The following is a 143616-nucleotide window of genomic DNA, read 5'->3' as shown; positions in this document are numbered from 1 at the left end:
GACACCAGGGGCAACCCCCAAGCATGGGATATCTGGGGACATTTTCATTCTTTGGGCCCCTTTGTTTCTATAGGCTGATGTATGAAGGGAAGTTACCATGGAATCTTGGGGAAATTTTAGTTCTTTGGGGCAGTTCACCTCAATAGGTCAAAGGGGAAAGGTCAAAGGAGCAGCTGCAGTTTCCTAGGTTCAGCTGGGGAAGGGATGGGAGTTTCCTGGAGGCCGCCTTGAGGATTCTTAAGCTCAGCTCAGGCCCCTCCGCCAAGCCCACTTCTTCTTGAGCCTCGCTCTCTTGATCTTGGTGTTGTCAGCTGGCCATCTTTGTCTTCCTTGTACCCAAGCTGAGGCACTCCCTTTGGAGCTCCCTCCCAGCTCGAGGAGGGAATATTAGGAATGTTTTCCCCAGCCCCTCTATAAACCAGAATGCCATTTACTGGGGCCACTTACACAAGTTTTCGATTTATAAAACTCAATAGTAATAGTTTCCTAATGTCCATGCCTGAGGCAACTCCACAAAGGGGGACCAACCCGTATGGTGTGTGTGTGTGTGTGTGTGTGTGTGTGTGTGTGTGTGTGTGTGTGTGTAGTTAAATATAATGCACTGTCATTTCAAAATACAAAAACAGTTAACAAACCAATAATCCTTTTTTTAATCGTTTAAAAAAATATCTTCATAACACCCAAAACAGAGCAATAAATGAAAAGCTGTTGTTTCAAATGCCTGCAAATTGACAAAACAACCATAGAACATGTGCGCTGACTCAATGATGCCTGTGCCTCAATGCCGCTTCTGTGGGTCCGCAAATGAACCACCCCATGGCAGCTTCTTTGATTCAGGCTCCTATTAACCATACTGGCCTTTTCTTCATCCCAACAGAAACATTGCCTCTGCTGCTACACACAGTGTTGTCACATGGTCCTTTCTGCAGATGGGAACAGCAGTCAGGTTGGACGTCCTACACCATTGAGATTTTCATCGAGGTTGTTTGCATAATATCCATCTTCAAGATACCCCAGCCAGCTAATATGGCAGTTAAAATAGTCAGTGCGAGTCTTGAATTATACCAGGAACCCACACATCCGATTTAACATGGCCAGAGGGTTCCATTAAAGAGATTAGCATAAAATACACAAAGTGTTTCAATGTTATCGTTGAAACTATTACTGCTTGCATGCCTGTCACTGTTCCTTGAAGCTACAACGAACTGGGTATGGTGAGGCTCATCTGAGATGCCATTGTGAGCCAGCCTGGGCTAAATAGTGAGTTTGAGGCCAGCACAGGATGTACTGTAAGACCCTGTCTCAAAAATGAAATCAGAACTAGGCAGCTGAGTCACGTTCCCATGGGTCCCCGAGATCTACATACACAATCTTAAAGGGACACGAACGGACCACCAAGGTCACTCAGCTGGCATAAAGATGCTTGCTAGTCTCAGGGGATCTGAAGTTTGGTCCCCCAGGACCTTCACAGTGGAAGGAGAAGCAAATACTAAGAGTTGTGCTCTAAGCTTCGCGGAAGAACTTCCGCCTGGATATATCCCTTGCCACAAAGGATAAAGGGTAATTAAAGACTAACAAACGAACCTTACAGTGGCGCAAACAGCTTAACAGTGAAAAGTGCTTTTTAGACACCAGAGGCGGGTGCCATGTGTGTGCTGTTCCTCTGTGGGACTTTCTGGACTCACCAATGGGAAACGAACGCTCAGTTTTTGTTTTTGTTTTTGTTTTTAAAAGGGAGATTAATAAGCAGACTATTTTGAGCCGCCTCCTTTCCAAATGCACCCGGCTCGACAGCCTGCAAGTCATATTAGCTCTGGGGTAAAGCCTGTGGCTTCAAGGCCACAGCCCTGTGGAGGAGTCGTTCCTTCAGTTCTGTGTAGTAGTATTCACTGGAGAAGAGGTTTAGCATTAGGGACACTCTGTGCCGGAGTCCATGTGGGCGTTGCCGTATTTCGTGGGAGTTGGTTAGAATGATACTGAGATTCTAAAGCTTGCTCAAGGGTGGGCTCCTTTTGTGGACATCAAAGATAGATGTAATTGTCAACATTGTCGAGAAGGTTGGGGACTTTTCCCTAGATGGGTGGGGAGTTATTTGTAGGTCCCGACCGTAGGCATAGAAACGGACCCAAATACGGGACGTCTGGGCCAGCAGGTGGCGCTCGCTTTCCAGCTAAACAGTGGCTGGCCACAACAGGTACAAGTCAACTGCAGTGGCCCGCCCTGTTCAGACTTGGAGAGGACAGGACAGCGATCTTGGTGAAAAGATGAAAGGTTCTGGGTGCGGGGGTGGCGGAGTTGCGGGAGGGCTAGGGGACCCGGACGGGGTTTTCACTATTGTCTCACATTTAAGTCGACCCTGAGCAGCTGCCTGAACCCTGCTGAACAACAGAGAGAGAATGTTGGGCATTTGCTGAACTCCAGCCCCCAAACCTGGAGTAAGGGCTGTTGGAGAAATCAAGCTGAAGAATCCTGGTGAGACACAGTTGCCACAGGGAACCTTCCAGGAGGTTCCTCCTGAAGATTTGCCCTGGAGATACAGAAGAAAAACATTTTTAAAACTTCCATTTGGAGCTGGAAAGGTGGCCCAGCAGTTAAAAACCAACACCTGTTTTTACAGGGGACTTGGGTTCTGTTCCCAGCACCCATATGGTGGCTCACGACCTTGTGTAAATCCAGTTCCAGGGGATCTGACTCACTCTTTCACCGCCGTGGGACCTGTACACATGTGGTATACAGACATACATAAGGGTAAAACACACATAAAATAAACAGGCAAATATTTGTTAATACTCCATATTGCTGGGGGGATATATGGATATATCCTATATCAGTATAGTGTGCTTGCCTGGAATGCTCAAGGCTCTGGGTTTAATCTTTAACATTGAAAAAAAAATTAATTGGAAAAGAGGTTATTGTGAGCTAGATGCTAGATTTGGGGTTTGGAGTCCAAGTCAAAGGTCATGTATTCTAGAAGGACAATTGAAGGAACCGATGGAACAAGTTGGTTCTTGAGTCACATGACTCCCTGGGGAATCTCCCAGAATCACCCACCTGAAGTTGCCATTTCTGAACTGTCAGTATCATCGCTCTTGAGCTGTGAAGTCATCGTTAAGTAAAATAAGGGGTTACCCAAACATAGCGCTTTGCTACTATGACAACTGGGCTGATAGCCAAGACAATTATTGGGTGAGTAAAAGGTGGCCAGAGGTTGAAGCCACGTCCTGTAAGAGATGATTTAGTTAGAGATGAGATCTTGTCACACAATTGAGAGGAGCATACGACTGAAAACGTATGAAGTGTTTATTTCTAGAGCTTTCCGTCTAAGGCTTTTGAACTTCAGCCAACCATGAAACCACTGAAACCTCAGGAAGAAAAATTTCGGGAGCGTGGGAGGCTGTTGTACCGTCACCATATTTCACAAGTAAGGACACCAAGTGTAAAGACTTGGTTACGTCGTCTGGGTAAAATTAGAACTCAGATCCAATGCTATCCTGCTAACAACCCAGCCATACCCTGAACCCTGGTAGGGAACGGCCAGGAAATGGACAATAGCCACAAGAAGCCAGCAATGACAAAGGCCTTGGTTTCTGGAGGGAAAGGCTGGATTTAGATCTGACAATCCAAGCTCCATCGGCCCTTCCTAAGACAAACTCCAGCCTGGGCTGGGGTCAATATCTGTATTACAGAGCTGACCATCCAACCCTTCAATTTGTGGCCCCTCCTCTCATCCAGTCTTTCCCGAAGCATCATGGGAATTCTTTAGTCTCCATGGTCCCGCAGGTGGAGCTAGACCTTCCCATGGAGGGATGGCCTGTCCACATGACCCCCAGGAGTTAGTTTAATGTGAGTTCACGGTTTTCGGTGAGGCCATGTCGAGTGTGGACTTTTGCAGACTTCGCTTGTTCACCCCCTCACAGCACTTGAACAAACGTCGTGAACATAGTGTGGAAAACTTATCACTCGTAGTCCCACAGGTCAGGGTCGCAATCCCTGGAAGCCAGGGGCCAGCAGCTATGTGCGTGCCACGGAGGACCCCTTTCTTCTGATGTGTTTCCTATTGGCTGCCCATGTTCCTTCCCCTTTCTGGTGGTCCTTCCAGCAGCCAGAGGGTCAGTCTCATGCCTCTCACTCTCCTACATTTACTTTTAGGACTGCAGCTAGAGAGACTCTATGCCTTCAGTTAGGCTCATCTGTGTAGTCTAGGCTCACCCTTCCTATTTTAAATTCTGTCAACTCAACCCTGCTTGCAAAACTTCCTTTACCGCGAAACATCATATATCTATGGGTCTTGGGGACCATGGTGAGGTCATTGGTGGGAGGTATTCTGCCTGCAGGGGGTTCGGGGGAAGAGTTCACAGACCTTGGTGATAAAATAATGAATCTGTTCTTTCTAAACGGATCACGACCTGTAAAATATCTCTCCCATTTTCTTCTAAGTAGATTCCAGCTGCACGAGGAGATGGGTGGTAGAATGCGCTTTGCAGGGATGGGGGTGGGGTTGTAGGGTTGGGCCATAACTTATTTTCTCTGTCTTCTCTTTTAGATCATTGACTTACTTCACAGGCAAGTTTCGTTTGCTCAAAGCACTGCTTTATGACTGTCACCTTCTCCATGGAGACCCCCCACTTCTCATCAACAGCTGCCCCTCCTCCACCCACCCACTCTCCCACTGCTATTTGGAGTTGAAAGCTGTTCACGTTTCTAAAACCCGATTTCTTGAGGTCTGTGTGGGTGCTGCTTGATTCCCGCATTGGAGACTGATTTTATTTAGAAATCACTTAAAGGATTCGTTAAAAATGCAAATTCCTAGGCAGCTTAGGACCTCTGGAAACCTTGAAATGTTGCTTAGATACCTGGGTGTGGTGGCACATACCTCTAGTCTCAACATTTGGGAGGTGGGGGCAGAAAGATCAGCAGTTCCCCCACAAATGGGGGGGTCAAGGCCAGTTTGAGATCTTGTCTCCAAAAAAAGGAAACAAAGCAGTAACTGATGCAAAGAAGAGAGAAAGAGGATGAGGGAGGGAGAGGAGGGGAGAGGGGAGAGAGAGAGGGTCTAGTTCCTCATTCCAAAGAAGCTGTGGGGCCCAAGTCCAGATCTTAGCTTCTTCATGGACCTGAGGCCTCAGGTGAGGGCTGGATTTAAAACATCTCCACCTTATGGCAAGAGAAGGAACTGCATCCATGGTGTCTGAGTTCCCCAATGTTTGGTGGCTATGATCATGTTTCATGAGTACAATGTGTGCTACTTGGGGTTTTGGGGTCCCATAATATGTATTATTTAAAAGGAAGGAAAAGCTAGGAAGAATCTCAAAGGTCTAGTAGTAGATGGATGGTTCACGGAAGAGCAAAGACCCTAGGTAAGAGAGCAGTCATTAACACAGGAGGAGAGGGGACAGGTGAGGTGAGTACATTGAATTCCCACAGTTCAAGCAGCTCAGCCAGGGACCCAGGCTGAGATCTATGCAGAGCCTCTGTTGTCTGATTGGCTAGCAGGCGATCCACCCTTTTGGCTTCCACCAGTGCCCTGGGGCCCTATCACTTTCTGGCTGGGAAGTTCTGTTCACAAGCTGCTTCCTCCGGAGTGTGCTTGCTGTACATTTCTTTACTGGCTTCACCCAGCCCCAGCCCTGAACAGAAGCCCTGATTCCCACAGACCCTGCCTCAGTGGGACTGGTTGAACCTCTTATCTTCAGCTGCTTAGAGTCAGGTCCCAAGTAGAAGTGTCTGGGACTGTCTTCCTTTCTGGCTACTTAACATGTCTTGATTAGATCTCCAGTCTTATCTGTCTGCTGTGAAAGGCAAACAGAGAAGTCTAGCTGCAGGCAAATGGTGTTTCACACATCTCCTGCTCAACTCTGCTGCAGAGGATTCCTGGAAGAAGTGCCTAGCCTCTCAAGATCTGGTGTTTAGAGTCTCCTAGGAGATGCAGATGCAGATGGCACTGTCTTTGAGAAGAGAACAGATCTTTTGATTTAACCCTGCTTTGAGGGCCAATTAAAGGCTCCCAGGCTTGAAGGCAGACCTTTCTCCCAGGCTTCACTTGCAGTTCAGGCCCAGCCATGTGGTCATCTGACGACTCCTTGGAGCTGTGGATCTTCAAGGCCACCTAGATATGCCATCTTATCTTAAAACATCTGATCTGGAAAGGGTCTCTCGTCCTTTAGGGGAGGGGACTCCACACCATTCATCTGCTGTCACAGGGCACTCTAGGATACCATAGAGTCTGATGACAAGGCATTCATTTTCTTTTAAGGTTCATTTGTTTTATGAGGATTTTTTTTTATGTGTGTGTGTGTTTGCCAACCATGTTTGCACAGCTTTCCTTGATTAGTACCCAAAGAGGCCAGTAGAGGGAGTCAGGTCCCATGGAACTGGAGTTTCTGGACAGTTTTGAGCTGCCATGTGGGTGATGGAAAAAAAGAGTCAATGCCCTTAACCATTGAGCCATCTCTCCAGCCCTGTATGAATATTTGAGTGCATGTAAGTGGACTGTGTGCATGCGGTGCCTCCAAAGGCCGGAAGAGGGCGCCAGATCCCTCTGAACCGGGGTTTGGGACGTTTGTGAGCCATCTTGATTAAGTGATGGAAATCCACTGGGGTCCTCTCTCTAAGAGCACTAAGTAAGTGCTTTCATCCGGGGAGCCATCTCTCCAACCCTTCAATCTGTCTCCCACAGCCGGCCACTGGGATTCTCTGTAGGGCAATGTTGACATAATTTCTGATAGAAATTTTGACAGAGAAATCTGTAACAGGGCTGGCTTTTAGCGGTTCCTCAACTCTCAGCAATTCCTCACTCAGATAAGATACAGACCCCTCTTTGAAGCCGACTTTGCTAAGCATATTTACCATTCCAGATGACGTGCTTGGAATGTGATTTCAGCTTATCTGCCTCCTCCCGGGCTGCTGAGGGAGTAGCTAAACTCCTAGGCTTCCAGAAACCTCTACCTTCAAAGCCCCTCTAGGCCGAACTTGCCTGTAGCCTGCCCCCACCTCTCTTCTAGTCTCAACCTGTTGCTTCTGGATCCCTCCACCCCTGAATGACCTCTGGCCTCTTTCAGTGCTGAATGCCCTGGCGGGGGGGGGGGGGGGATCAAAGCCATTCTAGTAACTTCTTTGTGTACTTTTGATGTTTTGAAAATTCCATGGTGAAAGAATACATACTTCGGCTTTTAATTAATAATAATAATAAAAAAACCCACCCCCGGGGCCAAACTATGGGATTAAGCCAGGAAGCAGATGTTCCGAGGCTTGTTTATTTATTCAACCTGGTGTGGTGCTGAGACCTGGCTGCTTAAATGCTCTTACAAGATGGGAAATCCTTCCCAAGGAATTTTGTACACAAGAGGCCCCCTTTCCGAATCTATGCTTTGATGCTCCACCACGTGGCTGGCTTGGTTTTCTCTGCAACTCCGGGGTCTCAGTCACCTGACTTTGAGCCAAAGACCCACTTGTTAAGCAAATCTCCGTGACAGTAGAGAAGGTGATAAATTATCCCATCTAAGTTTGCCTTGACCACTGTGTTGTCTTTAAGAAATGGTACTTTATTCTAAGAAAATGGCTGTGCACTGAGATACCATTCCACCACGAATTAGCTCTGGGTAAATTATTTTATCGGTGTAATACATAATGATTTTAGAAAGCTTAAGGGATTGGAAGAGAGTCACGGGGGCTCCATTCACAGAGCATGCGTTTTGCTATTGGAGATCTGGATTTACAAAATGAAACTGATTCTCTGGCTGCCTCAGGGGCCAACGCTTTAGTTAATTTAATTTTCTGGATACATAACACTAATCCAGAGGTTTTTCTCTGCCCCTTAAAAATTCTTGGTTCAGAATTAGGGCTGGAAATGTGGATTCCCTTTCTGAAAAACAATGTGTGGGTAGCCCTGACACATGAACTTTGATAGGCTGAACAGAACAGATTGACGCTTTTGTGTGATAGGGCGTCTTCGACAGTGGCCCAGAATGGACTCCTTAAACTGCCTTTTACACTAAGGTTGGTGCTGGCTTCTTATACAAAATGGTCTAGTCCTCTGGCTGTGGCAGGGATGTCAACTGCCCCCACAGAACCTGAGAACTGGGGACTCTTCCTTAGCTGTTGGGAAGTTGACACAGATGTCAATTTCTCCCAAGAGCTGGAATCATGATACATGAACTTGGGATTGGCCACGATGGAACTAAGTGGCAGGTTCTACAAAAATCACAACATGCAACAGGTCTCACGTGGGGGTTTATTAGGTTTATTAAAAGAAAGAGGTACAGAGGCTGCCTGGGTGGGGGGAAGGGCTGGAGCCATAGCGCATGTGCAGGAGGACATGACAGGGGTAATATGGAAATGTGTCTCCTCTGGGCAGCTAGTGATGACGTGTCTTGTCCCAAGTCCCTCAGGGACTGGTTAGGAAGGTGCCTGATTGTCAACACTGTTGCAGGGTCCTTTTTGGGCTGGCGGAACAAGTGCCTGATTGCTTACAGGCCATTTCTAACGTCAGTTTATATACTTATTTATATTTTTTATTCTTTGGGTAAGTATTAGAGGTTGAACCTAGGGCACAGAGAATCTGAGGCAAGCGCTTCATTGCTGAGCTATACCCCCACCTCTCTGTCCTACTTAACTTTCCTGTTGCTCTGCCCAAAAGCAATGTGAGGAGGAAAAGGTTTATTTCCGCTTATCGCTTGTAGTTCATCATTCAGGGAAATCAGGGCAGGAAATCAAAGCAGAAACCTGGAGGCAGAAGCTAATGCAAAGGTCACAGAAGAATGCTACTTACTGGCTTGCTTGCTTGCTTATATAGCCTGCTTATATAACCCAGGATCAACTGCCCTGGGCTGGCACCACCCACAATGAGCTGGACCCTCCCAATTCAGTTGTCAATCAAAAACAAACAAAAAACAAAACCCACACCACAGGCTTGCGAACAGGTCCGTGTGTTGAAGGCATTTTCTCAGTGGCTCTTCCTTCTAAAATGACTCTAGCTTGTGTCAAGTTGACATAAAACTAGTCATCCCATCCTTTTTCCCCCTTTTTAAAATCTTAAGATGTGGTCTCCAGAAGCTGTCCAGGCTGGCCTTGAACTCGCCCTGTAACCCAGGACTGATTTTGAACTTGCAGTCCTCCTATCTCAGCTCCTCAAGCCTGTCTGTGAAGGGGGTTTCAAGGAAGAAGAATTCAAAATGGAGGTGCTTGGGTTCGGACAATTAAGGAGCTGTCATGAAGCCAAGAGCACCCACCCAGAAGATAGCTCAGCACTGAAGCACCTCTGACAGCCCCCATACTAACCGCCCCCCTCCAACTCGCTCCCACCCACCAAGTAAGCCAGAGGCCCTTCTTAAGAGCTTAACTACAAACCCCTGACTAATAGATGATGTCATCGCCAACCCCCTGAGGTTCAAAGCTAACGCAGAGACTTCTTTTCAAGGCCGCTGAAGCCTGTGTTTTCCTAGATTGCAATCCCAATTAGTCCCCAATAAATGCAGTGCTCTTTGTTTTCGACTGCGTTGATTTTGTTTTCCCCCTTTCTGAATCTGCTTTGAGTGTCAAATCAAAGAAGACTTCTATCCTAAAGTTTCTGTCTTCTTCCTTCCTTCTTCTGAAAGGTCCCTGCCTTATATTCAAGCCATATACTTGATTGGTTGCATGTGCTGCAGTCTGAGTTTCCTTTCTTTTCTTCTTCCTTTCTTTCTTTCCTTCTTTCTTTCTTTTTCTTTTTTGTCTATAGATGCGCACAGCTGCTCTGCGCTGACTTCCGATAATCAACCCCGCCCTCCTTATGATTTATTTCATTTTTGCATTTTGCCTCCTCAGTAGCCTCGGGCTAGCCTAAGGTTTGACTGAACGGAGCGACGGCATTTGTTGGATCACATAACTCAATACAGCATTCCCACTGTGCCTCCTGCCCAGCTTCCCTTGAGGAGTTGAGAGGATAAAGGGGAGACATGTTTGAGAAATCAATTTACAGTCACAAGTCCTCAGAGCAGATATAGGTGACATATGGGTACTTTACACAGGCTGCCTTCCCTCACAAAAAGACTGACCCAGTTAGTCACATAACCCTGAGCACATAGATCACTGTCTTAGTTAGGGTTCTGTTGCTGTGAAGAGACATCATGAGCAAGGCCACTCTTATAAAGAAAAACATCTAACTGGGGCTGGCTTACAGTTTCAGAGGCTCAGTCCATTATCATCATGGTGGGAAGCAGGGCAGTGGTTAGGCAGACGTGGTGCTGGAGGGGCTGAGAGCCCTACATCTTGGCAGCAGAAGGGAACTGCATCACACTGGCCAGACAGGTGCTTATAAGACCTCAAAGCCTGGGGTTGGGGATTTAGCTCAGTGGTAGAGCGCTTGCCTAGGAAGCTCAAGGCCCTGGGTTTGGTCCCCAGCTCCGAAAAAAAGAAGAACCAAAAAAAAAAAAAAGACCTCAAAGCCTGCCCCTAGTGACACACTTCCTCCCACAAGGCCACACATATTCCAACAAGGCCACTCCTAATATACTCCTAATAGTGCCACTCCCTATGGGTCAAACATTCAAACACACGAGTCTGTGGGGGTCATAACCTATTCAAACCACCACAATCACCCAACATTTTGCTTATGCTCAAAGAGACGGGTAACAAAGTAAAAACATAGATATTAAGTTTCATACTTTTCCTCTATTTCTTTAGTTTTATTTTGAGACAGAGCCTCACTAGGTAGCCCTGGCTGACATGGCATTTATTATATAGACCAGGCTGGCCTTGAATTCTGAGAAATCCATCTACCTCTCCCTCTCTAGTGCTGAGATTAAAGGCATGTGCCAGCACACCCAGATATTAAATTGCTTTATGATACATTATGGGTAAGTGTGTGGCATGCGCAACTGTGTACATATATCTAAGTATCTGGGGTCACGCAAAAAACTTCTTGGGGGGAGAAGCAGTTGGGAAGGGGTTTTGAGTGGAAACACAGAAGTCAGGTGAGGATTACCCTGAGTTAAACAGTTTAACTCTGCATAACCATTGCACACCCCAGCAGCTCTGGCAAGTCTTGCACCAGAAGTAACTTACCCCGCATCACCCCGACTTTTTCCAGAACACACACTCAGTCCCAGTGTGTTAGGCCCAGGAAGTGGCACTATGAGGAGGCACTTTTTTGGAGGAAGTGTGTCACTGTGGGGGTGGGGTTTGAGAACCTTGTCCTAGCTGGCTGGAAGTCAGTCTTCTCTTGTTTGCCTTTGGATCACAATGTAGGACTCTCAGCTCCTCCAGCACCATGCCTTCCTGGATGCTGCCATGCTTCCCCCCCTTGATGATAACAGACTGAAGCTCTGAAGCTGTAAGCGAGCTCCAAGTAAATATTATCCTTAGTTATGGTGTTTCTTCGAAGCAGTGAAACTCTAACTGAGACATGTTTAAAAAGTAATAAAAATGGAAGAGAATTTCTTTGCAGAAAGCAAAGATGGGGACTAGATGGGGACTATTTCCCAGGATATTAGAACGGAGATTTCGTTTCACTTAAGGATGAAATGGATGTTGTGTAAACTGGATCAGACTTCCAGAATGTGAGTGCTTGCAGTTCTCTTCACTGTTCTTTTAAGCAAGTAAGAGTGGAAATGAACCCTGAGGTAGGTCATGGATGAACTCAGAAAGTTACAATGTTGCCTGGTGAGGCAGCTGTGGAACATTTTGTGAGCTCATCAAAATTCAAAAGGGACGCTGAATATCTGCCACAACTTGTGTGCTGAGAGCCGAGGGTTTGCTTGCCAGATGATGGGGCTTTAGGGAAGTGAGGGTTTACTGAGACTGTGTGTGTGTGTGTGTGTGTGTGTGTGTGTGTGTGTGTGTGTGTGTGTGTGTAAGAGAGAATGTGAGTGCAGTTACACTCAGAGTCCAGAAGATGGCAGTATATAGCTCTTGAGTTGGAGGTATAGGTGGTTGGGAGTCACCTGATGTGGGTTCTGAGATAAGAACTCGGGTCCCCTGAATGAAGTGATGAAAACTTGGAGGTGGCTTTGGTCAGAGGAACTTGGTCACTGGGATATGTGTTAGGGGTGTGCCTTACCCTGGCCCTTTTCTGTCACTCCCTGCCTCTAGTCTACTGTGAGCTGAGTTGCTTTGCTCTCCCATGGGCTCCTGGCCATGATGGATCCAGAGGCAACAGAGCAAAAGATCATGGATCAAAACTGGTGAGACCAAACATCAAAACAATCTTTCTCTCCTTAAGTTGTTTTCTTGGATATTCTATCAGAGTGATGAAAAGTACGATACACCTGGTATGCTTTCTGGTGCCATAACAAAGTCCCTGAGGCTAAGTACTTTAAACAGAAACGAGATTCATTTGGCTCACCATTCTGAAGTTTCAGAGTGGCAGCATCTGGTTGGCTATGGCGAGGCCATAGCAGATGGCTTCGTGACAGATGGGTCTCATGATTGCGGGAATGCATTTGGAAGAGAGATTCAGGGCAGGTGCCAAACTTGATTAGATCAACCCATTTTCTCCAGAACTAATCCAATCCAACAGGCAGACTTAATCCATTCACAAAGTTAGAGACGCCATGACCTAATTACCTCTCACTGGTCCCCATGCCTTAAATGCTTCACCATTGTGGTCCACACACAGACAAGCTTGAAGTATGCTAGCCCTTCAGGATGTATATCTAAAGGATGGCAAAGCCGTCTCTGCTGGGGCTTCAGACTTAGCCCACATTTAAAGTGGTGACGGCAGGAACTGTGCCTATTGCGTGTGGAGGGTAGAAACTTCCAGGCTTTGGCTATTTCTCTCTGGGATGATTGCTATTGTCCCATGAGGACCCTGCAGCAGCGTTTGATTGACAAACTATTGTGACCAAAGTTTGGCATCCAGGTTGCCACTTCAACCTTTATTTCCCCTGAATGTAATGACACTTGAGATCAATTAACATTATGCTAGTTATTTTTCTGAGTGTATGTCAGTGTGTGGGTATGCATGTGAATACTAGAGCCCTAGGAGGACATCAGATCCCTGGGGCAGGAGTTACAGGTGATTGTGAGCCACCTGACTTAGGCTCCAGGAGCCCAGCTCCGCTTTCCTATTGGAGCAGCACATGCTTTTAACTGCTGGTGAACTTCTCTCCAGACCTGAGTTTTAAACACTGTAGGGTTTCTTTAATGGAGGTGCAAATAACGCTACATCCCTGAGGAGTGACTGTGTGGAAAGCTGAATGGGCAACAAAATTAAAACATCCATGCTAAAATGTTTCTCCAGCTCTGTAAACAGCCAAACAGCCTGTGGCTGGAGAATTCAGCCTGTTACCCCCACTCCCATCTCCCACCCCCCTGCTTCTTGAACTTACCTAGCAAGGCCACTATTCATCATCTCATGTTTCCTTGGAAACCATTGATAAGATTTCAAAACACTTCAAAACAATACAACTGTTCTCTGAGATGTTTCTATGGTTGCTGGGGAAACATGGTCCTCTTTTTGGCTGCAGGAGGGAAGAGGATAGGGACTCCCATGCTGTGGGCAAAAGTGGGTCTCCAAGACAAGCTCACCCCCTGGGGGGAGGGGACGAGGACCCTCAGGTAGGTCCAGCACTGCTAGGTGGAGTCTAGCCTCTGCCCCCTTGTTACTTATTATAAAGGGCCGGAGGCTACACCCTTATTCTCCACTTCCTCCAATGCAACCAAAGACAGAAACTCTGGCAAAACACATGGCCTTGCAGTGTGTAGCACCCGGGTTTCTATCTCTGCCTCACTTCCCTGTTGTCCCCCGCCCCTTTCTGTTCCCCACCTCCATTCCCCTATCCCTGACCCTTTCTGTGTCTTATAGTTATTTAAAATCAAGGGACAAGGAACAAGGATTTGGAGAACCACAGACCTAGTACTTCATCTGGCTCCCCAAATCCCTCTGTCTTAGTCAGGATTACTATTGCTGTAATGAAACACCATGACCAAAGCAAGTTGGGGAGGAAAGGATTTATTTGACTTACATTTCCACACTGTAGTCCATCACTGAAGTAAGTCAGGACAGGAACTCAAGCAGAGGTACAATCTGCAGGCAGGAGCTGATGCAGAGGCCGTGGAGGGTGCTGCTTACTGGCTTGCTCACCTGGCTTGCTCAGCCTGCCTTCATATAGAACCGAGGACCAGCAGCCCAGGATAGCACTGCCTACAATGGGCTGGGCCCTCCCCATCCAACACCAACTAAGAAAATGCTCTACAGGTTTGCCTAGAGCCCAGGCTTACGGAGGGATTCCCTCCTCTCAGATGACTTTAGTTTGGGCCAAGTGGACACACGAGGTCCAAATGAAAGGATGCATCCCGTGCACCTGGCTGGGTCTGTAAGGTGAGTGGGGACAGGGCCGGCGTCTTGGATCACACCTGGTTCCCACACACCTCTCATTTGACACGCTGCCTTGTGAGGCTGAAGCCACATAGGAATCAGCACCTGGGCAGTGCTGAGGCTTCTCTGCAAGGGAAAGGAGGGGGTCCCCACTCCCAAGGAGGGAGGCTTGTCTGCCGCTTCATCTCCTTCCTGCTTGCCTCCTCACAAATCTGTCCTGAAATTCACCATTTCCTGTACCAATCCCCACCGTGTCAGCCTGTTTCCATTAGCAAAGAAATGAAAAGCACACAGAAAACATGCGGGGCCCTGTCCACTCTGATGACTTCTTTTCTGTGCGCCACCTCAGAGAAGATTATCCCCCTGAGACCTCTGCAGTTCCTTCCTCCCTATTCCTACCCTTGACCAGGGCCTCGGGACCCTCATCTGGATGAATCAATGGTCTTGACACGCCCGCCTCATAGGTCCATGGATGACCTAAATCTGTTTCTTTAGTTCTTGACTTATTTTTAGCCACTTGACAAAGTCATTTCCTCAAACAAAAGCACCTCTGGCAGAGGCGGTGCCTCCGGTCTGCCTGTCCTCTTCAGCCTGAGGCTGGTCTCCACAGTCTTGGGGTCTGCCCCCTCCTTGCTGTCCTGTGCAGATAGGTTGTAGTTCCTTGGCGTGTAATACTGAGAGGTTTCTTCTTCCACCCTTCCTGAGACCAGAATGCATTGGTTTATTGTTTAGGTCAAAAGTGCAGCCAGCAAGGAGTGTGTCTCCCGTTATTCATGATCAACATCTCCTGGGTCTGTGTCTTCTTCTTTAGTTATACTTTTATTTATTCTTGAGAATTACATACATATATACAATGAAATATACCTACTCTCCATTTTCCTTCTCCAACACTCCCATATTCTCCTAACACATATACATATATGGAGAGAGAGAGAGGGAGGGAGGGAGGGAGGGGAGAGGGAGGGTGGGAGGGGGAAGGGGAGACGAGGGAGGGGTAGAGAGAGAGAAAGGAGAGAAGGAGAGAGAACCCATACAAGCTAATGAATTCATGGGTGTGAAGCTATCCCGTTTGCACAGGGGCAATCTATCACTGAGAAACCTCACAAAGGAATGGTTCCCCCTCCCCCTGCCACCATCAAGTACCAGTAGGTCCTCATTAAGGTGAAGCCTGGACTGCTCCTCCCTGTCTGCCCTGGAATCCCGCCTGGCTTGGTCTTACATGGGTCTTGTGCACATAACCTTGGCTACCGTGAGTTCATGAGTGGGACAGCCACACTATGTCCAGATGGCAGCTTTTCCCAGCCTCCCCTGCCCCTACCCCCACATTCTTACCTTTTCCACCTCCTCTTCTGAGGAGTCCCTGAGCCTTGGAAAGGAAGGGAACTTGAGATAGATGTTCTATCTAGGGCGGAGCACCCGGCCTCTTCTTTGTATATCTCTTCTTTAACCCTTCTGCTGTTTTCCTCAGGAAGCAGCTGGGCAGCACTTCCCTACCCAAAGTCCTCTCTGCCACGCTCCCATGCATGGATATAACCAGGCACTTCCTTACCACCTGATTCGGATGCACATAGGTCTCGATGACCTAACTGCTGATCCGTTTTTCCTTTCTTTATATGTCTGTGCAGATCGTTGAGGGCCGGGCCAGTGAGGAGGCCAGCTCAGTGTGTTCCCTTCCCTCCCACAGGTTCACTCTCTGGCATGTTTGTACAGATCTAGGAATGATTGATGCCTTATTGTAATAAAACACTGGAAAATAGAACTAATCTTGGCCTTTCAGCCTCCAACACTGTATTCCGCCTCAGGCCTGTCAATATGATTACATGGTGACATCAGCAAGTCTGATGTAGAACCGGCTGCTTCAAAGGCTTGACTCTTGGACAAACAAGCAGACCTGTCAATAGGAAACTAGGATCAGGACCAGGTATCATAGCTACCGGGAGAGTTCGTCAGAGTTATGCATGAAATCGTTTCTGCATGGAGCAGCCCAAAGGGATGATGGGAAGGAACATCAAGGAGCAGACCAGAGGCAAAGATAGGGTGCAGAGGCCTCGTAAGGAGGGAGCTGAATGGTAGAGGAATCTCCTGGAGATGACATACAGGGATCCCCCTGGGATGATGACAAGGGACCAAGAAACATCACCCAACTAACCAACCAATTAACAAATGTCAGCCAACAAACAATGTAATTTCTCAGCCATGAAGTATCAGCTAAGATGTATTAATGTTAAAATTCTGAGGAAATTGGGTGTCAAACTGACGGGGAACTAAATAATAGATGGATCAGGCTGGCTACTTCTCCTTTATCTTTTCATTATCTTTGCTGTGTTTAGAAATGGTGTACACTCCCTAGGGTCCATTGTGATCAAAGGCTTGCTCTCAAGAATGGTTCTGTGGGAAGATGGGACTGCACAGGAGGTCTTTAGGTCACTGGGGTATGAGGAATCTCTTGTATAACCACGAGGGCAGTTCTCCAGAGAAAGTTGTCATAAAAGCCTCTCCTGTCCCCTGTGGTACCCTCTTCCATTCAAATGCCTGTTTCAGTAGTGACCACTTGCTTCTGCCATGATATAAAGTCACCAGAGGACAGACTAACAGGGCCACCAGTCTTGGACTTCAAACCTTCAAAGCCATTAGCCCCCTTTCTTTGTAATTAGCTGGAGTTGGGGATTTTGTTACAGCGACAAAAAGCTGACTCACACATTACAGAAGACGGGACATACAGAATTCATGGCTCCTGTCAACCTTCAAAGCTATGAAGGACAGCCTGAGCCCACACGGCCCCTCTTGATCCAGCCATCTGTGACACGGAGGGACAGGACTAGCCTGAGCTCACCCCCAGCCACTCAACCAACCAAATCCAGTAGAGAGTCAAAGAACCTGGAAATGAGCAGGCCGTTTCCAGCAAATGAGGAGCACAGAAGAGCCAGAGGTACAGTCACAACTGTCGCAGTCACAGGAGAATGAGAAACCCAAAAGCCAAGAGCAGAATAAATGGGGACCATCAGGAAAAAATGAGCAGAGACAGGTTATTAGAGGGTATTAAGGAATTACTTCTCATCCTTCAGCTGTGATAATAATACTGTGTGTTTAAACTTTAATCACTTTCTGGTTGCAAGTAAGTCCTTGGATTTTTTTTTCTTTTGTTCTGTTTTGTAAGATGAGCTGACATGATTTGCTTTAAATGCTTCAAAGAAGTAAAGCTCAGTCTTAGGAAGTGCAGGATGTGGGCGACTGTTGGAGCGGGCACTGAGAGGCCTTCATATTCTATTCTTTTATGTGTGTTTCTATTTTTTCCCATTAAAAGATAAGAAAGAATAATCCAGGCCAGTTTTTACCTGCGGTGCCACCTCAACGGCTTGAGTCTTCTACTCATAATTATATTATGTCAATGTAATGTTTTACTTGATTTATTCCTGGGTGTTTTATGCGTTTTCGTGGTGCCATAAACAGGATTTGTTTGTTAACTTTCTAATGTCTTTCCATTACCTATAAGATGATAGTACTTGGATCAAATTAACATAATACGAAAGACTTTGATAAACTCACATATGAGGTCTAACAACTGGTTTAATAAATTCCCTGGGATTCGCCTTACAAATAAGTCTGTCATCGGAGAACAATAGAAGTTTACCTTCTGCCTGCCTTCCTCCAAGTGTGCATGAATATATATGTGTATGTGTGCATACATGCGTGCACACATGTGTGTATGTGGGACAATGCCATGGCATGTGTGTGGAGTTTACAGGACAGCTTTATGAAGCTGGCTTTCTCCTTCTACCTTGAGTTCTGGGGATTGAACTCGGGTCACCAAGCTTATGCAGTAAGGGATTTACATGGCCTTCCTTTTCCTTATCTCATGGCTAGACTGTGGTTAAACCTAATGTCCTTGCCTTGTACCAGATCCCAGGAGACATCTCGGTCTCTTTTCTTTAAGTGTAAGTTTGATATTAATTTTCACAAAGACCTTTTATCATTAAGCTGAAGAACTTTCTACTGTTCCCAGCATCAACACCAAATTTTGTCAGATTTTTTGATGTTAATTTTCTCTTATTTTGCAAATCCTATCCATTAATTGGCAGATCTCCAAACAATATGGCAACTGGATAGTCCTTCTTAAATATTTTAAAACTTATTTTATTGTATACTAGTGCTTTCTTGCATGTGTGTCTGTACCCCATGTGCCTGAGGAGGCCAGAAGAGGGTTTCAGATCCCCTGGAGCTGTGTTACAGGTGGCTGTGAGCCACCTTGTGGGTGCTGGGCATAAACTCAGATCCTCTACAACAGCGACAAGTGCTCTTAACCACTGGGCCTCCTCTCTAGCCACACCCGCCCCTGTATATTCTAGACATAACTCCTGATTGATTTGTGGTTGTCTTAATTTCGTTAATCAGTTTTATGTAGCCCTGGCTGGCCGGGAACTCACAGACCTGCCTGCTTCAGTCCACTGAGTGTGGGAATTAAAGGCATGGACCACCATACCTAGATGTTCTAAGTCTCTTTTTATCACCCATAGACAGAGGCATGTGGATTCAATGTAGCCATAGATACAGAGGCAAGATATAGACTGGCATCTGTGAACTTTGGTACTATTGTTGTTGTGTATCATGATAGAGTCATTGTGTTTCTTGGCTGTTTTGTAAAGTCTAAGAGCATCTAGAGCATTCCACAGCATCCCACAGTATCCCGCAGCATCCACAGCATCCCACAGCATCCCACAGTATCCCGCAGCATCCACAGCATCCACAGCATCCCACAGCATCCCGCAGCATCCCACAGCATCCCACAGTATCCACAGCATCCACAGCATCCACAGCATCCCACAGTACCCCACAGCATCCCACAGCATCCACAGCATCTCACAGCATCCACAGCATCCCACAGCATTCCACAGCATCTCACAGCATCCCACAGCATCCCACAGCATCCACAGCATCCACAGCATCCCACAGCATCCACAGCATCCCACAGCATCCCACAGCATCCCGCAGCATCCACAGCATCCCACAGCATCCACAGCATCCCACAGCATCCACAGCATCCCACAGCATCCCACAGCATCCACAGCATCCCACAGCATCCCACAGCATCCACAGCATCCCACAGCATCCCACAGCATCTCACAGCATCCCACAGCATCCCACAGCATCCACAGCATCCCACAGCATCCCACAGCATCCACAGCATCCCACAGCATCCCACAGCATCCCGCAGCATCCACAGCATCCCACAGCATCCACAGCATCCACAGCATCCCACAGCATCCCACAGCATCCCGCAGCATCCACAGCATCCCACAGCATCCACAGCATCCCACAGCATCCACAGCATCCCACAGCATCCCACAGCATCCACAGCATCCCACAGCATCCCACAGCATCCAACAGCATCCCACAGCATCCACAGCATCCCACAGCATCCACAGCATCCACAGCATTTCACAGCATCCCACAGCATCCACAGCATCCCACAGCATCCCACAGCATCCACAGCATCTCACAGCATCCCACAGCATCCACAGCATCCCACAGCATCTCACAGCATCCCACAGCATCCCACAGCATCCACAGCATCCCACAGCATCTCACAGCATCCCACAGCATCCACAGCATCTCACAGCATCCACAGCATCCCACAGCATCCACAGCATCCCACAGCATCTCACAGCATCCCACAGCATCCCACAGCATCTCACAGCATCCACAGCATCCCACAGCATCCACAGCATCCCACAGCATCGCACAGCATCGCACAGCATCCCAGCCGACACTTTGTCACACACTTCCATGCCCACCTCCCGACAGAGTCCATTTGCTGGAGCTTTGTTTGTATGCTCACTGGACTGCTCAGTCCTGCTCGCTAGCTCACTAAAACGGTTTCCTCCTCCTGGTATTCATTTGGGTCATTCCTCTCTATCTTTAAGTTCATTAATCTTCCCTTCCCTAGCATCTACTCAGACTGTTTCAAGTATTGTATTTTCTAGCTCTCATGTCCCATTTTTGTTTGTTTGTTTGTTTGTTTGTTTGGTTGGTTGGTTGATTTTTGTTTTTCTGTTCTAATTCTACCCCCTCTCCTATTATTTTTGAATCCATTTCTCATTATGTTATTATTCTCCATGGAATATGTTTTTAAAACATTTATCTATTTTATGTATGTATAGGTATGTGTGTGTGTGTGTGTGTGTGTGTCTGTGTGTGTGTGTATGTATGTATACCATGTGAATACAGTGTCAGCCAGAAGAGGCCAGAAGAGGATGTTTTATCCTCTGGAACCATGAGTCTGATAATAGGTGCTGGGAATCTTAGGTCCTCTAGGAGAACAAGTGCTCTTAACGGCCAAGCCATCTCTTCAGCCCCATAACCGCTGTTTTAAAAAGTCTTTCTCTGCTAAATATGTTTGTCCCATCATTTACTTCTTTCCTGGGTATGCGTGATTCTTAGTATTGTTAGCTTGTAAGAATCTGAGAGTCAAGCCTCAGGGAATGTCTATAGGGGACTCTCTTAATCACATTAATTGAGGTGGGAAGACCTGCCCACTATGGGCGGCACCATCATTCCCTAGGCTTGAGATCCTAGTCTGTATATAGTAGAGAAACAAAGCTGAACACTAGCAAGCACATATTGTTCTCTTCTAATACTTGGCTTAAGTGGCCAGATGCCTCAAGCTCCTGCCACCTTGATCTCCTTCAAACTCCATTCTAATTGGGAGATAACACAAACCCTTCCTTAAATTGCTTTTGACTGGACATTATAACATAGCAAGCAGACAAGAAAATAAAACAGTCTGCTCTTGTAACTGTGTATCACCATCTCCCCCCTCTTCAGGCTGGATATTGGGTGCAGAGAATCCTACATCGCGGAGGGTCTACACTCCGTTGTCTTCCTTTAGGAAGTGACTTAGCATCTGTGGCTGGCATTGCGTCACTTTTGAATCAGGCTGATCTAGTTGAGACTTGCCTGGGCTCCCGACATGGTTCTTGCCTGTGACTAATGTATAACCTTTTGAACTGTTTCCTGGAGGCCCTGGCTGCTTGGTGTAGTTTTCTGCCTATCTGGTCAGAACCATGTACTCTAGCAACTGTCCAACAGACTGGCTGCCACCCTTCTTCCCTCCCCAGGCAGATCTTGGTCTGTTTAGCACTGTGATGGTGTGGCCCAAGTGCCTGTGGGTCCACAAAGCCCTTCACTTTGACAGAGCTGGACCTTAAAGCTGCAGGTAAAAATGTTAGGCTCCAGGGATTTTCCAGACCAGGACAAACATTTAGAGCTGGGGTTATGAGAATATATATATATATATGTATATGTATATATATATATATATATACACACACACATATATATATATGTCTCATAATATATATATATATATATATATATATATATATATATATATATATATAATGGTGGCAGTTTTGTTCCTTTAAGCAATCACAGTGAAGGAAGCTTCTTTAAGGGATATTAATAAGATAAGCGGAGGGTGGAAGAGAAAACTCAGCAGTTAAGAGCACTCACTGGCTGTTCTTTGCTTAGATCTCACCTGGCAGCCCACCACCATCTCTACCTCCAGCTCCAGGGGCTCAGACGCCCTCTTCTGGCCTCTGCAGACACTGCAGACATGTGGTCTAGACTTACATGCAGGCAAAACACTCATACACATAAACAATTTAAATGGATGAAAGAAGTGAAGAGGCAGCACTGGGCTGGTTGAGTTCTCTGGAGAAAGAAGCTCTCTGGCCAGCCAGCACTGGCTGTGGCCAGCCCTTTGCATAATAAGATCAGAGATTCTCAACCTGTGGGTTGTGACCCTTGGAGTTTATGGTCCCTTCCACAGGTGTCACTCTAAGACCAACTGAGTATCATATGTCTACATTACGACTCATAACAATAGCAAAATTACAGTTGTGATGTAGCAGCAGAAATAATTCGATGGTTGGGGGTCACCCCAACACAAGAGACTATATTAAAAGGGTTGTAGCATTAGGAAGATGGAGAAACAGTGCATTATAATATAGCCAGCAGAATCAGCCCTGTGCCCGGCTTCTGTTCACAAACTCTGCCATGTGTTTTTCCATCATCTCCCCCCTCCCCTCCCCCTCCCTTTCCCCACCCCTCCCCTACAAGTTAGTTCTCTCTCTTTCTAGTCACACCCTGCCTCATGCTAGGTTTAGTGTGCCCATCCCTGCCCCCTTCTACTAGCCATCAGGGATGTGAGGTGTAGCAGAGCACCACCCTGAGTCTCCTGGTGGGACGATTGAAGACAACGGTCCCTGTGAGGGAGGCACAATCAGAAAGTAACTTTATATCCCACGGAGCTAGGAGGGTTTTATTAGCAGTGCTCAACCAAAGCCAGGGCCAGGGAGATACTCTAGGATGCTATTGGGGACAGCACCCACAGGAGGGTTGAGCATAGATATAAGGAAAAGAGACATCTCCGTGGAAGGAGTTGCCACCTTGTGCTCTGAGTGGGGTCCAAGGCCAGACCACACTTCTGTGCTTAGCTTTCTCAGCTGCCAGCTGTGATCCTTGTGAACTCACATGGTCTCCGAAGAGGCCCTGCTTTGGAAGAGTCGTGCAAGCTGGCAGACTCGACTCTCATTCCTGAGTTGTTTGATAACAGTTTCTGGCCATTTACTGAGTGTCTGGGGGTTGTACCAGTTTCTCTCAGGACTATAGGTCAACTTCCACAGAGATGCTAGGGCCTCTTACACAGCCCGCGGAGTGCCTCTCTAACTTTTGATGGAGCCTCAGACACTTTAAAATTCACACGTCATTGGAAGAAAGCCTAACATATTCTAAAGACTCACACTTCATGAAATATACTCCCTTTAAGATGGGTCAGAGGAACGATAAACAAAGAAGATTTATGGGAAAGAGACCCGGATTCCGATTCACCCTCAGAGCTTTAATGAAAGGGCTGACAAGCCCCAGAGTTACAGCTTCTCAGAAGTGCACAGCTATTCCCCTGGGTGTGTAGAAAACGTAGATCAAAGGTACTTTGGATGATTTAAAAAATACCATCTTGCTCAGTCATGAAAGGGAGGTTGGGTCTGAAAATATTCTCTAATAATTCTAATGAAAGACTGAGCCAAGAGTCGAGTGTTTTGAGTTTCTTTCAGAGATGGAATTTTACTCTTTCTCTTCAGCTGTATTTTTCTGAAGATAGACTCAGTAATTTTTCCCTTCTAGCTGAGCCGAAATGATCTCTAGCGTGCTCAAGACAGCCACTGTGTCACAATAAGGGGACATCTGAAGGCTGACGTTTCCAGCTACATCTCTTTAAGGTTAAAAGTTTTCCAATTAAGATTCCATAGTTAATGTAAAGAACAAGGAAGGGAAGTGGGGAAAATGCTTTTTTTTCTTTTCTTTTTTTTTTCGGAGCTGGGGACCGAACCCAGGGCCTTGCGCTTGCTAGGCAAGCACTCTACCACTGAGCTAAATCCCCAACCCAGGGGAAAACGCTTTTAATTTATGTTTTAAATAGTTTAGCAGAGCCTGCTGGCACATGACTATAATCCCAGCTCTTAGGAGGCTGAGGCAGAAGGATGGCTGTTAGTTCAAAGATACCTGGGGCTACAAAAATAGGAAATCAAATTTCTGTCGGTTGTCTAACAGTTAACGAGTTCTTGGTCTTTGGAAAATTGTCACGTGGCACAAATTTCCCTGGGGGGAAAAACCCTAAAACCTTCTGCAGGGAGTGGCCCAGCCCAGTCTAGACGTTTGCTGGCAGATTAATGGGTGTAGTGGGACCCTCGACTGTTTGTGCCTGAGGTGACAGAGATGCCATGGCCTTGAGAGGCTGTCAGAGAGAGAAGCCTGTCACAGAGATGAGGGAACATCACAGGAGGAGAGGAAGTCAGTCTACCTCACGGACTTGAACTCTATGTTGAAGGAGAGGGTTGCACTGGCAGTCCTGTGTGCCCTGGGTACCTCTTTGGTCACGTGGAGACTCTCTCCCTCTGGGAGTCTAGCATCTCCTGCTGCCCTCCGCCTGCCTCAGTGCTGGTGAGAGGGCATCTTTCCCTTCTTGAGTGCTTAGGAGACAATCCAACACCCAAGGGTGTTCTTCAGACACTCAGGGTACCCAGCAAGGAAAGGCCTCCCACCTCTCCTGGCCATAGAGAACAAGAATAGGGCAAGGTGTGCCCTGGTCAGCCATATTGAGCTGCTTGCTGATCACAAAGACCCACAAAGAGGGCTGCGCCCAAAACTGGGACTTTATGCCTCCAGGGGAATGAAGTGCATTTGGTTAATTTGAATATTATTTTCTTCTGTCTTGGGTTTTTGTTTGTTTTGTTGGTTTGGTTTTTGTTGTAGTTTGTCTGTTTTTCTTTTCTTTTCTTTTTTCAAGGTAGGGTTCTGTAGAAGAGCCTGGCCTGGAACTCAAGAGATCAGCCTGCCTCTGCCTCCTGAGTGCTAGGATTAAAGGTATGCACCATCACTGTCTGGCTTTTCTTTCTTTCTTCCTTTTTTAAAAAGACATTTTAGGGCTGACAAGATGACAGGTAAAGGTACTTGTCAACAAATCTGACGGCCTGGGTTTGATTTCTGCACTCCACATACTGAAGGAGACACCAGACTCCTGAGAACGGCTTTCTGATCTTCGCATGTGCCACGTGGTGTAAGCTCTCTAAGTAAATAAATACATTTAAAATTTAAAATACATACACACACACAGACAGACAGACAGATGAGGTCTTTTTTTCCCACTTGTGTATTAGGCAGGGTAGAAGTTACCTATAGTTACAGCTCTCAGAGAAGCTGAGACAGGAGGGTTGTTTTAGCCCAGAAGATGGACACCAGCCTGGGTAACACAGCAACATCCTATCTGAAATAAAGGAATAAACAAAGTAAGCAAGCACAGAATAAAAGTAAAAGACACGTTTTGCTTTCATCCGGGAATCTTTTAGGATGTCCCAGATGTGTCTCTCCCTCTCCCTTCTCTGTTATCTGGGCGGTAACAGAAGTCCTATATTGTTCTCAACCATCATGAGTGAAACAGTGAGTTTTGATCTCTGGCCACACTAGGATGTCAATTTTCAGGCCTAGTTCTGGTTTGTATTTCCCAAGCATGTGTACTCTACATTCTCCTGTTTGGTGGAGGAAACCAGTTTGTACTGCATCCCCCAGGCCACTCCCCCAATCCCCCCATTGGCCAGGGAAGCCAGTTTGTCCGGCCCCCTGCCCCTCCCCATTGGCCAGGGAAGCCAGTTTGTTCTGTCCACGCCCCCCATCCCCAAGGCTGCTCCTCCAACCTCTGATTGGCCAGGTAAGTCAGTTTATCCGGCTCCCCATCCCTCCATTGGCCAGGGGATTCCCCACAACACACTCCCTCTCCATTGGCTCAGGAAGCCAGTTTGGCCTACTGTACCAGCTGGGCCTTCCTTTCCACATACGGAGTCCCTAATGATCGTGGTTACATTCTGAACCTATGTCCCTGCCCAAGAAACTCTGATAACCCCAGCTGTCCACTGCATAACCCTGCCAGCTGAGATGCCATAGGGCCTTGGCTGAACCTCTGTGGCAGAGTCCTTGCTTCCTTGGTAAAGGCAGATGGGGCTCCTGTCTGGAGGTGCCCAACCTCCTACATCATAGAGGAAAGCCGTACCCTGTGGGTGAATGCGCATGCAGGGAGAAACAGGAGGTTGGTCTCCTAACCCAGACCATTCATCCACAGGGATAACCAGTTAGTTTAGAATAATAAAAAAAAAAAGAGTCCTTTCATTAGCACAGCTGCTCTGGGTACCAGTGCCATCCTGGCAGCTTGTAGATGATGCTCTTCACGAGCAGGGAGCACAGATGTATTGCTGGCAAGTGGGGGGTGCAGGTGGGCTCAGCCGGCATGAACAGCAGACACTTTCAGCTGCTTCAGACTTCCATCTACAGACTCCTCTCTCGCTGATAAGACGACTGAGGAGACCGCAAGCTTTCTCCCAACATGGCGTCCTCTCCTCCCCAGTTCTAGGCTAGAAGCTAAGTTTTTGTGGATGGTGAGTCTGTTTAAGGGTCTCTAAAAAGCTGCAAGTCTCCTCAGAAGACAGAAACCAATTTAACAAAAATGTATACACCATTTGGGGTTTCACAGACCCTTAAAAGCCACGCGTGGGTCCTGGGTGGGAGAATAAATAAATAATCTTGTTCTAGGTGTATACACTTAATTCTGATTATCTGCGGATACATGCCCACTCTGTTGATTAATAGCATGCAAATTAGGTACTTTGATTGTTTTTAATTTTGCAAATTGGAGTATTCGTTCTATTTCTTGAGTACTTACAGCCAATTCCAAATTGCTGTCATTTCATAAATTACTGTCTGTAATAGCTGGAGGATTGGGAAACTAGCGTTGGCTCAGAGAAACAAACGAAACAGCACGAAGGAGGTATCGCTGAAGCGGGCTCCCCTCAAATTCCAGTCTCCCGCAGGGCCAGGTACCTCAGGGGTCTAGGCCCAAATGTGTTCCTTTCAGCGGAAGTGTGAGTTCCACATTTACAAGCATACTTCCTTTACTGTATCTTGGAGAACCTTACTTACCCCAGTCATAGAGATTGGCTTTTCCTCAAGTCATGGCCAAATAGCGTTTGCTGCATAAATGTGCTTCAATCTATTTTCCTGCCCTGCTATGAGTGGACGACATGTTCACTAAAGTCCTAGGAAGTCCCCTCAGTGCAGCTGGCCTCATGGTTGTCTCCTAGTTAGCCACAAGAGAGAGTGCCCCACCAGAGAAAACTAAAGCCCAAATGCCAGGGTCCCGGAGAGATGGCTGAGCGGTTAAGAGTTCTTGCTGCTCTTAGAGAACTGGTGTTTGACTCGCAGCACCCACAGGATGGCTCGCAACTCTCTATGAATCTAGTTCCGGGGGTGGGGGGGGATCTGAGGCCCTCTGCTGACCTTCTTGTCACCAGGCACACATGTGGTGCACAGATACACAAGTGGGCAAATCACTCATGCATATGAAATTTTTTTCTTTTTCTTTTTTTCTTTTTTTTTTTTTTTTTTTGGAGCTGAGGACCGAACCCAGGGCCTTGTGCTTACTAGGCAAGCGCTCTACCACTGAGCTAAATTCCCAACCCCCTGAAATGAAATTTTTAAAAAAGCCAAAAAGCTTACAGCAAACCCTTCTTCTGGACTGAGCAACGAGGCTAGATAAGTGAACATGCTTCCTGTGTAAGCCTGGCCCCCTGGGTTTGATCCCCCAACCCACATGCCTCTAGCCTTCAAATGCCTATTTGTGGTACACATCTCTCTCTCTCTCTCTCTCTCTCTCTCTCTCTCTCTCTCACACACACACACACACACACACACACACACACACACACACACAGTGCACACTCCAATAGTAAGTAAAAACCTTTAAGCTTTGTTTTGCTTATTCCTTCCTTCTCTTAAAACCTCCCAAAGCTAGATATTACCATTAATCTCACCATTTGCTTTGCATTAAGGATTATTTTTTTGTTTGGGTTTATGACTCTGTGTGTGTGACTGTGTGTATTTGTGTGTGTGTGTGTGTGTGTGTGTGACTGTGTGTGTGTGTACCTGGGTGTGTGTCTATGTTTCTGTGCTGTACTGGCTGTTTTTGTGTGTTACCTTGACATAAGCCAGAGTTATCGAAGAGAAAGGAGCCTCTCTTGAGGAAATGCCTCTATGAGACCCAGCTGTAAGGCATTTTCTCAATCAGTGATCAATGAGGGAGGGCCCAGCCATTGTGAGCGGTGTCATCCCTGGGCTGGTGGTCCTGGGTTCTATGAAAGAGCAAGCTGAGCAAGTCAGGGAAAGCAAGCCAATAAGCAGCACCCTCCATGGCCTCTGCATCAGCTCCTGCTTCCTCACCTGCTTGAGTTCCAGTCCTGACTTTCTTTGGTGATGGACAGCAATGTGGAAGTGTAAGCTGAATAAACCCTTTCCTCCCCAACTTGCTTCTTGGTCATGGTGTTTGTGCAGGAATAGAAACTCTAAGTCGTGTCTATATTTCTGTGTGTGAGTGTGTGTTTCTGTGTGTGTGCTTCTGTGTATTTGTCTATGTTTCTGTGTGTGTGTCTATTTGTGTATTTGTGTCTGTGTGTCTGTTTCTGAGTGTTTTTCTCTCTCTGTGTGTGTGTGTCTGTTTCTCTCTGTGTGTGTCTGTGTCTATATTTCTACTTGTGTTTGTATGTTTCACGTATGTGTGTGTGTTTCTGTTTCTGTGTATCTATGTTTGTGTGTGTGCGTGTGTGTGTGTGTGTTTCTGTGTGTGTAGTGTCACACTGTACTGTCCTCTGACACTCTCTACCCTCTGTATAGTCTTTCATTTGAACCCAGGGCTCCATGCAGGTTAAATCGCTCCAGGCATCCCCTATCTCCACATCCTTACAAGTGAGACAACAGGTGGGCAGCCATGTCCTCCCAGCTTTTAACATGACTACTGGAGAGCCAAGTCTTCCTGCTTGTGTGGCAAACACCTTGCTCAGTTCAAGCCAGGGGTTTCCGTGTCACATTTAACCACTACCTGAACATGCTAGGTATGGGAATTAGAATAAGAATGGCTCCCATAGGCTCATAGATTTGAATGCTTAGTCACAAGGGAGTTAGAACTGTTTGAAAGGATTAGAAGGAGGTGTGGCTTTGTTTGAGGAAGCTGACCTAGGGTCAAAAGCTAGGTTCAGTCTCTCCCTCTCCCTCTCCCTCTCCCTCGTTCTCTGCCTACAGGTCAGGGTGTAGAACTCTCAGCTACTGCTCCAGCACCATGTCTGCCTGCTGCCACCATGCTCCCTGCCATGATAATGGACTAACCTCTGAAACTGTAAGCAAACTTTCTTTCATAAGAGTTGCCTTGGTCATGGTGTCTCTTCACAGCAATAGAACAGTGACCAAGACACTGAGAAAGGGACATTGCATGCCGTGAGAGACTGGCTGGCTACAAGTGGACTTCAGTGCCTTAGCTGTGTGAGCTTGGGAAAATTGCTTAGCCTTTCTGTTTCTTATTGTTGATAATATTTAATCCCAATCTGGGAGTTTCTTCCCTGCCTTTGACATTTAGTTTCTGAATAAAAGACACATATAACCTTTATATTTATAATAAGCCTTAATCAACTGGGCAAATGTTAGGAATTGGTTCTAATATTTTGTCTTAATTCAGCCCCCCAAATGGGGTATCTGCATGTCCAACCACTGAAGCTTCCGGTCCCCAGCTGGTTTTTGATTAATCAGTAAATAGCCAATGGCCAGTGGCTGGGCAGGATGAAGGAGGTGGGACTTCTAGGTTCCTGGGGTAAGAATGAGGGAGGAGGAAGAAAATGCAGACTGGAGAAGGGGTAGGAAAGACCACGCTGGGAAGGACCAGGAAGGAATAAAGACTGAAATGTAGGTACCAGAAGGAAAGCAGCCCCCAGAAGGGCTGCCCAGAAATGTCTTGGGCAGCAAAGATAGAGGGTAGCCCAGAAAGAGACAGGGAAGTAAAGGTAAAATATAGATTTAGGAAGTGTTAAACCAGGAATACTGGAGGACAGTGTTTGCTGGCTCCAGGGAGTTTCAGAAGTACCCAATCATTGAGCTAGTCAAGGCATCTCAAAATTAAGCATGTGTGTGTGTGTGTGTGTGTGTGTGTGTGTGTGTGTGTGTGTGTGCCTTTCATTAGCGAATTCAGAGGGCTCTGGTGGGTGGCTGGAAGTGTGACCCCCGGAGAACACAGAGCAGATTAATTCGCCACTGCAGGCAGATATCAACCCTGTACATTATTAAAATCTATTTTCTATCAATAACTCCAAATTATAACTTACTCCAATTGGCCAACTTTCAGGATCATGCTTTCTTGACTCCTAACCCATGGCGTCTTATCCCTTTCTCTTCTACCTTCTTCCCCTCATGGTCTCCTCTGACCCCCAAGGCCAGGAATACCAAGGTCCACCTATCCCAATTCTGTCCAGCTATAGGCATCTTTATCCACCAATCAGAAATAACTTGGGGGCAAGGTCACACTGCATGACTTGGGTCTATCTGCAGGGTTTTTGTTGTTGTTGTTGCTTTTTGTTTTTTGTTTTGTCTCTGGGGCAACCAGAACTTGGGGGCCTGCACTTACATAGCAACCCCGGCAGTTTCCTTTCTTATCTATGAAACATGGGCAATAATTGTGCCTACCACAAAAGACATTGCCAATAAGGGTCCAATAAGCTATTGTCTCTGAAGTCCCCTTCCCCCCTCCCCCCAAGTAAGCCCTAAGCAAATATCTGAGGCTTTTATTAGCCTGGGTGCTTGCAAAGGACACTCAACGGGGGCAGAGGGGAGTGAACGTAGGAGAAAATTCAGGCACAGCCTGGCAGACAGCCTACCTGGCACACCATGCTTCTAAAGAAGAAACACCGCACACCATGCCCCGGAAGTGGCCCACTATGCCCCGGAAGTCAGAGCTCTGAGTTCTGAAACAGTGTGAGTAGCAGGCAGCTGGCCTGTCGATGAGTCTTCAGTCCCTACGTCTTCCTCCATGTGCTTTCTCTGCATAGAGACCCTGGTGGTCTGAGTGTTCACGATCCAGGTAATGTGCTAACCAATCACGGTCAACAGGCTCCTTCCATGTAAGTGGTTGCTTGTGTGCACTAAAGCAGATGCAGTCGCCTGAACTGTCTTCAGAGTGATTTATCTTCTCGCTTTTTACTGACCTGCGGGCATTGCTGTCTTGTTTTGAGATGCCCCAGTAGAGATGGCAGGGGGGCTCCTACTGAATGTATAGCCCACAGTAAGGAGCCGGATTGCTCTGATACATCCTGTAGAAACACACAGGCCACTTCTTCCCTGAAACTGAGGACCTGCTAAGCCTGCCCTGCTGTGGGAAATCCCTTTTGCAAAGCCCCAACTGTAGACTGGTCCGCATCGATTTCCAGCCCTGTACAGCTAGCTGCCCACGTTGCAAGGCCACTGTTCCCGAAAATAGCCTCTCTGTCAGTCCTGTGTTCACACCCTGAGGTGGCTTCTCTCCTCCCCTGGGAGCTCACTGTGCTGCTGGGAGTCACCAGCAAAGGCGATAAAGGCCCTGTTGCAAAACCCTGGGGCTATTTCTCCCTCATGTGGGGGCAGCTGGGGTCACAGTTGTGTAGTTTATATCAGAGAAAACTCCCAGAAAACAATGGCCTGGCTTTAATTGAAGTTCAGAGGGACAGGGAGAACAGCTGGCAGGGGATATTAGTGAAACAGGAAGCACATCAGAAACATCCCGGCCCCCTCCCAGACTCGCACTCTACAGCCTCCTTTTCAGCCCAGTGTCTTAGCACTGAGTTAAAACCAAAGTTCTCTTCACACCTCAGTGCTCCTGAGAAAGAGGTGGAAAGCTCGCCAAATGCAGATGCGCACCACCCCGCTTCTGAGACAGACACACCCCAGTGTCATTGCTTTTCTTGTGTACCTCCTATTGGGTCTAATGGTGATCCATGATCTGCACTGCTCCATTAAAAAGGAAAAAGAAAAGATCTTGGTTGAAGTCCCTCTGTCTCCCCAGGTTACCAGGCTGGTGCTCCTCCCCCAGCTGCGAGAAGAAAATAATAATTATATTTAATAACTAGCCAGACATCTGTTGCCATCCGAATGCCTTGCAAAATAAGATCAGTTATTGTAAATGGTTTTCATTACTTTTGGGATTTTTTTTGTTTTGGTTTTTTGTTGGTTTGTTTGGTTTTGACACAGATTTTCTGGATGAGGCCCCGGCTGTCCTGGAACTCAGACTAAGCAGCTCTTGAACTCAAAGAAGATATCCCCCTGCCTCTGCCTTCCAGAGTGCTGGGGTTAAACGTTTATGTCACCATTCCCGGCCTATTGTAAGCATTTAAATAATGCAAAGAGAGGTACTGTATGCTGAATACATCTTGAAACCAATCCTATCAATAAGGACAGGGAAAAGCTGCCTGTTTGAAGTACCATATAATTGCAAGGCAGAGCTCACTTCTGAGGGAGGGGAACTATATTCCAGAATACAGTCACTCGTGACAAAACCAAGTTCCTTTTTCGAATGTCAATTTCTGTTTGGGGATTGGAGACCTTTTTTATGTGAAGTATTCATTCTCAATCAACAGTCTCCTCCAGGTGCTAAGGGGACACCTCTTCAGGAGACCTTCCCTCCATCCAGCTTAGGGTTCTAGTCAACAACTACATTCTCTTGTTTTTCTTGGGAAACAATGAAACCCAAAAGCAACTGCCTGCACATGTGTGGTCTTTGTTAGCATTCCTTCTAGGCTCTACCCCATAGTTACCAGGCAACAGCCAGGTATGCCTGACTCAGTATAAAAGGGGCTGCTTGCCCCCTCCTCACTCCCTTACTCTCTTACCCTCTTACCCTCTTCCCTCTCTGCCCCTTCTCTCCCTACTCTTTCTTCACTCCACATGTTCATGGCCAGCCTCTACTCCCTCCCTCCCTCCCTCCCTCCCTCCCTCAGGGGAGAAGGGATGCCTCAGTATGGGCCCACAGAGGCACCCCCTTTCACCTCACCATACCGTGCCTCTACTGAACATATTCCTGGCTCTGTCTTTCTTTCTTTTTATAAAACACAGTCTTTGGTCTCTATTGTTCCTGCCCTGACTTCCCTCAGTGGTGAACTCTTACCTGGAAGTGTAAGCAGAACAAACCCATTCCTCCCCAAGCCTTGGTCATGTTTCATCACAGCATCAGGAACCCTTAGCCAACTAAAAGGAAGAAAACAAGAGGCCAGGACTCTTCTGCAAGAGTTGTTCGAGGCCTCCCTCGAAACACATTTTCTCTTCTTTTGGTTGCTCAGTGGGGTAGCGACATTAGCCATCAGAACATCTCTATGTTTTTTGTACAGATCTAACGTTTGAACATGATAGTGTCTCCCACGTCATAGGAATTGCATATGAATCCCCAGGGCTGTGTGAATGATTTCTAACTAGGTCAAGTACTCCAGGTCTCCAGCACACAGTCTTCACCTCCTCTCCCTTCGGCTTCTCAACTCATCTGTCACATTGGAGGATGTGATAATTAGGGTTATATACAGGTGCTGTGCGGATGCCTCGGAGAAGGCTAATCCAATCTTCTGAAGTTTTTGAAGCATAATTACATTCCTAGGCATCTGCTGGCCGCATAAGGAATCTGCCTCCACAGCATGCTCTGACTCTCGTGCACAGGCTCCTGTTACAAGTTGCTGTGAGCGTGGACTTCGGCGGGAATCCATTCTGTATTTGTTTTCCAGCTAGGCTGGGAGTCAAACAGGGAAGGGACTAAATTCACTTGCTCTGCTTTTCTAGTACATGCGAAGTTGAGCAACCGCATGCCAGGCAGCTACCTGCATCCCCTCAGGCCCCCTCCCTGTCTCCCGACTGTTTGGATGTGATGGGCCAACACTCAGAAAGGGTTTGGCCACTCAGAGAGGACCTGAGTTGCCGGCGCTCCCCAGCGCGCATCTGCTGTTCACACCCACGAAGGATGATCTTGCACCCTGGGCGCGAGCTGATTTTGCACTTAGGAGTGCAGAAAAACATGTGGGTGTGTGAAAACTAAAGCAAGCACTGGTTCCTCCCAATGTGCGAATCTCGGCTGGGCTGAACATATGCAATATTGCAGCGGAAAGACCAGGGAACCAAAAACGAGCAGATACAGAACTTTCTAGAAACAGCATAGAAAGTTCCACCCCCACCCCCCGAAAAAACCCCATATATCTGTTTAACAAACTAGAAAATACACCAGGTGCACCCAAAGATCTCCCGGCATGAATACCTGGCCTCATTTTCCTCAGAGCACTTGCCTGCCATGACTGTTCAATCAACCACAAACTGACTGCCTGTGTTTGGGTATTTTGGCCGCCCCACTCACAGTGTGGGTCACACCAAGTTACTGCAAAAAAAGGTCAGCCGTGGAAAGCAAAGGAAGGGACTTTAGCATCTTAAAGGAAAATGCCCTAAGAGGAATCTGACCAACAGAGCTGACACTGGAAGAGGTCAGCAGTCCACAGGCAGATGCTTAGGTACCAGCAACCCAAGTGGCAAGGGCTGACCGGCACTGGAGCTCCAGGAGGGATGTCCCCCACTCAATGTTAAACAGCCAGGGAATGTCTAGAACTGTCCCCGAGAGGAACATTCTGCAGTAGCAGGCCTGTCCGGCACTAGGGAAGCAGTAAACTGTCACAGTCTCCTGTAACCCCATGGCAGGATCATCTCAACGCCTGTTGGAAAGTTGGAGACTTCTCTCAAGTCATTTGCTCCTACAGTCCCTGGCTCCCAAACCAGAGCTCTGCATGGCGGAAGCTGGTCATGAGTATATATTTAGCTGCAAAGGAAGCTGAGAATTTGTGCTTTGAGGGTTCCAGATATAGTGAGAGTGTTTGCAAGATGAAAGACATACAGAAGGCATGATCCAGACCACCGAGAGCTGCATGGCTCACAAAGCCAGGAAGTGTCAGCTGTGCTCCACAGCCCTCCTTGAATCCACAGTTCAAGTCTTGAAAGATGTGTGGTGCCTGCCCCCACCCAGCCTTCTGGGTTGCCAAGTAAGGCATTAGAACAACTGCCATCACTGGCACCCATTGTCAACCAATGTCAGTCCTCAGATAAAAGGCACATCACCACCCAAAAGAAACAAAGGGATGCATTTTAGGGTTAAGACCAATTTGCCAAAATGTGTTTTAGTGACAATTACAGGGCGATGTCCAAACTCTCATGTATGTAGGTAGACGTCACACTGAGTCCTCAATGACCTGTGTGGTGGCACAGAAATCTCCGTTGGAGACAAGGGGAGAGCCCAAGAGGCAGGTTAAGCAGAGAGGATCACAGGCTAATTTTCATAAGGACCGTTCTGTCAGAGGATGAGCTGAGGAGACAAGACTCGAGTAACAGTCACAGGGAGCTGAGAAGGAGCAGAATGATCAGTAGTTGATTTTAAAGCCTAATGTCCATTGCGATGGATGTGACAAGAGTCTCGTATCTTACTTCCTACGTATTGGCTTTCTTTCAGTTCTACTCTTTCAGTTCTGTCCCAGTCTTACAAGGTGGAGCCGGAGTTCTAGATACATGGTGCCCTTCGTATTGTATTTACTTATATTTTAGTCTGATTTTCTCCCCAGACACAGCATCTGACCTTATTGCCCCCACATTCCAGGAAAGTTCTATATTAATACCTTCCCAGTCCAGGGACCTTGCCACTCTCTGAGACCCACAGCCGCCCGCCTAATCGAACACAGATGGAATGGATTCTCCTCCGCGTCCCACATCCTCTGTGGCTGTGTCTGAGGTGGGAGACTGGTCACTGGCCTAGATTGCTCATCTGACTCACTTTTTGGAGAACTGCTATGACAAAATACCAAAGACCCTCCCAATTCTGGAGACCGGAAGCTGACGGTTATGGAGAAGAACGGGTCTCTTCTTTCAGGATGAAGCCATGAGCTGTAGAGCTCCTGTAGAGCTTCTCAGGATGGGGTGGGGGGGTGAGCGCAGAGGAGCCAGTGAGTTGAGTGCTATGGAGGAGCCCTCAGTAATCCAATCACTTCTTAAAGGCGATCATACATTGGCCGTTATATTTCACATCTAATTTTTTAATTTTTATTATTTTAAATCATGCATGCGTGCGTGCGTGTGTGTGTGTGTGTGTGTGTGTGTGTGTGTGTGTGTGTGGATAGAGTGCCCATGGAATACTGAAGAGGATGCCCTGGAACTGAAGTTACAGTAGTTGTGAGCCGCCTGGTGTGGATATTGGGAACTGAATTTGGGTCCTCTTCAAAAGCAATATGTTCTCTTAACCAGTGAGCCAACTCTTCAGCTCTGTACGTGAATTTTAAATAAATAAATAAATAAACAAACAAATAAATAAGTAAATTTGAGATGGGGTTTCATTATGTAGCCCACAGCCTCAGATCCATAATTCTCCTGCCTCAACTTTCTGAACACCCAAATCATGGCCATGTACTACATATAGCACTTGGCTTAATGTCTGAACATTTGAGCGGTGCATTCCAAACCACAGCACATACACCCTGTTTTCACTTTGCCACTTACTTCTCTGTTCTTTGCATATGTTTAGTGTGCATGCCTGTGTGTGCATGTGTGTGAATTCGGGCATGTGACTGCTACAGAATGAAAGGCAAAGAATGGTCTTGGGGAAGGGGGCAGCACGGCAACCCGAGTTCTGATCTTCAGAAGCCACTTAAAAGCCAGCTGCTATGGTATGCGCCTGTCACCCTGAACTGGGGGTTGGGAAACAGGTAAAGTTGGGAGCTTGTTTGCCGTCCAGTCTATGCAAAACAGGGAGCCCCAGGTCCACCAAGAAACCCTGTTTTAAAAAATGAATGAATGAATGAATGAATGAATGAGGTCGAGTATTGTATTAGAGTTCTCTAGAGTCACAGCACTTATGGAAATGTCTCTCTACATTGAGGGAATTTATTGTGAGGACTTGCAGTCTGCAGTCCAGCTAACCCAACAGTGGGCAGCTGTGGATGGGAAGTCTGAGAATCTGTAGTTTCTCAGTCCCACTGGGCTCCTTGTTTCAGCTGGACTTCAGTAGATTCCAACAGATGTGCTGGCAAAGTAAACACAAGCAGGCAAGGAAGAGTGAATCTTCCTTCTTCCAATGTCCTTACGTTAGGTCTACAGCAGATGAGGCCCAGAGTAAAGGTGCATACAACCATGCTTTGCTTTGTCCCAGGCTGATCTTGAACTCACGGATCTCCTTACCTCAGTCTACTGGGATTAACTACCTTGCCTGGGCCTAAGATTTTCATGGCCACTATGCTTCAAGATCTCCATACCAAGATCCAGGTCAGAAACTTGTGTCTTCCAGCCTCAAGATCTGGATCACAGCTGAGCCCTCCAATTCTGGACTTTAGTTCATTCCAGATATAGTCAAGCTGACAACCAGGAATAGCCATTACACAGTATGATCGAGAGCGAGAGACTCTGGACTTGAGGCCTCCACTTGCATGCAAAGATGAATACACCCTGGAAACATGTCTACATCCATGCCAACAGCAACACACATATACACACATACATCTATATGTATCATATACATACATGTATGTACATACATATCTATACATGCATACACATATGTGTTCTCAAACCCACACATGGAATGGAGAATTCCTATCTCACAGGAGCTAAGGGCTGAGGAGGAAGAGGCTGAGGAGCGGTTGCTTGGTGAGCTGTTAGACAGGGGCTGCCTGTATAGAGCCACAGTGCCCTACACATTTCAAAGAGCTGAAAGGACTTGGAGAATTTTCACCACAACGTACTTTGCTTGAGAGCTGGGTGAGGCGGTGCACACTGGCAACCCCAGTACCCGAGGGACAGAGGCAGGAGGATCAGGTGTTCCTAAGTATCCCTGGCTATATATTGAGCTTGAGGCCAGTCTGAGGGTACACAAGAGTCTGTCTCAAAAGAAGAAAAATGTTCAAGGTAAGTACTTAACTGGATTTAACCATGATACAGTGTAAACATTTATCAAAACCACATGGTATTTGGTTTTCTAATTTTTAAAATTAAAATTAATAATAAATGTATAATAAGTAGAATCATTAAAATTTATATCACTCTATCAGGCATGTGTGTGTGTGTGTGTGTGTGTGTGTGTGTGTGTGTGTGTGTGTGTGTGGTTTACCTAGAACCAACTGCAGTCACTGTTCTTCACACAGCACTTTCCCAGAGATTTTCTCCCCTCCCTGCCAAGGCTACCCTCTATTCTTGCCCTGGATTGGAATTCTTCTCTTCAGCTCTGGCTTCTTCCTGACCTAACCCTGGATACTGATTTGGTAGATACTGGCTCCTATCAGCTTCTTGGCTCCTTCGGGACAGCGCACCCCTTGAGTCTAGGGCAGTGCCTAGTAAATACCACTAAAGCACCTCTCTCTCTCTTAGAGCCTCCAGGACAGCTCTCTCCTCCATGGCCTCCCCCATACCCCGTACTCTTAGTAGGGGTACAGGTACGTATCTTATGGGTGCCGTTCTTCTGCCTGTCTCCCCGCAGCTGCTCTTCCTGCTCCGGAGACCCCTCAATGGGCCCCTCCCCCTTCCCTATCCACTCCACTGAGCATGCCTTCACCTGCTCGCTTCTGTGTAAGACCTCCCCCAAAAGAACTGATGGTCCCCTGCTGGGACATCCTTGAACCCCATGTTGGTGACAGGCATTGTTGAGCGTGTATAGGCTCCACCTACCTGCAGCTCACAGGACAATTGATGCACTCTGAGAAGTCTTTGGTTACCCTCCGAGATGAGAAATATACTCAGCATTACTCATATATGTATATGTGTATATGTATACATATAAGAATGCATAATGTGGGCTGGAGAGATGGCTCAGCAGGTAAGAGCACTGTCTGCTCTTCCAGAGGTCCTGAGTTCAATTCCCAGCAACCACATGGTGGCTCACAGCCATCTATAATGGGATCTGATGCCCTCTTCTGGCCTGAAGGCACATACACGCAGGCAGAAAGCTGTATGATGTATATATACATAATAAATAAATAAATGTTTAAAAAAAGAGAGAGATTTTGGAGTGGTAATCACAGAGCAAGATCCCACCCAGCTAAGTTTATAAAAAAATGCATAATGTATTTATATATGAGTACCGATATTTTTAAGACAAGCCAATTAAAATGGAAAATTAAGAAAAATGACTTTAGATACCTGACCTCGCACCCCAATTAATTTCTTCCGGTCTTAGCCTCTCTCCCATCAGGCAAAATAATAAATTAGAGGATCAAAAAATTTAAATGATCACCCTTCCTAGCTTGGAGCAAAAATACTAACACAAGAGATTTTTATAACAATGTGGATAGCTAAAGTGTTGGAGACTGGCTCCCTCAGAATGAGTGTTTTTTTTTAATGAAGGGAAAATTGACTTTTTATTTTTATTATCTTCTGGGCATTATCATTTCTGTCAAGAGTTTCAAGGAGCTAATTTATAGACACTCCAGAGAATTCTCAGACCTCTATGTCTGTGAATGTTTTTTGCAGATGTCTAAATGCTTATCACTGTGTTGCGAGTCTGGTGGGATAAAAACCTCCACTATTTTGTGTCTGATTGAATAGTCTCCACTGATGTGTTGAGTGTCTAGTGTGGATGAGACCTTCCATTGCTGTCTTGACTGCCTGGTCAGATAAGACCTCCATCAGTGTGCCACATGTCTGGTGCTGACAAGACTGCAGCCATTGTTTGTCTGGTTGAGTAAAATGCAGGAAGTCCAACCATTGTGTGCTCTGTGGAGTGTGGTGCCCAGACCTCCAATCACTGTGCTTAGCATCCGGTGCAGATGAGCGCTTTCACTAGGCGGTGTTATTAATGTGTAAAGCAGCATACTTAAAAGTAGTCATAATCTTTGCTACATATACAGGGGGAGTGCCTTTCTTTGTCCTCCCAGGTTTTAAGCATTTATAGAATTGTGAGGTGTCTCTTGCCTTCATTAAATTGTCAAGGGGCCCGTGGCACAAAGAGCTAATTGAGTTCCTTTCAAGCTAGTTTGCAAAGCATGGAATTCTGTGACAGCATCAGGTACCTAATAGAAAGGTCTCCGGTTCTTGGCGCGCCTGTTCTTGGGATACGGTTTACCGAGTTCCATTCCTGAAATGTTCTTTGACCTCTTCGGATCTGAGCCAGTTTTGATGCATTCATTATTCAAGTTTCCACTTGCTTTTGTGCTGGTAGTAAGCGCAGCACGAAGCCTGTTACCCACTCCAATAGCTACAGCCCTCTCAGTTTAAAATCTATTACACATAGCAATGACCCCCCTCTTGTAACAAACATCTTGGGGTTGAGAGACAGACAGGCTTCTTCTGTGCAGAGCTCAGTGTGTAACCCTGCCAGGAGGGAGGGAAGGGAACACCTGGGCAGCAAAGATTTCTGGAGCCAGGCCTGGAATTCCAGCTACTTGGAACGCTGAGGCAGAGGGATGCAGGAAGTCCAAGGCCTCGTCTCCAGAGGGAATTCAAGAATGACCTGGGCAAGTTAGCGAGACTGTATCTTAAAAAAATCAAGAGCTGAGACGTTAGCACAGCGATAGAGTGCTTGCCTGGCATAGGTGAGGGGCTAGGTTCGATCCCCAGTAATTCCCTTAAAGAAGACTTCTGTGTTCCATAGGGGAGAAGAGAGACGCTAGAGTGCACCGGAAATAGGATGTGGTGCATTTGGGGAGGGGTTGGCAATGGTGAGAGCAAAGATCTTACTTCCCGCCTCACTGCTTGGCTGGTAAGCTCTAGTGAGACCTGATAGGAAGGTTCTATGATAAGTTGGGAGTTGTGGCCCGGTGATAAATACTCGAGAAAAGAACTTCTAAAGTCTGACTCGGTAGGTACCAAGGGTGGAGGTCAAAACAAAAACTTAGCATGGGTAAAACCCGTCTTGCTTTCTCGGAAACCAAGCCTATCTCTTTTAAAGCTTTATTATATTTGTAATTAAGTATGTGGTATGTGCTATGTGCTATGTAGTATGTGGTATGTACTTGTGTGAAAGCAAGAACCTGAAGGGGCAAGTGGGGCTAGACTCCCTGGAGCCGGAGTTACAGGTAGTTGTGAGCTGTCCAGCATGGGTGCTGGGAACTGAACTCTGGTCTTCTGCAAGAGCAGTGTGGGCTTTTAACCACCAAGCCAGCTCTCCAGCAACCCCCACCCACCCTACTTTTGTTTGTTTTTAGTTTTTTGAGGCAGGGTCTCGATACGTAGACCAGGCTGGCCTTGAACTCAGAGATTCACCTGCCGTAATTAAAGGTGGATGCTACCAAGCCCTGTATCTAATTTTTACATCTTCTCTCAGTATTCGGTCCCAAAGGACACCTACAAATTCCCAAGCTGTGTGCCACTTGTCAATATCAATAGTATCTGTGTCAACAGAATTAAAACACCGATTTTCACCGAGCGGCTTGGAAGGTGAGACACGGCATGCTGTGTTGCACGGTGTCAAAATCTGCTACCTCTGAGTCATCTGGATTAGTCTGTGTAGATGAAACCACGTTAGGTTATGGTGGGACCTAAGTTCAGCTATTGGTGCCCTAATAATGAGGGAATGAACTGGTTAGGTCATCTGATAGCTTCATTTTAGATTTCTGGGCTCTGCAATGGTGAGAGGTTGCGGTTTTCAAGTTCATAGCATCTGTTAGGGCTGCTCTGGGGTAAAATCCTTGCTTCTGGCCTGGGGCGGGGGGGTGGGGGTGGGACCCAGGTATAGTTCTGTGGCACAGCACTTGCCCAACCTAATCAAGGCTCTAATAGTTTCCACACTTATCGCTTGAAAAAAAAAATCCATCTTCCTATTAGCCACGTGTAACACGTAAGTTATGAGGCTAACATGGGATTACGTCTTCAACTGCAAAATAGGTGAAAATCCAGCAAATCCTTCTGAAATGAGAACAGGTTTACCTAGACTCACAAATCAGGAGCTGTTGTCAAGGACTGACTGGCTCTGCCGTTAAGGAGCCTTTGGAAACATACACAGTAGGGACTACATGGCCAAAGAGGCCATCTACTTCATGGCCAGGTTAAAAGCAAACCAAACCAAAATCCCAAAACAACAACCAAAGGGAGGAGTTCGTCTCCCAGTGCTCATCGAGGGCACACTTCCGTGTCCTAGCTTCCTCCTATCAGGTCCTACCTTTTAAAGGTTCCACCCCCATCCCCCAACAGTGACCTGCTGAGGACCAAGCCTTTAACTCCAGGGCCTGTGGGGGACATTCGAGATCCAGGAAGGAGTAGTCAGAATTAACGTAGACATAGACAATGGAGGGGGTTGAGCTCACAGGGCTCTGGGCCATCTGACAAGCCTAGACCATTCAGAGGCTTAGCTTCTCAATGCTACCCATGTGTCAACCCTATAGACACAGTTCCCAGGTCTGGCCTGTTTTTGGTCCAGCTGGGACTTGGCCTTCAACTACCAAATAGGCAAAAACTTATCAAATCATCCTAAATCGAGAACAGGTTTATCTGGACTAAACCAGGGGTTGATGTCCAGGACTAATTGGCCTGTCCTGAGCTGTCCAATTGAAGACACCCTCTCAGACAGACTCTTGATGAGCCCAGCTCCTCCCCACTACCTCTAGCTGGGTTTGGTCCCCAGGACCAGTGCCTACACTCACTCCTTGCTCCACTTTTCCTGACAACGGGAAGTGTAACCAGGGCAAGGCCTCCATTGCTTGCTGCTTTCAGCAGGCCCCAGAGATGCCAAGCACACTCAGAAACGGCTGGGTCTTGTACTCTGTGAAGGGGGATGATGGTACCAGTTCCTACCTGGTGGTAGGAACCAGGAACAAGGAGACATCTGCCTCCTTCATTTGGGTGCCCTGGGTAACACTGACGCCTACCTGGTTGTCATGAATGATTACACTACCCACTCAGGAACAATTAAGTTAACAGCTAGAGAAAACGTCCCCTATATATTAACTGCCACACTGTCAGAGTGACTGACAGGAACCTATTCGCTGACTGACTTTATGCTAGGTTTTATTTAAAGTCTGGCTGGGCACAGAAAGACACACACACACACACACACACACACACACACACACACACACACACGCACGCACACACACACTAACCAGTTCAAATATCCAAATAAAATTTACCGCAACTTTTGTAGAATTTAATTTGTGCTACAAGACTTGTTGCATAGGAAACTATTCAAAGCCCCTGAGGAAAAATATCCATGGTTTAAGGTGCGACTGGTTTTGTTTCTTCTTTGGGGGAAAAAGGCCAAAAGAGATGCTCTCTGGACAAAATGAAGGTACAGCGTGACAGGCCTTCGTTACTGCGGTGACCAGGGGGTCCTGTGACTTCGTTCTTGCAGCACTAATGCCCACTGTTTACTTCTGAGTCGGGGTCTGCAGGTGCCGCTTCAGAAGCTATAGACATTTCAGCTCAGTGCGGAGGCTGTACACCGGTCATCAGCCCGCGCTTGCAAAGCAGATGGCGGGTCTGGAACTGGCCCTGTAAACAGACAGCTCGAGTTTTTCCCATTACCAGGGTCACTTAACTGCTGGTCTTTCTGGTATGTGTTCTACTCTCTGTTTCCTCCACAAATGCCACGGCTTCTGTGTGAGCCTGGAAGTCAACATCACCTTGATGTTCAATATAATCGTCTGCAAGCTCCCAGCTTTCCAGAGAGCATCACTCAGGGAAAACGTTCCCCCTGCTAACATTTATACAACTACACTATCCCCTTGTACTGTTATCCTAAGGAGATGTGGGCGCACCAGGAAGGAGGAGGTTAAACGTGAGAGATCAGGTATGGAGTTTGGCAATGGCAGATGACACCTCTACATGCCAGCATGTGATGTCACCTGAAAAGTCACCAGGTGACCGTGGTGGACTTGGGAAGAGCCAGGGGCCACCAGGTTCTGGCTGGGTGCTAGGGCGTCCCTCCCACCTATAGCAGAGGTGGGACTGCCCTGAGGGAGGCAGCATTCAATGGCCCAGAGTGGCAGGGACCACCTTGCTCTCGGGGCATTGTTCTTCAGACTGGTTACTGCAAATAACCAAACACACAGGGGTGACAGGGACCCCCAACTCCAGCTGATTTCTTATTTGTTGGAAGAATCTCAATGGTACCGAGCTACCGTGCAGGGACTTTGCAGTTCACCGAAGCACACAGAGCAACATGCTGTGTGGATGGCCGCTGAGGACAGCAAGAAAGGAGGGAAGGTGGGCAGCCTCAGGGCCACCTACTGAAAGCCACCAGGCCCACAAACTTGCCTTCTCACAGGTGACTAGTGGAACATGTCTGCATGAAGCCAGTATCGTTCCCACTTTGAATGTCAAAATGCAAGATATGTCTGGGACTCAGAAAACACCCATGGCCTTAACATATCCATATACACCTGGGACATAATTTACAAAGGCCTTTAAAGAACACATAGACCTCAACAGCATTTGCTTTTACTAAGGTGGATTTTTTTTAAATAACCTTTACAGTCCATTAAAAAATTAGATACCGCCTTTCTCACGTTCTCTCTAAGTCTTCTGTTAAAAAAAGTGATTTTAAATTTAAAGTACATTTCAACATATAGAAAGCAACACAATTGGCAACTGGAAGTAGAAAGCCCCCTGGGACCTGCCCCTGGATAAAGGGGAGGGGAAGAGAGTCAAAGTCCTCAGTCCCTCCTGGGCATGGCTGGTAGATGGGCCTGGACCTGAGCGGCCATCCCTCCCTGCACCACCGGGTGATGGCATGGGCGCCCCCTGTGGACAGATGATGGGTGGAGTCTCAGCCCTGGTAGGCGGAGTCCCAGCACTAGTGGGCGGAGTCTCAGCAGTAGTAGGAGGAGTCCCAGTACTACTGGGTGGAGCCCCAGCCCTGGTGAGCAGTAGGGCAGGGGCCCTGCTCAGATCACAAAGTCATCATGGTCCGCGGGGCTGAAGGCAGCTGCCCTCAGGATGTCCAGTGAGTTCACCAGGATCAGTGTCCCCGTGAGGTGCTTCCAGCGCCTGGTGATGGGGTTCTTCATCTTGTCCAGGCCTATGTGCAGCTCTTGGATGACATCTCGGTAGCTGTCCCCAATCTGGTGGCTCCAGGTGAGTAAAAAGTCATAGGCGGGTTTCCACATGGCCTGGGTGATTCGGGGAGCAGAAACATGGAAAAAGGAAGAGAGAAAAGTCAGGATGGTGAGGTCCCTCAGTCACTCCTGTAACAGCAGCAGGGGGAGCTGCTATGGCCTGCACTGGGGGAAGGGTGGTGTCCTCCTGTGTCTGAGTCACAGGATGGACTTCTCCTGCCTTATAGCACCGCTTTCACCTGAGCCGTGTATCAGAAAGTGCCCATGCAAAGGAAGCACACACTCATGCTCAGGACTTGCTGCTTCCCTGTCTGGTGAGTCTGAATCAGCTTTCCAGGGTCACCTCCACAAACAGGTAGTGTCGGGCATGGGCATGACTTCAGCACACCCACCTTTGTCTAAGTTAGGTAACATAGCAGGGATTCAGCCAATAGAGTGGACCCCCCAGGGCTCTGTTAATATACTCATTGATCTTACAGGAGGTCATTTAAAAGTAAAATTAGTAAGAGAGGGCAGCGCGCACTTCCCAGATGGTGGCAGAGCAGCCCTGATCCCTCTACACCAGGCTCTGAAGACAGGCTTACGGCTCCCGCCGTATTGGGCAAACTCACTTCACCTCAGCCTGCCCTGCCAGAGTGCTATGAAGTAGATATTTTACTGTTGTATCCCATTGGTCCTAGGATAGACTGAGGGGCAAGGAAAGTAACCAAGGGGTTGGAGCCCCACTCACCTCACTGTCTACCACCCCATTCCTGTCTCGGTGAGGAGACTCATAGGCATCCATCTGTTGCTTGGAGACCTTGGCTAGCTTCTCGGCCAGTTCCCTCCAGCGCTGTGCCACTTCGACGGCTGTGGTCAGGAGCACAAAGTCCTGGATGAGTCTGACCACCAGGCCCTGACAGTCCATTTTCAGCAAAGCCTGGGAAGATGAAATGCAGCATGAGGCCAGGGATGGCTTGGCTCTGGGGGACAGTCAACCTGTTGATGATGCTCTTTTGCCTAAGAGTTCTAAGGCCTGTGGAGCGTACAGGCCCCCTGCCCAGCACTGTGCATGTGCAAGAGGAGCCTTACAGGGCTTTTGGGATATAACATGAACAATGGTAAGGTCACAGTGGCAGGCCACCATGGCCAGTGTCCTTATAAGAGCCACCCGCCTATGAACCAGGGCCGGACTGATACTCTTCCCAGAGGCAGTAGGGGAAGGTGAGTGGTATTTCCAGCCATGGGAAGGCTTGACTCAAGCTGGCCAAGTGTGTCTGTTGTGCTGGTGACAGGACACATTGACAGATGCTGATTGGCTAAGTCCAGAGCCCCTTAGACAGAGACCAGAGGGAGACCAGCGGCAGAAGCAGGTCCCAGTTCTTGAGGTTCTCTCCATGATGCTGGGCACATGACACCAGGTGTTGACCCAAACATGATGCCAGGGTAGAAGGGTTATACCTCATGTCAACTACTTATGTATTCCTGAGAGGGGCTAATTATTGCTTGGATTTTGATATCTGGAAAGAAACTGTTTTAAATAGAACTAAGTATGTGTTTATGTTCCAGAAAGAAAACTATGATCATATGAATGTGTCTCGGAGCAGATGTGTGGTATGATGGTGGTCAAGTGTCAGGTGTAAGCTTTGTTTGATGGGCTGTGAGTTTAGGGATAAACAGAGGCAGGAAAGGTCACCTCAGCTCCATGTGCTGCCCTGGGGGGAGGATGCAAATGAACAGATGGCTTGACAGCAAGTCACTCAGTCACATCAAACAAGTCTGGGTGTCTATGCACTTGGGTGCCTGGCTCTGGAGGTGACCTTATATCCTAGGTGACAGAGTGCGTCAAAAATCACCTGCTTCTGATTCAAGTCAACTCTTGGCAGGAGCCAGTAAACCAGCTCTGTCCCCTGGGGCTCTGGGCATGGAATACAAAGGTCCTGAGAAATCCAGGCCACTCTCTGGCCACTGTTGGTCAAGAGAACACAGGGCCAGGTCCAGGGCAGCTAAGGCTCCATTTCTGGGAGTAGCCGTTAACGACTAGGCTAGTGCTTTTGACGTCAGCTATGAGGGTGTCTCACCTATCCTGCACTCTACTCCTCTCGTTCCACTTTTTCTGAGCCCAGCCCTGGCTCTGCCTGTTACTCAGTGTGTTTGAGCGCATTCTCCAAATAGGCGAGCTTTGGAAACACGCAAGTACTAGTAATGGAAAACGCGCCTCAGGATTCCAGCTCTGGAGGTCCCCACCCGTCACATGGTTTACCCAAGTATACAAAGGCATGCCGGAAAATACCAAAGGAAACAAAACACGATACTGACTTCAGGTAGAATTTTGCTAACATGACTGAAGGGACAGATTGAAGCTGTAGCTTGTAGGCCACTGGTTTCTGTCCCAGCATTCAAGGGGCAGAAAGACGCTGCCAGACAGCAGCTCTTCCACTTCGATTTCTGTTGCTGTGAGAATCATCCTGACTTAGAGAAACACGGGAGGAAGGGGTTATCCGACTTATGATTTCAGGTGAGAGTCCATCACTGAGGGGACGTCAAGGCAGGAAACTCAACTTGCTGGCATATCATGCTCACCGTCAAGAGCCGAGGGAAATAAACGCACCCGTCCTGTCTGTCTGCTTCTTGCTTTCTGTTCTATACAGTCTCAGGGTTACATGCCTAGAGAATGGCACGGCCCACAGCGGGGTGGGTCTTCCTACATCAATCATCAATCAAGACAATCCCCCTGCAGTCATGACCACTGCATCTAACAATTCAACAGAAACTCTTTTTACAAACAATCTTAGGTTGTGGTAGGCTGACTTTAAAATTAACCATCACAGCCACTACAGACAGCTGGAAGCTCAAGGGACACGCTGTCACTGTGAGGTACTATTTACAGTAACAGTTGGACACAGGCCATGTTGTTGCTGACCCGTTTTACGAGCTCTTAGGAAAATAGGTAAGCTGGTACTTGGGCTTTTGTTAGTGTGTTTGCTCCTGAGATGCTCCAGTCTAGAAGGAAAAGATTCCTCACAACACAAGGGACATGACTGATGGAGCTGTGTCTTCACCCAGTTAACCACACAGCTAGCAGCTCAGTCTCTGTGGTCTCCTGGTCTGCAGGGTAAGGTGGGCTTTTCCTCCTGATCCATCCTGAGTCTCCCTGCCACTCTTCCAGCCCAGGCTCTTCTATTCTCTTGATAGCCACCCACCTTGGTTTCTTGGGCAACTTGATCCACTGCCCTGCTGGAAACAACTGCCTTCCTAGTTTGTGCCTTACAATCTCACTCCTTCCTTCTCACACACATTCCTGCAATGTGCCCATTGTAGCTTTCTTTCTATAAGTCCCATGCTGTGATCCGGTGGACTGCTGGGGGTTTTGTCTTCAGGATACGGTTTGGGGTTTGGGAGAGGCTTTCACAGTCCTCCCAGGGTTTTAATGGTGTCACTGTGGGTTCTTTCTACTTAAATTTCTTTTCCTCTCATTTCCAACCAACAACCTCTCTCCCCCCAAAAGAACAAAGACCACAGGGGCCATTCAAGGTGGTGTCCTTAAAATGGGAAACAGTGTTTCACACCAAAGGCATGCTGTGTGGGACTAGAGAGACTGCTTAGTAAGTAGACAGCATTTGCTGCTCTGTCATGAAGACCAGAGTTCAGATCCCAACACACGCATCAGGTAGCTCACAAATGCCTGTCACTCCAGTGCCAATGGATCTGATGCCCCCCTCCCCCTCCTTGGTCTCCAAGGGGACCAAAGCATGTGTTCACACAGACACACAGACCCAATACAAGCAAATATATTTTTAAAAGCCTTAAACTAAAAAGCATATTACTGGCTACAACCCATCACAGTCCCTAGAGTTGGTCCCTTGTGCGTTCTGCCTATGACCCTTTTCTCCCCAGGCTACTTCAGACCTATGCTGGCGAGATGACAGTAACTCAGATCTAGAATGTGCACACAAGCCTGCAGTCAAACGGTTTCCTCACTCAGTGTATTCACAGAATATATATATACATGGACATGTGTTCCCACATGGCTTTCAAACACACTCAGAGAACCCTCTTCCCATGGCCCACCCAATACAACAGAAGATGTACCAGGATTCTAAAACCTTCAGAACAGAACATTCTGCAGTTTCTCTCCTTTGGGAAATAACCCCAAATCCCCATACCAAACTTCAGGCAACAGAACCAAGTCCCCCACCCCTGCCAGGGTCTGGGCAATGACTTCAGGGATGGTGCTTCTCAGAACCTTCAAAGTGTCTCCTGTCACTCTCGGCCAGCTGACTCCAAAGTGACACTGGCTATCTATGTACCCAACAGTGCAGTCTGCTCCCTGGGAAGAGCCTGTGACTTAGAACATAACACACAGGCTTCCCAGAGGTTCTCCCGCTTTGATCATCAAAACCACCAGTGCTTCCCATCAAATACGAAAAGGTACCCGAGTGCAGGCTATCGCAGAAAAGCCAACTGTGGAGCTCCCATTGCAAAATCCCACCCATTGTGCCTTAGGCCCTCGATACACACAGGGCAGGAATGACAGGAGAGAAAGGAAGCACCATGAGACCCACAAGAGCGCAGAAGGCTCAGATGCCTCTTAGCTGAAGCCACTGCTCACAGAGCCAGTTGTTCACTCCCCCACCAGCTCTGTCTTTGAGGATTTCCTCTGTGCCCTCCTTCCTCCATGGAGTTCAGGTATAATGGAGGGCAGTAGTGAGAAGCAAATACACAGCAATCTTGACTTGAGAGAGCACCATGAAGGTCTTGGATCACAAGTTTGCTCCATCAGGGGCTGGAAAGGACACTGGGGTGGACATCTGCGAGAATTCATGGTCAGGAGCTCCAGGCAAGAAAGACACCAGCTTCCAGGGCTCCCAGCAAGGGGACAGCTGCTACGTGGAGGACACAGAGAAAAGGCCACAGGCAGAGGCATGGGCAGCCACAGGTCCACAGTGTGGGGGAGGAGCCTGATGGCCATGGAGAGGAGCCTCTAGTCCTTGGTGAGACCTCTCCCTTCTACTCTGCACAGTGGACACCTGAAGCCTGCAACTTCCTACTTATTCTGGTTATGGCTGCCAGAGCAGAGGTGGCGACGATGCTAAGGCAGTTTACAAGAGGGCACTGGCCTAGCTGACCTGCTGGCTGCAGCCAAGTCTATAGAAAAACCTAACGGACCCTCGGTCATGAATCCATGAAAAATCCAGCAGATGGACGATGCTGGGGTTGGCCAGCAGTGGGCTTTTAAGGTTTGGCCAGCTATTAAAATTCAGCTCCTCGGGAGGCAATGCCTGAGATAGCTGGGAAGGAAGGATAGCAGAAAACGGAGGAACCTGTTTTCTTTTTTATTATGAAACTGCCCTTGCCACAGGGCCAAGTTCCAGGCAAGGCCAAGTTGTATCTCCTCCAGTTTGGAAGGCAGAGGGGACTCAGTGTCGGAACCCTCCCGACCCCTTCCACAGACCAAAAAGCCAAAAAACCTTCTCCAAACTTGCCATGTTGTTTAAGAGAGACCATGAAAGTATTCAGGAGATGGGTGCAGAGCTCCCATCTCCCATAGAGGAAGGAACTGGGCCTGTTCCAAGCAAATGTTCTTCAGTGGTGGGAGGGACAATAGATGCGCCTAATTCTTCAGGCAATGAAGGATTCTGTCAAAGGGCTCCCAGGGAACACATGCTAGCTCCAACTAGCCAAGAAGGCCAGGGCAAGGGGGACTCTCCACGACCTTCTGGAAATCCACTTCAGATGGCATTATAGATGAAAGAGACCTGTTCCACCCCTGTGGGAGATCTACATGCAGAGCCCATGGCTGTCCCGTTCACTTCTGGCTTCTTTCCCAATGAAACTGCTGCCATCAAAATCCCCTGGGACCTGTCAAGACCCCTCCTAACCACAATCCACGCTGCCATCTGCTTTCTTGGGGGAGTCAGAGGCCTGTTCGTCCCATGCTGTGTCATGACATGAGTCCTATTCAAAGGCCCTGCTCTACCTTGGAGGGTCATCTGCACTGACTCAGTGAGATGCTTGATGATGTCACACAGAAGGGCAGGTGGGGACAGGACACGGAGTAGAAGGGCCAAAAAGCTGAGGACAGTGGAAGCAGGAAGGATCAGGAGCTCACCAAGTGTTTCTACTGACAACGTTAGAACCACTCAACGGAGGTGAGCGGCCTGTGGGAAAACACCGGGCCGTTCCACTACCTTATGCTCCAAAGCCTAGGTTGCTGCCTGACCCGAGGAGGTCTCCAGTAACATCCCTAGCTGGTCTGAGGTCAGTGTGTCTCAGAACCAGGCATGGAATCTCTCCTTTTTTTTTTTTCTCTTTTCTTTTTTTCAGAGCTGGGGACTGAACCCAGGGCCTTGCGCGCTCTACTACTGAGCTAAATCCCCAACCCCAAATCTCTCCTTTCTAAAGCATTTCTGAGACTCACAATTTGTTTTATACCAGCCAAGAGTCTGGCTCCCATGGACTCAAATGAACCCCAGGCAGTGAGAAGGCACCCCAGTATGTTGGAGGCGCCAGGAAACATAAGGCAAGAACACACATCAAAAGCCAGGCTTTGGGGCAAAGACTTCTACCTCTCCATCACAGCCTACAGGCGAATGTAATGAGACAGAGATACCCTTCAAAGACCCAGGTAGAAACTTCTGGATCACAGCCCTGTGCCCTTTTCCCATGGTGTCCTAGTTTGCTTTCTATTGCTGTGATAATCGTCGTGACCAAAAGGAACCTGGGGGAAGAAAGGATTTATTTGGCTTACACATCCTGATTACCAAAGGAAGCTGGGGCAGGAATTCCAGCAGGAACAGAGTCTGAACCATGGATGGGCTTGTTCCCCATGACTCTCTCAGTCTGCTTTCTTATACAGGTCAGGATGAGCTGACAGGGACAGCACACCACACACCACAGTGGACTGGACCCTCCCATACCATTCATTAACCAAGAAAACGCCCCACAGATTGACCTTAAGCCAATCTGATGGGGGCAACTTCTCAGTGTATGTGCCCAGTTCTTAGGGACTCTGTAGGTCGTGTCAAGTTGTCAAAAAACCAACCAGTGAATTCAGGACCACAGGAAACCACAGAGGCTCGGAGCTGTGGCAGAAGAGGGGAGAGACACTTTCCTTAGGGGTCTTTAAGGATCCTACCCCACGACACTCCCAACAGTGCCCTCGTGACTCAGCCCCGTATAACCCATGCTTGTCTGCCTCAGGAAGCTCACCCGAAGCTCGGACGCCTGCCTAGGACTCACCATCACCAGCTCCTTCTGGAAGGACTTCCGGTCCTTGTTGTCAGGGTTGTTACAATCTTCCTTCAGCTTTTCTAGAACAGACGCCACCCGCTCCGGCTCGCTGTCCAGCTCTGCCCGGCAGAAGAAGGTGAGGGGCAGGTTTCCGTAACCCAGGGCGTCAGCAAAGGCCCGCCAGCTGCTGATGTTCTCCATGAGCAAGGTCCGCACGGAGGCGTAGATGTAGGTGAGGAACTTGCAGGGCCGCAGGATTTGCTCCAGCAACACCGAGGTGCTCAGCTCGGGCCCTGAGAACAGGCTGGGCCGGGCCTTGCCGACAACCAGCACGTTCTTGGTGTGCACCAGGCCCACCTTGCCCTGATAGTAGCCAATGTACCACTCCTTGGTCCACAGTTGTCCCTTGAGCCGGATGCGCTCCTCGCTGAGCAGGGCCACGACGTCGCCCTTCTTGTACTCCAGCAGGTAGTGACTCTTGTTCTGTCGCACCACTGTCTTTAGAAGCTTGCCAAACTTGAGACTAGACACGGGGCGGTCCTGAAACGTCGGATACTTGGTAGTGACAACAAATGGGGACAAGATGATCTTCCCAACTTCATTCTTCTTAAGAAACCTCCTCTGCCCGGATGGCTTAATGGCGCTTTTAGGGGGTGGCTGTGGAGTCTGGACGCAAAACTGTGTGAGGATGGCGTCCTGATCATCCTTGACCTGCACCCGCAGCGTGAAGTCGGACAGCTCGTTGGGGTTCTGGGAGATGACAGAGAAGATCAGACGGCTGACCTTGCCCAGCTTCATCTGGAACCCTCTGACCACCTTGGCTTGCTCGTTGGACTTGACGTCATAGTTGGTCATATTGGAGAACATACACACCCTGAGATCCTGAGGCCTGGACAGGATGAACTGGTGTTTGCCCCACAGCTGTAGGGCCACGGGGGCAGGACTGGGAGCCTGTCGGGTAACCTCAGTGACCAGGAGGGTCTTAGGGGCGCAATCATGTCCAAAAATGGTCACCACCGTCTTGAAGGATGGGTGGATGTGTTTGGGGCCATAGAGACCCACGGTGACCCTCTTGTGGATGAAATCCCACACGGTGGAAGGGTAGAGAATGTTGGAGCCCTGGGCGACGATGGCCAGGTACATGCAGGGTTCCAGGTTGTCCAGCTGCACCTGTATGGTGTCCCCGTAGCTGTAGGCGAGGGGGATGGGTGCATAAGGCCCCTCCTTTGAGTCGCTTCTCAGGCACTGCAGGACCACTGTGCTTTTGCTAAAGATGTCGCCCTTCACCTCGGCGGAGACCTTCATCTCCAAGATGATGAAGGTACTCACCTCTAAGTTGCTCAGTTTCACCTCCACCACGGGGCTTATGCTGGTGGACCTGTCACTGTTGAGGTCCAGCGGAGGGTCCAGCAAGGCCTTCATGGAAATCTGCTGTGTCTCCCCAGGAGCGACGTGGCCCTCTGGCACGTGGATACTGATGCTGGTGTCAGGAAGCTGCACAGAGCCCCCAGAACTATCAAGCTTGCACACGATATTTGTCTCCACTGCTTGGGTCTGGCCCCAACCTGGGCTTTGGCCGAGCAGGTCCAAGTCATGGCAGGAACGGGCCAGCTTCCGGTGATTCAGCCAGGCGGTTCGGAAGTCTTCTCGGCTTTGAAACTGTTCCGGGGCGGGTGACTTCAAGCCTGTGAAGAAGCTGGATGTTGGGGGAGCATCTGATTTGGCTTGCAGGACGGAGAGTTCCGAAAGGCTGTAGGAGCGCTTGCTTCTGAAGAAGGGGTTGTCTCGCTTGACAGGCTGCTCCAAGTGGATTCCATTGGTGGCTGGGAGCTCGTCGAAGATGTTGCCGGTGCTGTTGGTGGTCGCTGAGCTGGATTCAGTGAAGGAAGATGTGCCGGTGTCAAACAGGAGCAAATCCACAGTACTCTTGGGGTTTAGTTCATCCATACTGGGCTGTGCGTTCCCATTCAGAAAAGGGTTTGTTCGGACTCCATTCCAGAAGGGGTTGTTACTATAGGGTCTGCCAGACTGTTTCTGGTCATCTGTCCAGCCCCCTAGGAGATCTAGCTCCTTGGCAACTTCATCGGGGCTGTCAGGGAGATTGTCAATCATGCCACTGTCACTCAGGGTAGAATTCCGGTAGTTCAATGGCTGCACGTAGGAGGAAGGGATGTAGCCCATCTCAGTGGTGTTGTGAGCGTACCACCACTCCCCGCCAGACGTGTCCAAGACGTAGAGGTGGTCGCCCTTGGAGAACTTCAGGGTGGTGAAGTTGTTTGGGCAATAGTCTTTGATCGCAATCACTTCCTTTGCGTTCCCGAAAGGCGTGGGGTTGTCTACTAGCAAGGCACTGGGGGAAGGCACTGCGTAAAACATAAAGAGACAGAGGGTGAGGTCGGGCGCACCAGTATGGGAGATGCTTCCAGACTGGGAGGGTCAGGTGGGTGGGACGGGCTAGAAACAGACGGTGCCATGATGCAGTCACCAACCCGGCCAGGAAAACAACAGAAACCAGCCACGGTGAAGAGCCACTCAACCCCTTCCGAGCCAACCTTCCGGTTGAGGCAGAGGACTGGGAAGAATGTCCCTCAGCCACCTTAGAAAGACAGACTACATGACAGGTGGTGGACATGTCCCCTTGTTCTGAACATCTCATTTTGATGTTTCTGACCAGGACTGTCATTATGATGAAAGAGAGGACAGATGTGAAATGCTGGACAGTACTGAGGCTCTGGGCTAGGAAGTGGCCGGGTGAGGCTCTGGGCTAGGCAGCAGCGTGCTGCATGTACAGACCGGGAACGAGGGTCCTCAGATTCCAGTGAAGATCACCAAGTCCTTGTCTTTTTTGGTATGGAAGACAGAAGAGGAGCAGAGCAAGTCCTCGACAACTAGGTCTAACTCCGTTTCAAAGCGCCACCCATCCCTCACTGACTACGTGACAGTGATTTAGAGTTTGTTTGGAGTCTGTCCCCAACCCGCCTCTCCAGACAGGGTTTCTCTGTGTCTTGGAACTAGCTCTGTAGACCAGGTTAGCACCTTACTCAGGGATCCACCTGCCTCTGCCTCCCGAGTGCTGGGATTAAAGGCATGCACCACCACCGCCTGGCCACATTATTTTTTTAAATGATTATTTAAAGCCTGGGGCCCCTGGCTCTTTGACAATCAGAAGTCTAGCCGTGCATCGTATTACTACCCAATGACTACTTTTACTTAAACACAGCCTAAGAAACCATCACTTTAGAAACAACCCAGGGTAATTCACGGTTCTTCGCCAGCTATGCTTGTGATTACCACAGACAGACAACACCTGGAACAGACAAAGTAAGTCATCTTCTCAGGATGCGTACTTGGAAAAATAATGAACGTGTTCACCTCCCACGTGTGCCAGGCCCAGGGGAGATGCTTATTCAGGGGACAGAGAGAATGCTTTCTGATGGAAACAGACAGGGGAATATCCCCCAAGGCAAGCCCTCTGCCACGGCCTTATTTAGTCTATAGACATATGGTCTCCGTAGCTAACAGAGAGAAACATTCTTTCCTTTTAAAATGATATTAAGTTGTTTGTCTATACACACATGCACATGGTGAGGGTGCGGGAAACCGAGGGTAACTTCCAGGACTAGATTCTCTCCTCCCACTGTGGGATCCAGGAATTATCTCACATAGTCAGGCTTAAGCAACAAGCACTCTTATCCACTAAACCATCTTGTTAGCACAAAGAAAATATTTTCTAAAACCTACTGTGTATCTAGAAACAAGCAAAAGGACAAAATTCTCAGCTAAACCAACTTAACAGCTGCTGGATACAGGATGAAGTCTGAGGCCACTGGGCTTTCATCTGTCGCACTGGCTGCCCAGACACCACTTCTTGCCAGTTCCTTTTTCTTCGAAAGGGGACACAACAAATCAGATTCTGTCTCCTTGGTCAAGCTGGGGAAGCAGTAAGGAATCTCTTTGCTGGTAAGATTGCACCCGGCTTACCTGGGCCCTGGAACCTTCCCTCACTTTTAGAAGGACACAAAGCCCACACCAGTTCCCTGGTGCTGCTGCCTCACCAGACCTTAGTTGAATCGCTCTTTTGGTGCCATGTAACCATTGGAGCCCCATCTTTCTCAGTAGGCTGTGGTGAGGCCTGACGGTGCTCACCCTGAAGTTGGGAGTCATACATAAGCCATTTGAAATCCATTCACTCCCTTCTAATTTCATTTTTTTCTCCTTACTAGGGTAAGGGGGAAATTTCTCCTTTACCCTCAAAGTTCCATGGAATAAACAGGGCAAGTTTAAATCGAAGAGAAGGTAACGTTCACTAGTGTGCAAAAAGAGGAGTCAAGGAATTCTCTCCTTTCTAAAGGGAAAGGGTGGGGTGTACAGGGAGGCAGAAACTTTTAAGGAAAATAGTGCATGACTTTTAGGGAAAACCATGTGCTTGGAAACACTGCCATAGTCTCTTTCAGATGAAATCAGGGGCCAACAAGGTCGATCCAAGTCTGTCCAAGTGTGTGAGTTTAGCAATGGGAACCAGGGAAGGAAGGAAGAATTTTCCTGGGTCTGGACTCCTCGAAGAAGGAATCTCTCCCTGTATCTACACTCCCTGCCCCCGTTCCTTCACTACAATCACCACACTGCAGACTTGATGAGATTTAGGAATCTCACAACAGCGCCTGGAGTCCTTGAGAAGGTAGGAGGCACCCTCCTTGTGCCTCAGGCAAATGTGACCCCAGACACGGGACTCACACAGATGGGCTACTGCACACTTAACTCTTACCTTCCTGTCCTGTTGCCCTTTCCTACAACTCCTCATACATCAAACCTGCCTAGAGACTTTCAAGTTTAGCCTCGAATTTGGGGGTCTTCACTTCTCCCTAAAGGTTCCCATGTCTTGCTAGCATACATGAAGATTGTCTGTATGTGTTACACTTATCAATCACTTTGTTAAAGAGACCATGTCTGAAAGGGCGGAAGTCTTTGTCTCTCAGAAGGTTGTAAGCACCACAGGAGCCTGGCACACAGTAGGTGGGCAGGGAACATCCATGAGCCGACAGTCACATGGTAGGACCAGAATGTTTGAATCATGGTGCTGGTAGACAAGCAAGTCAGAATTCCCCTGACTGGGCCCTTCTGCCACAAGTCACAACAGTGACAAACTACATTAGTTCCCTTTACCTAGTGTGACAAAATACCCAGCCAAGGCAATGACATGGAGGAAGGCTTTGTTTTGGCTCTCGCTTTGAGAGCACCATGGCAGAGAATGCACGGTTAGCCTTGTGAGGCAGCTGGTCTGCAATCCGGAAGCAGGGAGCGATGAATGCTGGTGCTCAGATGGCTTCCCCATTTTCTCCTTTTTTAAAATCTAGCCCAGGGGATGGTGCCCACATTTAGGCTAGGTCGTCAGCCTAATTAACCCGACCTAACTCAGTCTGGGAACTCCCTTACTGGCTAAATCGTCTCGTAGGTGATTTTCAATTCTGTCAAGCTGAACCGTCACACAAATCCTGCCACTGAAAGGAGGAAACAAAGGCCCCCAAAGGACAGAGCAGCTTCCTCTCTGGAGTGTGCTAATGTGAACACTGCAGGTAACAGTCAAGGGCAAGAGAACCCGAGGGAAGTCACACTTAGCTCTTACTTCCTGTCTATGGGAGCCCAGTCTACAAGAAGATGCAAAATCACGTCTTTAAGCTTTAGAACCTCAGGCCAAGGGAACTGATGACTGATAACCCTGGAAGGATGGCCAAGCAGGGAGACGCAGCTGGATGAGAAGGAAAGCCAGGCCCTAGCGAGACCCCATCTCCTAACTTCTGGCTCTGTCATTTCTCCTTGAGGCGTGGGGCAGGGCTCCTCTGGAGTAAGCGTCTTAATTTCTCACATCTGACTAAGATCAGAGACTTGGGAAGGCTAGGTGGCGTCATAGGCCTTCCTCCTGGCTCAGAGCTTTCCCTGACCATCTGGGAGGAATTCTTTCTTGATGAGTTCTTTCTTTGATATGTCAAGAAGGGGCAGAGACAGGGGGGCTGGTCACACTGTGCTTCTGAGGCCTTCATCCTCGGCCCCAAGACACTCTGCAGGACAAGTGGGAAAAGGAAAATGACTTGGGCAGGATTAGAGGCCACCGAAGTGCTTCTCTCCCACATCTGCGGCCCGTTGTGCCCTCTAGTAACAGGATACGCAATTTCTTCCCTGATGCATAGACTAGAAATAAAGGACAAAACAAAACAAACAAACAACTCCATAGGTAAAAATTAAATAATACACAGCTCCCTCCAAAGTTCTTTCCTGTTGTGTTCTCTTCGAGTAATTAATTCTCTTACAGCAATATTTTCGAAATTAAAAAGAGAGAAGAGCCAAGGCACTAAAGCATGCTTGCACAGTCTGATACACATCAATACAAATTATCATCTTAGCTTTACCAGGCTGAAGCATAAGAACGGGTTTGACTTAAAATTCTGAGCACTCTCCCTCTAGGACACAGGAAAATACATTTCATTCAGAGATCTGGCTCTCCTGTCCCTTGGAGAACGACCACGGTGGACTGTGTCCTCAGTTCTCTTCTGGAGGACATGCATGCATCACGTCCATCAAATGCTGACAACACCTGGGAACAAGAGGACCTGGGGACAGAGATTTTCCTCCTCCAAATCCTCATGGAATCCCATCTTAATGGGATGTGAGGAGTACAGCCTAGATCGGTCGTTTTCTAGTGCAAAATACCTCCCTGGGTGTTTGCAACTTTGGGGTTTTCTATGCCCTGGCCTAAGTGCTTATGTAGGTAAAACATGAAGGTGGACAGAAGACTCTGTCTGCAGGTGCTGTGGCAAGAGCTGTGCCTTTTGATGTAGGCACCAGGTAAACAAACGTGATGCAGCCAGGTGGGAGAAGCTGTCATCAAGGCCTACCTAGGGACCTCCTGGGCAGGACTGAGGCTCTTCAGTCCCGAGTGACCTCAGATTCTCAAACGCTCTCCCTGCAGCTCGCCAGCTCTGCACACTTGGTCAAAGCCGTTTGCTTTTGGGTCACTGCTGTTATTTTTCAAATACTCAGCTCTCTCCTCTAGGTTTTGAGCACAAGCCAGGCATGCATGCTCCACTCACCTTTTCTATCTGTCTGCCCCCAAAGCTTAAAGTAAGAACACGCTGCCCATCACCCGACTGCCAAAAACCAAAAGAGAAAAAAAAAAGAAAAAGAAAAAAGAAAAAAACCACAAAAACCCAAATGTTCCATTATTTATAGCAACTCCCACTAACTCTGTTGCTATAACACCTTCCAGCTCGTTCTCCTTCTTTCAAAGAACACTTGCGGGCAGCCCTCCATACTGCTCGCCTAAGCCAGGGCAGGGGAGCAGGGAACTGGTGCAAAAGGCTCGGGGGCCGTGGCTTCAGTCCAGGATCACATAGTTCTGGGTTTGCCAAGGGAGAAGGAACAGAGATAAAGTTCTGAGTGTTCAGTGTGAGAAAGAAGACAAGGAGTGACTTCAGAGTGAGCAGTCGATGATATCTGGTCCCCTTCAAGGAGGAAGTGTGTGTGTGTGTGTGTGTGTGTGTGTGTGTGTGTGTGTATGCACACGTGTGGCATCAGCAATGAACTGCCGTTGCGGTAAGAAGGCTGACCACAGTGACTCAGGGACCCTGATGCTACCAATGCATCCCAAGGCACAAGCCACTGGATGTGGTCCAGCAAGGTCAAAGCAGAGTTTCAGGAATCGAATGACATCCTGGGTGGGATCCATGCGTATAGCTGAAAGGCTCGCCCAACAGCCCAATTCTGTAAGCTCACCAGCCTAATGCACTCTATCATAGGTTCTAGGTTCAGGAGGACACCCTGTCTCAACCACCAAGGTGGGTGGCATCTGAGTGACATCTGGCCTCCAAGTGAACCTGCGTCCACGTGTCTCCTAACCCACGTGTTTCCTGCACACATAAGTTAGTAAGTGCGTGCACGTGTACACACAACCTTCTTCCTTCTCCCGGAGATAGATGGCACCGTTTCAGGAAGGACTAGCAGGAGAGTTAGACTGTAAACCTAAGAGTCAGTGTGCCCCTCGGGCAGGGGTTGGCTGGAGCTTACCTTTGACATCATTAAAGCTTGTCTCTGAGAAGCCCTCGCTCAGGTCGATCAGAGTCCCCTCCGACTTGCACCGAGGGAGGCCACTGGAGTTGGCTGCCCGGATGCGCTGGGCTGCCATGGCGAACCTCTTGGGTGGGTGAGGTACTATGGTCTCATGTCTCCTCCCCTAGTTCCAGCACGGACGGCAGCTGCTGTCTCATACAGTCACGCTACACGGCAGGCTCCACTTGGCAGTGTGCTTCTTCCTGAAGGGAGAGGAGAAATAATTTCCTCTGAACAAGCGAAGCATAGCTTCCAGGGTAATCCTACGGGAGGAGGCTGTCCTCCTCCTTCCAGACCATTCCGGTGAAGACAGGCCCAATTCATTGCTCTGGCCAGGGAGCAGAAGCAGCAAGCTGCCCAGATCCCGTGCCCACTGGGCACACACAGACGCTCTTCCTAGGGCACAATGGGGTCTGTGAAATGTGTCCCAGCACCTGGATGGCCATTCAATGCAGTCAAAGAGGACAGCCACCGACTGTGTGGTACACTGCCACTTCCAGAACTCAGGAAGAAAACAGTCCCTGTCTGTCTAGAGTGGCAGGTCCTATTGGAGGAGTAGCCGTGGGAGGCTTGGCACAAACAACAGAGAGCCAGTGACACCATTTGCTCTTGAAGCCTTGCCATGGTGGCTTGGGAGGGGGGGTGGAGGGGGATGGGACGAGGTGCTGCTCCCTGCCTTTGTGTACCCCCAGTCTCCACTGGACCTCAACAGACATCATAAACCCAGTCTTTGAGGGGTACCAAATAGCTAATTCATGTGACACTAGGCACACTATTTAACTGCCATTCCTAAGCAAGTGATGGGCATAACTGTGAGCACGGTTTGTTCGGAGTGGGATGAGGTAGACCAGGCTTTAAGTGTTGGTAGCGGGATGTTACTTGGCTTGGAGCAGACCCTAAACCAGGATTGACAGACAAGAAAGAGCAACAAGAGCTGATTTCAGTGTGTGAAATTTGCAGGTTCTCTGTCAGAAACCAACGCATACTGTCTCAGCCGGTCACTATCATCCACAAACAGTGGAGCTCTCAACCCTCCATCTAGAACAGGGCTGGAAATGGGGCCTCTGACACGGGTGGCATCCTCACAGAGCTCTCTCTCTCTCTCTCTCTTTCTTTCTCTCTCTCTCTCTCTCTCTCTCTCTCACACACACACACACACACACACACACACACACACACACACACACACAGTGAGCTTACAGCCCCAGGCACTACATCCCCCCACAACCCCACCCCACTCAGAAGACCCATGCAGAGAAGGAACAGGCTCGGCACCCACCTCCTGTTGACAACAGTGCACAACCTGACTCCTAGCCATCCCAGTGTTTGCGCTCCTCGCCTGGCGTTAAAACCTCATTAACTATGCTTGCAATCTTTTAAAGGGATGTGCACGATGGAAATGCTATAGAACTCGAAGCAAGGTCTCAATGAACACCAATTACGACGACGGAGCGTCAGAGGCCAGCCTCGGCTCCAGTGACCAGTGGGCAGAGATCCAAGAAAGGCTTCCAGCTTCTCGCCCACCTTAAGACTCCAGTAGATCACTGCTCGCAAGCTCTCTATGCCAAAGACTCGCTGTCATTTACGGACACTGGGAAAATCAGGACGGAGGAAACAGGCCGGAGAAACGTCACTTTGGGAAATGGGTGAGAGTCTGTACATTATCTGAGCTTGTTGGTGTTCCAGCTGTGCAATGCCAAGTGTCCCGAGACTCTAAAGGCTGGTGTCTGAGGAGAGGCAGCAGACTGTGCAGTCAATATAGAAGGGAAGGTGAGGTTAGGAGGTCTGCTGGGTGTGATAGCTCATGACATGCTTGTCCTGATGATGATGGTGGAGCTCAGAGCTGCTCTGGGACCCTGTGTGAAAGGGATATGTTTTGGCACTTCATCTGCTCTAGGGACACAGGTATTTACTACCTGTGCCTGCCTGTGTCTAACAAGTCCTTCCATCAGAAATGAATTGGTCATCTCTGCCATCCCTCCCCTCTTATTCCCTTAAGGAGGTGTGTGTGTGTGTGTGTGTGTGTGTGTGTGTGTGTGTGTGTGTGTGTGTGTGTGTTTTATAGGCTGTCCCAGTCCAGGCCACAAGACTGATTTTGTAGAGGGTTAAAGAACAGAGTCCAGATGGCACAAAAGAGGGGCATTAAAGCTTCAAGGCAACCTCCTGCCTTTAGAACCCCGGGCAGAATCTTGCCTTGGCTCCCATGCAAACAGCCAGGGATGTGCTGGGCCGTAGGAGAGGATTCAGAGCAGCCCTGTTTAAGGGCCCCTGAGCCTGGTCTGGCCCTGGAGTTTAAGGGCTGGGTCCTGGAGTGCTTAGCCAAGTGAGTGGGGACCAGGGCTGGATGGGCCAGCTCATCTTTCCCTGAGGACTTTTAAAAGCCACTGAAGGTGTGGTGGCTTGAATGAGAAATGTCTCTCATAGGCCCCAGTATTTGGTCGCCAGTTGGTGGCCCTATTTGGGGAGTTTTCAGTGGTGCAACTTTGCTGGAGGAAGTGTGTCTGTCATCAAGGGTGTTTTTTTTTGAGATTAAAAGGTCCTGCTGTACCCAGTCCACCCTCTGCCTTTGTGTTTGTGGTTCAGTGTGTTAGCCCTCTGCTTCCTGTACCTTCTACTACACTTGCTGTCATGCCTGCCTGCCTGCCACGATGAACTCTTATCCCTCTGGAACCATATGTCAAAATAAATCCTCTCTTCCATAAGTTACTTTAGGTCATGGTGCTTTATCATAACCACAGGCAAGAAACTAACACTCCTGGCTGGGAACTGTCTTGCGATGTAGTTGAGAAAAACGCCTTGGGACCATTCCGGTCTAGGAAGGTGGAACGCTGTAGGCCAGGTGCAGGGGTAGAACACAACACCGAAGGCTCAGTTGGATAGCCTCGCCTCTCTCAAAGTCTAGAACAGAAGGCCATGGCACACAGAGGTACTGGGAGATTCCTGAGTGGGCAGCTTTATCAGGGCAGACGGGGTGGACACCGTATGTCGAGTCTGCAAGGCTGAGGCTCTGCAGTTTCTCCACAATCACCGTGAAGGACTCAGAGGTCAGTGGAAAACACAAGTGATCGATACAGAAAAATAGCCCAGGGCTCTCTCATGACCGTCCAAGCACTTGGGAGCCAGAAGCAGGCAGATCTCTGAGTTTGAGGCCAGCTTTGTCTACAGAGCAAGTTCCAGGACAGTCTGAGCTAAACAGAGGAACCCTGCCTTGAATAACTGGAAGAGAGAGAGAGAGAGAGAGAGAGAGAGAGAGAGAGAGAGAGAGAGAGAGAGAGAGAGAGAGAGAGAGAGAGAACACGCAGGCCAGGTGTAGCAGATCACACCTTTAATCCCAGTACCCGGGAGGCAGGCAGATCTCTGAATTAGAGAGGCCTCAGGAGTGGACATAGAGTTGTAAAAAGATGAATCATAGTTGTCTCTTATGGGAGGGACATAGCTAGTGCCCTGAGCCAGAGGATGGACAAAAGGGGTGTCAGCAGAGACCAGTAGGATATATATAAAAAAAAAATCCTGACACCTTCAGAGGAGACATTCGAGGGACAAACAGGTTTCCACCTATGGATCTGCCACCGGATGGAGAAGCCAAGCTCCTAAGTGTGACCACCAGTACCCTGACATGCCTTGTGTGTAAACTGGTGCCAATGTGCTCACTCAGGCACAGCTGGGTACACACACACACACACACACACACACACACACACCCCTACTTGTCTCCTGGTGAAAAAAACCCTCAAGGATGAAAGTTTTTTCCCCTCCAGTGATGGTCAGCCCTTGAGTTGGACCCTAGTACTCTCAATACCACACTGAGTGCAAACAGGGACACTAACTGCCCCATCCTTTCAGGACATTTTCTTGAAGGAAAGAGACAGGACAGTTAGTCCCTCTGCACTTGCCTCCCTCCTCTCTCCTCAGAATGCAGTCCAGGCAGTTGGAACGTGAAGCCCCTTCGACCAACTCCATCGCTTTGTGCCCTGCATCCAAAGAGTGTGGCAGCTACCAGCACTTGGAGTTGCCTTGCCCTCTGTGACATCACCCACAAAACCCTTGGGCTACTCACTGTCCTGGCCTGACCTCTAACACAGCTGACAAGACCTGGGGACCAACCCTCAGCCTCTCACTCACCTTGCAGAAGCAATTGACCCCAGGAGGCCTTGGGACAGCCTCAAGGCTGGCAAGAGGGCCAGGTGGCCCTGCAGACAAGGAATAGTTCCTTAGAGGCTTTGGCTCTCTGCTGCCTGGCTGGCCTCTTCTTCCACAGCCTCACCGTGGTGCTGGGAGCTTCTTGATTCTTCCACCATCTGTCCTTGTGGGAATCTTGTTTTCTCCCAGGTTAGGCCATCTTGTTCCCTCAAATCTCTAGGGATTATTTCCCGTTTCTAAGGAAGCAAGTCAGCGGCCCAGCCAGGACTGCTGCGCCCTTGTGGCTTAGTTTCACCTTCATCTCCAGCTCTGTGGAGCTGCACACCCCTCCTGACTACATTTGGACCTGCTGTGTCTCAGGCCTGCCTAATAGCTGCCCTTGCACTCTCCATTCAGTGCCCAAATGAAACTCAGGATGGCTTACCTGGGCTTCCAGAAAGCCTGGCTTCTCTACAATCCCCTCCCTCCTGACTCCACCCACTTCCCCAGGGGCTCTGCAAGTTCTAGGTGACTCATGGGCGCTAGCCTTCATCAGACTAACTCAGTCAACCAGTGTCCCCAGGGTTCTCATCCAAGTTATTACCACGTTCCTCACTGTTTATCACTCTCTGGGTCCTTCAAGGCTCAAGTGGCTGGCCAGACTCCCATTCGACACACACCAATCTTAAATACAGGACCGCATAGGTGTCTAGGGTTTCCTGGGTCTAAATCCAACTGAAAGCTTCACACCTTCCCTAGCTCTTACTAGCCACTGACTGCTCCACCCAACCAGCCAAGCAGCCAGAGGGCCCCCTACGCTCCTCAGTCTCTCTCTCTCTCTCTCTCTCTCTCTCTCTCTCTCTCTCTCTCTCTCACACACACACACACACACACACACACACACACACACACACACACACTTCTACTGTCAGAGAGTAGCCTACACCTGACCCTTCCCAGCACCAGCACACCACCTCAGTTCAGCTCAATTACAGTAATTGGCTCCCTCTCACCAGGCTGCCTGCATCCTGCAGTCCACACCTCAATCAGCAGTCAGAGGCTGCCAGGTCTCTCCACCCACCCTTCTCTGCTCGCAGGAGTGCTAACAGCACCTCCAGGCCCTCCCTGCAATGCCCACCCTGCTGTCTCTTGGGTCAGTTTCCTATAGGTCTTGCCAAAATTCACTTCCCACAACAGGACCTCAGTACATGCTGTTTCAGAGGCCTGAAAGGTTATCCCCAGGCAATCACTAGACTCACCCACCTACCCATCCATCCATTCATCCATACACTCACTCACTCATGTATAGCATCTGACCGGTAGAAAGAGGAACACCTTCACCCCACACTCTTCCTGTACTTGTCTCATCACCACTAAAGTCCTGTTCTTCCTTAGCAAGATGCCCGTAGAACGTGAGCTCGCCCAGTCTCTGCTCCTGTGTGCTGTGCAGGCTCAAAGTCAGGAATTCCTACTATACCACGATGAGATGGGTCTGAGGTATTTTGTAAGCATCTTGAATGATCTTTTATGGAGCCAAGAGGTTGGTGTGTCTTGATAACACACAGCACGCTGAACTTGGGAAACCCACCCTGCTGATTCTCCCCCAAAACACTGACAGAGTATCTCAGAAGTATCCAGACATCCAGGCCAAGCCAAAGAAGATAGCCATATTTCTCCAAAAGATGCCTCCGTGTCTCAGTCTCCAGCCATCCCTTCTCCAGGGTAGGCTGCCTATTCTCTAGTCTCTCTCAGGACACTGACAGGGGCAGGCAATACATAGCTCCACTCCAATGTTCCAGATGGTGCTTGGGAAGGCAAGCATCCCTCTGCAGGTCCAGAAGGCTGCTGTGGGTCTTACTCCTCTGACTACTGAGCTTCCCCGTTCTGGGTGTCAGGGCTGACTTGTTTAGAGACAAGACCCCAGGGGTTAGGAGGCTGGCAAGCACTTTACACAGACAGAAGTGCTGACAGATCCTGCTGGCTGCCTCAGGCGCTCCACACCCTCCCTGCTGCTGCCAGCTTGCTCTCTCTGCACCCCCAGTCACGGGATCTGCATGTGGTGGCCTTTCTGCCAACACCCTGGCTCCAGGAACAATGAAACTACCCAATCCAGGAAAGGCGCGAAGATGGGTGTGTCTTGGGTTAGCAGGACCATGTGTGACTTGGGCCGAAACCCGGAGTCTGAGAGGAAGAGCCAAGTTCTGGCGGAGAGCAGGGCATGAACGTTAGCCTCCCTCGCCAATTCCGGTTGTATTAACATGACTCACCTTTTACATCTACTTGCAGTTTGTGGAGTACCGGGCTGATTTCGACAGATTTCTTCCAGTAAACAACAATAAAAGTGTAAGTTTTGACCTGCCCTGTGATTCACACCCCCAGCCTCTGCACAAAAAACGTAGTATTTGTCCTCTTTCTGGCTCCCTAAGAAATGGCTGTACAGTAGCAACTTGGCTTCCTAGGAGTCACTCTGAGACGAGAAGACTTCCACAGCCTTAATACTTCAGCACCCGATCTCACAGGGATGGCAAAGCCACGGGAATTTGCCTCTAACCCTCTACCAGACTGGCGTGAGCACTATCCCACGTGGGGACAGCATGGCTCCAAGTCAGGGCTTGCCTAGAGAAGCGGGTGAGGAGAGCACGTTCAGAAGCCTCCTCCTGAAGGGGTCAGCTCAGCCCAGGGGGAGGGGAACCCTGCCCACAGCTTGGCAGACAGCCTCTCTGTTCCCTCCAGCCACCTGTAGATAAAGCACAATGCTGCCCTATGGCTTCCAAAGGGGGCCTGAGGACTAGACTCCAGTGCTGGCTCCTGTGTGGAGTGTTTCAGGACCACGTGAGACCAGAAAGTAGGCAGCAGTGGTTTGGAGCTGCAGGAAGCCTGTGCTCTGCCACTGAGGGAGTCGGGGACAATGTGAGGTGCGAATGCCTAAAGACTTTGTCTCAGACTCTAAAGATGAGATGCCCTTTTCACGTCCACTGCCACCATGGCATAAAGTCACAGAAGTCACAGCTGAGGTTCCATGTCCCACGGGGAAAGGCAGTAACCTGTCCGCTTTCACGAACCATCCCTACAATGTATAGGACCTACCAGCAGCTTGAAGGGGAGCCCAAGGGCCAGAGACATTGCTACCTTGCAACAATGGTGACCAAGCAGGCTAGAGTGGGCTGGGTCAGTAACAAAGTTCAGGGAACTGAGTTGGGAGAGCACAGGGTTGTGGTGGAGATCAAGAGAGTTCCTGGTCCACACCGTTCATGCAGTAGTGGACAAAGCAACCCCTGTGCCCCATGCTGCTGAGAACCTCAGAGTCTGGAGGGCCAGCCAATGAGAGTACAGCAATGCCTGTCTCCTAGGACCTTAGAGCTACTCATCACAACCACGTCTGTGGTCTGTTCTGCTGAGCCATGTGGGAAACCACGCCAGTGTGTGGTGTAGCTGACGGCAGACGGGGCATGAGGAAGATCTTGTGACCAGCCCAGACAGCACACACACTTCCAAGCTCTGATCTCCATTCAGTGACCCCGAAGAAAAGGCCCAATTATCTCTCAAGTGTGGTCACAGGGTCGAGAAATAGAGAGGTCCATTCATCTAACTGGAGTCTAGACTTCATCTGACACGTTACTCAAGACTGGACGTCAGCACTCTTGAGAAGTCACTGATTTCCATACTGGAAAACAAACAAAAGGCTAACACCAACCAACCAACCAACCAACCAAACAAGCAACCAAACAAGCAACCAAACAACCAACCACAGCTACATGCCATGACAGATACAGAGTAAGACCAGTTCTAGAGAAGGCAGGGGAGACACCATTTACCACAGTAAGCAATTGGTAAAATTCCTGGGATGAAAGCATATTTCTTTCCTGGAGAGCAGCTGCCCATGAGTCACTGACCAGGTATCGAGCGCAATAAACCCATTGCAAACTCAACCTCTGCCAAGGCTCACTTGGGGAAATGGAGGACCCTCTACCCATTGTACCGCCTCTCATGTCTATCTGTCCTTAGGAAACTACGGATGGAGATAAACTGTCCACGGTGCCATGGAAATGGAATGCCCTTAGCACCCTCGTGAGCTGGAGGGTAGCATCTCTCTTTAAAGGCACCCTTCACAGAGGATAGCTCAGAGAGCAACGTAATACAGAAATAAATCAGTTCAGTAAGTCTAACAGCAAATGCTCAATCTACTGCATTTCCAGAGGCGTACATTTGACAGAAAAGGAAATTGTTGACCTTGGGCGGCGGGGACCTTTTCCTTTTACAACGTTGAATTTCCTTATTTTCTAATTTTTTTCATCATTTAATGGGAAGTCCCATTCCCAGCCCCTGCATCAAGCCTTAGCTCTTGCAGGTCTTCTGCAATGTGGCAAGGCCACTTTCTCAGCACAGAGGCGTGCTCGCGAGTGGGTCCCCAACATTTCAATCTCTCTCTGACACCTATGGAGGGGACTGACCTCAGTGGGTAGAACCTGAGGTACCCTGACCCGGTGCTGTGGCTGGGGTGAGTCCGTAGGACTTTGTTCAATGCTTCCTTTCCCTCACCATCCCACTCCTTAGATGATGGAAGTCCCCGACAGACGGGGGCAAAGTTCAAGTCGAGCTAGACTGACCAAACAAACAGCCTCAGGTCTGCAGAGGCCTGGCCGTCATGCCCTATGCCTTCCGCTCAGCTCATTCTGATACCCAATCTTACTGCACTTTGAATGATTTCCTTCCCTGCTTCCTTTTCTGTGTGGGAATGGGGTGAGAAGTGGGGGGGTCTCACTCTGTAGCCCAGGCTAGCCTGAACACACAGCAGTCCTTCTGCCGCTACTTCCCAACTGCTGGTATCACAACCCGGGGCTTCCACAGCTGGCTTCTAAATCACGTTGTTAGGACGACTGTGTAGATGAGAACAATAAAGTCTTGCTGGAAGGTTCTGGAAGCTCAACCTCTCGACAGCAGTGGGATTTTGTTTCTCACCCTTCGTAGGCAGCTGAAGGAAAGCTCTACTAATCTGCTAAGTAGGAGCAGACATTCAAGTTTGAGTCACTATCCTTCCCCATCACCCAGAACTCAGTGTCACCTGAAGCAGTCAACAACAGACCAAGAGGACAGTGGTTCTGTGACAGTAGCACTTGGTGACACGGTCATGTCAGGCTTCCGGCTGAACAGTGACAGGATGGCTTCATGCTATGTGTCTTAGAGCACACCTTGTCATGTGTCAGGCCCGTTTCTCTCTCTCTCTCTCTCTCTCTCTCTCTCTCTCTCTCTCTCTCTCTCTCTCTCTCTTTAGAAAAAGAAAAAGTTATTTATATGTGTGTGTTTTCCTATATGTATGTTTGTATGAATGTATGACATATGCATGTACATTACATATGAATGTTTGCATGCATGTATATGAATGAATGAACGTATGCATGTATGTATATGCACCACATGCATATAGTACCTGAGGAGTCCAGAAGAGGGCATTAGATCCCTAGAACTGAAATTACAGATAATTATGTGCTGCCTGCCATGTGGAAGCTGGGAGCTGAATCCAGGTCCTGAGCAAGAGCCAGTGCTCTTAATTGTGAGGTAAGAGCCCACATCTCTCTGTCTGGCCCTATTTCCCACGCGGAGGACTCTCACACAGAGTCAGCTGCCAGCATCCTTCCCACCCTGCTGTTTCAGCTTATCCACTGGCTGGCTTGAAGTCTGAATTATGCACTCATATCAATCTTTCTTGTCTGGCTGTCCCTGGATGCACAGCATGGCCTCTCTTAATGAAAAATTTGTTGAGTATTCCCATCTATTTCCTTTACTTAAAAAATTGGTCCGTGTGCTGACATTAATGTACAAAGAATTTATTTGGCTTCTCGGTGAGGAATGTCACAAAATTAATTAGCAAAGAACTGAGTAATTACTTCTGCATGACGTTCCCGAACAACATGTCCCTTCCAGACTAATTCAATGTCACACACACTCTAATGCATACCTACATGAGGGTCCTCACTGGGGCCGTTCTATGCCAGTGACCTGACAATTTTTGTGGTAATATCCTTTGAGATAGTTGTGGCACCCTTCCATTGGACACCCTTCTGCAAAATCCTATCTTAGTTCTATTACACCTATATTTTTCTTGCACGAGCCTTAGAATAATTCAATATAAAATGTTTCCTCACCACTTAATTCCCTCAAAGAGTGACCCCACTGGATTTTCTTGACATTTTTGTCAATGAGAATTGACATCTTTATGTTAGTTTGTCTTTTCTGTCTAAAGGTGTGGTGGGTTTCCATTTATTAAATTTTCTGTAAGGGGACAGAGAATAAATTGAACTCTAAAGGCCAAATGTTGTTACAAAGACTGAATTCTGTTCTTTTAGTCCAAAACAAATCACAAACAACATGAAGCAAACATCTGTGACTATGTCCTAATAAAGTGTTATTGATAAAACATAAACGGTGGGCCACGGTTTACTTCCTCCCAATGTCAAGTTTAAGAGCATGTGCAGTTCAGAGTCCAGCACTCACCAAACCTTAATCCCTGTCTGGGGGTGTTAGGAATATGAAAGTATCCAGAAATCAAGGCCAGCCTGGTCTAAACAGCAAGTCCGAGGCCAACCTGGGTTACATGGGACCTGTCTCAAATAGCCAACTCACTTCCTGTCCAGAAAGCATCTCAGACATATTTTAAACCAGGTTTCAATGGAGTTGCCGCCGTGAGCGTCTTTTCCTTTTACTCTTGTATTTCCAGGGGAGTAATTTTTGAAAAGGAAAGTCACTGACTTATGTATCTACCCAGTTTAAATTCTGTAGCCAAAATCTTTCTCTAGAGCAGCAGTTCACAACCTGTGGGTCATGACCCCCAGAGGGGTCGCCTATCAGACATTCTGCATATCAGATATTTGCATTATGATTCAGAATGGTGGTAAAATTACAGTTATGAAGGAATGACAAAAATAACTTTATGGTTGGGGGTCACCGCAACATAAGGAACTGTATTAAACAGTGGCAGCGTTAGGAAGGTGGAGAGCCACTGCTTCATAGATACTGACAAGCAGTATCAACTGGTGCATACCAGGGTTCCGTGCCCTGGCCTAGGTGCCCTGGCCCACCAGTGTGCCCGGCATGGCCACGCTTCCCTTACCTCATCACCTACCACCCTCTTCCTGGCACACTGATCCATGCTAGTTCTTTCTCACAGTCTAGTCAATAACTGATTTAAAATATTACGTCTGAGGCTGACTCATGAATGTAATCCCAGCCCTTGGGAGGTTGAAGCAGGATGAGTTTAACAGCGGCTGGGGCTACACAGTGAGTTCTAGTCACCCTGATATATAGTGAAGGCCCTGTCTCAAAATCCAAACCAACCAAACAAAATAAATGCATATGTATCATGGTCAACATTTCCAAACAGAAAATTTAATGTGCCATTCTTTCTTTTAAAAATTCTGCTCTTGGGGTTGGAGGTATGACCAGACGGCCCCATGGGATGGTGACCTCCCCCAACCTTGAAACTGTTTTCCTTGCTACTTCATGACTTTAATTTTGCTACTGTTATGAATTGCAACGTAAACATCAGATACGCAGGACAGACGATCTCTGTGGGGGCTCATGACCCGCATGTTGAGAACCACTGCTCTTCCGGAGGACCTGGGTTTGGGTGTGGCTTGGTTCCCAGCATCCACGTAACAGCTCACAGTCACCTGTGACTGCAGTTTCAAGGAATATGCTGCCCTCTCCGGCCTCCTTGGCACCTGCACACACACAATGCACACACACAATGCACACGCACTCACAGACCCATGTGTATGCATTAAAACAAACCCCAAAGCTTTGAAATGCAACTCTTAGGCTGGTGAGGCATCTCAGCGGACAACCTGAGATTGATCCTGGGGTTCATGCGGTGAAGGAACAGACCAACTCCTGCACCTTGTCTTGATCCCACATGAGTAACGTGAGCAGAGGTGGAGACAGGCTGTGTTCTTTAAAACATTAATCTTTAGAATCCCTAAAGAGAATAAATGTAGCCTGCGGACTTAGGCCTCAGATTGCTCACCTGCAACAAGATATTGAAAGACGTGATTCCAGAACACTTCAAGGACCAGCCTCTTCCGGAAGAGACAGCAACAGTAGGACAGGTAGCGGTGACAGTAAGATCTGTCCCTTCTGCCAACGGTGCCACGTTCTCCAACGATTCCCTCCTTCCTCCCTGCAGAGGGTCTCTGATACAGCCATGATCTGACTGACCTTGTTTCTGTTGCTCTCTGATCTGACCGGATTCTAACTGGGCTCACAGCAGGGACCTCTGCTCTCTCTCAGCCAATCCCTCCCCACACTCAGACACACTTCGAAACCATTCTCCTTCCAGCATCTGGACAGGTAGTGGTGCTTTGAATGAACTCTTGGCTCTGTAAAGAAGACCACTCGCCCTCTCCTACTCCCCACCCTGTCACAATACCCCACGCTCTCCTACTGCAGTTTAACTTATTTGACTGGCAGGCAAGCTCCGCCCCCCAGAACCTCACTTGCCCCAGTTTCTCTGACTGACCCTCCATTCAGTGTCCGTCTTGAAGATCCTCAGCCTCTCATCAGTGCAGCTGCAGTCACTCTATGCTGGGGGTTCCTTTCTGGCTCCTGTCTGCTTCCATCACTGCTTTCTTTGGGTCTAACCTGTTCTCAGCTCCCTCAGAGCACTTGGAGTCAGCCTCCTGGTGCAGGGCTGGAAGTTGCTCAGCTGCAAGAAAACTAAAGCTAAAAGTTAGAGCCGTGAGTGGCGGATTGACGACTCACAGTCCTGTGCCCTCCCATCTGAAGACAGCACCCTCTTCTCAACCTGTGGACTCCAGAGCCTCAGCAGCCTCTTGTACTCTGTGGTGGAAACTTAAAAGGCACCCAAGCCATGCCCATTAAAAGCACAGCTCACAACCCTTAATAGTGTTCCCTTGCCAAGAGCACGAGAGGTTGGAGGAGGAAATTCCTTCAGGTTCAGGGCAGGCAGCAGGCTCTGGAAGTGTGCCCGCCAGCCCAAGGAGGAACCTGGGCGGTTACAGCTTGGCCTCCACTAAGACGAGGAGGGCGCAGGGCACCTGCTGTCCATTCTCCACTCCCCACCCTCACCTCTAGAAGCACGCCTTGTTCAAGAAAGCCCCCCATGGCTTCCTATAGAGCACACTCACTACACCATCATCCTCTACTCCCATCTCTACCCCCAGGGTTTCGTACGGAGATGTGGGCAGCCTCAGGCCCATGGCCCTGTTCTTGAGTAAGACATTAACAATTTAGATGTGCACAGTGATTTAGATGTAAAGCATCTTAATATTCTAGCCTGCTCTGTATTTCTTTCTTGTGCGTGGCATGGAAAGTAACATCATTTTATCCCTTTATGTCCTACTCTAGGAAGTAGTCACGTGTGCCCCTCTCCGGCATCACAGGGGCTTTTTGTGGTCACACTGAACTGGCAGTGGATGACGGAGGGACTGAGGACAGGCCGGGCTCGGCCCCACTGTCCGCCCAACTCTGGGAACCTTGGCGAACAAGCTGCTCTTGCGCCTACCACAGAAAACTATTTCGCTCTCACAGAATGGCCTCGCCTCCTAAAATGCAGAGCAACACATAGGGCATTTCTTATTTCCAACTCTCAAGACATGGCAGGACATCATGGCCTCCTCCTCACCCCCTCCCTCCCAGCCCTGCTACGTCTAGGAACCAGGCTGCCCAGCGTTGACGCTACCCACACATTTGGGGATCAGGCAATTCTGTGCTAGGGGCTGTCCTCAGCTTCCAGGCAGATCTGCTATGCCTTTCTGCCCCACTCTCTAGCAACCTCCTCCCCTCCCTTCTTGGTTCTAGGACTCCAATGTTGCAAGAGTAAACTCCAGTGGGGACTCAAGTATAACCCCCAAGCCTGGCAAGGGCCCTTCATATGACTCTGACTGATATTTAACAGTGTGAGAAGCCCATGAAGCGGCCCACCTACATCTCCCATAGCCCTGAGCTGGGCCTGAACAACAAAGCATGCTGAGCATGGCCTCCCTGAAGCACCATTCTGGGGTTGCCTGGACCCAAGGACTTAAAGGGGCTCATGGGGAATTCTGCAGCTTGAGATGGGTTTCAAGCTATCCCTTGAGTACCCAAGAGAGGATCCCCCCAGAATACATCAAGTTTATACTTACATACTCGGGCCAAGTTCACACTCTTTAGCTCTTAGCTAAACGACTTGAGAAGCAGGGAGAGAGACCCTAGTGTGGTCTCTGAGCCAAGGTGGAACAAGAGAAGACAGGGGATAAGGCCTGGAAATGCAGTCTTGTGTTAGAAACTCAGGCCAGGGCAGGGAACCTCTGTAGATAGCTTGTGGTTTTTAGTACGTCAAAACCCATAGAGGTGCCTTGTGCCTTCCCCCACCTCCATGGGCTGCGGACTGCTCTGCCCGGTTCTGTTACCTCCTAATGGCCCCACCCCACTGTGGTTTAAACACAGAGGGTTTCTAGGTACTTCATTAAACAGGCGGGCTGACTTTATAAAACATTAGTCACTTTCTAAGCCCGACCTCCTTCGGCCTTTCTGTCCCGTGGGCTGTGTGCACTGGAGATTTAAAGACTCTCGTGCACCCTCTTCTCGGTTGCTTGAGATGTTCAAGAACTGGCCGAGGGCTCGTTCACCAGGGGTACAGCATGAGGATGAGAGCAGCGGCTTTGTCTGGCATCTTAACTCCAGAGAAAACGTGGAGGGTCTGGCTCCCTCCTGCACGCTGATCTGAGGCCTGGTGCAATCTTCCTTGTGGATGACCAAGTGATGACATCATTAGGGTAACCCTAACCGAGTTTGATGGGCAATCCTTTGTTTATGAAAAGAGATGGGCGTGGACACAGACATAGTGGGAGAGAGAAAATACAGAGAGTGAGGAAACCTCCATGCGCCAATGATGCCAAGACTCCAGAGCTGGAATGGTGGGGATGTTCCCCTCCATTGCTGACAGGGAACCAAGTTTGCAGGTACTAGGTTTTGAACTTCCAGTCTCTGGCCTTCACAGAACATTCTTGTGTTGGTTAAGCCACCATGTGCTAAGGTCACGAGTCCTACAGTACTTCAGGGTCAATGATGAACTGCATGTGTGATGTGGTCTCATAACCTATGACCTATTCAGAGATGGTCTAACTTACGTACACACATTCTACAACAGTCACACAAGGCATCACACGTCTCAGAACTACCTTCCTTGTTCCACAACTCATGGCTCTGCCTGGCTGGGCCCTGTCCAGCCCAGGGAGCCTGCACAGCTTGCTCAGGGACTAAAACTATAATTTGTCTGCAGAATAACACTCTATTTTGTGAACCCTGGGTGGCCCTGCTCTTTAGCAAACTCTGGGGTCACAAGTAATTCAACAGTATCTCCCAGACACAATTCCTCACAGGGAGGGTAAGACTTCCTTGTCCTGCACTTTCTGGGTGTATTTTCGAAAACCACCAGCCACTGCCTGGTCCTGCTTGGCAAATTCCTGAGGGATGAGTGTGATGCTGGCGGGCAACCAGTAATTACACTTCTAGGCCCCAAGTGGGATTTTAAAATATCTTGCTAAGTTACTTCAAGAGTCATAGAGAGGCATTTGAAGGGAAGCAAGTAACTGGGCCTCTGAAGATGGCTATGGGAAGATGCTGTCTGCACAGTGCGATTCAGTAGGAACACACCACCCCATTAGAAACTAGGATTGGAGTAACAGAACCAGAGAATGGGGCCCTAACGCCCTGCAGGCATAGCTATAGGATGCTCTTTTATCAGAAGTCCTGTTGGGCCCTGGCAACTGTTGCAGAACAGACATCAACCAACAAAGCCATGCAAAGGGACACCCACATAGTTACTGCAGTAAAGCATGCAGTCCCCACAATGGGGACCAATGGCATAGGCTGGAGAGAAGGCCACATGGACAAGGAGCCTCAAAAAACTCATCTCTTACCACGCTGGCTAGACATGCCCTGCAGTGGACCTCGAGATCTTAAAACAGGTCTTCTGGGACAAACTGAACCTCGCCACCGTTCAAGAGACAGCAATCCTGGGAGAGACCAGCAGACTAGAGAGCTGTACAAACATACACCAGTCCCCTGACTGTCTCCGAAGCCTGTGTGATGAGCAGACTGCTACCACCACTCTAAAAGAGAAAGGCCCGACCCTATACACTCAGGTCAGCCCTCAGCATCATGACCCACAGCTAGCAGGGCCCACTCTGTTCCAAGGCTGGCATGGTCTTCTTGAGTGATGCTTGGCTTTGTCATCTGATCCTCAGTGGAATATTAAACCAGTCCATGGTGCAGACTGAGCATGGGAGGCAGCATAGCAAGAAAAGAAAACGTGGGACACGGAGTCTGATTGAGTGTGAACACATTCATGTGAGTCGGGGGGAGAAGGGAGATTGGCAAGAGCAAGGCCTGTGGACACGCAGGTCCTCCCTCACCAGGCTCAGGGATGTGGGCCCCCATCACACACTGGGGATGGGCTCTCCCAGGCTTTCTTTACGGCAACACAAGTACTCGAGAAAACGAGAACAAAGAGAGAAGTAGCAGATGGCTCTGCTCCCACTCAGAGCACTTCATGGAACAGCTGGTTATCCCTGGCCTTCCCCGCCGAGCATGCCTCTTGTCGATCACTGACCAGTGCTCAATGTAAGAGGAACCCTGGGAACCTGTCCAAGAAGGTCCTCGGCCATTCCTATCTCCCATCAGCCAGCTGTCCCCAGGGTGCTCTGAGTAAGTCAGCACCCTGTGACACCTTCCCTGCAGCCGAGGGTTCACGAAACATCTTTCAAGCTACTCTGGGTTGACACCGAGGTTTTGGTCACCTGCCCCAGGGGCCTGTGCTTTACTGTGAAAGGACCTCATTGGAACTGCTGACTCCATTCGAATCTATTTGGCCACGGCCAGAGCCGTGTCTGCCCTTCGGTCTCCAGCACACAACACAGCACCCAAGACTCAGCACTGATCACCTAGCAAACAGCACACAGAGGTCTACGGTGCTCACTCCCCAAGCCAGGAGTGCTTATGTGCACTGCTGACTGCTGTCTGCATGGTGCAGGCTCCTGCTCTGAAGATGCAAAGGCTGTGAGGAGTGGAGGCTCCCTGAAGTCACAGCTGCTGGCCTGGGCATCTACCAGAAACAGAGAGAAAAGCCAAGTTGTCACTACTCCCCTGCTTGGTGGAAGCCACCATGCTGATGACACCAAGGAACAGTACCACAATCATGAGCTGTACTGTGCCCCTCACCAGTAGGTCCAAATCCTCATTCCGTGGGCTGTGTGCATGTGAGCTTACTGGGAAACAGTTTTGCAGATGTGGTCAAGTTCAGTCGGGCAAGCTCGGAGTGGGTTAGGGTGAGCCTTCCATCCACTCATGGCTACCCCTTTAAGGAAAAGAGGATTACATGCAGAGAGAGGAAAGGTTGGCCATGTGAGGAGGGAGATGGGAATCAGAGGGATGTGGCCACAAGCCCTGGGCACTAGGGCTATCCCCTGCCATCACCAGAAGCCAGGAAGAGGCAAAGGTACAGAGGATCCCCAAAACTCCTGAGGGAGAGGGGCCCTGTCAAATTTCCAGTGTAAACTTCTAGCCACCAGGTTATGAGAGAATGCATTTCTGCATGGTTTACTCCTCCCTTGGAGTCCGAGGGAACTGCTCCCAGGAACTGGCAGACATTCAAGCCTCCTATATAAATGGGCATAATGTTTACAGATAACCTATACGTACCCTCCAGTGCCCTTTAAATGTTGTTATGTTGTTAATGTTCAGGGGAAAAAATTTGACCAGGACATAAAGCTCGGAACAGTATATTTATTTGTTCCCCAGAATACTGACTCTGAGGTTGGCTGGATCAACAGAATAAAATAGGAGAGTGTAATTTTTTTCTGAACTAGGGACAGAACCTAGTACCTCACACAGACTAGCTCAAGCACCCTACAACTGAGCTGCACCCCAACTACCACTAGCTACTAGAGTACCACCTGCGGGTGGCTATGTACTGGACTCTATTCCGAGTGCTTCTGTATGCTAGATTTGCACAAACACCGTGGCCACCCTATGCTAGAGACTCATACATGCACTTCCACAGATGAGGAAATGAAGGTGGAGAACCAGGCCGCCTGGCCAAGGTCCGCCAGCCTCAGTAAGGTAGGGGTGGGCCACTAAAGGACCTCACTCCCCCCTCATTGAGGCAGGGGGTGAACCACTAAGAAGACCTCCCTCCCCCATTCCAGACACACACAAGCAAACCAAGCTGAGTAATACGGGTGGGAGCAGGAAGCCTGGTCAGGCCTGCAGAAGCATTCGTGTGTGGCTGAAGGGCCAGGCAACCCTCCAAAAGTACGTTCCCCACCACAACCCCTCAGACAATGGGCCTTAAAGAGCTCTTAAAATTGGTGTATTCTAGAGGGACCATTTCTATACAGCAGCAAAAGGTCATTTGTGAAGGGTAGAGCTCTCAGCTACACAGTCTCATGCAAACCAGCTGGCTTCCAGTCCTGGAAGAGCAATTCCAGCCGGTCCCTCCAATAGTCCCTGATCCCTTGGACCTACCTCACTGGGTGACGGACTTGTGGTGACCACGACTTGGCCCCCAGGCATGTGGTGGTCATCAGCACTAACAGGACACTTGGTGGAGAGATAGGCACCTTCCTGCTTTATCCTCTCCCCTTGGAGTCATGGCACAACGTGATCCCTTGCCTCTGCCCCCGGCTGGAACCCAACAGATGGGCAACCTATCAGACAGGTTTTCATGGGACAATGGGCCCAGCTAGGCCTGGGGCCTTCTGGCAATCCAGATTTGTTTTCTTGCAACTCTTCTGGAAAGAGCAAGGGGAGAGGTTCTTGGCACTAGGGCCAGGGTGACCTAGAGTCAGAAGGCACAGGGCAGTTTCTCGAGGCTCCTCTGCCTCTAGCTTTAAAGTGCCTAAGGAACAGGGCTACACACAACAGGGGCGGTATGAGGTCCAGTGGAGACACAGTCATTAAAGAAGCAAGTGGCTTGGCCTCGGCCAGCGGCTTGTCTGGGGTCCTCTGCTTTATGACCATATGGTCTTCTCGAACCTCTCAGTGGCTGCTTCTGACCCTTCTTTTGGGCCCTCGAGGGAGCTGGAAGCCTGTCAGCTCTCACAGCAGCAGGCCTCCCTCCCTCCCTTCCTCCCAATGGCTGGCTGGCCCAGCCCTGTGGTCTACCAGACTGACTGAAAAATCTCTTTCCTCTAGGCTCACAAACATCCTCTTTCCTGCCTTTCTGGACCAAGCACCCAACTCAGGCCTCATGAGGCCAGAGAGGAGGGGAAGGGACAGTTCAAGAACATCTTCCAAATGCCCCTTCTAGGGTCTGCATGGCCTCCTAGCCACACAGAGGCCTCCTTCTGCTCCCTCTTGCTTGGGGGTTCATCTCACTCTTGCTAGGGACTCTTCATCTTTCTTTTGTCATTTCCTTCTCCTGCTTGCTTTCAAGGGTTCTATGTCCTGTGTTCATCCTGGTCCAGCCTGTCTCCTCCCTGGGGACTGGGTCAAAGTTGGGAAGCAAGCAGCCTGAAAATTTCCTGAAGGAAGCAACTTGCACTGCAGGAGGTGACACAGGACACCAGGCGGCTCCCCACCTGTCTGCCCTAGGCCACCTTTCTTTTTCTGCACCATGAACAGGACAAGATGGTGGTAACACATGCTCTGGGCACAAAGGCAGCACCACATTCAGCTTTCCCAGGCACCAGTCTGCCCAGCACCAGGACCAGGACAGGTGGCTACAGCAGGATTAGCAGTGGAGCCAGGAGGGCTGGAACTGACAGCTGCAGGAGCTAAAGCCTGCTTCTCACCCACCAGAGGTGTCTCTGTGGTCAGAAGCACAGACTGGACAGACGGTGGGATCCAGACAATGGAAGCCGTCAGGTAATCGGCATGAGCGGACCCAGTCAGGTATGCCCTATGTTGGCTGTGTCAGAGATGGGCTCATCTTTCTCCTTATAACACTTCTTTCCTTATAGACTTCTTTTCTCCCTCTCTGTAAGAAGGTATGTATCAGCCTCTGAAGCTTCAAAACTTAGGCAGAAGTCTAGCCTACCCTGCTGTGGAACCTAAGGGTGGCAAGAAGATTCAGAATGAAGGTTCCCTGTCCCACCTCGGAGGACTTCATCCAGCAAAGACAAGAACAGCCATCACTCTGGGCCCAACAGAAAAGGAACATTTTTTTTTTCAAGTTGTGGGCAGGGTAGAAGGAGCTATAGGGGAGGAACGGAGCGGGCAGGAAGAAGGGGAAGTGGCTATAGGAGATAGGAATCCCTCAGGAGAGGAACCTGTGTAGCCCTAGGAGTGGCTGTAAAGATTCTTTCCTCCCTCACTTCTTGCCTCTACCCACTGGGCAGAGAGGCCCATCAGCCTGGGATGCAGTCTTTTCAATGGACCCTCAGAAGGAGCAGCAAGGTTCTCAGGGTGGACTCAGACGCTGCAGCTCAGAGGTTGTCCAGGAAGCTGTTTCCTCACAAAGCTTCCTGTGATTAACCCCAGGACTGCACACCTGGCCTCAGGTTGTCCTGACATGCCTGGGGCTCACTAGGACATGGCTGGGGGACACACCACACTGGGGACTACAGCAAAGAATGTGTGACTGACTCACATGGACCATAAGACAACTGGAGTTCCAGGGCAAACCAAGCCTTAAGGCTTAGACTGGGGCCAAACCTGGGGGAGGGAGTAGGGGGTCAACGGCTGAAGGTCTCAAAGACCTTGGACATGAGAAGTCAGCTCTTCAAAGATTAAATGAAACAACTTCACACCATTCACAGCAACAGCCAAGAGGCGATAAAAAACCCCATGACCCCTGAAGGATGAACAGACCAGTAAGACAGAATTATTATACAGCCTCAGAAAGGAACAGAATGCTAGTGCACGCCATAGTATAACGGAATCGTGCTAAGTGGAAGACTCCACTCACTGAAAGTCTCAGACTGTTGTAGAACATTTGAGAACGTTCTTTGACTTAGGTTGTCCTGAAATACAAATGAACCCTCCTAACGCTACAAACCTAACAGCTCATGATGGAGTGAGTGTGGACAAGCAGACCATGGAGCTGAGAAGCCTTAGTCAAACTCTCGAGATGGGGGTCATCAGACAAAGCATTACCCTAAACTGAGCGCCTACCGGATCACCTTCAGGAGTGTATGTGAGATGTGTTGGAGGAAAACCACCGTGTCAGTGGTCACTACACTGACCAATACTTTTAACAAAGTCACTCCCAGGAGGTGCGGTGCCACCAGGACTGTGATGGGTTAGTGTCATGCCTAACTGAAATCTGTCAGTCCCTGAGTTTACCCACATGATGAACCATCTGAAAAGTTGCTCGTATGGAGAAACGTGTACAGTGAGAACGTGTTTCTGCTCTCGGGATCAAGGCACAGATGGGCAGAAAGAAAACCTGTGTCCAGATACAGAGGCAGGCTCTACAAAGAGAAGAGGCAGAACAAGGGAGGCTTCAGGAAGCTTCCCCAGGCTGTCACCAGCAAACGGCGGCCGGTTCTAGGTGCTGAGAGCCACAGGAGCTGGTGCTGTCCCTGGAGCTTTAGATTCCTAAAGTGTTTGTGCATGCATTCTCCTTTAGACCAACTCAAACTGGCTGAGCAAACCCTGACCCTAGCTGAGAGGAGGATGGGAGTCTGGCCCTAGAGCCACCTGGATACAGACATTGAAGAGGGGCAGCCTCTGGCATCTTGTCACCTACTGTGGGTTCAGTGTCTATATACTCGAGGTTTATCTCACCTTGGTATGAGCCCACTCAGAGCTGAACTTCTCACTCCTGTCTTCTAGAGGAACAAAGTAAGCCAGAGGCCAAGGTGTGAATTCAAATCTAGGCTTTAGCCTAAGAACCACTTGGGAAGTGGGAAAAGGGGTCCCATAAAATGGTTGGGGTGGGTGGGGATTGAGGGGAGGGGTCTTTCTTGGCAGGTAGGAGAGCAAGCAGCTGCTCTTCTCTCTGTACCATAGACCCTGATGTTCAGTGGGGATGCCACCCTATCCGCTAAGTAGTACTCTGACTTTATATGGTCCCAGCCTGTAGAATCCCAGGCCCTGAAGGCCCCAGCCAGAGAACAGTTCTGCTGTTCAGCTGGCCTTAGCTGCTGGGTGCTTCCTGGACCACCTCCCAGTCTTCTCTGAAGGGAACTGAAGACAGATCAGGTCTGAGTGGCAGGGATGGGCTGTCCACAGGGAGGTTGGTGTCATGTCCAAAAGACCCCTGGGGTACTCAGTTTGAAAACTACTTTTGTGGGATAAAGAACTAAAGAACTTTAGGGGATATGTGAAGTCAGGCCAAGTTATACAATCCACTGAAACTCAGCACCTCAGGTTGGGTCAAGGCCTCCATAGTGACTTGGATGCAGACTACTCAGCAGAGGACACCAAGCTCTCCTGAAACCAAGAGATCAAAGCCACACAGGAGTCATGTGCTCAACACTCTACCAGAGCCAGTGGCTCATGCGTAGCCTCTCTGCCTTTGGCTACTGCCAGACAATGTCTTCATACGCTGGGCCATTTTAGAACCTTCTCTGGCTTTGCAACATCTGAGCTCATGGATATTTAGGGGGTCCTGGCTAATGGTGCTGAGCTCAGATGACCCAGTCTGGATCGATCTCTCCCAGCTGCTGGCCTTGATTTAACGATGTTCAACTTGGAGGCGCAAGTCCCTCCTCTGTAAACTTGAAGCTTGAATGAATGCCTAGCCCAGGGCCCCTGGCCTTGAGCAGATCAAGAAAGACAAATCAACTGGAGCTTTGCACGCTGCTAAGCACAGACCAAGCTTCATCATAAACCAACACAGAGCACTTTACCAATGCTGAACAAAACCCAGGCTGTTTTCCCGCATCCCCCTTTGTCAAGATCAAAGAGAACATCACTTGAAACCTACTTCCTAGGGGGGACTGGTGGTGTACATCTTTAATCTCAGCATTGGGGAGACAGAGGCAGGTGGATCTCAGAGTTTGAGGTTCTACAGAGGGAGTTCCAGGACAGCCAGGGCTAGATAGAGAAACCCTGTCTCGGAAAAACAAAACAAAAAACCCCACCTCTTTCGCAAATCTCCTCCCAAGTCCACCCTAGCACCTCAGCACCAAGAGTTGCTGACCAGGAACCACCTTCTAGTAAGAGGCCGGGACCTGCTCCCTGGGCTTGTCAGTCATTGGAAAGCACCTTCACATTCCGATTTCCATCAAGTTCAACAGCATCCACAGGGATTTCACAAGGCAGGTGGTTCCAAAAGTGAGCGCATTAACATATGAGTGTATGCCCTTTCAAATGCCAAAGACATAAAATCTATCAAGGACACAGGTTTGACAATGGCTTCTGTTGGTGGCTTCTGGGAGACATTCAATTCCTTCGTGAGGACTGGTGTACGGTCAGTTATGTTTCACAGGCCTTAAGGCCTTCTTCTGAGGCCAGGCTGCCAGCTACTTTTACAGGGCAATCCTTCAAGAATCTGGTAAAGGTGGCTGGTGGCTCAGTAGTTAAGAGCTCTTCCAGAGGACCCAAATTTAGTTTCCAGCACCACACAGCAGTTTATAACCATCTGTAACCCCCATCCAAAAAGATCTGTTTGACATCCTCTTTCAGCCACCAGGGCACTGCACAGTCACATGCAGCCAAAACACACACACACACACACACACACACACAATTTTTTAAAACTAAATCTAGTGAAGGTATATAGGAAACCGAAGTACTGTGAAGGTTTGCAGGAACGACAGGTGTTTTGAACCCTCTGTGAACCACACTAAGGGTTCCTGAGCCCAGTATACATCGAATGCTCTCTGGGTAGACAGAGTGTGGGCCATGTTGTCAAGGGAAAAGGAAAGGACCCAAGATGTGTTCACTGAGCACACAGTCCAGGGCTGCTGGCGACCCCGGCAGGGCACTGGACAGGGACAAGATAGGTGACTCATCAATGAGGCTTCGCACAAGCCACCAATGTTCAACTCTCTGCTTCTTCAACTGCCTAGTACAGTGTGGTTGGTCCACACCACACACCAGGCTCCAGGATCTGTCTCTGCCCGAGGGAAAATGAGCCTCACCACTGTCTGCCACACACCAAAACAACAGACCACACTGCAGGAGCACAAGGTCCAAGTTTGTCCCTTACTCATAAGCCCCAGTATCTTCCTTGGCAAACTAAGAAATCCCAAGTGGCCAGGACCATGTCCCACAAAGAATTACTATGCAAGGGCTGGCAGCCATCCCTGGGTCAGGTGCTCCTAGAGGGAGAAGCAGAGGCCTGGTGACAGGGCAGGATGACAGACAAGGGCGGACATGTGATTCTGCAAATCCTGAAGGGCGGCTTCACTTCTCAAGGTCTGGTTCCTAGGGCCTGCTGTGTTAAGATTCTGGATCTTTCCAGTTGTCTAGTCCCTTCCTTCTCCATCAAGTCTGAGCACACATCCGATTCCCTTGTAGTCCTTGAGAATCTTCCGAGACTCTGGATTCCTGTTTACAGGGCGGGGGAAATGAGTGTCCAAGGAAACTAGTCTATGCAAATTTAAACTAATCTATGTAAATCCACATTAATTTATGTAAATACTATTGTGGCTAGAACCAAAAAAAAAAAATTGTCTGTACTTAGAGGACAATTGTTTTGTTTTCAACAGAGTCTTACTGCGTGTGCATATAAGTACCCTACCTGGTCTGAACTTGCAGAGATCCTCCTGCCTCTGTCTACCAAGGGATGAGATTACAGGTATGGGCCATCACGCTATACATTCTTTGCATAGATAATTTTAATAATTCAAGAATGAAATACAGGGCTAAATATGTAGCTTAGGTGGTAGAGTATTTGCCCAGCGTGCAGTCTGCGTAACAGTCATGGTGTCCATGCCTATAAACCCAGAGGCATGAGAGTCAGGAGCCCAATGCCAGCCCCTTGATTACATGGTCAGTCAAAGCTAACCTGGGCTATGTGAGGCCCTCGCTAAACAAATAAATACAATTCAACCTCTTTACCAGAACTCCTTCATCCGGGAATCCAAACAACCACAGGTAAACAGATTCAGACAAAAAAAAAATAGGTCAAAGGTTAATTCAGAGACTCATGACTGGCCAACATGCTGAGAATAACTGATTGTGATAACTCAGCCATGGATGGGGAATTTATGTCAGTCTTCCCCCAAGATCCGGGATCATCAGGGAAGAGAGGGTTAGAAAGAATGTGAGAGTAGGAGAGTGCAGAGGGATGCTGTGCAATGTTGTCTTAGCATGCTCACGCACACACACACAAGTTGAGGTTACCCCTCATGGTAAGAGGGACCTGCCCCAGGGGCTGGTCTCACACTGGTGTGCATATAGACAGAACTAATGGGACTCAGTAGGTTACAAGAAAAGACGAGGCCATCAAGTTGGAAAGAGGATGTGGAAGTTGTGGTGGTCCAAGGGGAACAGGACGGAGTAGATACAACCAAAACACACTATAGACACACATGGAGTTCTCAGAGAAGAGATAAAAACATTCCACACATAAGTAAAAGTGAAGCAAATCTTTAAGAAATTGTCTGTAAGAGACATGAATAGCTTTTCTTCATGGTTACTCCCTCAAGAATACAGTGTAAAGAATAGATGGCATTTGCCCTGTATCAGGTACTAAGAGTCACACAGGGCAGCAGTGGAGTACGTTGGAGGACGTAGATTATAGTCAGTGCCCGGGGTGATGTGTATCTGATAGACTCTCAATGCAGGTACACCTGCCTCCCCTCCCCCAACTCACAGTTCTGTGTGTGTGTGTGTGTGTGTGTGTGTGTGATTATTTGCATGGTTTCCGTTCACCTTTCTTATTGGATCCTACAAAGTCTTTGAATTTACTGGAACATGGCAAACACGGGCTCTTCCCATGTTCTTTCACTGCGGGGGAGAGGGACACCCCACCATGGAGGGCAGACAGTGCAGACTGACAGGTAGGGAAAGCGCGTGGACGGTGTGCACAGCTCACCTGGTAGCCACAGGGGTGAGTGATGAGACCCAGAACCCCTTCAGACTACCCCGTCCTATACCTCCCTGCTTTCCCTACTTGTCAGTCTACACGGCCTGCTTTAAGTAGTGAGCTGACAGGGAACTCAGGGCACAGGGCCTGGGAATGAGCGTGTCTCTGAACGGCCTGGAAGGGTCTTCCGCGAGTCCAAGTATATTTCATCGAGACATTCTAAAGCCCTTAATATAAACAATACTGGAATTTTTCTTCCTCTACAACCTGCCTCAAGTATGATAAGAATGTCTTCCCTGTCCCCAGGGCACACCTGCTTAAAGGAGGTTGAAGAGGCTGTCAAGTGGGCTTAGGTTCCTTTCTCTATCCAGCCTCCCCACCCCACCCCACCCCCTGCTGCTGATCTTGCCTACCTTCAGCTCAAGTCCTTTCCTGACTGGAGATGCAAAGGTATTTTGTTGCTATTTCAAGGTAGAGGTTTTGGAAGACACCAAGAACAACCTCCTGTAGCCACTGCCAACCACCGGCCTCCTTCATCACCTGCCAGAAACTATGAGGTCACACTTGACCCCCAAGGGGGCCCACTCCGCACTTGAATGTCAGCTGGTTGGAGATGGTCTGAGGGTTCCACGCAGGCTGGGTTGTGGGCATTAGTTATTAAGACTCCGTCTGAGAGCCACTATCTCCTGCCCTGTGTCCTAATCCTAATTCACAGCTCAAAAGTGGGCCCATGACTTTGTCCCATAAAACTACACCTCCTAAGGGTCCTATCACCCGGCAGTGGTACCCCAGACTGAGAGTCAAGCCTTCGACACATGGGCCTTCAAGGGACATTCAAGATATAAGGTCTAACACAGGGTCAGAAAGTTTGTTAGTGACTCTCCGCAATGTCCATGAGCTGTCCCCCTAAAGAAAACAGTCAACAAGGCCAGCCGCCATAGATTGATGGAACCCTCCTTTTAGACCATTTAATTTCTTAATTGTCTATTTGACTTTGAAAGTCAGTTACCATTCCAATATTAACTTCACCTGCTAATTTCTATTTTGTGGCTCCTTTGTGGTTCTCCATACAGGTCAGTGAAGGGATCAGGGATATAGGACATTCCAATGGCTCCTGTGGCCTCCCAGGTACAGGCTAAGAAGTGAGTCAAGGAAGCCTGGAGGGCACACAAACCTGGTGGAGTTCTAGGCCTGGGCTTTGCTACTTCATACTAACCCCTCTGGGCTAAGTCTGAATGAGGCCCTCTCAGACGCCTATTTTCTCATCTGTAAAATGGGCAGGGCACACAGAGAGCTCAGGGCCTGAAAAAATTCGAAAGGAGCGGGTGAGCATCAAAGCTGCAGGGGGCTGGAGCCACGCTCAGGTGTGGAACACAGTGGTGGCCTCAGAGTGGCAAGGCTGGGGTGGGGGACGATGGGACCCACAGGACAGAGAGCTCGGGTTCTCCAAGACCTCAGGCTCCCTACTCGTTCTTAACCTGCTGGGCTGAGCTCCTAACTGTCTTGGGTGAGAGACTAAGATTTAGACTCCCCGGTAGACAAGGAGGGGGTGGGGGAGTTTGCCATAGCTAGGTAATAAAGGTGTCTAATTTCCAAGATGAGCAGTCAAAAGCCCCGGTAGCCTATAACAAACATCCTGTAGGCTTTTGTCTCCCACTAGCAGGCTCTCTGCTGATGGTCCAGCTTAGCAAGTTCAAAGCTAGATCAGGACAACAGTTGTGGACCTATCAACCTTCATACCTGTCTTCAAACTAAGTAACCCTACATTAGGAGGGGAAAACTTCAGAGACTTAAAAAACAAACAGTCCTAAAGAGACTGATGTCCTTCTGTCCCTCTGCTTTGCAGTCAGAGGGCCTTTTTCTCTGTGTGCCTGCTGTATGCCTGTGTTTTTAACCCTCTAAAACGTTTCCTTCGACTGCTGACTTTCTCTGCTCCTGTTTGCAGTGTTTCTACGATGTCTACAATGCTACCTGCGGTGCTTAAGACTTTTCCTGCCTTTACTTGGTAGAACCTATCAGGCAAGACACCCAGACTATATCACTGGTACATGGGCTGATCACGCTGGTCTCGAAATGACTCGACCGCTCTGCCCCTCACTTTGAGCAGCCACATGCATGGTCACAGGGCAAAATATTTCCAACTGGAGCAAAAGCAAAGGGGTCAAGAGCAGGCTAAGCTTTTGCACCTTTATAGCAGGGGCTCCAGGTAAACAACAGAAATGGCCACCAGTGCAGAACTCTGGGTATAGAATCCCTGGGCAGCTTTCTATCACAATGACCTCTGAATCAATCTGGTTATGAAGGTAAAGACTGAGAACATAGGACATTTGTTTTCCTGGGACAAAAAAAAAAAAAAATCACAGGACCTGCCCACAATGAATCACAGCCACCATGTGCTGGGCTTTCTGAGGGTTAAGACGACCGGCATATAGTCCTTGAACTGCACTCAAGGTGAGCAGGGTGAGCACACAGGGCCTGCCTCCCCTCACTGAGTTCCCAAGTAGGAGACACCAAGGCAAAAGCCACCCAGGGCACCTCCTATTTCCTCTCCCCTGACATCTTACTGGCCCTGTGCATCTGGCAGAGTGCCAGAAAAAGCAAACCACACAAATACCACCCAGGAAAGTGCTGGGGCCAAAGAGCAGTCGCCCTTTAGTCTCATCTAACACAGATTAGAACAGGGCCTGCTCAACCAGCCTCTACCCCATAGCCAAGACCAGTAAGACTGATGGGGGAGAGCAGAAACAGCCCCCTGCCCCATTTCCTGCAGCACAACCCTCTGGAAACCCCTTTGTTCATCCAGAGAGAATCAAGCTACAGCAACTGATAGTAATTTCAGCGCCCTGGCCCCTCCTCTGGCCAATGCCACGACCAAGGAATGTGTGGAATGTGGATGGCTCTCAGCTTGCTTCCACAACCCAAACAGATCAGCATCTACAGGGCAAGGAACTGCACTTATAAGGAAAAGGCCTGCTGCTGGTCACTTCCTGGGCATTAAGCCTCAGACCTCAGAGCCTGAACACTGACCCCGGGACTGGCAGCTCCTGCTGTGCTTTGTGGTATCCCAGGACACCCAGGCACTCTGCCTACCCTAGTGCACACATGGACACAGATAAGACAAAAAGGACGGGAGAGACATAGAGACAAGTATCAAGCAGCTTGCTTGGCTTCACAGAGGGCACCGTGGATCTAAAGAGAATGCCGGAACTCTCCGCTGTGGGCTTTCTTTAAATGCATTCTCGGTACAGACCGGAAGATAACATGACCCGGCAGATGGTCCTCGAACTCCCTTGTCAGTCTCCAGAGCAAGAGCCTCGTGCTTAGCAGTAGCCACTGTTTCCCACTGGACAAGGAAAGACACAAGGTGCCACCCTATCACGTGGAAATTCCTCCTTCACTGACTCTACTGGGGACAGTGACAGTTGGTCCTACTGACAGCCGGATGGGAAAGGTCAGAAACGAACCGAAGAATTCAACACTAAGTACCCACTAACCCTCTGGTCCAGCCCTTCTTCTTGATGCTCCTGCAGTGGGGCTTGGGGTGCTCTATAACCTCAGGACCAATGGAACCAACTGCGTATCCCTGGACTTGGGAAGCTCCATGTTAGAATAACAGCTCCTTTGTGCAAAGGCAGGATAGGCCACTGGCCCTGCTCCATGCTGTCACCAGAGACAGCAAGTTGCCGGGCTGGTTTGTCCATAGGACATGAATGGGAATTCTCAGAAAGTAAACAGGAACGCGGCCATCCCGGAAGCACACAGGTGCCGGCCTCAGGCAACTGACCTTTGCCAGCTGGGCACACTGTGAACTGGAGGAGACGAAGAGAGAGAGGGTTATAAGGGAGATGCTGATGGTTGGGGCCTGTGAAAGGACGCGGGTCACCAGAGACTTCTGAAAGGTATCTCCCCTTGCTTCAGCAAGTCTCTGTGTGCAGGAAGCCATCCCTCCTCTCCAACCCTGACATGCACGCACTGGTCTGTGCATCTCAGGCACCAGATGCTGCCCTACTGGGTGCACATTAAAGGGAGCAGTCTGCTTACCTGCTGGGGGATGTTGGCCTCCTGATGTCAGAGGAAGAACTCCAAGACCTGACCTTCCGTCCAGGAGAAGAGGGATGCCCTAGGAGACAGAAAGGGCAGCGTGAGAAGATTCTGAGAGGGCTCTGTTGAAAGGAATCTTTGCGGAGGTGGGGGTAGGTACAGACAGTTAGGCCTTCACTGCAGGCCTCCCAGGGTTGATCTGCTGAAAGGACACATCTGTGGACTTCTTCTGCTCCAGCCATTGGTTATTATCAGAGCAGCAGCCAAACCCAGGCAGATTCCAGTCCAGTGGAGCAGTGTGGTCCCTTCCTGACATACCTGAGGTATCTTGGTGACACAGTGAGGCAGTCACAGACCACCAGCAAGGGCAGACTTGATCACTATGCACCATGTAAGATATGGTGGGGCTAAAGGCTTGAGTTTCTTATGCCATCTACCCCAGGTCAACGTTAGAGAACGAGGGTGGTTGTACTGCTGTGCACATTAATAGGAATACCGTCCTGGGCAGGGTAGGAGGAGAGGAGTCCATTCTAAACACTTTCCCACCTCAAATGCCACTCTACACACAACAGCTGTCATGCACACAGACCCATATCTGTGCCCCATACTGTCACAAACCAGCACCCGGGTCCCTGTCCCTGTATCTATGGATCATACACCCAATGGGCTTCACCTCTGGTTCAATGGAAATACAAATCCCAGATGTACCAAAAGGGGAAAAGTCGCCCCACTAAAGCGCCCCAGGAAATGCCACCTGAGGAAACAGATGGGACTTGTAAACACAAAGGCAGTGTTTGACATCATGGGCATGAGAAAAACATCACTCGGCTTGATGTGTATCACTGGAAGGGCTAGGACAACGTAAGAAGAATTGTTCATAAACAAGAGAGACCTCAATCCTAAAGGAAACCAGTGGGAAGGAGCACTCAGGGCACCATGGTCTATCTAGCTGCTGGGCTTGCTGGAGAAGGGCCAGCTTCCTTAAGTGAAAAGAGTCCAAAGTTCCAGGTAATCCCTGTCACAGTACTTACAGGAAGCCCACAGTCAGAAAGTCCATGTCAAACGGGGACAGACCCTGAGCACAGCAAACCAGGCTGTGGCTCACTAACCATCTGCTCTCCCAGAACTGGGGGATGGGAGGGAGAGTTAGCCGGAGGTTACTATGCCGGGATGCCCAGAGGACAGGAGCAGAGGTCACTTCATGTCTCTTCCTCCTGCTCTGACTCTCTGGAAACCCAAGGTCTCTGCACAAGGAAAAAAAGGGTTGTGCAAAGACTAGGGAGCCAGTGCCCATCAGTTGTCACAACATTGAAGATAACCATATGAATGAATGTGGGCAGACCGAATCACCATAAAGCCCAGAAGGTGTCTACATCTTGATACTTGCTTCAAGAAGCATCAGTGCTATCACTGGAAGGAATCCGGGTAGCCTCCTACAAGCCCCAACACCGAGAGGACAACACTGATGTGCTTTCAGGAGTCTCAAGTCTTCTCCCACTGCCCAACAAGAAGGTGCTCATGTCACTCTGGTCATCCCTCATGGTCCAGGAAGACATGAAACTTCAGAGCTTGACCCTAGCCGAGTGCTAGAAGGCTGAGTAAAGGTTCGTGGCCACCATCCCACCAAATTCAAGCAGCAAACTACAGAGAAACAGAACTGCCCATACCCTACTCCAGAATGGCTAGCAAGTCCCTCTGTTTCCACGTTCTTAGATGACCTCCCGCACAGGCTGCAGTATCTCAGAATGTGACTCCATCTGGAGAGGGAATCTCTAAGGAAGCAAAATGAAATTAAGGCCCTAACGAAGTATGACAAGGTGGTTTGCTAAATGGAAAATGTGGAGAGGCCTTGCATTCATAGCAACAAATGGATGCGATGCTGGCAATGGCCAATGGCCTCCAGCTGCCATCGGCTGTCCAAGGCCCAGCCCCTGAGGGAGCCTACTCTGCCTCCACACACATGCTGGATTCTAGGAAAACTAATTTTTGCTGTCCGTGCTACCCCATGCCTTGTGGTTCCCCGTTAAAACTGTCTATCAAATAATCTACCACACCCAGTATTCTCATCTGCAAAACACAGAAGGTATCAGGGTCCTGCCACTCTGGATGCTGCGGACGGAGACAGGCCTGAGACAGCTAATGTTCTCACACCCATCCACTTGCTTTCACGAAGGGCCTTGCCTGGCTCTCTAATCCAGCCAAGCTCAAGCTCTATAGTCTGTCTTAGCACCACAAGACGGCGTTCCAGCAGACATCTATGGATCCAAGTCTCCTGCCTGCATCTCCAATCCTCCCATGGGCAAGTGGTGAGGTTCTAGAACAAATAAATACACAAGACAGAAATACGTGAATCCTCACCCTATACCAGAGGCAAACTATGGCCTGTGGGCTGAACCCAACATGGTTATCTGCCCCTGTAAGGTCCAGAAAAGGCGGATGCTTACATATTTTTACACAGTTGGGAGATGGGGTGGAATGAATCAAAAGATATTTCATGAGGTAGGCATTCCATGACATTCACAGCGAAGTCTCCTTACACTGATGTCTCACTGGATAAACCAACATGTCAGCTACTGTCTTCTCTGAAGCTTCTGTGCTATAATGATGGGGGCACAAAGCTGGCCCACAAAGCTGAAAGACCTGTTTCCTGGCTTTCCAGAGATGTTTACAAGCCCCTGTTCCATGCCAGGCTACTTACGCAACAGGCACAGGGCCAGAAGGCTGCAGGCTCAAGCCAGAGGCAAGTGGGCCCCCACCCACAGGTGCGGGCTGGAGGCCAGGAGTGGTGCCAAGGGCAGCCAGCACAATGAGGGCCTGGGAAGAGCAAAGACGTGTGGCCACAGAGGAAAGCAAGAACCAACCCAACCCAACTTCAAAGTTAGTATCTTGAGTTGGTTCCAACCTGAGGAGAAAACCCCCCAAAGTCCTTCATAAAGGAGGGGTACAGCCTTGATCCCTTGGGTGACCTGTTTGCCTCCCAAAGCCTCTAAGTACAGGTCAGCTCCACCAGCCCCTGTGACGTCTAGGAGTGCCCTGAAATTCCAGGGCCTGGCTGTGTATTTAACCCCCAGCACCACTCTTGGGGTGTGGACTACCAATACTTGGCTTTCGACATTTCTTGAAAAGCTGTTTGTCCAGGTTTTAACTGCCTCCTCCATCTCGCCAGCCCTTAGAACCCTCACAGTCTGACCCACCTCATACTCTGGCCTGTACTAGCAGAAGAGTTTTTATTTACCTCAGTTTCCTGAGACAAGGCCTCATGTAGCCCAGGTTGGTCTATATACTACACAGCCAAGGATACCAAAGATACCTCTAGATCTTTCTGCCTTCCTCTGGGGCTGAAGACTTTGACCAGCTACGTCTATGACCACTGTCTAAAAGCCACTGAAGAAGCAAGCCATCTCCCCAGGGTGAGTGCAGCCGGCACTCCGGTTATGACCTGGCAACTTTCCTGGGGAACCAGTGGTGAAGGAGTACCCCTGGGGCCTGTGGGAATGAGCAGTCCGTTTGCAGGACTTGTTGTGTGTGAGAACAAACAACCTGGGATGGGGGACTGGTGACCGTCAGCCACACGTGTGTGTATGCATTCAGAAGAGCCTGATGGGTCTGGTATCAGCACATTTTCTGGACCTCCATAGCCCTATCTGTTAAAACAAGGCTCTCTGTAGCAAGTGAAAACCTCCAACATGAGTTTGTCATTTTCCGCCTTTTTTTTTCCCAACAAGCCCATGGACCTCTTGGGAGAGAGGACGGTCCGTGTCTTTCATTTCTTCAAAACAGAAGCTACCCAACACTCGGCACCAAGGACACAGTAGAAACGTCTCTGAATGCTCAGAACTCCATGTCTTACATCCAAGTAAAGCTGGGGTTCCCAGACACTGGCATATATCAGAGAACTGTTTGCTACAGACCACTCAACGGCCATCCTCACCCTGCCCAGGTTCCTGACGCTGAAGCCTGAGAACGTATACTTACAGGACCCTAGCCGACACTTTGAAATCACTGTTATAGCGAACCTGAGATGTGTTTTTCCATCGGTCCTCTCCTCGGCAAGCCCATGAGGCGGCTTGGCAGGTGCCCCCCTTCCCCCCAAGCACACCAAGTAGGGAAGGTTTCAGAGGCTTGCAGAGGCTGCAGAGATGGGGTTGTGAACTGATGCAGTACGCCGCCAATATCTGCGACCTCTATAATTGGAGAATGAAGTACAAAGGGGAGAGTCTTTCACAAAGCAGGCTGCAGGGGCCGGAAGTCTGCAGGCAGCGACATAATGCAGTCCTGTGTTGTACTTCCTTCCTTCTCCTTCCCTTACAGGTGACAAAACCTCCCAGTTCTAAAAGTCGGGATAAAGTTAAATATCCTGCCTCAGGCAGATGAAGGCAGCTGTGGCCAGGCCCTGGGCCTCTGAGGAACATGGAGTGGGGGCCGCAGAGTGGGGGCAAAGGTGAGTGTGTGAAACCTTGGGTTATCCAGGAGCAGGCACTCAAATCCCAGCTCCGCCCTGGAATACAGTAAAATCCTCCCTCCTGGATGCCAGGCCGGGCGATAAGATAACATGGCTTGACAGTTTTCACAGAGCACTGGCTCCAGCTTCCTCAAGTCCTCTCAGCCAGCTCCCTTCCCTCCAGCAGCATAGAACGGGTGGCCAGGAGAGGAGACCTGTCCCATGCTGACCAAGGACCACCAAGGATGGAGCTGTCAGCTGACCTCTTCAGAATTCCTTCTTACAGGTCAAATCTTCACCCTGGCAACCTCTCACCTTGACAACAGTGTCGGGGCAAAAGAGAAAGAAATGCAGCCACAGTTCCAAGCTTTCCAATGAGACCCGAATTCTTTCCATGCCTAACTCATTGTGGATCAAGAACCTTCCTTCCCTCTTTAGCTTCCCAATGGGGTGGGGGTGGGGGAAGGCAGGATGGAGTGACAGTCACAGTTGAGAAAGGCCGCACCAGACGTCTGAGCAAAGTGGGAAGAGGGTGATGAAGCTTACTTTCCAAGGACTTGTGGTTAACTGATCTGATGGGTTATCTCAGGCTGTTCCTTTCAAATCCACCACGCCCCCCCCAGAGATGGAAACTGAGAAAGGAAAATCCCTCGGAGCCCCAAACCTGCGTGAAGTTGTAAGACCAGTCTGTATTTTAAACTTTTCTCCCAAATGAAACTTCAGTGGAAATCCCTAGGGGCTGACCACAGCGTTACCCAGAACACAAAGCAACTCCCACATCGCAAGAAATACCTTTCATTTATTTGTTCCTTACGCATCCTGTGTATGTGCGCACGAGTGTGGAGGCCAAGATCAACCTCAGGAGCTGTCCCCAGGAGGGGCCTTCTTTTTTAAGATAGGTTTCACACCAAGACCAGAGGCCAACAACGAGGCCAGGCTGACTGGCCAGGGAGCCCCAGGGACCTGCCACCTTTCCAGGACTGGGATACTCGTACCACGGTTCCCTTTTATATGTGCATGCTGAGGACTGAACTCAGGTTCTCAGGCTTATCTTGTTACCATGTTACAGACTGAACTAGCTCTCCAGTCTGTAAGAACTATCTTGTATTTAAAAAAAAAAAAACAAAAACTCAAATCTGAAGTCTTCCTGTCTCAACTTCCTGAGTTAAGTGTGTACCACCATCCCAGACAATGTCTTAGTTTTAAGCACACATTTTTTTTTTAATTGAAAGTGATGCAAACTTGAAAACCAGCAACTTGGCTATCTCTCTGTTGGACTGTGAAGTATTTCGGGAGGCCTTTGGATCTGTGGTACAGGGCTGAGTGACCCACCCACCTGTCAGCTAGCTCCGTTTATTGGCCTTGATTCCACAGCCGCCCCGCTTCGGTAAAGCAGAAGCAAACAGAAGCCGTGTTTCCAGTGATCCGGTACACACCTGCCCAGAGAGGCCATGTGGCCATGAGAGTGGGCCCTGCCTCAGTCTGTCTCTCTCTCTCTCTTCTCTCTCTCTCTCTCTCTCTCTCTCTCTCTCTCTCTCTCTCTCTCTCTCTCCCGTGACTATTCTACATACCTATTTATTCCGACTTTTCTTCTTCACGAGCCCCATTAATCAGTCACGAAAAGTTAGCCCACTAGAACTGGGTTCCCGCCACACACAGCCAGGGTTCATGTGGTTCTAAGGGATGTGAAGTTACGGCGGCCATCGCTCTGTCACCTCACCCTCCTCATCAGTTCCCTTTCCTCCTTGCCTCTCTCTGTGAAACAGCAGTTTGGCAAGGTTAGCAAGTGTGCTGGAAATCAGAGATAGAGGGGGGTGAGGCTGAACGTGAGAGATGAAAGTTGCCTGCACGATTTAGCACGAGACAAAAAAAAAAAGGCAACCCCATCCCGGAATGACGAGGACTGTGAGCCAACAGGGAGGACAGGCTCCTCCGAGCTGCTCAAACTTCACCTCTCCCATGTTCTTCCCAGCGTTATCACAGCGATGGCTTGGAGTCACCTTCCCCACGCCCATTGGATGGAGAAGAAATACTCCCTTCCAGGGCTGTTCTTGGTTGTCAGCCTGACTACATCTGGAATTAACTACAATCCAAGCAGCTGGGCGAGCCCATGAGGGAGTTTTCTGGATTGAATTACTTGAAGTGGGAAGATGCACCTTAAATCTGGGGCACACCTTCTAGTGGTAGCCTATATAGGTGACAGGGAAAAGGGAAGCTCTCTCTTTGCTTGCCCTCGCTCTTGACCGCAATTTCACTCCTTCACTGGTATTAGAGACTTCTTGTGCTGAGACAGCCAGCCGCGTGCAATTAAAGAAAAAAAAATTACTGGCTTCTTGGACTTTTCCAGTGGGAAACAGGCATGCTGGACTATACTGTGGGACTATAACCTGTAAGCCACGCTAATAAATCCCATATATACTCGTTCTGTCCGTTCCGTTTCTCTAGAGAACCCTGACCAATACATTTCCCTTTCTTACAACCCTCGGGGGTCACGAAGACAGCCTAATAGAAGCCCATACTGCAAGAGGCAGCAAACCATAATGGGTATCACACCACAGCACACACAGATCCCTTTCAGGGGGCAACCAGGGTAAGTGCAGGTGCTGAGTGCTCCCTGTGGAGGGTGCTCCCCTGTGGCAGCACACCGGGCCTCAGTACATACCCCAAAGAAATCCTAGGATCCATGCTCCTTGTCCCCAGGAACAGTTCCAAGGCATGGTCTCATAGCTCCTCAAGAAGGTCCCAGCCCAGTGCAGCCTCCATGTCCACAAGGCCATTCCTTGCTGTTTTTCTCTCTCCCTTGATCCTCCCAGGGCCCCAAATCCTGATCCTGTGTGGTCGCCATCTAAATAATACCAGGCTCTGCTTTTGGGGTGGGGGTGGGGTGGTCACAGTCTGGAACAGATGGGAAATGTACAGCTGGCTCTAGGTCACTGGGTTGGCTTTTTGCCAGGACACAAACACAAGACTGATCAACAAAAAAAAAAGAAAAAAAGAAAAAAAACCAGGGGCGAGGGGTGGGAGGATGGGGGTAGGGACTCCTGGCTGGTTCTAGTCAATGTTGGAGGGTGACTTTGTATTGTTGGTACCAAAAAAAAAAAAATCCAACTTAGAAAGTAATGCAAATATTTTGTTCCATTAACATGATGCATTGACACCCCTGCTAGATCAGAGGGGAAAGAAAAAGGGGCACCTGCACTCCAGTAGGTGGCTTTCTCATCAATAATACAGAAAATCACCATGGATCACTCCCAGGCTAAGGATCACCAGAGGTCATGGATTGGGGCTGTCAGCTAGGTCTGGGTACTGATGCAGGTGCCATGGTCCTAGGCCAATCAGCAGGGAAGCGAACCCCGGGAAGGAAGGAAGGCTCTGTGTAGTGGTCGAGTCTTTGGATCCCCAGATCCCTGCCTCCATACCCAAAGCTCGCTCGTTTCGTCTGCGTCTGTCTGTCATCAGCTCCCCGGGTCGCACCTCTCTCTTCCACCTCTTACAGAGACATGTGTGTCTGCATGTAGGACAGAAGTAGGAGCCTCGCATGGGATGGCTGGGACATGGCTTGAATGCTGAAACCCTAAGTCTCCCAGACTGGAGATGCTAAGATGAATGCGTTAAGAGGTGGGGCCTTGCAGAAGGCAATCGGGTGGTAGTGTCGCCCCTAAAAATGAACACAAGCCTTGCCCTGTCCTAGACTGTCTAGTTTTCTGTCTCTCCTGGTGATCTCACCACCCAAGTTCCTACAGCAGTGCTATGCCCCAAACTGTGCTGGCGGGAGGCTCTTGAATCTCCTCTTTATCAATTCTCTAAAACACCAAGAAATCCTGACAACCCCAGGCTCCTCCGATCTGCAAAGACCTCCCTTTGCTCTAACAGGTAACAATCACAAAGACCAGGGTCCCGGTGTCTTTCGGGGCACACACTCCATCAGACACTGCATACTCTGCTGCCCAACCCTCTCTCCCCTTCACTTGCCTCTCCTTCACCTCCCCCTGTCCCCGTACCTACAGGGTAAGTGTTCTATGAGACAAGACATTTGTCCCCATCTCTTGTGCACGAGGAAGCCCCGGGATGCTAGCAGACATTATTGTAGAGATGATTGCTGGCTGTTCACAGTGCTCATACATGGACCCAGACTGAGGCTCTCATACCTCAGTGTGGACAGGTTGTGAACCGAGAGGACTCTGTCTGATGAGTGTGTAGGGGATGACCCTCCCACCACCAGAGTAGGCAGAAAGCGGAGGTCAGCAGTCAAACTTACAAGGGTCATTTAAAAAGAGAGGCAGGCATTTCGGAAGAAGAGGCTGTGCTCTCTTCCCTTTCCAGCTGCCTTCTAGAAATAAATCGAGTAAAATTAAATTTTTTTTTCTTGCGAACTATCAAAAGGAGTTGTTTGACAGCATTTTTCCATTCCAGGATCATCCCGCAAGGACTCAAAGCGGGGTGACGCCCACAACAAAGGTCGCCATGGAAACCGCTCACCTCCCTCCCGAAAAATCATGACTTCACCTCTGTTCCTCCCAAACCCAGTCCAGATTGTTACCGAAGAACCTTTGTGCAAACAAACACCAGCGACTGCCTGAATGGCAGGAAATGTGGCGGCCTTTTTTCTAATTTTAACTTGCTTCAGGAATGCGTGTGTGTTTGGAACGCTCAGCCAGGGGGCCCACATTCCTTTGCAGCCACCTCCAGGGAGCCCAGAGAGAAAGCAGCTCTCAGGCAGGCCCTCTCAGAGGATGTCTCTGGGACAGAGCTGAATCCAGGGCCCCAGCACCCAGGTCTCGGCTGGGAAAAGCTGGAAAACAATCCTGCCTAGTGTCCCTTGGGGCAGGAGGATTCCAATGAGTCTCCTTCGGTCTTAAAGCCCTCCATGGTGGGGTACCCCTCTCCCCCACAGTGAAAGAACATGGGAAGAGCAGTTTGCCATGTTCTAGTAAATTGGAAGACTTTGTAGGATTCAATGAGAAAAGTGAACCGAAACCATGCCAATAATCACACACACACACACACACACACACACACACACACACACACACACACACACACACAGAACCGTGAGTTGGGGGAGGGGAGGCAGGTGTACCTGCATTGAGAGTCTATCAGATACACATCACCCCGGGCAGCTCCGATAGCACAAGGTGGTCAGTGTGGAGCTTGATTCGGAGGAACAGCTCAAGGGTGGAGGTGTGCAGGGGATCCAATTTCCTCTGGCAGTTTGTACGCTGGGGTGGACATGGAGGACAAAGCCCTTCCCCTTCGGAAGAAGTAGGGACAAGTCCATAGACAAGGCATGCTACAGAAATCCCCACAGTGAAAATGGGGGAAATTCAGTTACGCACCGCACAGGTAAATCCAAGGTCAGCCTGGCGGGTCAAAAGGAACCCAGCATTGCATGGCAAATAACCCCAGACAACAGAGGTTGAACATTTCTCCATTGCAGTGGTTTGGGAATCAGGGTTGGTTTAGCTGAGTGAAAACACCATCTTCTTCCAGGTGGGTGGGTGGGGGTCCTCAGCCTCTCAAGCAAGGCTAAGATCTCATCAAGACCCTGCCGGGAGGAATCAACCTGATCACCTGGTTGGAGTGAACAGTGGTTTGTGGCTTCTTTGCTGTGCTGGTGTGAGACGACTCACAGGGGAGTTTGTGAACAAAGCCAACGGGTTATTAAGCAAGCTCCCTCACCTAACAGCAGAAGGGACATTGACCTTTTGCTGTGTTTCGTTTTGACTTGAGACAGAGAATCCTGTAACCCAGGCTGTGTAGCTTAGGATGGCCTTGAACATCTGCCTCTCCTGCTTTTACCTGGGGTGCTGGGAGCACAGGTGTGCGCCACTAAGCCCTGCCAAACGGTGCTGGAGATGGAGCCCAGGACCTTGTCCATGCTAGGCAAGTTCTATTACCATTCTGGTGAATTAATCTTACTGGAGGCAGCCAGAGACAGGAGAGAACACCAGACCAAACTCTGTGTTGTACAAATGCAATCAAGCAGACAGTCATCACACAGTCAGGACAGGAATAGCTCGCCGCACTTACTTAGGATCCACCAGACAAAAGAACTGACTGGCCCAGATCAATGGGTCAGCCTTTAAGAGCACTTGCTACTGTTTCAGAGGACCGGGGTTCGATTCCCAGCTCCCAACCATCTGTAATTCTCACCACAGGGAGTCTGATGCCCTCTTTTGGTCTCCATTGACATCAGGGACACACAGGGTGCACATGTGTGCAGGCAAAAAAAAAAAATGCTCATAGGCATGAAGAAAAAGATTGAAATCTTTTAGAAAAACAAATAAAACATCTGAAACGGGGGTAGGGAAGACAGGCTGAAGTCCGTCTGTCCTAGCAGTGGCTGTGTATGTCTGGACAAGAGCTCTCTGTTGTGACTCTTCAACGGCCACACTGACGTTCTGCATTCTGTCTACAGCTACCCAAAGCGTAGGGAACCCCTGGCCTGGTCCCTTGCATGGCAGGGGCAACAGATACTAAGCACAACGAGAGCCTCAGAAAACTCAGCTTGGTCCTCCTGGGCATCCCTGATTCCTGTTCATCTTGCTCAGAAAGAGAACCAGGCCAGCTCTAGCCCATACCACTGCCCGGAAATCCTCTTTGCCCTTCTTGCCAAACCTCAACAGAGGCCTCAGATTCTTCTCTGAGGCGCGGCTGCTCCTCCCAGGTGGGGTTAGTGTACTCAAGGACCGCCCCACCTGGATTAACCACCATGCCATAGCTATGAAGACTCGGCTTCTTTCATTGGGTCAGAGCTCCCAGGACCCTGAAGCATCCTCCTGTTGGGGTGTCCGTACCTCTCTGGCAACTGAAAACACCAGTTGACTGTCGGAAGCTGGGAGTTACACAAAGCTGCATTCTGTGTGTAAAGAGTGTCCAATCAAACACTCCCAAAACAGGCGTGAGGAGAGACGCCATCTGCAAGGAGGAAGGAGGCCAGGAGGGTTCACCAGGGAGTGCCGCATGAACCGGCAGCCCTGGGCCTCTGTGCAGTAAAAGGACCGAGGGTCTGGTGAGGGGCCCAGCATTTGTGCCTGCCCCTCACACCTCAGCACCATCAGACACTAGCCGAGTCAAGGAACAGATGACCGTGGTCCTTGTGGTCCTTCTCCACCGAGGAGGGCACATCAAGGCATCTGTTGAATTAGATGGGGCTAGTCAGCATACTGAGTGAGCCCAGGTCTTGGGAGTTAGGCATTTGTGTGTACGCTGAAGAAGGGTGTGTGTAAACAGAAATCAGAGGAGGAACTGCTGCTCACTACAGGTCTGCGACCATGGTGCATGGCAGCCCGGGGAGTGAAACTCCTTCAAGTCTCCACCACAACACTCAGGCCTTCGCTTTAAAAAAAGAAAAAGAAAGAAAAAGCGCTCCATAAACCTTCAGGCTCTTCCTGGAGAGCATACCAGGTAAGTGAGGCAGATGGGGGGGGGGGGTCTGTGTCTAACATCAGACCTCAAATGTACACTTCAGTAAGCTCAGAGAGGCGTGCATTGGCATGAGGAAGAAAACGTGATGTTGGGGCTCTGGAGGAAGCCTGCAGGGGTGGGGGTGGGGTGGGGTGAAGGTGAAGTTAGGGTGCAGCCAGGACAGCGTGGTCCCAGGAGAACGGTGCCTGTGGAAAAGGTGGGCCAGGGCTTGGCAAGTCTGGCTGTCGGTCGGTTACACTGCCTCTGAGGACCACAAGCACGGAACACCAGTCAGCTCCCCTTGGTGTGGCTCTCATCTAGACAGGCCAGCACCCAGTGTGTACCAAGAAAGTCCTCAAGGTGTCTACCCCCAACTGTAACATCTCAGAGGCCCAAGGCAGGTGGCCTCTGATATCCAGCCAAGACATCTTCATGGATGTGGAAGCTATCGGTTGTCGGCCACCTGTCCCCCCTGAGACGCTTCAGGTGTGAAGGTCGGAACAGACCATAGACTCTCCAGGATTGGAACCTAGTGCCACCCCTCCCACAAGCCACAGGCCTGTTCACCCTCAGTTCTTCAGCGATCTCATCTCAGAAGGTTACTGTGGATAGGAACACCTGACAGGTATCCAGAACTCTGCACAGTACGTGCTAGCAGCTGTCCCCGATCCCGGACCTGCTGGGCTACACGCTGCGTTCTTACATTGCTAGGTTGTTTCTGGACAGGCAAGCAAGACCTGAGAAGTCACAGGCTGGAGGATTCCAGCATGTGTGAGCTGGGCCCTGGAAGGAAGCCCTCTCCTAAAATTAGAAACTTAAGTTCCCTCTCCCCCGACACACACACACACACACACACACACACACACACACACACACCACACACTTGAGTGCACACAAGAGAAGGGGGGGAGGGAGACAGACAGACAGATAGACAGACAGACTTGAGCACATGCAAATGCTTACTCCTAAGACCTGGGCTCACTTGTACACTGACTAACTCCATCTAATTCAACAGGTGTCTTGATGTGACTCAGTCTCTGGGCAGTTTAGCCAGTCAACTTTGCAGGAGAGCTAATCCCATCCTGCTTTCCATCCTCCCTCCCCTAAGTCACTGGCAGGATTAGCATGGACCTTGACAGGTTCCCAATACACCTGCCAGCTCACTCCAAGGCCCGGTGCCCTGGGATCTGAATTTCAGAGCAGTTTATTAATGGCCCATTGTCTTGAGCACCCTTCTCCCTCCCTCAGGTTTGCTCTGCAAAGAAATAATCCCTGCATTGCTTAGAAGCTCAACCACGGCTAGCTGGGACATTTAGCTCACCTCTAAATGTCCAGGTCAGGACTGAACAAAGAGGCTGCTGATAGGAAAAGGACGGGGCCCAACTGGCTGAGCTTCGCTTTGCAGAGAAGGGAGATGCTGGACTTCCCCACTTACTGCCTCCCTCTGGTCCTTTCATCTGCTCCAGGGTCCCATTCGGGGCATCACCCATCATCTTGCCGTCTGGACTGTGTGATTTCCCCATATATTTCTGCTAGGTGATCTTGACAATTCTGAGGACCAGTCAGGTGCTTTAAAAGCTGCTTTGCAGCTGGGAGTTGTCTTGCGTTTTTCTCACTAGCTCTATGCGGTTATGTGTCATTGGTGGGATGACCACACAGGAGGACTCCGCTGTCATCACAGCAGACTGTCAGGGTTTAGCACTGCTAGGTGGACTGTGGACACTTGGCCAGCGTCTTTTAAACCCCTCCCCCAGGCCCCTGTCCCCTCCCTGGCTCCTATCCCCTTCCGCTCGAAGATGCTTCTGGGCCACTGCCAGCAAGAGAGGCAAAGACCCAGCTCCCACGTGGATTACACAACAGGAAGCACAAATCCAGGGGATGGAAGCCCTGGCTTAACTGCAGGCAGTCATATGTGAGACCCCGAGTTCCCTCACACCTGCCCTGACATCTGGATGCACTTGAAGTCACTACTTGGTATTGAAAGAGTGGTCTGTGAACTCACTGAAGCCTCGGTGGGAATGGCAGGGAAAAAATGTCTGCAGGTGATATCTGTGCTTACCACAGGACAACAAAAAGGGGGTCTGAATTCCACCTGCCTTCCCCAGAATCTTTCCACCACCTAGTCAAGTAGGTAATTCTGGATAATATTGGATTTAATATAATAATAGTAATAGTGTAGTAGTAGTAATAATAATAATAGGTAATAACAGATAATCCATGCATTTCTTAGAAGCTCCATCATAGCGAAGTCGAAGCAGCAGGAACCTGAAGCAGCAAGTCCCACCACATCTACAATCAAGAGCAGAAAGGAATACATACACGCGTGTTTAGTACTCACCTAGCCTTCTCTACTCTTTTACAGTCCAGGCCTCAAACCGGTCTGGTCTTCCCACATCAATTATATCAATTAAGGCAATCGAGACGTCACCCACAGACATGCCCACAAGCTAACCAGACCCAGAGAAGCCTCTCTTCCAGATCCATCAAGACTTTCTTCTCTGGTGATTCTAGTTAGTGTACCATTGATTGACAAAACCAGTCATTGCCTGATCTGTACTCAGCCTGAAGCAGTCATTCCTACTGACAGATTTGCTCACCTGACAGTGGTGCTTTAAGTCTGCAGGTATCCTTTGCAGGTGTAAACTGGGACGCTAACCACTAGAAGGCACAGCCAACCACTGACTGCATCAGGCCCTGGACTCTGCTTTAGGCCCCATGGCTGTGAGAACAAGGCTCAGGGTTCAGAGACCAGCTTCTTTGGGGTCAGACTGTGTTGAAGATGACAGGAAGGTGAGGAGGGAGAACAGATACATGCTCATACACAGGAGTTGGGAGGATTTGGGTAGCAGGATCTCTCAGATCTTGTGGTCCCAGAACTATCTACCTGTGCCTGGCTGCTGACTCTTGAAGCCTGGGCAAACTGCTTAGTGTCTTGGGTTACTGATGCCTTGCTGGTCAGACTCTAGAATTAGTCCCCGGGCAGCCAGTAAAAGCCTGGTGGCGATACCATCCAAGTGTGGGAAGGAAAGGACACCGCGCTCAGGTGCAACCAGGGTTCTGAGCTCATGTCCCACTGCCGTGAACTTCAGTTGGGGATGAAAGGCCCTGGGCCTTGCAGAAGGACGACAGTGGGAGAGAGGCAGAGCCCTGAGACCTACAAGCCGCCTGGCAGCTGCCACTGAGGCTCTAAAGAAAGGGCACCAATTCCATTTGTGGTAACGATCCAACCCACAGTAACACCTGTCATCCAAAGAGCTCTTGTGTGCACACACTCACCCTCAGAAATACTCTACTCCCTCACACGACTGACTCCCAAGGTCCACTGCTCACCACCTTCCCTTGCCAGTTCCTGAACCCCTGAAAAAGGCGGCTGTTTATACGACTAGGCACAGCTGGTTCCGAGGAGCAGGACCGTGGCTCGTGCCAGGCACACTCCACACCCCTTCTAATCGGGGTGTTTTCTTGTGAGCCCCATTACAAATCGTCATCCCCATTACAAATTGGCCTATGTCATGAACAGACAGGGCCCGTGGTAGTGAAACTCAACCTCAGGGTGAGATGTGGGCCAGCTCAAGTTCCTCCCTTTCCCTAGTACTAGCCAGTGAACAGTCTGAGGAGGGACAGGCCCCATGTTTTTGTCATGTTCTGAAACTTGCCACTAGCCTGTGCTCTGAGCGACAGCTAAGTGACACCATAAAATACAGCAAGAAATAGAACCCAACACCCCACAATCACTAAATCATAACATCCCTGTGGAGTGCACCATCTCTAAGACAGAAGCTAAAAATCCCCCACAGTTCCCTGTGCTTCCACAAGGGTCCCTCACAAACAGGGACGGGACCTTGAATATTCTTCATCCTACAGCTGTGTCCCCAGGTTACTGAGAAGCTGCTGAAATCTGAAGCCCCAGTTGATCTGGGAAAGCACTCAGGGATGCAGTCCCTGTTGGCAACGTGGTCCTCAGACCCCAGGCTGAGAAAGAAGGACTGGGCAACTACAAGGCTTGATGAGCCTGGCTGTCCAATCAAGGGCAGGGGGCATCCATCTTTCCCAGAAATGCGGCTGTGGCTTAGGTCATGATTCTGCCTCTGTGAAAGCAGCTAGGCAGAGTGAAGCTGGACAGCTCTGTGGCTATTCCAGTCTTGAAGAGGAAGGGTGGGTTGAAACAGTTACTTCCCAGAATGCACAGAGCAGGCAACCTCATGTCCTAAGTCAATGAAAAGTCTTGGAGATAGAAGCCCAGAAAGTGATTTTTAACCCCTAGAACAGTCGCACAACTGGATGACCTGCCGGTGACCTTGGTGTCCACTAGTGGATGTTATCCTTGTGCCCTGGCCAGTAACAATGGTAGGCTGCAAAATTGACAACAAGGATTCCACTTTGAAAATAATGTCTGTGTGATTTTTCTCATGGCAATAGTGATAAGTTTTTAATTTTTTCTCTGACTTTCTAAATCGTCTATAGTGAGTTTAGATCACTCAAACAAACTGGGCATTTCCACTGTGCTCATCACTGAGAGCCTTATGCTCCCCGATCTCAGGTCTGAACCTCCACCGTGACATGTTTTATGTGCTGTCTGCTGCCACACCATGCATGTTGGCCCTAAACAACGGTTCGGCCTTGCAATTCCAGCATTTGATGCAGAAGAATCAGGAGTTCACAGACAGCCTCAGCTACAGGGTGAGTTGAGGTCCAGTCTGTCTCAACAAAGAACGAAGTCTTAATTTGCAAGGGTTTCAAGTGGCTCCAGGCAGCAATGGTGGGGAAGCTCATTCCCTCCCACCTTCCATGAAAGGTTGTGTAAATACAGAGGCTGCAGGGAAGGCAGGCTAAAGGTGAGATGCTGGAAAGCCAGCTAAAGACTCTGTATGCTATCCTGGGCTCACTCTGTGACACAACAAGGCCCTTGGTCACCTACAGGCCAGGAGGAGGCACCATCAGATCCATAGTCTGGTTCTTGGAAAAGAGCCAAGACTTCAGTGGTGTGTCATGTGTGAAGGGTATTGAGTGTGTCTCCTGGGTGAATCCAGGAAGCAAACGTAGAAAGCTGGAGGTAGGGCTCAAAGACGTGCAACTAACTCATTGGCCACACTGTGACTCACAAAAGGTTGTAGCAGGACTTCAAGGTCCCAGGATACCCATGAGCATTCATGTTAACACGTGATCTCCAAGCTTCCGTGAAGACAGAGTTGTACGCTGAGGTAGAAAGACCTTGTTATACTCCAAAGTCACTCACAGATCAAGACTAAGCACAAAGAAGGAAAACCCATATAAAATACTGCACACACTAATAAACTAGATATCAGAAACAAGAAAATGCCTTACAGCACTAGCAGACACAGCATTCCCTACCCTCCAGGGGCCACTGGGAAGAGGAGAAGGAGTCTGGGTATAACCCTGGGTTGCAGTAAGCATCACGGCCCATCCTGGTTAGTTTTTATTGTCAATCAGACACAATCTAGGATCACCTGGGAAGGCAGAACTGCAATTAATAACCCAGATCAGACTGGCTTATGACCTTGTCTGGGAGAGATTCTTTATAATTGATGTGGGAGGGTTCAGCCCACTGTGGGTATCACAATCCCTATGAAAAGGAGGTCTGGGCTATATAAGACAACTAGGTCTACCTTTCGAAAGACCAGAGGGAGGAAGCTATCACCAAGGTGTGAACCAACCACAGCAACCCTTCTGTCCATACCGGGGCTGCCTGATAAAGAGACTCATCATACAGCAAACAGGAAGCACAACATCAGTGATCAATGCCAAGTTCTCCGTCACAGAGAAAACACAACCACTTTGCAAGTGCCCAAGAATAACCAAAAACACGGCCAATCCCAAATACCCACTCCAAGCAGAGTTCAAAAAATATTCAGAACATTCCATCAGCCATCACTACCGTGTCAGAAAAAGGAAGGTCATTCTAGAACATTCTGTCAGACATCATTACTATCCCTCGGTTAATCTGAGAACGGAGTCTCTGGTACACCACGGTCCAAACAGCCCCCACACTTCACTCCTTCCACCAAGGACTCGTGAGAAGGACCAGGTGTCTGAGGTCACCTCCAGGGAAGGGGTGGGTTTCTGTACAAGTGGCAGGAGGTACTCTGGTCCACCAAGTGGTGAGCTTCTTACTGGTGGGTGACCAGAAGAACAGAATATGGGGATGTGTGACACACACCACTGAGGTCAAAGATGCCTCTCCAACACCTACCAGGCAGGGCCAGGAGCAGATCTCCTCAACCAGGCAGCAGGCTCTGATGGAGCCAAGGAGGGCATGAGGAGAAGCAGCCGGTGTCGCATCATACCTGAGTACTCTGCACCAGGGCTCTGGACGAGGCAGCTACAGTGCCAGTATCTATGTGAATACTGAAGGGCTTGGATGGTAAGAGCCTACGGGAAAAGGGAAAGGGACGGGAGGGGCTGTGATGTGAGGAGGGGCTTTGATGTGAGGGCAGACGCTAGACACAGCATGGGAGAATTGTCTTTTACCTTAAGAACAGGGTTGATTCTATTGCCCTAAGCTTCAAGTGTAGAGATGTAGAGGGAGCAGGGTAGAGGGTGGTAACTGCTGTATACAGACTGCTCCAGAGGCCAAGAGCACAGGTGACCTAGGGACAGCCAGGAGGCGAGAGACAGCAAAGCCAAGCATCAAGGTGAGGATGGAGGCCCCTCTAACACCTCCACATGCTCTCACCCAGGGTCTCACCCAGTCATCCTGCCTTTGGACCACACCAGGCTCCTCCGATCACCCACCTCTCACTTGTCACCTGACACTCCAGGTTCCCACCTCCCATTGTGCTCCTCGGACTGGTTCCAGCAATGGCCTGTCCACCCAGGGAGTCCAGAGGACCTGTGGCCAGGCTGAGAGAGCAGCCTGAGGAAGACAGTCTGGTCCTCACTGCCGGCTTCTGTGGTTCTCAGCTCTAACAGTGCGATTTACTTTCTCTTACACAGTAAGACTCCTCACTCTCTCAACTGGGACAGGAAAAATAACTTTCTGGGCAAAATGCTGAAGACTCTGGACAGGCTGTCAGAAATGAAGGAAGTCCTGTCTGTCACTACAATTACTCTGACACAACAGAGACAGGTCGGGCTCAAGAGGAGAGACAATAAAAGCTTGGCCTCTCACATCAGTACGGTCATGGTTTCTCTCACCCATAAAGCTAGCTTAACAAAGCAAAGCTCTGAATTCTCCTCTGGACAGGCGATGCCCACATTGGTCCATATCGGGAGAACTTGCCATCCCATGAAAATGACTTAATTTCTGAAGTTCCTGAAGAACCTTGAAGTTCAAAGGAAGACAAGAGGCTTCCACAGCTCAGGTAGAAGAGGTGGAGAGGAGCAGGAAGTTAAGCACAAGGCGCAGGTGCCTGGGTTAACCATGTTTGCCTGGTGTTCTAAGTAGCAAGGCCCTGGTTTCCTGCATGGTTATCTGGCTTCAGTTCTTTCTGGTCAACCAGGGTCAGGACCATTTAACCCTATGAACATCCCTGGAGACTAAGTAAATCAAAGATCCTCCTGCTGTAGTAACCAACCGCCTGGCAGAACTTTGCAAACAGCAGCCACCGCTTCTCTGACCCTCTCTGCTCCCATTTCAAAGGCACACTTTGCTTTGTTTCCTTAAATAGCGGGAGGAGTGACCCAATGGTCTCCATGTCAAAGCTTGCACCTAACCGATTCCTGCATGTTCCTTTCCAGGCCACTGTTCGAGAGCTCTGTGGGATGACTGCCAGCAGCACCAACTGAAGTCAAAAGAGAACCACAGACAAACTAATAATCTCGCCATCACAGGCGCCCCGAGATTTTCCCATAATGCCCAGTTTCTTATCATCTGCTAAGCAGTCAATTGGCATTTAGCTCTGAGTGTGTCTGTCACTTGTGACTCCGCCTCCTGGTGTAGCAGAATCGCATAACCACTGCCATTCTCACTCTCTCCCAGCTCACAGGAATCATTCCTTCTCTCCGTTATAAGATTCAAACTCACGCTCAGCAAGCAGTCGATTTCTGGATGGTTTTTAAAAAGGTGTTTATGACAATCACTCTTAGTTTTCAGGGCAGCATCCTCAGAACTTTCCCTGAGGATGCTGAGGACCTTCGCTTTCTTTAGAAGCAGGCTGTATCCAATTCCCCAAAGAACACTCGAGACTATCTAGGCATATGTGTGCTAGAGAGACATCACTCTGGTAGTCGGTGAACTACACATTAACAGTAAACTTGGGGGTAGAGAAGACGGTCTCCATAGAGGACCAGCCTCCTTCCTGATCAACTTCAGAGAAGCCAGTACACAGGCAGACTCCACGCAGCTGTTCCCATCAGCAGAGGCAACCGGGCGATAAATTGTAGAACTGTAGGGAGAGGCTCTTCAACAGAGAGTAATTTTATAAAAATCTCATAACGGGACTGGAGGAAAATGTTCCACTTGTGTGGCATTCATGTGAGGCTGCAGGCAGGGAACCCAACTCTGTGTGCAGAGGACACCTGTCCTCACGGAAGGGACCCAAGGGCTCAGTCCCTTGCCAGGTCACCTCCTAAGCTATGTCACCCCCTGGACTGCTCACCCCCTGGGCAGCTTGCCCCCTGGCCTTTCAAATCATGCTCACCCATCTAATCAAATTTCCGCAGTGTCCTCAAATAAAGTTCAAAGCTGACGGGGCCCAGAAGGGCCATTCCGACCAAGTACCTGCCTCTGGCATCCTCCCCGGCTGCTCTGGGACAACTCTCTTACCATTGCATCCCTTTTTGGCTCTTTGGATTCCCCAAGCCTGGAACCTGACTACCCATAGCCCACAAACTCCCACCTTACCTACCTTGGCCCACACGTTACTACATGCCATAAGGCTTCTTTGGGAATCCTCTCCCACCCCAACTTCAACCTGTAAGCCCTACCCCGTGTACTTTAACACTTTCTCCTGTGGTGAGTAAACACCCTAGCAGAGCTGTCTCTGGGGTCTTCATACCGCCTCTACCTACCTAGTCAGGCAGTGAGTGGGTTAACATTAAACCCAGAGCTCGACCTCAAACCCAGTGAAGGCAGCACCTGGCACCCAGAACCAAATAGCAAAGCTAATGAGCCCTGAGCGTTCCAGACCGCCAGTCAAGCCACTCTGTGACCCTCCTTAGGGTTTTACAAGGCCCCCAAAATGCTGCTTCATGTTACCAATGGGTAGATGAGTCACAGGATCAGCCAGTGCCAAAACCACTCTCAGGAGACAGGCCAGAAAAATATTCCACCCATAAATTGGTTTTCCTCGCTTGCCAGACTGGAGAAATCCTGTGACAATGGACTGCAGTCTGGAGGGAGAACTGTGACCTGGCCATCAGCAGCCTGAACCAGGGCTTCTTTCAATGAACGCAGAGATTCCCAAAGTCAAGGCGGCACCCTTCCCTGAGCTAAATCACAATGCAGTCTTTCTGATAAAGAGCCCATGAATTTCCCCAGATACTGTGGCATGACCAGAAGAGCTCAAGGCCTCAGCTCTTGAACCTGAACAGGTGGAAGTCACCACCCATCTGTCCCCTTCCTCATCCCACCCCAGGGTCCCAACAGAAGCCAAACTTCCAAAAGTAGTGCGCCTTGGGGAATCAGCCCTTCAGAGGAGTGGGGAAGGGAAGTTGCTTTTAGAGCAAACAGAAACTGCCCCCAGCAGCATCGCCTGGTGAGGGACTTTACTGTATTGGGATGACAGTCACCAACAGTCAAACACGGTGCTTTATAGATTTTGAACAGAATAAAAGTAAGACTAATTCTAAGGGAAGCTTATACTGAAAGATGCTTATGTTTATGAGATGTTCCCTGAATGCAGCTTACGATCTGGGCAACTATGAACAGCGTGGTTTAAGCCTGCTTTTAATACCAGCGCTCTCACTCTGGAGAAAGAGGGAAGAGAATCTCCTGTGCGTTCAAGACCCACTTGGACTATTCAGCGAATTTTAGGATAGCCAGGGCTACAGACTGAGACCCTGTCTCAATAAATATAAAATGGACCCGACAGAGCTCAACACGAACCTGGCTGTCAGAAGCAGGAATGCAAATTCTGTTTATCAACAGGAAAACATGAACTTCAGACAAGCACCCAGAACAAACAAAACAAAACCAACAGTATTTGTTCGGAAAAGACCCCTGTAGCCAGAAGCACCATGACTTCGAACCTTGACACTCACATAAAAAATGTGAATGGCTCCATCCCTGGTGTGTGAACCACTGCTGATGTGACCTTCCTCCCCTTTAACACTCTCTTTTGTTCTAAAAGAAATGCACAGTTATTGAGTGATAATGTGAAATCAATACAGATTTTGGTTAGGGGGTGTGATAATTTTTAAAAAGGAAGAAGCATCTGTTTTGTGGACAATTCATGCATCTGTAAAGGTGCTGGCCACCCCCAGCCAAGCAAGGCACAGAATCCTCTAGCAAGCTGCTTCCTACCTTCCTGGGGTCTTTCTATGCTGTCAGGCAGAGCAGACCAACCTATGTCTGGGGTCCTGGAGCACAAACTGCAGAATCTCATCTCTCTTCTTCCTCTTCCTTACCCCCCTCCTCTACCTCTATTGGGCTCCTCCTCTTCCTCCTCCTCCCAGGACCTTGAACAAAGGGCGAGGTGAACACACTTGCTCTTTAAAGGTCAGCTGGAAATCCAAAGAATCAAAACCCAGCACTCTGTTCTCACCAGGAGACATCCTGACCAGGTCACGCCTTCACCAGGTCGCTGCCCTGACCACAACATGCTCCATTCACTCAATATTTAAAAACAAACTCCAATGGACAAGAGGCCCAAAGTCAGAATGAATCCTCAGTCCACCTCAGACAGGGTGCGGACGCTTCTCAGTGACCTCATCTGAAAAATCCCAACAGCAAAAGGTCAGCCCTGAGGTCACCACTCACAGGCCCAACTTCAAAAGGAATGAACGGGGAAGCCCAGGTTCTTCTGCACTGGCTCAGCAAAAGGCCACTGGAGAGGCCCCTAGGGAAAGGGAACTTCTCAAATTCTAGCTCAGCACAGTCTTCTTTCAGCTATTGTTTGCCACAATGGCCTGGTGCAAATGCAACATGCTAGGAGAACCTGATAGGCAGTCACTTAATTCCCAGCCAGGATCTTCCTGGATGACTTGGGGTTATGCAAACTAGCCCATTTCAGATTTGACTGACCACAAAGAAACAGCTACTTAAAGACATGTCACAGACATGTCGCAATGCCTGCTAGAGGGAAGAGCCCAGTAAGGTCAGGAAGAACCTGAAATCACAGAAAACTCATTTAAAAAGAACAGTTGTTTCAAGTATGTGTGTGTGTGTGTGTGTGTGTGTGTGTGTGTGTGTGTGCGCGCGCACTTGTGTATGCGTCTGCGTGTGTGTCCAAACATTGACAGGTCCTTTGCCTCTATCCGAATAATTCTGATAAAAACATAAGCCAAACTCAGTGTGCAGGTGTGCACAGAAACGATGGCAGCAACTGATGGCGTCTACATGGATCCTGGTGTCTTATCTCCACTATGGCCTTGGAGAGGTACCAAATTCAAATGCCATTTCCTGGCCCCAACCCTTAAAAGGTGAGCTATTCAATGGCTTCCCAGTCCCTGCCAGGAATAGAACTGCTCTTTGAAAGGCTTTGGGGACAGATTTCTGAAATGAAACACAAGTTTTGTGAAGGGATGTCTGGAGAAGAGCAAACTGTAGCAGCCAGGGCTATGTGACTGTCCTCTGATCACTAAGCACCACTGGGCTGCACAGGACACAGGCTGCTGTGGGCCCACACGATGTGTTAATATTTCATATGTGATACGTAGGCACCCATGAATTGTTTTCTAGTAGATCATTACATATCCACGTATGTGTGGGCTACGTGCAAACTTTTGGCACTGCTGTCTTTCAGAGCCATTAATTCTTGGTGAATTTCAAACACGTAAACGGACTTGAATTTTTTAGGATATCCCACAGACAACTCTGTATCCTAAAGCTATTCAAGCCCCTTTACAGAGAGCAATGATGTAACACTGGTAAACAAAGGCCGGGTATATCTGCCTGAATTAAAAATTAAATTGCATACAACTCTGTGATGGCTACTTTACCGCACGTATAAGTAAGCTGATTATTGTTCATAAGCCAGACTACTAAAGTCAGGCATTAATTTTAAGAGTGCCAAGATACCTTAGAAGAGAAAGTGAGGCTTGCCAGACAGAGTCACCACTGTGGTTCCCTTGGCTAGTGCACCCCACTGTGCACAGAAGGTGCATAGATTAGAACAGGTAAAGGGCAGGGGAAGAGGCCAATCGTAAAGGAATGAAGTTCGATCCCCAAAACCTTATAAAACTAAAAGCAGAGTGTGACGACACACACTCATAATCACAGTCCTGGAGACAAAGCAGACAGACCGACAGACCGACTGACCAACCCCTGGAGCTTCCTGCTGAGTTCCAGGTCTGAGAGAACATCTTATAAAGAAAAACCAAGTAGATGGTGCCTGAGGAATGATATCCAAGGCTGTCCTCTGGCTTCCACATACACATGCACACACATGCATGGTCACCTGTACAAAAATGTGCTCACACATAAGTATGTTACAGAGAGAGAGAGAGAGAGAGAGAGAGAGAGAGAGAGAGAGAGAGAAGGCAAAAGGACACTGGACAGACAGATAAATGGTACAAGGCAGCTCTTGACCTTAGGAAACCAGGCAGAGGGGATGAAGGTATCCCATGAGCCATGTCCTTAAAACAAAAGCTCACAAAGGCTGGATAAGGGCTGCAGCTGTAACACCTGGACAGGTACTTGGAGGTTGTTCTTAGCCTGCTAGTCCTGAAGAATGTCTCTCCCTTCTTCCCTGGGACCTTCAATAGTACTGCCCACGTGATGTCAGCCCCTGAATATCTGAGAGCATCTTGGTCCTACCCTGGTCATCCTGTCTATTTGATTACCCCTAAGTGATGGATCTGCTTCTGTTGCTACTCACAATTCTTCTTCCCCTCTGCCCTTGAGGCTTCCCCTGTCTTAACCGCACAGCTCCTTCAGGCCTAACCCACAAGCCTCCAGGCCTTCATCCTAGGGTTCTTGGTTCCCTTTACTAACACAGCACCTGATGACACCTGCTTCTGCACTGGCAGACCCTTAGCCCACCTTCACGGGTGGCCCAAAGTGGCAGCTTCACAGTGAGTCTCTGGAGCCCACAAAGCAGAGAAGAGCCCAGGCTTGTCCCCTTTCTTGTGGTCCTTCTCTTCCCTAGCCTGTGACCTGGTGTCTTCTCCAATACTACACATACCACACCAAGAAAATTCCAATTCATCTTCCCTGCTAACCATAGCTGGCTGGGGTTAAAGATGTCTTGCTAACCATGGCTGAAGGACACTTCTCTCCCATGTACTTCTCTCTCCATGCTGCTAAAGAGTGTGCTTAGACTTTTTAATTATTTTACTGATAATATAAAAAAATATAAGCACCCCTTATATGTGCGCGAAGCCCAATGATTTCAAAAAGACCCTGATAGAGCCTTGGACCTCTTTCCTCCTTTACCTGGATGGTCCCCAGGAAGGCAGCTTTTTGCAGTGGGTGGGTGGGGATTGCAGTGGGTGGGTGGCTGGGCCTCCTGACCTCTGCTTTAACATGCAAGATGACCTCATCACACACATACCTGAGAACCAAATCCCTTCTACCCAGTCTTCTTCCAAACCAGAAGAAGCAACCAAGACCCGACAAGGAAGGACTTACTCTGTGATGAAAAGACTACACAAGACTCCAGAGGGCAACTGGGAAAATTGGCCTCTGCCCACCCCTCCCCAAAACACAGCACTTCCCTGAATAATCTTCTGCACCAGGGAAACATCACCCCTCCCCCCACACACACACACACCAGAATTCAGGATTTTGGCCACACCTCACCCCAAGCTGCCTGTCCAATTCTCTTCTTGCACAAATTCCTCCTTGTATACATTAGTGGTACCGAGGCTGGTTTCATGTGAGCATCACCTGGGCACTTGAAAGTTACAGATGAGCTGAGAGTTCAGGGGTGCAGCTCAGTAGGTAAGGTGCTTGCCTTAGAAAGCAGGAGGACTTGAATTCAATCCCCACCCACCCACTGCAAAAAGCTGACATCGTGGCGGTGCACGCTTGAAATCCCAGGGCTGGGGGCTCACTGGCCAACAAGTCCAGCATAACTTGATGAGTCTGAGGCTAGTGGGAGACCTTGTTTTGAAAAGCAAGGTATAGGAGAACGGGAGAGATGGCTCAGTGTTAAAAGCACTTGTCTCTCTTGCAGAGGACCTGGGTTGGGTTCCCAGATCCCACAGGGTGGTGTCACCTGTAATGCCAGTCTCAGAGGATCAGATACTCTCTTGTGACTTCCTCAGGAGCCAGGGACTCGTGTGGTGCACATATATACAGGCGGGCAAAATTAAAAAGAGGGTGATTGTAGCTCCTTAGCGTGACAGTAAGATTGATCTGACCTTCACCAGTACAACAGACAGACAGACACACAGATACACACACACACACACACACACACACACACACACACACACACACACACACACTCACGCCTACCTCTATAGACCTGGAGGCCTACACTCAGAGAGATTCCTACCAGGTGGGAGCAAAAATCACATTTTTAAGGTCCCTAGTGATTTTAAAGCCATCTGAAGCTCCCTTGCTGGTCAAATTAGGTTGCACAGTGTCCCCTGAAAACCTCTGCAACATTTGCATCCAGGGAGACCCTGCCCAAGCTAGGCAAGTCTGTCACCTCACTGAAGGGGTTGGGGCTCAGCACATGTAAGATGACCTGAAACCTTTTTGGGGGGGCTGGCTCCCGCATATGGTTAAACGTGTAGGAATTTTGCCAGCCCACGTTGGGAGCTTAAAATCAGCCCGGGTGGGAGTGTTTACACCACAAAAATTGGCAAAGGCTGCCACCCAGGCTCTTTGTTTTCCTCCCCTGGAGCAGGTTCCCAGCACACACCTGGCACCTAGCCTCCTACACCAGAGGCTGGGTAAACAGGCCATCGGATTTCATTCAAACTCTGGGATCTTCATGGTGGCCAGAAGACTGAAAAGAATTTGGATCCATAAAACTCTCTGAAAGGAAGGATTGTGGGTTTTTGTTGTTGCTGTTATTCAACGGGCTCGGAAGAGCTGAGATACCAGGCATCCACAAAGTTCTCCTGGGACAGGCCTCCACTGAGCAGATAAGAATAGTCTTGTCAGTGTGTCATTTATTTGGCTGTAAAGAGGAAGGTGGAATCCTTATCTTATGCTCACTTAACAGCCTTCCTACAATCTTAACTCTTGTGATGTCATCAGTCCAGAATACCTCTCTCAGTGGTACCGGGGCAGGCTCAGTCAGTTCTGCCAGCCCTCTTGCAGCTGCAGAGCCTCAGATCTTCCAGACACATCAAGCTCTGCCCTGCAGACAGGTAGGGTGAAGACACCCGCTGCAGGAGGGGGTGGAGAGCACAAAGGCTGCCTTCCACGAGGCGGAGAAGGCTTCATCACCTTCAGAATGTGAGCTCCTTTTAATAGTGTAAGAAAGGAGGATCTGGCTATCTCTGTGCCTGTTTCTTAGCACTCCCCAAATGCGTGACTGGGAGTGTTCGCTTCTTTAACTTCAGCACTCAGTGAGGAGGGATGGTGTGTGTGCTGTGTGTGGTGTGTGTGTTTGTGTGTGTGCTGTGTGTGGTGTGTGTGGTGTGTGGTGTGTGTGGTGTGTGTGTGTGTTTGTGTGTGTGGTGTGTGTGTGTGGTGTGTGTGTGTGTGTGTGTGGTGTGTTTGTGTGTGTGGGGTGTGTGGGGGGTGTTCTGGATAGCATTGATCCAGGTTCAAATCCTGGTTCGAGCATGCATCAACCTATCGGGGTGGAAGAGCTAGCAAAATCCTGCCAGCTTCCCTGTCAACAGGAGTATCTGTGTGGACTCCCTGAAGTGCATACAGGAAGATTCCAAAAAGATACAGAAATGTCATTGGAGTGATGTTGTTTTTGTGACAAGGCTTGTCCTGGGGAGACACTACACATGTCTATTTATCACAGATGGGGAGCCCATGACAGACCAAAGTATAAATGCCACCACCAAAAATCCAATTTGGTGAGCCAATGAGTTTTATCGGGCTTACTTACTGGAGCTAAAATGACTCAAGACAGCCGAGTCACCAAAGCCTATCCCAGCATGGGTGACAGCTCATAAGAGCTGGGAACCCAGAGCACACTGCAACAGCCTGCAGACAGTTCAACAGGTTGGAGTGTCCTTTCTAGGTAACTCTGTTTGTCTCTACCTCTTCCAGGTAGCTAGGATGGTTTCTGCTTCTTCCGGGCAGCAGGTCTGATCTCAGAGTCCTCTTTGCAGCCTGAGAGTGACTCCCACTTTTATTGCTTACTCTTGAAAGGGACCTAGTGAGTCTGGTCAGTTTCAGGGACTTCCTGAAGCTATTTTGAGTTGCTTACCTAACTGTTTAAGGAGCTTCCCTGACAACTGAAGGTGCGAAGGTGCAGAGCATCTGGCAGGTGCACAACAGATGAGATGTTCTTCCATTTAGGATGGTCACCTCTCCCTCCTTAAAACTCAGCCTCACCGCCTTCATTTCTGAAGCACTATGCAATCTCTGCCCTCTGGAGACTCACATCTTCTCCCAGGAGCTGGCCTTCATGCCTAGGGTGTAGAGTTATGCAACACAGATGCCCTGGGGCCTACTGAATAGCTGGCCAAGGCTTCTTGGAGGACACTGAATGCAGATGCATTGTTCCCTGGGTGTCTTGGGGTTTGGTCAATAATTTTCCTGTCACTTCTCCAAAGAGGGGCAGCTGTAGGGCTTGTGTTGTGCAAAGTTTCTCCAAAGCCAGGACCTAGACGAAGCCACTAGAAGCTGTGCTGGAAATGGAGCGACAAATGCAGCAGCCAGTGCACTTGTGGTTAACAAAGCTATCTGCTGGTTACCCCCATTCCTGGCCGTCAGATAGGGACAAAGGGACAAAGAAATCTTGGTGCTTTATCTCTAGGGCCCTGGGAAATGTCCCAGGGACCTGATTCCAAGTCTCGGGAGAAAGATGGTAACACAATCCCACACAGGTGTCAACCCTGAAAATAACAAAGCAATAGGAAGCCACAAAGCTGTCTACTCACTGAATACGATTCCAACTGGGAGTTAAGATGCTGTGCCTAGAGCTGGGATTGCAAGTTAGGAGCACGGTGGCTCTGGACTCCTTCAGGTCAAGGGTTCTCAGAGAGACACCAATGGCCTTCTTCCCCAAGAGACAAGCGCACGCATACATGAACACGCGCGCGCGCGCGCGCGCACACACACACACACACACACACACACACACACACACACACCCCTTTTGGCTTCAGAAAGCCAAAGGCTCTTAATTGGCTGGGAACAGAGGACTCAAATCCAAGAGGCCTCCCAGGAATCGAGGGTGTAAACCCCATTCATCATTCATCCTCCTATCTCATTATCAGACTAGAACCAACATTAGAATAAAAAGAAAGTCTAAGCAAACAGCCCAGAGGGGAATAATTCCAGCCTGCTGCTGGATTAGCAACCGGCAAAAGAGAAATTCTAGGAAGACCCATTCCCCCACCCCCAGCCCCTTCTACTCCCACCCAGAAAATTAGCAACACAACTTCTGTTAACAACAACCAGAGCGAAGGGTGCCTCATAAACAATTTATCCAGCCAGCTTTCTGGACCCTTCCAAGGCCCTGTCTGAGCTCGCATCTGCAACCAGACCTAGGACACATCAAAGTGCTGGTGGGAGCAACAATTAGAAACAAAACTATCAAAGGGTCACCAGGAACCTGAAGAAAAGCTTCCAGCCTGACTCTGGCTCTGGGCGGGGAGACTGGGTAAGGACAAAAGGCAGCCTGTGCCTCACCTCTCGGTCTGGATCCCTGTTAATTGTTCGTTAAGAACAGTAAAGCCTGGTGCCAGATCCTGGGGACAACAGGAAAAGAAGGAAAGTCCACAGAGGCCTTGCTGGCATTTCTGCAGCCAGCTTGGGAGCCGGTCATTGTTCAATCGGTAAACACGTGAGACCGAAAACAAATCGCTGGGAAACCAGGTTGTTCACTTCATGTGTCCTCCCAGGACCAACTGTTCTCTCTTGGAGGGTGACCTGGGCAGGCATTTACAGGGCATTCTACAGCTCTGCATGTCCCAGGCACCAATGCCCCCTGACTTTAGGACACCCCCCCCACCCCCGCCCAAGTCCAAAAGATGCTGCAGGAAGGATCCTTGAGAAGACCAGTTACTTCCAAGCCTCTCACTTTGAAGGGCTTCGCCTGCACCAACAGGAGAATCGAGTGTGCTCTGGGGATCCCTGAGGCCTGCCTAGATCTTGCTTCCTGGGCAGGAGAGCCAAGCTCTAGGTAGCTTGTTTTACCTAGCTACCTAGATGACACTGTACAACAGCTAAATGCTCCCTAGCACATTGAAATACAGCCGCTGTCCGTCTAAGGATGCCAAAAACGCTCTGCAAACCATCCATTAAATTTTATGGTAGCCTAGGAAGCAGATTGAGAATCATTACTGTCATTTTTACAAGGCTCGACACCAAAACCACGGACTGGGCTGAGGTACCGGGTCCCCGCTTCTCTCCATCTGTACCCACCATCTTATGGGAAACCCCATACATCAAAAGGGCACTCGTGACTATCAGAAACAGCCTTTGTGGTAAGGCAGATCAAAAAATCCAAACTTTGGACACGAGACAATCAGAAAGGTAGAGAGTGGATGGTTTCATGCAAGGGTTTTCTCCCGATTAGGCAAGGAGGCGCCAGGTATAATTCAATGATTAAATCTACAAGGCTGTGACACCCCCACCCCAACGAATGTGGGATCGGCGGTAGATCTCCTGTGTTGTTTATTTCCGCTCTGGGCACTCATTGCTTTTATAATCAGAGCAAAAGTTATACGAACTTTATTTCTGCTGCTAAATCACAGAACACCAATCTGCTGCACTAACAAGGGAAGAATAAACATGAATAAAGCCCAGCATGGTATTCTCTTTCCAATCTCGTAGATCCACGAGGCTCCACAACCTTCTGCGTACGCAGAGCGGCCAGCCTGCTCTCCACCGCTCCTCCCGCGCGGCATCTGCAAGCGCCCCACACCGGGGAAGGGCCAGCGCCAGCCAGCCCCACAGTACACACTAAGCTCCCTAAACCTGCACACTACAACGCCAGATCCCAGCGGGGAGCCTCCTGGCCCCCAAACCCTCTAACAAGACACACTGGGCGGCGCAGGGCGGCTTCCCGGTAAACAGCACTTGCAGAACAACGCTCCTCTATCCTAACCGCTCCCACCCGCACACCCCGGCGCTGTCACCTCGGGGCTGCGCGGTCACTCGATCACCAAGACAGAAACTGGAGTTTTCAATTTCATCCTCCAGGAGGGCTATCCGAAGAAGTTGAAATGTGCATTGTCACCAAGTTTAACCCGGAGCCGCTCTCTCTTCGCTCCTCCCCAGAACCACGCGGGTGGCGCCGCGACCCCTCTCCGCCTTCCCTGCGCCCCAGGCCCTAGCGACCACGATCCGCAGCCCGGATCAGGCTGTGACCACAGAGGGCAGGGCACCGGGAGCTCAAGGGGTTCGGAGCTGTTCGGGGCTAGCCGCGCCCCTGGGTCCGGGATGCTGCCCGAAGCCACAGCGCGCAAGGGGGTAGAGTGCGCCGTCCGGCCCCGGGCTCCTACCTGGCTCGCATGGCGCCCCACGGGTCCTGCGGCTCCCTTGTCCTGTGGGGCTCACCCGGCCGGGGGCGCGCACCGCTCCGAGAACCACAGTCACAGCGATCGAGGCAGCGGAGGTGGTGAGGTACCCAGACACCGCGACGGCCCAGAGCGCTCAGCCCCCGCCGGCGGGCGCAGAGGTGGTCTGGGCCGGGGCGGGGCGCGAGCGCGGGCGGGGCCGGGGCGCAAACAGCGGGCTCGAGGAGGGCGGAGCGCAAGCAGAGACCGCGGGAGGGGCGGTGCCAAAATTGTGGGCGGGGCGGGAGAGGGGCGGGGTCAAGCTCAGGCTTGGGCGTAGGAACCCGGGACGGATTCGCACTTTTGAGGAGGAGTCTCTGTCGGAGAGGCGGGGCCTAGACGATACTGGGGCAGACGTGGGCAGGGCGTGCTCAAAGGGGCGTGGGCAATTTGAGGCTGGAGCGAGTAGGGACTGTGCCCGGAGCTGGGGGAGGGCAGTTCTTAGCAAAGGCGGGGCCTGGCTGAAGGGGGCGGGGCGTTCTGAATGGGCGGGGACGACTGAGCGGCTGATTTACTTAGGGAAAAAGGCTTGGCTGACTGGCGCCTCCACTGCTCCGGCGCGATTCCCGCCAACACTCCTCCTTGTCTCCTTCCTGAACAGCGCCAGTTGAGGGAGCAGGGTTGAAGGCTCGGGGGGTCCCCCTGTACCTATAGAAGAACAAAGATGATGGAGACCTCCGGTGCTCGGTTTGGGGGGAACCTTCCCGGGAGAGGTTAAGCAGTAAAACGAAGAATTTTAAAAAAACAACAACAACTCAGCTTTAGGGAACTACTACAAGGGGAGGAGAGCTGCCCACTGGGCAGGCTGCAACAGAATACAAGTCAGCATATTTACACTTCCTTTGCCTAGGCTCACACACAGAAGTAGAGGCTCCGTGCGAGCTCAGTGAATGATCACACTGAGAGGCAACGGAGCAAAAGCAGCCCAAGCTTGGCTACTCTCATGAGTCATCTCACGGGAGCAGACAGAGGCCTGTAGGGTTGATTGCCTCAGTGAGGTCAAATCAGCCTTTGACTGCGGTGGTGGTGAGGGCAGGGAAGGAAGGCTGCCACTTGGAGCCGGTAGCAATCATCTTTAATGTTGTCACAGATCCAAATCCAGCAGCCCATTGAGTCCATCCTCACTATAATCGCCGGCCACAGTTACCGTTCTTATTTTCAAAGTGACTTCAGATGTTAATGCAGATTATCATAGTCAGCAAGATCACATGGGAGGGGGTGTGCGTCAGAGTCAGAATTCTAGCCAGTTTTCTATCTCCCATGTTCTTTATGCTCCCCTTCCCATCAATCCTTGCACTCGTGGTGGAATTTCTTATTCTCTTAGAACATGGAAAAAATTACTCCTTAAATGTAGCTGTAAAGAGGCAGTCTTCTAAAAGTGCAGGTGACTTACCTGGTTGGAGGAGGTAGGGGTGGAGGTAACAAAAGCATCCAGACTGGAGGGCATGTCAGGAGCCAGCCTCTGTGCGAGTCACTTACCTAGATGAGTACAGAGCTTATGACTTAGCGGAGGGTCTAGCACAAAGCAGCAGTCACTAAGTATTAGCTATTTGTACTGCTGCTACTCCAAACGACTTCTGTCTAAACCATGTCAGAAAGAGGGAGAAGGAAAGCATGAATGGACGTGGGCTGGGCTGGGGTTATAGCTCAGTTGGTAGCGCGCTTGCCCAACATGCACAAAACTCTGGGTCCCATCCTCAGCACCAAATAAACGGGAAATGTGGTGGCTCAAGCCTGTACTCAAGAGGTGGAGGAAAGGGGATTGAAGGATGGTAGAGGCAGGAGGATCAAGAGTTGAAGGTCATACTCCTCTACATAGTAAATTCTAGGTCAGCCAGGGATGCGTGAGTCCCTGTCTTGGAGAATGGAAAGATGGATCAGAGGTTCCTAGCTCCCCCATGGCAACTTATAAATATCTCTAATTGGAGTTCCAGGGGATCTGATACCTCTGATTGCCCTTCATAACACCAGGCATACCTGTGGTACACAGACATATGTTCAAGCAAAACACTCATTTACACAAAATAAATAGATAGATAGATAGATAGATAGATAGATAGATAGATAGATAGATAAATCTTTTTTTAAGGGCCTGTTGGGTTAGGTGTCATATACCTTAATTCCAGTATTTGCTAAATGAGGCAGGAAGATTGTGAATTCAAAGACAGCTTAGATCTATTACTAGACTGAATCCGTCTCAAAAGAAGAAAAGCTTATGAAACATTGAAAAAGACAAGCGAGTTGAAAATGATCAAAGGTATAAAAAGATGAGTCCCCAAACACTGCAAATGGCCCAGCCCATGAAAGGCTCCTCAGCTGCCCGGAGCACAAAGCTTAAAAAGGAGCAAGGAGGTGAGAAAGCCCAAGTGTGGCCTAGGCAATGCTTGGGTTACTGGAAGCAACGGTCGGAGACACACCGCACATCAAAGTATGGAGCTGGGTAGAAATCAAGACTGCAATGTGACGCTTTGCCTGGGGGAGCAGAAGGCATGGGCTCCAGTGCCCACTCAGAGTGAGGAGTAGACAGAATCCAGGATCTTGAAACAAAATAAGGAAGAGGAAGAGGTGCCCACTTCTTCCTGCCTTAAGTCTGATCTGACTTCGGAAGAACTAAACACTGTGTTTAGGTTAAGTCATCTGTGAAGCATTCTGAGTGTTTGGGAAGGAATGAGGTCTCTAGATGTACTTCCTGGTGAGCCAATGCTTTGTGGTTCCACCAGCTTTTATGGCTTTCTCTTTTTGTAAAAATCTCTAAGTCAGAAGAAAGGAGAAAATGAGCCACCCCAAGCAGTGACCATGTTCAAGTGTTCAATGAGCATTACTGGTGAAAATGGGACAGCAATAACCCAGTCGATAACTAGGGGTTTTCAGCACAAGAATGGTACTTGTTTGTCTTGTGGATTAAAGAATTCCAAGAGCTGGGCACAGTGTCACACACCAATAGTACATCAGTTGGAAGATAGGGACAGAAGAATCAGGAGTTCAAGGACAGCTTCTCTTACAGACTGGGTCCTAGGTCAGCCTGGGGTCTATGAGATTTTGTCTCAAAACTGAGAGAAAAGCAAAAAAGAAAAAGAAAGAAAGAAAGAAAGAAAGAAAGAGAGAGAGAAAGAAAGAAAGAGAGAGACCCAGTGTGGTGGGCTGGGAAATCTGATTGTCTGGGCTCAAATGTCAACTCAACTACATTAAGCAAGGCCACCCTGAGCCTGTTTTCTCACCTTAGGCTAGGTGTAATTGGACAGGTAAGATGGCTCAGCAGGTAAAAGCACTTGTCATGCAAAGCCTGACAGCCTGAGTTTGATCCCAGGAACACACATGGTAGAAGGAAGTGCCCTTTGACCTCTATACTAAGGCTGTGACATGAGTACAACCCTCTCCCAATAAGTAAGTAAATAAATAAATGTAAAAAATACAGATGGGTATGATGCAAGAATTAGTGAAGATAATGTGTAAATATTGTTTAGCATAGTACTGGGCACACAATGCATCACTTACACATGTAACCTATTATTTATACATACTTGTTCTGATAAATAATATTCTTTGGTTCACATTAAATCCAAGTGAATGAGTCTGGTTCTTAAATGTACTCCAAATAGAAATGTTCTTTTCAAAGGGACATCCACTTTGCTTTTAGGAAGCAGGTTAGTGACAGTGTCCAAAGCAGTGCCTCAGCTAAGTTCTGTATGGATCCTCCACAGGTGTGTGCATGGCATGATATGAAACTGCCTTTTGGGGATGTCTCATATGCTGTTAAGCCTTGAGTCTGAAATCTACCCCAACAGAACCACATTTGGAGTCCTTGTTTCCCAGCCTAGTGGTGCTATTTTTGGAAAGCAGTGGAAGTGTGTCATTCAGGATGGGGATTTCCCCATGAGAGCCTGGCCCCTGGTTCTTGTCTTCTGCTCTACCTCCCGACTACCCATGACGATAACAAGTCTCTTATACATCCCCCTCCACCAGGAACTAAGCTGCCTCCCTCACTTTCTGAACTGAAAACCCGCTGAAACTGTGAGTCAAATTTAATCCTTCCCTCTTCGCTTATTCTCCCTCTTAGGTATTTTGTTACACTGATACAAAAGTAACTGACTTTTGACGTAGGTTTCCAGGAAAGTGAGACGCAGAGAAGAGAGTAGACACAGAACAGCCATTACTAAACCCAGCAGTGCTCCTCCATGTGCCGCCCCTGCTCTGTGCTAAGTATTCGGTAAAGCAGCTACAGCCCTACCACGAACAACAAGAGCAATGGCAAGTGCCTCTTACTGAGCTGAACTCTGTAGACACTCTCTAGTGAGCCGCAATGCTCCCGCCACCTGGCAAACACTTCACACGAGGGAATGACTGCTTAGGAATCACAAACAGGCCCAGTAAAGCATCTCTCCATCTAGGGTGCGTGCTCAGCCATGAGATAAAGAGGACAGTATTTCTTTAGAGGGATGAAATCAATAAGGATCAAAACAGTGGCGTAGAGGGGAACAAAATAAATTGAGAGCTCCCAGGAAAGGAAGAGTCATTCTTTGGGGTGTAATCTAACTCCTGGTAGGTTTCCCCTTTCTCGATGGATTCTCTCTCTCTCTCTCTCTCTCTCTCTCTCTCTCTCTCTCTCTCTCTCTCACACACACACACACACACACACGACAAAGCTGCTTTCTTTAAAAGCTCAGTAACAAATGTCTCTCTGCCTAAAAGTCACATTTAAGAGATTGTCTGATTAACCAAATCCACAGGAAATTCCCCCTAATTTGTGTTTGTTTTAAACTGACAACACATCAACATGATTCTTAAGACTCATATTTTGAGTAGAAAGTTAGCTTTATAACAAGATAATGTTATAATTTATTCTTTGTCAATTCTTGTTAAAAGAGTCAGCTATGAGCCAGGTGTGCCGGTGCTCCTATGTAATGCTAGCACTTGGGGGTGAGTGCGTGTGGGGGTGCTGAGTCAGGGAAACCTCAAGTCTGAGGCCAGCCTGGGCTACCCAGAGAGCTCTTGCTTAAAATTTTAACAGTTAAGAGCACTGACCAGATGTCTTAAGTTCAATTCCCAGCAACTACATGGTGGCTTGCAACCATCTATAATGGAATCCAATGCCCTCTCCTGATGTGCCTGAAGACAGCTACAGGACACTCACATACATAAAACAAATAGTCCTTTAAAAAACAACAACAAACAAACAAGCAAGTAAATGGACTGGAAGATATAGCTCAGTTGGTAAATTACTTATTTAGCAGGCACAAAACCCAGATTCAATTCCCAGCATCAGATAAACTTGATGCCTGTAATCTCTGGCCGGGATAGATAGATAGATAGATAGATAGATAGATAGATAGATAGATAGATAGATAATAGATAGCTAGCTGACAACAGCAACAAAATTAAAGCATTGATATTTTAACCTGGCCGTGGTGGTTCACACCTTTAATCCCAGCACTTGGGAGGCAGAGACAGGCAGATCTGAGTTGGAGGCCAGCCTGATCTACAGAGTGAGTTCCAGGACAGCCAAGGCTACACAACATAGAGAAACCCTGTCTTGAAAAGTACACAAAATAAATTTCGATATTTTAAAAAGCAGTTCTCTTTCTCTCTTAACACCCACACTTAAATCTGTTAAACTTCTTCTTAATAAAACTCCAACCTCACTTTCAAAAATAAAACAATGAAAGTCAGCTGGGTTCTAAAAAAGTAATAGCCGTGGACTGAGGTCAGCTGCAGATGTGACTCCAAGGGGCACAGCTGCATTCTCAGAGTTCAGACCAGAGAGCAACTGCCCTCACACGCCTTAGCTTTTCTTGCTTTGGAGACAAATTCTATACGTATTTTAAATATGAATCTGATTTGAAGTTTAGCCTAAAATACATATTTTGTTGTCACGGGATGAAAGTCTAAGACACAGTGTTTGTGATAAGCTGCTATGACTATATATTTATTTAAGTCTCCCTCTCTCTCTCTCTCTCTCTCTCTCTCTCTCTGTCAGTGTGTGTGTTGGGGATCAAACCCAGGACCTTGACTAGCATGCTAAGAAATCCCTTTGCCACTAAGCTACATTCAGATTCCTTCTTTATATATCCATTCTCAGAGTAAACAGTGAGACACTAACCCGTAATTTATTTTTTAACATTTCCTCATTTTCATGACATCACAGGTATATTTCAGAGTCAACTAAATATAACCTCCTTTCTAGAAAAAAAAAATCATTGAACAGCAAAATCATCAGACAGTCCAGAAATGTCTACCCTCTAAAGAGCAGCAAGTGCTGTTGAAGTAGTATTTATTTACCCTCTACTATTTTCCAGCCCCTGGGCATGGCCCTGCGAGAGGATGATCCCCAGAGAGATGGGCAGATCTGTTTCTGCCACTGGGGTGCTAATATGGAGAAGGAAAGAACCACAAGCTCATGATAGGCACCTTAAAGAAAACCTAAGGAGCTGTGAAGAACATAGCGACTGCCCTGGGAACTGGGGCTAGAGCAGGTCAGAGAAAACTGAGGTCAGATACAGCAGGGAAAGGAAGGGGTGTGGTGGGCAGAGCCTGCCAAGATCTGTGTATGGTTACATAACCGAAAAGAAACCCTGGGGGTGGGAATGGATGAGGTGAAGTTGAAGGAGTTCTAAGGGGACTGTGTCAGGAACCAAGAGCCACAGGGACTCCAGACATGGCTCTAACCTTTGCTACTTCTCTGCTAGCCCAGAGAATATAGCTTTACCAAGAATCTAATATTACAGTCCGAAAGGAAAGAGCATCTAAATTAGTCAGAAAATATTGTATGACCTGTTTGTCATCCTGGGAGATGTTTTTTTCTTCAAACTCTAAATTGTTGAGTCTATCCATATTGGTGGCTGTCCTTAAACATCACACACACACACACACACACACACACACACACACACACACACACCACGTGACTAGGACAGCAGGGAAGCACTAGACTCTCTCAATGTACAATCCAGAAGGCAAAATGATGGGCTTTAAGAAACTTACGTAAATAACTGCAAATAGTCACCACTTCCATGTTTTATCCACTATGTATGCAGTGACTGTGTCTGGAGTGCTTACTGCATGCCAAGCAATATGTGAGGAGCTGAGGAGATAATATGTGTTCTAACCCCTTCTACCTAAGGAGCACCTAGCTGCAGAAACTAGCAGTACCCAGTCCTGCAGAAGAAGAAGAAGAAGAAGAAGAAGAAGAAGAAGAAGGAGGAGGAGGAGGAGGAGGAGGAGGAGGAGGAGGAGGAGGAGGAGGAGGAGGAGAAGGAGAAGGAGAAGGAGAAGAAGAAGAAGAAGAAGAAGAAGAAGAAGAAGAAGAAGAAGAAGAAGAAGAAGAAGAAGAAGAAGAAGACGACAAATCAGTGGGATTAGGGCTCCAGAACAAGCTATGGTTTGTTAGAGGAGAGGAAGAAATGATGAAGAGCTGAGGTGGATGAAATATAGGCTCCAAAAGCAACTCAAAAGACCAGTAAAAGTAAGAGTTGGTTGGCTGAAATGATAAAGCCAGGAGCTCTCAGCAAGACCAACTACAAGGGAAAGAGAGGAGACTCAGTGAATCAGAAACAAGAGATGTTTCTGTAGGCTTGGATTTTTCAAAACCTACCTTAATTATGGTTCTTTAATGCTTCGACTGCCCACCAGACGTAGGAGAAAAGAAAGGTTAATAGGAAACGGGGGTTGTAGACCTGTTTAGAAATACTTCTTTGGGATGATTCCAATCTTCGTCGTCAGTAGTCTAGTCCACCAAACACAAATCAATAGCAGTGGTCCAGTCCGCTCAGCAAACACCAGATCCAAATCAGCATCAGTGGCTTGATCCAGAAGAAACCACAAGGCTCCTTCAGCACCAGTCCACAGAAGTGGCAAGAAGCAGCATTTCTCTCCATGAAGAAACAACATCAATGAAGAAAGCAAGGCAAACCAATGTAAGAGGGTTGGCAGCGAAGACCAGTGCCAGCAAAGCCAAACAATGACCAGTAAAGAGCATCAGCCTTTCCAAACATCACATGCCTCTCAAGCATCTGCTCTAACAAAACATCACCTGCCCTTTTACCAGACAACTTCCAGAAAAACACCACGTGTCTGTTCTCAGAAAAACATCCTCTCATAAGACAGCTTCCAGAAAAACAACACACAACAGAACTGGGTCTCCAACAAAACCAGGAGTTCCCACTTCATGTTATAAGTACCATAGAAATCCAGAGGCTCCTGAGAGAGCACTGTAAGTTATACCAGGAAGTAAAATGACCTAGATACTGCTGGACTGTTATAGTTTCACTCCAATGTCATGATAATTGCAGTAACCAAAAGTAAATTAGAGGAGGAAGAGGTTGATCTCTTGTTTGAGTGCCTCTCAGGAGCTCTTACTGCTTATAAATGCTGGGGAGGGGTGGGGCCTATTGAATCTGTTTAGTTTCAGGGAATTCCTAAAGCTGTTGAATTTACTTCATGAGGTTTAACCAATTGCCCTGCAGAATGAAACGTTTCACCTCCCTTTTGGACATGCTGAGTTAAGAGCTTCTTTCAAAGATGGGATGTTTTATCTAAGAAGAAAATGGCTGTCCAATAATACTATATAGGGAATTCAAACAATTCTAGAGGAAAAAAATAATCTATTATAAAATGGGTTAGGGATCGGAAATAAACATTTCTGCAAAGGGACAGACTATCAACGGCAGTATATAAACATGCTTAATATCACTAAACATTGGGGAATATAAACCACAGTGTTAAGTATCAGTTCAGTTATCAGACCAGATATTATCAAAGAACAGGACAGGAGAGATGGCTCAGCAGTTAAGAACACTTACTGTTCTTGCAGAGGACCTGAGTTCACTTCCCAGTACCCACTATGAATAGCTCCTGGCTTGACTTGTACCTCAGGTTCCAGTGCAATCTGACACCCCTGGCCTCCTGGGGCACTTGCTCTCATGTGTGTAACCCCCCGCCCCCACACACACATACACACATAATAAAAACCAAAATTGTAAAATGAAGAATAAAAGCCAGATCTAGTGGTCTAGCCTTGTAATCCCTGCCATTCTGAAGGCAAAAGCAGCAAGAGTGCAAACTCAGGGCCAGCCTGAGCTACAGAGTTAATTCAAGGCCAGCCTGGCACCTTAGGAAGACCCTGTCTCAAAATAGCAAAATGCAAACAAATTAAAAAGCAATAAAACAAATGAAAAGGTAAGCAGCGAGAGTGTTCCCAAGAGGATGGAGCACTTAGGATGTTTGCTTAGTCTAGCCAAGATTTTGGATTCAATCTCCATCAAAACACACACACACACACACACACACACACACACACACACACACACACACACACATCGTCAAGGACACAAGAAACAAAGCACTGGTACTTTGTTGGTGGAGATGAAAATTAGTGCCACTATTATAGAAACAGTATTGAGAGTTTTCTGCAAACTGAAAATACAGTTGGCATGATCCATCGGTCTGGATTACTTACCCAAGAGTTTTGATATCAGTATATTAGATGATGGCTGCACTCCCGTGTCACTTGGGACAGTATTCCCAGTGATGGCTGTGGAACCTAAGTTCTCACAGGCAAGCGAATGAAGCAAAGGGACGCCGTACGCACAATTCCAATGCTACCACGTCCAGCAGGGAAGGAAATGCTGTCGTTCCTGGCAATCTGGATGAAACTGGAGAACGATTATGCTAAGTGAAATAAACCAGGCACGGAAAGACAAATACCACCTGTTCCCACTCATCTGTGGGATTTTAAACACCAGACACTGAGATTAAAATGGTTGTTATGGAGTCAGAGTGGGGGTGGGGAGATGTGGATCAGAGGATAGAAAGCCTCACCTCAGACCGGAGGGATACGTTGGGTTGCTCTTCTTTTCCGAGCCCTGTTGCACAGTGTGACAAACGTAGTTGTGTTGATGGCTGGTGTCGATTGTCACCTTGGAAGGATCCAGAATCACCTCAGGGATGAGACTCCAGGAACACCTGTGAGGTGTTATCTTAAGTAGGTTGACCTCTGGCAGTGTCTCTTTGAGATCATCTTGATTAGGTTAATTGATGAGAGAAGACCCACTCTGAAAGGGGACAGCACCATTTCCTGGCCTGGAGTCTTGTACTATGAAAAGAGAGGAATCAGGCTGAACCGGAAGCTTTGACTTCTGCCAGTTCGATGGGACCAGCTGCCTCCTCAAGCTCCCACCTCCAAGATGGACTGTGCCTCAAGTGTGAGCCAATAAAAAACCTTTTCTCCCTGGAGTCGCTTTTGTCAGGTTTCAGGTGTCACTACAAGAAAAGTAAGCAAGAGGCGGTAAATAGCACCGTATTATACATACGTGTCTAGGTCCCTAAGTATAATTATCGTGTTTTATAACGCAGTATAATCGCAGAGGTGGTCTCCTGAGGAATCACTCTATGTGACAAGCCTAATATAAAGAAAGTTTATTGGGAAAGGGAGGGGAGGGGGGACCTGGAAAAGGGCAGAGGCAGAGAAAGGAAGAGAAGGAAAGAAAGAGAGAAAGAGAGGAGGAGAGGCTGGCTGGCAGGGAACATGTGGGAACAGAGAGAGAAAGAGAAAGATGGATGGAGGTGGGGTAGCAAGCAGTCCCTCTTCATACCCTTGGCAGCGATGAAAGCTGTTGCTAGGAAGCCATAGGGTGTAGCCTAGTGGAATTGTTTGTAAACCAATAATAATTTCAAATATTCTTACCACAGAAGAAGAGGAAGAAGAGAAGGAGAAGGAGGTGAAGGAAGAGGAGCATTTGGGATGGACATGATAATTAGTTTGATTTAATTGCATATGTACTCATATATCAGTTCAGCAATCCATCTGTATATACATATAAATACATATAATTCATAAAAATACATAATTGTAATTTCTCAATGTCTATTAAAATGGTAATTATCTGTGACTGGAAGACAATCAATTTGTGTATTTAAATATTACAGACTGGTATGGGTGTAATTTCTTTAGAAAACGTACTTAGTACATTGCTTGTTTCCGCCCTGTAGATTAAAGGAAATCACGTGTCTGTGCGCGGGTTATGTGCAGGTGCACACAGTGCCTTCAGAGATCAGAAGAGGGCGTCCACTCCTTAGAGCTGGAGTGACATGTGGTTGTGAACTTTCCAGTGTAGGTGCTGGGAACTGAACTTGGGTCTTCTGCTAGAGTCCTGTGTGCTTCTAACTGCTAAGCCGTCTCTCCAGCTCCCTGCTCAGTTTGCAGACAGCCCCACTGAACACTTGTCCCTACAGCCACTGTTTGCAGCTCGCCTTCCCAGAGGAGCCTGGGAGCCTTGCGACTTTGCAGGCTTCGGAGCCGACCACATTTTTCTTTACTTTCCTGGTGTTAAGAGACCGCCTCCTCCACCAGGAGAGAATGTTTCAACTCCCAGGAAATAGCTGCACAACACCATCTGTAGGTTTTTCTTCTGTTTTGCTGTCCCACCGACTGGTGGGCAGAGCTCTTCTTCCCCGTGTGTGCTGTTTAAGATGCTGTAAAGGGCACGTTCACTGTCCCTTGCTCCTCCTCTCCTTCCCACGGTCCGCTTTCCTGCCTCTCTTGTGTGATAAGTGCTCTCTCTACCTTTCATCCACATTAAGCGCATTTAGTTTTGCATTGGCCATTCTGCATGGAGTCACAATCACAGGGAATAGATCTGAGGTTCGTGTTAAATGGACCCTTTCTTGCTGGTGATTCACAGTGGGCCACATGTGGGTTTTGTTGTTGTTGTTAATGGTGGTTGTGGTGGTGGTGGTAGTGGTGGTGGTGGTGTGTATACATTGGTGTATTTAAGACTGGCCTCCAATGCATCCAAAGATGAATTTTTGGCCCTCCTACCTCCATTTCCCAAGTGGTAGGATTACAAATTCGTGTCACCACAAGGCTCCTCACATGGTATGCAACACGTAAAAAGCTAATGGTCTTGTGCATTCTTAGACTCTGGTGAGTATGGGTGTCTCACCTTCAGTCAACACCTTCTCTTGACGTTATTCCTTCTACTGCCCACTAAGAAAGAACTCTCACGGGTGTGTTTTTGAGGGACTGGTCACACCCAGCTCTAGGTGAAGAAACTCTAGTCGCCCGGGCATGGCGAACGAGGCTCTAGCAGGCCGTGCCTTCTCCCCCGTGCCCTCTGTCTTGGTAAAAACTGTTGGATTGCATTCCTAAAGCTAGACGCCGAGGTCTTTTTTCTTCATTTGGCCACTTCCTCCTCCTGAGGCTGACTACCAAGATCCAGCTATCAAAGTATTGAAGCCCAGCAACCAAAAGCCCCTGTGACTCACCTAATAAACATGTCCACGTATGGTCTGTCCCCTCACTAGCCACAGGCATTCCTTTGCCCTGTTCCCCTCTGAGACAAATCCTCTTCCTCCTTTTTTTTTTTTTTTTTGGTTCTTTTTTTTCGGAGCTGGGGACCGAACCCAGGGCCTTGCACTTCCTAGGTAAGCGCTCTACCACTGAGCTAAATCCCCAGCCCCAAATCCTCTTCCTCCTTATCCCTTGTTCCCTTCCCCTTCTCTCTCAACCTCTATTTCCTGTGTTTGTCTCTTATCCCCTGCCCTTTGTTTCTCTGGGGCAAATAAATCTTTCTGGTGCTGAGAACTGGGTCTTTGGAGTGTCCTGAGCCCATACTTGGCCTTACACCAGGCAAATGGGACAGACATTACAGAACTTGGACTCTCATGGTGTAGGGAGTTGGATCACCTAACATGTCAGAGGGTCTTTTAGACACCAACAGGAGGCAATATCCCCAAAGAACAAAAAAGACCATATTAAAAGCCTGTAATTACATACTGCATATTTTAATCTTTCTTGCCTTCTTTTTGACACTTTCAACGTAACACAAGCTAGCATTGAACCTGCCTTAAACTCGCCGTTCTCCCGTCTCAGCTCTTGAGTGCTGAGATTATAAGCCTGCACCGCTGTGTGTTGAAATCTTTGCTATGGGTTTGCAGTTCCTAATGGCAGAGGCAGTGAGATGAGTCTGTTGGAAGTTAGTTTCTGGGCATCTTTTCTCCTGGGTAATGTGCATCTTTCAGCCAGGATCACCCAGGGCCCCACAGAGACTTGCTTTTCAAATGCTTGGTGCCCCTTTGCATTCTAAGTCCTCATCAGTGACTCCCACAGGAACATCTTCCTGACATTGTACCCATCACCTTGAGGTTGGACCACCCAGCCTAAGCTCTGGATCTTGCTTCTAAGGTATCTATGGGTAGAATCGTGATATGACTGTGGCTGTCCTTTTTTAATGACTTAAATTATTATTATTATTATTATTATTATTATTATAGATTTATTTATTTTATTTATATGGGTATACTGTAGCTGTTTGCAGACACACCAGGAGAGGGCATTGGATCTCATTACAGATGGTTGTGAGCCACCGTATGGTTGCTGGGAATTGAACTCGGGACCTCTGGAAGAGCAGTCAGTGCTCTTAACCGCTGAGCCATCTCTCCAGCCCTATTATTTTTATTACATATATCTGTGTGAGTCTGTGTACTTACTGGTGCCTGGGGAGGCTAAAGGTCTTAGATACCTTGGAGCTGGAGTTACAGATGGTTGTGAGCTGCTGGGTAGATATTGGGAATCAAACTCCAGTTCTCTGGAAGAGCAGTACATGATGCTGTTATCTATAGAGCCATCTCTCCTGGTCCCATCCTCATTGTCTTTGGGACACATACTTTTCAGAATAATACTTCATAGCTATTGTGAGTTTGGGCAAAAGTGTTTTCTTACCAAGAGCAAACCTCTGGGAAATTGGAAGTACCGTGAGGCCATGAGTGCCACAAAACAGCAAGTTCTCCGAGAACACTGTGGCCAGTCTCGCTCACAGCGCCACCGGTTTTCTAATGAGCCGAGGCCATACATATGTGTTGATTACACATTCTCAGTTTTCCAAAGACTGCCCTGCTTCTGTGACACTCACTGCCAGGGCTGAGCGCTACACACATCTGGAAGGGAGGGTGGAGTGAAGGGAGGCTCTTCCTTTAGCTCAATAATTTTTTATTACATTAATGTGTGTGTGTGTGTGTGTGTGTGTGTCTATGTGTGTGTGTCTATGTGTGTGTGTCTATGTGTGTGTGTCTGTGTGTATGTGTTTGTGTTTGTGTGTCTGTGTGTGTATGTGTGTGTGTCTGTGTATGTCTGTGTGTGTGTCTGTGTGTGTCTGTGTGTGTCTGTGTGTGTCTCTGTGTGTGTGTCTCTGTCTGTGTGTGTATGTATGTATGTATGTGTCTGTGTGTGTATGTGTGTGTCTGTGTATGTATGTGTGTGTTTGTGTGTGTGTCTGTGTGTGTGTGTCTGTGTGTGTATGTGTCTGTGTGTGTGTCTCTCTGTGTGTCTGTGTGTGTGTCTCTTTGTGTGTATGTGTCTGTGTGTGTGTGCGCGCCACAGCACTGTCGTGGTAGTCAAAGAACAACTCTCAGGAATCTATTCTTTCTATCATGTGGATACCAGACATAGAACCCTGGTCATCAGGCAGGGTGCTAGGTGCTGGTACCCTCTGAGCTCTTTTTTTAAAAGAAAACAAAGTGTTCCTTTGTCTCACATTAGGCTCATATGTCTCCAAGAGGGATTTGGCTGGTTACCGACTGCTAATACTAAGGCCATTGAGCCATTTTTAAGCTCAAATGTTTAAAATAATAAACTAAGATTTTTATTCCAACGAGATCTCACTGAGAAGAATGCCCACTCTTTTTAACCCAGAGATCACTGGCAACTCCAGACACAAAGAAGGATGGCAAATTATATCTAAGTGTCCTGTGCATGAATATGGATTTATCGCTTCATCCAGAGGGCAGAGTCCATCTTGGGAAGATGATATCGTTTTCTCCTATTCTTCTCAGAAGTTTCTCTTTGTTCTTAGCTTATGGCTTTTATTCTTTAGGCTTAAAGCACAGGGGATTCAAACATGGTAACATCTGCCATTCAAAAGTCCCTTTATACAGTAAGGAAGACAGACCTGAAGAGGCAAAGATTCAGGAGACAGTTAGGTTCTTCTTGCTGACACTGAGGCAAGCAATGATGAGACTGGAGGTCGTGGTAGCAAGCAAAGGATGCGTTCAGCAATGTCTGTCTTAGGGTCTTATTGCTGTGAAGAGATGCCATGACCAAGGCAACTCTTTAAAGGCAAACATTTAATAGGGGCTGGCTTACAGTTTCAGAGGTTCAGAGGTTTAGTCCATTATCATCTTGACAGGAAGCATGGCGGTGTGCAAGGAGACATGGTGCTGGAGAAAGAGCTGAGAGTTCTACATCTTTATCTGAAGGCAACCGAAAGGAAACCAGATAGCCAGAAGGAGGCTCTCTTTCCACACTGGGTGGACCTTGAGTAGGGAGATCTCAAAGCCCACCCCCACAGTGACACACTTCCTCCAACAAGGCCACATCTCCTAATAATGCCACTCCTCACTGGCCAAGCATTCAAACAGGAGTCTATGGGCACCAAACCTATTCAAACCACTACAGTGCCACTAAGGCAGAAACTATGGAGTACAGGAAAAGACAAGGAATCCAGAACCAGGCTTCTGACTTAAGGGGTGATGACTCCTTCTTGGAATGGGGCCAGAGCCGGGGAAATGTGCAGAAGTTTCCTCCAAGATTGAAGCAATCTATCTAATAGAGAAGATCCCTAAACAAGAAGGTAAACAACTAAAAATAGGCTCAGGAAGTTCCTGAAATGAACCAGATTCACTGGCCCCAGTTTCACTTTAAGCAATAAAAGCAGCAAAGAAGACCCTGGGACCAGATCTGCTGCCTAGAAGAGGTTTAGACCACTTGAGTCACACGGAAAGGATACTCTCTGTACTGACTGGTTTTATGTGTCAACTTGACACAAGCTGAAGTTATCATAGAGAAAGGAGCCTCCGTTGAGGAAAGGCCTCCATGAGGCCCAGCTGTAAGGCATTTTCTAATGATCAAGGGGGGAGGACCCAGCCCACTGTGGGTGGTATCATCACTGGGCTGGTAGTCTTGGGTTCTATAAGAGAGCAAGTTGAGCAAGCCAGTAAATAACATCTCACCATGGTTTGTGAGTTCCAGTCCTGACTTCCTTTGGTGATGAGCAGCAGTGTGGAAGTATAAGCTGAATAAACCCTTTCCTCCCCAAGTTGATTCTTGGTCATGATGTTTTGTGCAGGAACGGAAACCCTGACTAAGACACTTTCTGACCAGTTAAATTGCCTGTAGGCTGTGCAGTGGGCTCCAGGTTCCCACCTTTTGTGCGATGTCATCCATGCTGGGGTGAGCTTTAGTGATGCAGGTATCTCTGAGTTATTTCTGCTCCTGTAAGTGAGCCCTGAGCCACACTCCTCTAAGTAACCTCAATAAAACTCATTGCTTCATCAAGTTGAATTTTGGTGGTACTTTGGTCTGTTGTGGAATCCTTATCTGGAGTTAGTAGCATCTCCCCAAGAAAGATTTTTTTTTTGTACAACTAGGAAACAATAAGGTCAGATCTGGACACTGGAGTCTGAAATATTTATGTGACAACTAGCCAAAGCCATTGTGTTCCCTATAGAGTCTGGTACTTTTCAACATCAGGTCTCATGTAGCTCTGTCTGGCCTGGCACTTGCTATGTAAATCAGGCTGGGTTGGAACTCAGAGAAATCCACTCGCCTATGTGGTTATTAAAGGCCACCACGATCAGTTCGGAGTCTCATTTTAAAAGAGTGGCCTGGGTTGAACTTGTAGCCTTGGGTCAGTCAGGACAGGAGAAAACTGTCATTTGTCCCGGGGAATCTTTTCCAGGCCCTTTGAATATGCTCCTTGAAAACAGTCCCCTGCCTTGGTGCCTCTGGACCAAGGATAATTACCTCACCCCCTTCTAACCCCTCTCTCGTCCCAGGTTCACAGTGTCACTCTCCTACAGTGTTTCTACTCTAAAACCAGTCTCCTCTTTCCTTCACAGAAGCTACTTAGAGTCTTCCCAGCTGCCACAGGCTGTCGGCTCTGTCTTGCTACATCTCAGGCTTGGTGTGTACGGTCTATTGACCGTATATGCCTCTGTGCATGTCTGGGAGGGAATTTCTAGTGTGGGTTAACTGAGGTGGAAAGACCCGTCTGAATCGTAGGTCACACACACACACACACACACACACACACACACACACACACACACACACACACACACACGTGGCATGATTTGATCATCTGGAACAGATGTGGCATGGAGGAAGGACTCTCCCAACCCGCTCTTTCCTTTACAGAAACTGATTTATCAGAAAGCATATTTCTTGCTGACTTTGATAGTGAGTTTCCTTTGAGAATGGTTCTTTAAATCCGTCCAGTAGCTGCTATTGGCATTAAAAGAACTAAGTCCAGACAAGGAAAGGAAAAAGAAGGGGCAGGGGAGGTATGAGGCTACTGCTCAGATAGCAAATAGAACAGAGAGAGTACAGCTGGCCAGGGAATGGAGCCAAGACAAAGGAGCAAGCATGAATTAATAAAATCAGGTGTGGATACATCAGACCACCAAGGTGACAGCAAACATCAGGTGTGGTTGGTTACCTGAAGGGGAATGGAGGGAGGCCAGCTGAGCCTTAGAGACCACCTGGACCGGAGACCCAGCCCACTTGGACTGACACCTACCCTGTTCTCACCTCAGTGGGGAGCTTCCTGCTCCTCCTTATCATCTATATGCTAATGAGCTCGTGTTCACACATCAGGCCAGATGTAGTCTGCCATCACCAGGTCTTGCTTACAGATATCTGTTAGCTATACCTCCCTTCCCACTTGGACCATTCCTTCATTCCAGCAACCAGTTGGTCCAAGATGGAGGGATGTGGGGATCCCAGGGGTGATGAGACAGTCCCAGGAAGCCCAGTAAACTAACTGTATATACGGTAGAGCTCTGTGTCTGAGACGAGGGACCGTCCCATAGTTTTGATGGATGATACACAGAGCACGCTGGAATTTCACCTCATTCAGTGACCTTTGTCTCAGAGCACAAGGAGAGCAAATCATGGCTTAGGGTTCATCTATCTCGGTATCTGCACTTTCTCCATGGTACTGTGAGACCAAGACAGGAAAAATAACACCTTGCAGGTTAGCAGCTCTGTTTGCAGTTAAGAATAAGTTCCTGTTTGTCCTATGCTTATTTGACCCATCTGCACCGGATGTGCAAGCACTTGATTCTGTGGGGGCGGGGGCGGTGAGCGGACCGGAAATAGGTCCGGAAATAAGATGTACACTTGCCCCTGATTGGATGTAGGCGGGAGGTTTGTAGGCAGGAAATGACGTCAGGATGTATGTTTGCCCCTGATTGGAGCTGATGAGAAATGCGGTGGATATGGCTTTTGTCCTTTTAGGCCCCTGAAAAATGTGACTTGTGGCCATTTTCTGAGAATCCAAAGACAGACCTGACCAGAGGCCATTCCAGTCTGGCACACAGTAAGAGTGGAGTGCAAATGAGTGATTCCTGATAGCCAAGCCTTTGCTTGTGGCTTGAGCTTATAAAGTGACTTCCCGGTATTGGGATTCACTTAAATTTTTGATTTTGAGACAAAGTTTCTTTGTGTAACCCTGGCTGTCCTAGAACTATCTCTGTAGACCAGGTTGGCCTGGAACTCACAGAAATCCACCAGCCTCTGCCTCCTGAGTGTTGGGATTAAAGGTGTGCACCACTACTTCCTGTGTGTTTCAATTTGGTCATCCTTTCTATAGCAGTCAACTAGGATGCCAGTTTATTGGGGTACAACTCCCTCCTCCACCCTCAACGGCCCTTAGAATTTTAGGGACCTCAGCTCGGGCCAACTCCTGATTTGTGGCTTGGATGCAGAGAGGAATTTTAGTACTAGCCAGAATGAGGTAGATTTGGGGTTTCAGGGAGATATTTGAATATATTTTAAGCATGAGGTTAGAGAGGAAACTCTCAGAGGTCTGAAAGACTCACGGGAGAATATGGCTGTGGGCTTCTCGAAAAGTCAGTCGCAGCAAGTGAGTCATAACCAAGTGTGGGTTCGAGCTCTCCGGGGGAGTCACTACTCCCAGCTTGTTGCTGCTTTCTTTTGTTTTTTACAGTAGTGTGTTTAATGTTTTGGCGAAGTTTTCAGCAACCTGTCATCCAAATGTTTCTAAGAGAACTAATGAAATCACCTGACAAAACCTACAGGGCAACTGACCGGATTAGCTGGCCCAGACACAACAAAGTAGGCTCTTTTCACTGTGATGGTTGTGTTTGAGATTTCTAGATGTCTTAGGAAAGGAAAGAGGCAACACTCAAGGTCACACATATCCAGGCTGTAAGCCTGGGTCACTATTTCTTTAATATAAATGTCCTTCATGAAAGGAACAATTATTGCGTGTCTGTAGCCTTTTCACAGCAAATGTTAAGAGTGTTGGAATTGCCTCTCACCCAACAAAGGGCTTTCATTAGACCAGTGGTTCTCAATCTGTGGTTCTCAATCCCTCTGGTTGTCAAATGACCCCTTCACAAGGGTTGTCCAAGACCATTGGAAAACACAGATATTTACATTACCATTCATAATAGTAGCAACATTACAGTTATGAAATAGCAACAAAAATGTATTCATGGTTGGGAGTCAGCACAATTGAGAAATTGTAATAGAGGGTGACAGCATTAAGAAGATTGAGGACCACTGAATTAGACTCTAGAGTAAGGGTCTATTTACTTTCTCTTCCCATGTCCCATAATTTCTGTCTCTCTATCCTGACTCAAGCATGTTTTCACACCTCTCTCATTGCCTTTCAACTGTCTGCATCCATCTGTTTTGCTTGCAGTGCATTTTAGTTCCCTAGGAGTTTAGAATTCCCTCACCTTGCTTGAACAAAGTTAGATTCCTGAATGCATTAGGTAAGGTTTTCTAAAGGAACAGAGATGAGGGAATGGATATATATTAGAAGGGGATTTATTAGATGGGGTGACAGTGTGGTCTGCATAGTGTAACAACGGCTTTCTCACGCCGGAGAGGCTGAGAACCCAGTAGTTCAGTCCGCCAGGCTGGATGTCTCAGTCTCCATCTGGCCTTGAAGGCTGGGAGGATTCCTGGAGAGCTGCTGATCTTCAGGCTGCACTGGTATCCTGAGGAAGTTGAGTCTTGCATCAGTGAAGGGATGCTGCAGCAGCAGGGTAGAAGAACTCGCCTGTGAGAGTGAAGGCATGCTGGCAAAGAGCAAGCAACCTTTCCATCTTCCTCATGCGTTATGTGGATGGTCACCGAAAGGTGCCACACACATTCAGGGTGGGCCTTACTGCTTCAAGTAGTCTCATCAAGAAAAACCCCTCACAGGTGCGCCCAGCATCTTGGATTTCAGTTGATTCCAGATGCAGTCAAGTTGACAACCCTGATTAGCCATCACACTGAAACAACAAATTAAAATTGACTCAACATTTAACAGCTCATTACTGTCTGTTAATAAATGTTTATTCAACATTTATAATTGGAGAGGTTCTGTTTGTTTGTTTTGAAGTTCAGAGGATGGTCCCAGTGCTCACACAGGCCATGCAAGGGCCCCATGGCAGAGCCCCACCCCTACCCTCCTTTTCCCTCCTGCTCTGGAGCTCGCCCATGGTGACGCTATATTCACAAACACTCGACTTTCCCCAAATATTTATTGATGGAGTATTTTTATAGCCAGATATGCCTTTAAACATTTACTTCACAGACATCCTCTTGTGAAGGTTCGTTTATAAACCTGCTCAGAAGAAAACAAGAGTTGCTCTTACCTCCCAGGACTGGAGTGGTTTTAACAGCAGCAGCGAAAAGTTATTTGGTTTCTGGCTTTGCCACAAAATGATGGATTTAGTTCTGTTGTGTCTTTCGTGGTTCTGAGGTTTACAACACTTACCCGAGAAAAGGTGTGTGTAGATTATCTGCAAGAGGGGCTCCAGCCCACAACAGAAGCTTGAACCTTGAGGATACGGAGTAAGATGTTTTATTTTATTTTATTTTTTTTTTGGTTCGTAACAGGTAAGAGATAGTGGATTCACCTGGTGTGCACGAATCTGACACGGGGATACACACTCACACAGGCACAAATGCACACTTCATCAGGCGGCCCTGTGGGTGCCTTTCTGGTGCTTGAGGGATTTGTCTGTTCCTGCTTGTCTGCTCTGCTTCCCATTTTGGTTGTAGAGCGCTCAGCCTGTGCACTAAGGCTGCACCGCACCCTCTTCCTTCCACAGGGCCTTTTAAATTTACATATGCAGTTTCCTGACTTCAGATACCTAACTTAGACTAGTTATCGACTGTCTTAAGAGCCGTGATCCAACATAACTGGGTATTTTCCAGCACTTTTTTTTTTTTGGCAAGAGAAAATAGATTTGCTGGAGTGAGCTACTCACAAATCTCTTTGGAGAGTTAGGATTTAAATTTTTGGCGTACTGTTGGAGAGCAAAATAAATGCTTATTATTATTATTATTATTATTATTATTATTATTATTATTATTTTAGGTAGGACTATTACTTAAAAGCCGTGAGGTTATTTTCTTAGACCTTATAGTTCAATTATTCTCAGTTGGGTGATTTCCACGTAGTGCAGAAAGCAATTCGCAGGCAAGGTTTGCTTCTGGGCCCCGGTGAACCTCCAGGGACTGGCACACCTGTGGATGGCCTCTGGTCACGAGTGACTCCAGGGGATCAAACTCATCTGAACCTGCCTTACGTCACTTGTTTTTCAGAGAGGCATTCTGCTCTTTTCTTGTCTGTGAGGCCAGAGAGGAGGTTCCTAGCAAGACCTGGACGTGTGGTGAGCTTGGCAGAGCCGAAGAAAAGTCGTTTCTAACATGATGCATGTATATGTAATATCCTTGTTGAAGCTCATAAAACGGAATGATTCGTGCTAATGAACCAAAATCTGATGGCCGTCACATCTGGCCATAGAATATCTCTGTGTCCCCAACCACCTACCCAGCCCAGTACTAGCTGCTTCATAGAATTACAGTGAACACACATGCCTTGTATGTAGCTAGCAAGCCTCGGCTCATCGTTGGACGTATTCCCAAATG

General features: G+C 48.7%; 1 protein-coding gene and 3 long non-coding RNA genes across 8 annotated transcripts; 3 read left to right on the top strand and 1 right to left on the bottom strand.

Annotated features, from left to right (window-relative positions):
* The first annotated feature begins 1952 nt into the window (after positions 1 to 1952).
* LOC102554430 (uncharacterized) lies at positions 1953 to 4720 on the top strand. The gene is made up of 2 exons (XR_357195.4): positions 1953 to 3421; positions 4544 to 4720. It is a non-coding gene; the product is annotated as an uncharacterized LOC102554430 (long non-coding RNA).
* Positions 4721 to 42790: 38070 nt separating this feature from the next.
* Positions 42791 to 121792, bottom strand: Sh3bp4 (SH3-domain binding protein 4). Of its 4 annotated transcripts, none has more exons than NM_022693.4 (6): positions 121617 to 121792; positions 90113 to 90191; positions 59992 to 60236; positions 51943 to 54296; positions 45452 to 45640; positions 42791 to 44775 (listed from the first exon to the last, which is right to left on the bottom strand). In NM_022693.4, exons 3-6 carry the CDS (start codon positions 60107 to 60109, stop codon positions 44551 to 44553), a joined length of 2886 nt encoding a protein of 961 aa, NP_073184.3. In that variant the 5' UTR covers positions 60110 to 60236; positions 90113 to 90191; positions 121617 to 121792; the 3' UTR covers positions 42791 to 44550. The 4 variants fall into 4 exon arrangements, with proteins under 4 accessions (NP_073184.3, XP_038940110.1, XP_038940111.1 ...); XM_039084182.2 differs by having other exon boundaries at positions 44089 to 44775; positions 51913 to 54296; positions 121617 to 121756; XM_039084183.2 differs by lacking the exon at positions 121617 to 121792 and adding an exon at positions 121251 to 121512 and having other exon boundaries at positions 44089 to 44775; positions 51913 to 54296.
* On the top strand, positions 59526 to 63299 carry LOC134480406 (uncharacterized). Its single transcript, XR_010054857.1, has 2 exons — positions 59526 to 59850; positions 61416 to 63299. It is a non-coding gene; the product is annotated as an uncharacterized LOC134480406 (long non-coding RNA).
* On the top strand, positions 107902 to 110631 carry LOC134480405 (uncharacterized). 2 transcript variants are annotated; one of them, XR_010054855.1, is made up of 2 exons: positions 107902 to 108342; positions 109659 to 110631. It is a non-coding gene; the product is annotated as an uncharacterized LOC134480405 (long non-coding RNA). The 2 variants fall into 2 exon arrangements; XR_010054856.1 differs by having other exon boundaries at positions 108915 to 110631.
* Positions 121793 to 143616: the final 21824 nt, after the last annotated feature.

This window comes from Rattus norvegicus, chromosome 9 (assembly GCF_036323735.1).
Source record: "Rattus norvegicus strain BN/NHsdMcwi chromosome 9, GRCr8, whole genome shotgun sequence".
NCBI classification, from domain to species: domain Eukaryota; kingdom Metazoa; phylum Chordata; class Mammalia; order Rodentia; family Muridae; genus Rattus; species Rattus norvegicus.
The sequence above is the reverse complement of the archived record's forward strand: the minus strand, read 5'-3'. Positions and strand labels throughout refer to the sequence as shown.

Bases quoted from the DNA above. Each gene is read 5' to 3' on its own strand.
- Sh3bp4 (XM_039084182.2), bottom strand. From the start codon at position 60,109: ATGGCAGCCCAGCGCATCCGGGCAGCCAACTCCAGTGGCCTCCCTCGG. The intron at 45,641-51,912 runs GTGAGCTTCCTG...TCATCTTCCCAG, and splicing joins GGCAGGCGTCCGAGCTTCGG to GCTTTGCTGAAAATGGACTG. The intron at 44,776-45,451 runs GTGAGTGGGGCT...CGAATCACCCAG, and splicing joins ATGGGGTGGTAGACAGTGAG to GCCATGTGGAAACCCGCCTA.